Source organism: Anolis sagrei, chromosome 3 (assembly GCF_037176765.1).
Source record: "Anolis sagrei isolate rAnoSag1 chromosome 3, rAnoSag1.mat, whole genome shotgun sequence".
NCBI lineage: Eukaryota > Metazoa > Chordata > Lepidosauria > Squamata > Dactyloidae > Anolis > Anolis sagrei.
Window position 1 is genome coordinate 106,047,515 of NC_090023.1, and position 144,179 is coordinate 106,191,693.

The 144,179-nt window shown below is 40.3% G+C and overlaps 1 protein-coding gene across 3 annotated transcripts; it reads left to right on the top strand.

Moving 5' to 3' along the window:
* Positions 1-13,386: 13,386 nt before the first annotated feature.
* Positions 13,387-108,480, top strand: NCK2 (NCK adaptor protein 2). 3 transcript variants are annotated; one of them, XM_060769714.2, is made up of 6 exons: positions 13,387-13,794; positions 51,905-51,970; positions 66,947-66,992; positions 68,773-69,014; positions 97,269-97,990; positions 107,421-108,480. In XM_060769714.2, exons 4-6 carry the CDS (start codon positions 68,789-68,791, stop codon positions 107,613-107,615), a joined length of 1,143 nt encoding a protein of 380 aa, XP_060625697.1. In that variant the 5' UTR covers positions 13,387-13,794; positions 51,905-51,970; positions 66,947-66,992; positions 68,773-68,788; the 3' UTR covers positions 107,616-108,480. The 3 variants fall into 3 exon arrangements, with proteins under 3 accessions (XP_060625697.1, XP_060625698.1, XP_060625696.1); XM_060769713.2 differs by lacking the exon at positions 66,947-66,992 and having other exon boundaries at positions 13,388-13,794; XM_060769715.2 differs by lacking the exons at positions 51,905-51,970; positions 66,947-66,992.
* Positions 108,481-144,179: the final 35,699 nt, after the last annotated feature.

Below are 144,179 nucleotides of genomic sequence, written 5' to 3' on the forward strand. Positions count from 1 at the left end.
ATCAGACTTACTCCTTACAGTAAGAGATATAATGGGTTGTAACAGCATCTCAACTGGCTTCTAAATTTACACTTGAGTGTTTTAAAAAACACACACCTTTTGATCATTTGCTGCAGGCAGGACAGGAATGTAGAAGCATTTCTCACATCCTGAAATCGTTCTTCTCTCAACCTGTTTTTAGTAAATGTCACTGGCAATTCAACAGTCATGCTGCTAAGTGAGAAAAGCAGTGATGTAACTGTCAGACTGAATTAGAATCACAGCACCAGGGATTCATAAGTGAGTCAGTGGTAACTAATGAACTATTTTGGATATGTTCTGCCCTCTGCATTCTGTAGTGGTGAAGCAAATTGGATGTACAGATGGAATAGACAGAATACTAAAAGCATGTTCCTACCAAAAGTCTTTAAAACCCAATTCATGGCAAGAGAAGATATTGACAGTGGGGTTCTATACACCGTTAGGTATGCCCTAGTCATATAATTCCAATTCTGCATATTAATCAAAGGTATGAGACTTTCCCACTGAAATCAGTGGGATTTAAATGCTTTGTCTGAAGTTACAGTCCTGAGTCTGCTGTCCTGAGAACAGGAAGGATTTGTTCCCTAATAGGCATGCATCGTATTGGTCTTCTAATTTTGCCTTTGCTCTTCCATCTGTTTTATACTTCAGCTCCCAGATGCTTGCACTAGCATGGCCGGTGTTGATCGATTTGGAAGCTTAAGAACCAGATGTAAGAACCAAAACTATAGGCTGAAATGTCATTTTAATCTATTGGTCTATTCTAAGTATAATTAATTCGAAATTTTAAACTCCAATTAATATAACCAACTTCCATATGCTTTCAAAAAAATTGCAGCTTGAAACTGTAACACACTACACATTTTCCTGTGTGTAAACCATTGAACTTAGTGGCCATAGGTTTAAAGTGAACAGGAACAGGATTTTAGGAAAACTTGAACTGTCACCAGTTATGGAAACTTTATATTCTGAGAGCACTGCATTTTCTGATTAAATTTCATTCCATTGTGTTTCTTTTTTCTATAGAAAGCATGAACAATTGTGACAATCCAGTCCAACAGACAGATCTCTGGCCAGCTAGGATTTGCTGCTGGCTGGGGTTGTTTCATGATGTGTTGCGAATAGGATATGCCTGAACTCCAAGACATTTCAAATATTGCTCGCTTACTTTTAAATTTAGAATGCATTCGGATCCTGTGGGGATCTAGTTAGAAAAGTGGGCCATGCAAGGAGAAGGCAGCTCACTTCTGTTCAAACCTCAGCCCCATACTATTTGACAGCCTACAGATGTGCCATAGCAATTCTGCTTCTCTTAAGCTAGCACTAGAGAAACAATGATTTAGAGAAGGGTTGCAGTGTGTCTGTGTGTGCATCTGTGTTTAGGTTTTTTACCTCTATCCATACAGTGGTTTACACAGTGGACTATAACTCTGGAGACTGGGTTGTGGTTGACATTTGGTCATGGAAAGACACATACTCTCAGCCCCAGAATTCTCTGAGATAGGTTCACCTTCGTGTTTCTATAGGGCAGAAACAGCTTGAAGAACAAGGATTTGGTTGTTGTTACTAGCCAAAGAATTGACTTAGACATATGTCCTCAATAGTGGTGCTTTGCTCTTGTAGACTTAAAACAGCAGCCATGGAACCAATTCACCTGTAATGCACTCTCCCTTTTTGTCCTGCTGCCCTCCACCTTCCCAAGGATCATTGTCTTTTCTAATGTCTCCTATCTTTTCATGGTGGTCCAAAGTCTCTGTTGAGGCATTTTGTCTTCTAGATTTGATTTTCTCTTGGATTCCCCCCCCCCCATTTGCCATTTAAGAATGTTGTTGTTGTTGTTGTTGTTCATTCGTTCAGTCGTCTCCGACTCTTCGTGACCTCATGGACCAGCCTACGCCAGAGCTCCCTGTCGGCCGTTACCACCCCCAGCTCCCTCAAGGTCAGTCCAGTCACTTCAAGGATGCCATCCATCCATCTTGCCCTTGGTCGGCCCCTCTTCCTTTTGCCTTCCACTTTCCCCAGCATAATTGTCTTCTCTAGGCTTTCCTGTCTCCTCATGATGTGGCCAAAGTACTTCAGCTTTGTCTCTAGTATCTTTCCCTCCAGTGAGCAGTCGGGCTTTATTTCCTGGAGGATGGACTGGTTGGATCTTCTCGCAGTCCAAGGCACTCTCAGCACTTTCCTCCAACACCACAGCTCAAAAGCATCGATCTTCCTTCGCTCAGCCTTCCCTAAGGTCCAGCTCTCACATCCGTAGGTGACTACAGGGAATACCATGGCTTTGACTAGACGGATCTTTGTTGCCAGTCTGATGTCTCTACTCTTCACTATTTTATTGAGACTGGACATTGCTCTCCTCCCAAGAAGTAAGCGTCTTCTGATTTCCTGGCCACAGTCTGCATCTGCAGTAATCTTTGCGCCTAGAAATACAAAGTCTGTCACGGCCTCCACGGTTTCTCCCTCTATTTTCCAGTTGTCAATCATTCTTGTTGCCATAATCTTGGTTTTTTTGACGTTTAGCTGCAACCCGGCTTTTGCGCTTTCTTCTTTCACCTTGATTAGAAGGCTCCTCAGCTCCTCCTCGCTTTCGGCCATCAGAGTGGTGTCATCTGCATATCTGAGGTTGTTAATGTTTCTTCCAGCAATTTTCACCCCAGCTTTGCATTCATCCAGCCCCGCACATCGCATGATGTGTTCTGCATACAAGTTAAAGAGGTTGGGTGAGAGTATGCAGCCTTGCCGTACGCCTTTCCCAATCTTGAACCAGTCTGTTGTTCCGTGGTCAGTTCTGACTGTTGCTACTTGGTCCTTGTACAGATTCCTCAGGAGAGAGACAAGGTGGCTTGGGATGCCCATCCCACTAAGAACTTGCCACAATTTATTATGATCCACACAGTCAAAGGCTTTAGAATAGTCAATGAAGCAGAAGTAGATGTTTTTCTGAAACTCCCTGCCTTTCTCCATTATCCAGCGGATATTGGCAATCTGGTCTCTCGTTCCTCTGCCTTTTCTAAACCCAGCTTGAACATCTGGCAACTCTTGCTCCATGTATTGCTGGAGTCTTCCTTGCAGGATCTTGAGCATTACCTTACTGGCATGAGAAATAAGGGCCACTGTACGGAAGTTTGAGCAGTCTTTCGCATTTCCCTTTTTTGGTATGGGGATATAAGTTGATTTTTTCCAGTCTGATGGCCATTCTTGTGTTTTCCATATTTGCTGGCAAATGGCATGCATCACCTTGACAGCATCATCTTTTAAGATTTTAAACAGTTCAGCTGGGATCCCATCATCTCCTGCTGCCTTGTTGTTAGCAATGCTTCTTAAGGCCCATTCCACCTCACTCCTCAGGATGTCTGGTTCTAATTCATTCACCACACCGTCAAAGCTATCCTCGATATTGTTATCCTTCCTATACAGATCTTCTGTATAGTCTCGCCACCTTCTCTTGATCTCTTCAGCTTCTGTTAGGTCCCTGCCATCTTTGTTTCTTATCATACCAATTTTTGCCTGAAATTTACCTCCAATGTTTCTAATTTTCTGGAAGGGGTCTCTTGTCCTTCCTATTCTGTTGTCTTCTTCCACTTCCATGCATTGCTTATTTAAAAATAGTTCCTTATCTCTTCTGGCTAACCTCTGGAATTGCGCATTTAACTGGGCATATCTCCCCTTTTCACTGTTTCCTTTTGCTTTCCTCCTTTCTTGGGCTACTTCCAGTGTCTCAGCAGACAACCATTCTGCCTTCTTGGTTTTCTTTTTCTTTGGGACGTACTTTGTTGCCGCCTCCTGAACAATGTCGCGGACTTCTGTCCATAGTTCTTCTGGGACTCTGTTTACTAAATCTAGTCCTTCAAATCTGTTCTTCACTTCCACTGTATATTCGCTAGGAATGTTAGTGAGATCATATCTAACTGGTCTGTGTATTTTCCCTGATCTCTTTAGTTTTATTCTAAATTGGGCAATAAGAAGTTCGTGATCTGAGCTACAGTCAGCCCCAGGTCTTGTTTTCACCGACTGGATGGATGTCCGCCACCTTTGGCTGCAAAGGATGTAGTCAATCTGATTTCGGTGTTGACCATCTGGTGAGGTCCATGTATAAAGCCGTCTTTTAGGTTGTTGGAAGAGAGTATTCGTTATACACAGCGAGTTTTCCTGGCAGAATTCTATCAGCCTGCGTCCCGCTTCATTTTGTTCTCCCAGACCATGCTTGCCTGTGATCCCAGTTGTCATTTGACTTCCCACCTTGGCATTCCAGTCTCCTGTAATGAAAATAATGTCTCTTTTTGGTGTATTATCCAGTAGGTCCTGCAGATCCTCATAGAACTGATCTACTTCTGCTTCTTCAGCAGCTGTGGTTGGGGCGTATATTTGGATCACTGTGATGTTGAAAGGCTTTCCTTGCACTCGAATTGAGATCATTCTGTCATTTTTTGGGTTGTATCCAAACACCGCTTTAGCGAATTTCTTATTAATTATGAAGGCTACTCCATTTCTTCTATGTTCCTCTTGTCCGCAGTAGTAGATCTGGTGGTCATCTGATGTGAAGTGGCCCATTCCAGTCCATTTCAGTTCGCTGACCCCCAGAATGTCTATCTTTAGTCTTGACATCTCACCAATAACAACATCCAATTTGCCCTGGCTCATAGATCTTACATTCCAGGTTCCTATGGTGTGTTGATCTTTAGAGCATCGGATTCGTCGTTCGCCTCCAGTACCGTCGGCCGCTAGCCTTCCTTTCGGCTTTGAGCTAGCTGCGTCATCACATCTGGGGCTAGTTGAACTTATCCTCTGCTCCTCCCCAGTAGCATTTTGGCCATCTTCCGACCTGGGAGTCCCATCTTCCAATGGCATACTGACATATCTCTGGTTGTACTGGTCCATTTAGTTTTCTTGGCAAGGATACTGGAGTGGTTTGCCATTGCCTTCCCCAGGGATCACGCTTGGTCTGACCTCTCTGCCACAACCGTCCCGTCTTGGGTGGCCCTTCACGGTTTCGCTCATGACATCATTGAGGTGCTCAAGCTCCAGCGCCCCGACAAGGCGGCGATCCTTTGCTGGAGAATGTTGTAGTAATGAATTTTTGATTTTTTTTTAAAGAACACCTCCAAATATAGGAAATCCATCTGCCTTTAATTTTGCCATTCTGCAGAATGGAGAAAAAACACTGAAAAAAGTTTTCTGAGGTGAGGTTTTTTCTAAGGTGTGATGATTTGAACAGTAATTTTTAACCTTGCGAATTTACATAAAAGCTCTGTGGATTGGCTATGACAAACAGCATTACATCATTTAGGACAACCTTATTATGCATATTCATCAAGAATAACTCAGATACCAAGGAATTAACATACAATTAGGTGTGAATATTTGCATGTAGTGAAGACGTTTTCTTAACTGGTTCATACCAGGCAGAAACAAAGCAATTTAAGTCTTCTCATAAGTTCTTTAATGTTTCTTTGCTCATATATCTCTCTGCTTTCTAAATTGCCTTGAGAGATGGAGAAAACAGCTTTCTTCTATCTACGCCTTTCTTTTCCAAATGGGAACCCCATGGGTCATCCATTCTCACTCTCTTTTTATCAAACAAAATGTAAAAGCACAGTGTTATCAAGGATACCCGCAGGACTCTTGTCCAATGTCACGTGTCTTTAGTAGATAAGGAGTCCAGTGTTTTTTCTCAACCTGGGCTCTTCAGGAAAACAGTTGCTTGCTTGCAAAGAAACCTTATTGATTTCAGAAGGCCTTTCTCTCAGGCAAATGTGTTCAAGACTGCAGGTTTTGAGAAAAAGAGAGCTGCCAGGGTCTTCATCCAAATTACCGATAATACTAATCCCCAAACAAGACAGAGATATGGATCAGATCAAAAATTATAGACCAATGTCATTATTAAATTGCGATTATAAAATATTTTCAGCAACTTTAGCAAATAGATTTAAGCAGATACTAACAAGGATACTACATGATGATCAAGCAGGTTTTCTGCCAGGTAGGCATCAGTATCAGAATGTAAGGATGATTTCAAATATATTAGAAGTGATAGAAAAAGATCTGAATAGAGATTTGGCACTCTTCTTTATTGATGCAGAGAAGGAAAATCAGAATTACTTCCTGACTTCCTGACGGTGAGAGGAAGAACTTACTGACTGTGAGAGCTGTTCAGCAGTGGAACTCTGCCTCGGAGTGTGGTGGAGGCTCCTTCTTTGGAGGCTTTTAACCAGAGGTTGGATAGCCACCTGTCAAGGGTGCTTTGAATGTGCTTTCCCTTCTTCTTGGCAGGGGGTCGGACTGGATGGCCCACGAGGACTCTTCCAACTCTGTGATTCTATGATTCCAATTAGAAAGTACACTGGAGAAAGGGAGTAAAGGATTAATTTGTAGACTATACAAATATATACGATGCTATAACCTAGAAAATAATAGAGTAAAATCAACAATGATTACTTGGGCTAGGGATTTAGGGAGAGTTATAGATCTAGAAACCTGGGAACTTCACTGAAAGAAAGAATAAAATTTTACAATAGCAGGGTTAATTAGGGAAAACCTAAACAAAATGTTTTACAGAAGCTATACAACACCAATCCTACTTGCAAAAATAGACAAATCTCAACAAGACAGGTGCTGGAGATGTAAAACGCAGAAAGGAACTTTATTTCATTTGTGGTGGTCATGTGAGAGTGTTCAAGTATTCTGGAATAACATACTCAAAGAAACACATGCAATGTTGAGCAATAAGGTTTAAAAAAATTCAGGGCTGTGTCTGCTGGACTTATTTAGGGCAGGTGCCAACCGGGATGATAAAGAAATATGCGAATACAGTTTTGCAGTAGCTAGAATGACAATTGATAGGAATTGGAAAGGGGGAAAAGCGCTAACCAAAAAGATAAACTGATGGGCTGTATGCAAATGGCCAAGCTATCCAACAATTTGGCAGGTAAAAACAATGAATAGTTCTTAAATAGATGGAAATATCTGAAAGGAGAGTCAAAGAAGTGAATTGTAAACAACCCCAAGAGGAATTTATAGTTAAGCACATTAGAAGGAAAAGTAAGAATTGTTATAGGCATTACAGTGACTAGGGATGGAAGGTGGCGGGTGCATGGGTGTGTGGGATAGGGGTCAACTTGGTGTAGGATGTGGGCAAGAGAATTGCCTTATATGTGGTATTGTGTATGATATGTGTACTGTGTATACTTATTATGTTTGCAAATTTTAATAAAATACCTTAAATTTTTTAAAAGATTGCAGTCTTGGAACAATATGGAGCCCATTCTTTTCATCAGGATTCCTGCTGGGGATGCCTAGGTGGATATCCTACTTTGAACAAGAAGTTCAGCAGAAGGCCCATGACCTCCTTCCCGCTCTAGGTGCTGCAATATCAAATGAGTGGATTCTCTTCCTAGCAGCCTTCTTCTCTGTCCAGCTTTCATAACCACACATAGACTTGGAAACACAATAGCATGGTCAACCCTGTCTTTGATATTCAGTAATGTATCTTTTCACTTCAGAATTATTTTTCTCTTTAAAAGATTTCAGATGCTTTTTGTGTATTTTAAGTGTGTATTTCCCACTTATGGGAGGGTTCTGCACCCCTAACTTCTGTGAATGCAGCGGGCTGATTGTATAGCCAAAGAATGGCACCCATAGAACTTTTGTGTGTGGCTATTACCTGTATGCTAAATAAATTCCTTGGCACTGTGAGAAAACTATCCCCATCTCTGGGTGAAGACAAAGATGACTGAATCCTTATTGTTTTTTTGTTGTAATGCATCAAAACCAATAAGGATTTGGTCCTCTCTATTTTAATCGTAGCACCTTATTCCTTTATTTACTTTGGCAATGAAATATTTCTGCTTCTACAAAACAAAGAACAGCATCAAAAGGAAAAGATAAAACAGCACTAGCCAATATTAGAATGTAAAAGAAATGTCAGCAATGGAAACTCCCTGATAACCATCAAATAACCTGTAATATCCAAATTGTTGAACCTGTCCTAAAACTAGCTCCAGGCCCTAAGAGAACTCCTTCCAAGTTCGGACTAAATGCTGGAAGCAGGTTCACCACTCCCTTGATTTCAGATCTCCCAGAAAAAGAAGTCCCAGTCGCATTGGGAGGTCAGCAAGGGCACCGCAGGGACTTGAACCCCATCCTGGGAGCCAAGAGCGCCAACCACCAGCACCTTTTTACTTTTTTCTGGCAATGTGACAAAGGAAAAAGCAAAACCTGAGACAACACAAGTGTGTTGTCTCAGGAAAAAGAAAACCTTTCAGAGTAAGAATGACGAAATCTGCATCCATTTCTGAGCAACAAGAAGAGGCTTAGCGGACTACCCCTCCATGATATGGACACAATGGAGAACTTCTGCCTAGCCAGGTATTATTATTGTTGTTGTTGTTGTTGTTGTTGTTGTTGTTGTTGTTATTGTTACTGTTATTATTATTTCTCAGAATTGAGACTAAAAATGGCATAGATGTAAAAAGCAGTAACATTAAAAACCCACAGAAGCTAAATATTCACATAGAATTTAAGTTATACAAGTACTATAGCAAATCAGTTTTAACACAATTAAAATAATGAATAAAAGGCTTTTTAAAATAATTCAGGTAATTCAGAATGCATAGGCTACTTATTCTAACTATTTGAGGATATGACACTTATATAGTGCTTATTAAGAAACATGTGCCTGTCTTCTGAAGAAAAATAATTAGTTATCTATAAGAATTCAAAAGTGTAGCTAATAATATTCCTTCCAAGTGAAAATTTATGGACAAAGGAGCTGACTGCTATATATAGCTTAAAAAGTGATATTTCTAAGCATGTTACCTTGAAAACTGCAGCACTGAGCAGGATTTGAAGTCAATGCTTCCTCTTTTCTGCTTAGAAGTTATAAATTTGAGACAAAAATTGCTAGATCCAGCTTCAAAAGCAATACAAAAGTGACCTGTCACAAATATTTATAAATCAGGATTTTAGGGTGCACAGCAAACAAGTCTTGTTTCTTAAATGTAAGTCATGCATTGTGTAAAACAGAGGGAGGGAATTACTTTTTTCTTGATCTGTAAAAAATAATCTCAAAATGCCCCACTCTGTTTCCAGCCCCAAACTAGGAATCCCACAGAAATAAATAGAATACATTTCAACATAGAGAAAGAGGAATGCTGTGGTACTTACTGACATGTCTGTAGCTGACTGTGAATGAATACCATGTTGTTAGAACGCAACAAGTATTTAAAACATAAAAAAGGAAATCCTCCACAATAACATTTTCGCTTTGTAGGGAAAGAGTAAAAAGGTGACCCACCTGTATCTTTGTCCATTGCAATGGCAACTTTCTTGGATTCCTTTACAGATCTGGGAAAATCAATCCCAAAATACCAATGCTTCCCCAGCCCTCCCAGTTCCCCCAAAGGAAAACCAGCAAAAATCCAGACAAATGAGACATCAACAAGTTAGAAGGAAGACATCTGAAATAACGAGAAAGGTTCCCCTACTTCAACCAAAGCCCCTAGAACGATTCACAAAAACAACAAGAGCATCTCTTATTTCTTTAAAATTAAGGCAGCGCTTCCTATTCTAACCGAACCAGCATGTTAACTGCAGAGAAGATTTTAAATTCAAACAGGACATAATTCAGGACATAATTCAAAGCTGAGAACGTTTTTTTGTTTCTTTCTTTTGATGTGGTTTTGCTTATTTTCTTTCTCATTTGCTTTTTAGAAATACTGATGGATGTCATGCAAAATAACAATAAAAATTTATAGCGGAGGTGGCTGCATGCTAATCTCTGGGGTCCCCATGAATCTTGGCACCATCAAATAAAATTTTCTAACAACAACTTTTGATTTCAGCTTAAATCTGTTGTTAAAATAATAAATATTTTAAAAGAAAGGACATAACAAAGCAAAGGGAGAACTGGACACCCCTTCTATCTCAATGGACCCAAATAGCCATGGCTGTGCCTTGTGTCAAAATAACTCACTGCGCAGATCTTCAAAGGCATGAAGAATGCTGAAGGTGGCCAAAGGAGATTCAGGTCAGCTTCACAAGTTCCTTGGTTAGCTTTGAAAATTTGAGCTATGGTTTACCTTAGCTTCCCCAGATTTCCCAATTGTTCTTCTCTTCTATTTTTTTGGTTATGTATTTAATGTTCCTCCATCTACCTGTTCCCTCAATCTCTCTCTCTCTCATCCTGCCCAAAGCTCTGGTAATGAAGGGAGTGAGAAAAACCAGTATGGAACCAGTGAGACAGCCTTACTTATCGGAATGGGCAGGATCCTTCCACCAGCCATTGCACATCACAATAGGAAAAAAATAGTTCCTGGCTGTAGTGCTCAATGCATGCAAATGTGCTCCTTGTAAATCCTTGCTCACATAATACAGGCCAAGCATTCTTTATCCAGAAATACAAAATGCTCCAAAATCCAATGATGAATTGGCCCCCAATGCTTAACCAGGGATCATCCAGATGAGCGCTTCCCAGACTTAGTCCTCCATTATCTTTAGACCTTTGCTTCCAGAATTCCTGACTTTTGGCCAAGCTGGCTGGGGCTTTAGGGAGGTGAAGTCCAAAAAAAGATGGAGGACCTAAATTGGGGAAATATTAGTCCAGACTAACATGGCCATGGCTGTGTTTACACTGCAGAATTATAGCCGTGTGACAACTTGAACTGCCATGCTATGTCATTTTGGGATGCGTAGTTTTGTGTGATATTTACCTCTGATTGAAAGCTCTGATGCCACAACAAACTACAAATCCCAGAGTTTACAAGATGGATTCATGACAGTTAAACTAGCATCAATCTGTTATAATTCTGCAGTGTGGATGGTTCCCAGCAATCCCCATACCTTTTCAGTCATGGAACCCTGTTGAAGACAACTACATTCTGTGGAACCCTAACTCATCCCTGATTTGTTTAATCAAAATATATATTCTGGTTAATTTTACGCTAATTGAAATACGTTTATCAAGTTCATATATAAACTCTAGTTTGGGAGCAAATTTTACTCTTGATGTTTTATGAATAATATCCCAAATGTCTTTTATTTTTCAGAATATTTAGTCCAGATTTTTGACTAGGACCAACTTTGTGGCACAATTACAGGGCAAATGGATCTTGTAGCACCTTTGAGATTCACTGAAAGAAAGAAGTTGGTAGTGTAAGATTTCATAGATTTTTATCTACTCTATCAGTTGCATGAAGTGAAGGAACTGACAACTGGAAACAAGAGGAGAAAGTCTAGCAGAGTATTCAGCGATGCAATTTTGTGCCTGATACTATAGCCTTCTGTAGTGTCAAAAACAAAACAAAACAAAACACTAGAGTATTTTTTTTTCAGTGCTCCAACGTGTTAGGGAGGACAGGACTGCATATTCCATATTTCTTTCACAATATTGCTGTTCCGTATTTCTGTTCCACATTTCTTTTACAATATTGTTCATTACTAGTGTCTATAATTGCATTAATATTAGTTTATTGATATGTACACTTTCAATTCTTTATTAAATAAATAGAAGTGAAAACCTAATAGGTAAAAAAATTGAACCAAACCACCCAAATACAAGTTGAACATCCTTTACAGGGACAGATATTCCAAAACCAAAAAACTTCTAGATACAACTTGTACTGTTACACACTGTTAAGGTAAAGTAAAGGTTTCCCCTTGACATTAAGTCTAGTCAAATCTGACTCTGGGGGGTGGTGCTTTTCTCCATTTCTAAGCTGAAGAGCAGGTGTGTTATTTATCTGTTTGCGTATTTACAATAATAAAACCTTAATTTATTTTATTCTGAAAAAAAGTATTCAAAACAAAACAAAACTATCACGATACAAAAAGAAGCAAAGGTTTTTATAAGATACATTACTGAAACTGCAGCTGGGGGAAATGGCATTGAATATTTGCCATTAGTATGTTGTAAACCGCTTTGAGTTCCCCCAGGGGTGAGAAAGGTGGTATACTAATAGAGTAAACAAACAAACCACATTTTGGCACCACTTTCATGACCATGGCTGAATGCTATGCAATCCTAGGAGTTGTAGTTTGGTGAGGAACCAGCACTCTTTGTCAGAGAGGGCTTAAGACCTGTACAACTATAACTCCCAGCACTCCACAGCGTTGAGCCATGGCATTTAGAGTGGTGCCAGAAGGCAGCATCCACTCTTGGGCACAGGAGAGACGCATCCTCCTGTTCGGGCTTTTCTTCCTCCCTGATGGGCGGCTTCGGGAAGGCGGTACTTCCACCTGGGACGTCACGGCGGCCACCCAATCGGCTTCCTCGGAGCCCCTGACGCGTTCCTGAAAGTTCCCTTTCCTCTCGGGTGGCCCTTCTGGGAACGGGAGACGGGTTCTATTTTTAGCCGGGGGGAGGGGAGGGGGGGAGGGAGAAACAAAGGAGGGCCACTCCACCCTAGCCTGGACCGGGCATCCGAGGTGAAGCCCCCCGCGAAGCCCTTTCGCCCTGCCAAGGAGGAGATTCACCTGGCAATACCCAAAAAACAGTGATCTTTAAAAAGTTGCATCTACACTGTAGAACTATTGCGGGTTGGAACCCCTTAGAAGCCCAATGCCTCAAAGCTGTGGGATCCTGGCAGCTGTAGTCCTACGCGCTCTTTACCGAAGAGGAGGGGCGCCCCGTAAAACTAGATCTCTCTTGGCACTGAGTCCACGTTAAGCTGCATTCCTTCTATGTTGCCGATGCGGCCTAAGCCTCGCGAGCGTTCCCTGTCCGAAGCCTGAAAAGAAGCGTTCTTTGAGCGCACAAAAACAGCCGGGAAAAGGCCTCACAACCTCTGAGGATGCTTGCCATAGATGTGGGCGAAACGTCAGGAGAGAATGCTTCTGGAATGTGGCCACACAGCCCGGAAAACTTACAGTGATTTTGAACCATGAAAGCCTTCGACAACACTAGTCGAAAAAGAGTTGCTGCCTTCCTAGAATCATAGAATCCTAGAGTTGGAAGAGACCTCATGGGCCACCCAGTCCAACCCCATTCTGCCAAGAAGCAGGAATATTGCATTCAAAGCACCCCTGGCAGAGGGCCACCCAGTCTCTGCTTAAAAGCTTCCATAGAAGGAGCCTCCACCACACTCCCTCCGGGGCAGAGAGTTCCACTGCTGAACGGCTCTCAGGAAGTTCTTCCTCATGTTCAGATGGAATAGTCTGAAACTTGGAGAGAAGAGGGGCGCCTACTCGAGATGTCCCACGTCAGGCCACCAAAGCGGGCCGGGGGCTGGTGCCACCTCAGGCCGGGAACCTCCTCGTCACACTAAGGAGGGAGGGAGTGTAGGCGTGCCCCAAGTGAAGGCCGGCCCTGTCCCTTCCTCCATTGGGGAGGAGGAGGAGGAGGAGAGGGCTGGGCCCCGCCTTTCCCTCCCACTTTCTGAGGGAAGCCGAGGAGGAGGAGGAGGAGGCTGGCGATCCTGGGCCTCCCGTCGCCGCCTTCCCCGAGCGGCAGGAAGGGAGGGAGGGAAGGAAGGAAGGAGGGCCCTGACTGCCGCCTGGGTGGAAGGGGAGGGGCCGGAGCCGTTGCCGCGGGGCTGAGGCGGAGGGAGCTGCCGTTGGGCCTTAGGCGCGCCGAGCGACGGAGAGGAGGAGGAAGGAGAAGCGAAGGGAGGCGGAGGAGGAGACCCCCCTCTCTCTCCCTCTCTCTCCCTCCGCCGACGCCGCGGAGACAAAAGAGCCAGCGAGGGAGGGCAGCCTCCTCTCCTCCCTCGGCCCCCCCTCCTGCCATTCTCCTCCTCCTTCTTCCTAGGGAGCCCACAGAGAGGACAGCCCGCGTCCCAGGTAGGAAAGAAACGCCAAGGGGAGAGGAAGGGGGCCGCCAACTTGTGGAGTTGCCGAGGGGGAAGCAAGGCACGCAGGCAGGAGGGAAAGAAGAAAGAAAGGAAGGCGCCCTCTCGTCCCGGGCCTGGCCTAGCCAGCGCGCCCGGGTGGAAGAGCCAGGCAGGCAGGCAGGCAGGAAAGAGCCGCCCTTCCCTCTCCCAACACTCCAAGCTTTGGCTTCTTTTCCCAGGGAGGAACAACCCGCCCCCCCCCTTTCTCGAAAAACCTAAATCAGGAGATCCCCCCCTTTTGTTATAGATCACCCCCACGTTTTCTTTACCGATTCTCTCCCCACTCCATTTTAACCCCCCTTTTTCCCTTCCATTTCTGGAGCGTGAGAGGGAAACTATTGTTTCAGAGGGCTGGCTGCCTCTTTCCTCCCAAGAAAGGAGTTGGGAGGGAAAGGAAGAGAAGGAAGGGAAGGAGAGGAGGGAAGGAAAGGAAGGGGGAAGGGAAAGTAAAGAAGGGAAATGAAGGAAAGAAGGAAGGCTGAAGAGGGAAATGAAGGGAAGGAAGGAAGGAGTGGAAGAATGGATGAAGGGAAAGGATGGAAGGAAGGAAAGGGAAGGAAAAAGAGGAGGGAAGGAAGGGGTTTGTTGTTGTTGCTGCTGCTTTTTTTCTTTACAGAAATGATAAAAGGGAGAGAACTGTTCCAAAGGGATCCTGGTCTCTTCCCCTAATCCTGGAAATTTCCCCAACCGAAGTGGGTGGCCAAGGGGTTTGGTCCCCTCGGGGAAGAAAGCAGGAAGGGGCCAAAGGCTTTGGTCTTTCCCCCCAGGGCCCCTTCAGCTGTGGAGATTTCCTGTTTGTGTGTACAGGGAAGGGGACTGAAGTCCGTATTTCTGGGCTCCATTGTGGAGGGAGGGGTTTTTTTGGTGGGGGAAGTGGCAAGGAGGAGGGTTTTGGGGGCGTGAGTGGGAGCCATCCGGAGGGAGGACTGGAAGGCTGTGCCCACCCACCCCATCCAACCTTGCCCCCCTTTGGGGTTTGGAGGAAAGATGGAGCAGCACTGGCACATGATCCTGGGTTATTACATGTTTTTATTTTTTTCCCCCTTGGCCAGACAGCTGCTGGATTGTATCAGGGTGGGGAAGGGAGGCATCTCAGCAGGATCCGTGTCTAAAGAGGGCCATGCTCCTCCCTTGTTGTTTTCTTACATCTGTGAAATACCATCCCTGACCTATCTTTCCTGGTGGTTGTTCTAAAGCGCTCTGTAAATGATGCGTGTTGCTATTATCTTGGGCAGAAAAGCACCTCCTGTTTTTATAATCAGATCTGATCTCTTTCTCTGGGTGAATGAGAATTATTGTGACTTAAGTTAGAAATTTTAGGGGGCAGAAAACATTAACCACTCTTCTCTTCCATGTGTTAACTTTGTGTCCAGAGTATCCCCCTGGATCTCCTTACTTCCCTGAAATCTGTGTTCTTTGTTAGTTTCTCACCTCGAACCATTTCCAATTTGATGCAGAGGTGAGCCCAGGTGTGCTCTGCAGGAAGGTGCAGCCAATCGGGACTTCTTGACCAGCCCACCTGTATGATGTACCTGCCCACTGCATCCACACCTGAAATCTTTTCTTTCTGATACAGGGTGATTGAGGGTTGTGGAACCTTCTAAGATACTGAGGGAGGCAGGGATTTTCAGTGCTGGCAGTTTCCTCTCTCTCTAATGATGTACATTGCTGCATGTTCAAATCCCAGTTTCCAGGAGAATGGTGGCATCATTTTAGTATCATGTGGGCTGCTTTCTCTACCATTTAAACACAAGAATAGTGACATCAGACACATCCCTTGCTGCACATCAGGCTTCCTGGACTCACCTTCCTCTTATGATATTTTTTTTTTGTTTTTAGCTGCCATCAAGTTCACTTTGAATTAAGGCAACCCATGAGTGAGATACCTCCAATATCAATAGCCCTGCTCAGGTTTTGCAGGTTCAGAACTGGCACTTCCTGGTTGAGTCCATCTTTCTGAAATAAGGTCATCCTCTTTTACTAGTGCCTTCTACCTTACTAAGCATTGTTTTTCTTTTCTATTGAATCATGTTTTCTCATGATACGGCCAAAGTATGACAGTCTTTGTTGTCTTCTGGGGAGAGTTGAGGCTTCCTTTGTTTAGAACCCTTTTTTGGACTTGTTTAGTACTTCATATCATTATTCCTTTTCAATATGGGTTCTGGACCTTTGCTAGAAGTTGAAGTGAGGAGAAAGGAATACCACAGACTTGACTTTGAAAGATATGTAATTGGGCCCCTGAACCATTTCATGAAATGAACATTACCAAAGTAGATCTGTTTCTCTTCTTTCCACTGTGCCTGTGTCCATCACGGAGAGGGATTTTTTTTTAAAGCAGTGATTTTGGGGAAATAATAATAAAAAAAAATAATACACTTTATTTATATTCCACCCTTCTCCCCTAGGGAACTTTGAGCGGATTACAGCATCTACATACATAGGCAAACATACACATATATATACTCACATGAGTGGATGCTGATTGTTTTCCTGGATCGTGGAAGGGCTAATGTGAATAAATACTGCAGCACTGAAGAGTATATCCCCTTCATAACCTTTAGATATATACATGTCTGTTTACTTTCATTCCTGTGGAAGCCATTACCATGCTCTTTGGGGATCTAAAGAGCAAAATAAGTTTGTATCTAAGTCAGTCCTGATGGGTATTGCTCTTGGCAATAGCATGCTGAGATCTTGTGCTTTTTTATTTTCACAGTGATAAGTTGCATCAGCATATGATTGTCTATATGCAAAAGATAAATTATGGCAGTAGATAAGTACGTGCTGACTGGTTGTTGCTGCTTTAATGATATGAGTAACCAGGGTCAAGAACAGGGCCTGTCGTCTTCCCAGCTGTGTCCCCCGTGGGTAATTCTTGCTTTCTTGCATATGCCATTCCTCTTTTTGAAAGCTAGGTCCTGCACTAAATGCAGTGTTTTCAGTTTTATCAGTTCAGCTTCTCTTGGCAGGTGATTCAAGTGATCTTTTCCATACATGCCCTTTCTCTTGTCATGTGCTTTTATTAAGCCATACAGAACTTGGTTGTAGGAGATTAGGTCAGGCCAGCTTCTCTGCTTCAGGCATAGGTGTGATACTTGAGGATGTGGTTACATGGTCATTATGGTTTTGGGGGAAAAGGTATCCTTCATCCATCAAGCTTTAATAACTGGTTTTCAGCTAGTTATTAAATAAAAGTAGATAATACTCTGTAAGTACTTTGTGCATAAAGGAACAGTCAGGGATCCCAAGTAGTTAGGGATAATGTTCTAAATAAATGGGATTTAAAGTACTTAGAATGGGGGATCCCAATGGCTGTGATAGACCAGTATTTTGGTGCAATCCATCATTTAAGTCAGCAGAGGGTATAAGGCTACATTCATCACACAAAGAATACTCAGGTAATGCATGACAAAACACCAGCATTGACTTCAGATACATTTTCTTGTCAATTTCTATGTATAATCACTACACATAAGAATGTAACACTGATTTAAAGTTTTTAAATAGGTTAAATCAGTGTATTGTATAAAATCTGTTACATGGAATGAATTGTATTTTGAAAAGTGATACCCGTGTATTGAGATTAATCTATAGATTTTACAACTACAGTTCAAACTTAGTTTGTGTTCTAATTATTTTCCTTTCAATCACTAACACTGAGGAGTGTATTATGGTCAGTTGACATGCCATTGTTTAACGCACATCATCTATACTTGTTTACTCAGAATTAACTAATCCTCTGCAATGCTGCTCAAAACAGGCTTAGGCATATTTTCTCAATGATTTGTTTGACAGAAGCAATCTGGTCTGGGATTTGTAAAACAGACTCTGCTTTTGAAATAACCTTTCTATATGTATAGTGGACACCTAGCAATGACTTTTGGTTCAATTCAAGGTTTGTGACTATTCACTAGCTGGGGTCTTGTTGTGGTTCTATTCTGATAGTTGTATGAGTGGATCTGCTTTAACAGGCAAAAATCTAAGGAGATCTCCTTTGGCAAACATTTCTCAGATCACACAAGATTCCAGAGTGCTCCTGATTTGGTGCTTTGTTTTTCCTAGCTGTGGCCACTACTGTCCTCTTTGAGGACTCTGAAAATATGCTGATAGACTCTTCCACCTCATTTCAGACTCATAGCATTATAGAGCTGAAACAGACTACAAGGGTCATCCAGTCCAATCCCTGCCTGCCGTGCAGGAAAACTGAAAATACCCCTGACAGATGGCCATCCAGCCTCTGCTTTAAAAAAAACCCCACCACCAGACTCCAAGGAGCCGCCACCACACTCCAAGGCAGCATATTCTCCCGTTGGACATCTCTTACCATCAGGAAGTTTTTCCTGATGTTTAGGAGGAATCTCTATTCCTGCAATTTGAATCAATGTCCTAGTCTCTAGAGCAGCAGAAAACAGTTTTGACCCCTCAATGTGACATCCTTTTCAAATATTTCAATATGGCTATCATAACCTGTTTTAATCTTTTCTTCTCCAAGCTAAACATACCCATCTTCCTCAGCTGCTCCTCATAGGACTTGATGTTCAGACTTTTTTGGTCACCCTTCTCTGGACATGTTCCATTTTGTCAGTATCCTTCTTGAATTGTGGTGCCCATAGTCCATATGGGCTATAACATATGACTTTATTTAAAAGATCCCAAGCCTTGGACAGGTTATAGCTAATTGGAGGACAGACATTTTGTAAGTGCAAGGTCTTGGCTAATCATCTTCAAATAAAAGTGGGGAAAATCCTGAAATCTTGCAGAACCATTTCCAGTCGGCTGTCTCAGTTGCATGGCATTATGTTTGGGAGCCACATGACCCCTGGCTTACTGGGAACAAGCTGCATGTTTGGTTGCTCTTGCTTGCCACAGCTTTGGCAAAACATACAATGTTGCTGTTTTTGTGGTTTGTTTATCACATTGTGAAAATCCAGGTGCAGCTTGTGTCAGTTTCTGTGCCAGCAAACTAAAGAAGGAATCCGCAATTCTTTTTAGGTTTGTTTTTGGACTGCTTCTTTGTAGTTTTTTGGAGTGGATCAAACTAGAAGACCAGATACACCTCAATTTGCATAAAATAAAGCATGCTGCTTATCCTGCCTTACTATGTTGTGTGAGCTGGATTCATGTTAGCAGTGCAAGACTAGGTCTGATCAATATTAAGTAGCTTCCTGTGTAATATAATCCTAAACAATGCCAAATAAAATATATTTTTTTGTTTTAAAGCATTTTACTAGAATGCCATATTTGGATTTTTACATAGCGGTAAAATTTATCCATTTCAAAAACCGTCTGTATTTTAATGAAGAATCTATGTTCTAATGAGGTAACTTAACTCCCTAGATATTTCAGTGTATTTGAAACTTGGGAATATATTTTATAAGCGGGTATTGCACATTTATAAAATAATCCAGGGTGAGTCCACAGACCTGGCGTGTATAACGGAAACCTGACTGGATGAGACTGGGCAGTGTGGTGGTGGATCTCTCCCAGCTTTATCTGCCAGGCTACTCCATGCAGTACCAGGCTAGATCCGGAGGGTGGAGAGGCGGGTCATGGTGGTCTTTTGGGATTCTAGCCCCTTGAATAGATACCCCATTCCACAGTCAACCTTATTTGAATTTGTCCACCTGAGGGTAGGAGACTGGGACAAAATAGGCATTCTGCTAGTGTACTGACCACCCCACTGCACTACAGTCTCCCTACCTGAGCTAGCTGGGGTGACCTCGTTCCTGGCATTGGAGTCCAAGCAGCTCATAGTGCTGGGGGATTTCAGTGTCCATGTACAGATCACTCTGTCAGTGTATCAGGAGTGGCTCAGGACTTCATGGCTACCATGGGGCTGTCCCAAGTGGTGTCTGGCCCTACCCACAGAGCAGGACATACATTGGACTTGGTTTTCTGTCAGAGATAGTAGGAAGGTGGTGGTGTGGAGGAGCTGACCATTGCTCCATTGCCAATTTTTTATTATAATTATGTTATCACTATCTCTCATTTTTGTTATGTGTTCTAGTTGTAGCATTGCATATTTGCCTTTTTATATGTATATAACCCCCCCCCCCCCGAGTTCCTCTGGGGAGAGATGGTGGTCTAGAAATAAAGTTGTTGTTGTTATTATTATTATTATTATTATTATTATTATTATTATGTGTTGATGCATGCTAGAAATAAGTATGATGTAGCCTCAATAGATAAACAGAAGAAAAGCACTTGAGGTCTACCGATCTTACTAATAATATCATCCATAATTTTTATCATACCCCTTGGACCACATACAGGACTTGAAATCTGTATGAGTGAAATACACGGTGGATATATACACTTTTATCGTGTCTAGCAATTGAAAAAAAATGTTATCTAATATGCAGACAAAAAAAGCTTGAGAAGTTGAGATATTTTTTCAAATCTCCATTAAGTTGAATTTAGTCCTTTTTCAATAAACAGTCTATGCATACTTTAGATTCTTTGAAAAGTGATTGTGGTGATTAAAAGTCTCATTATAACTTATGATTCACCCTAGTTCTTCAGTGTGATATTAGGAGCTTTTTACTAAAATGATGATTTCAATAACTTTTAAAGATAAAAGAATGTCAAATACTTTCATATTCAGCAGTTGTGAACCCAGAAACTAGCATCCATTTTGTGTAGTGTCATTCTCCTGATCCACGTTTCTCTTGCAGATTTAATTAGTTACATTTAATCATCTTGTCATGCATTATTCTCTAGTGTTTCACTGTATACTCGGAACAGATAACCCTTTCTTCTTTACATGAGGTCTAGCCTTTATCTATTGTATTGATAAAATCTTGCAGCCATAGGAAAGAGCTCAAATGTTGAATTTTATAGTCTTCTGGAATGAAAATACATTAAACAAAATATTAATATTATAGCTGGAAAATGTTTCAAATTTGTGCCAACACTGGTGTGTAGGAGATTGTTAAGTTTAGAGCTGAGGATGAAACACAGATTTCCACATGACAGTATGAGGTTAGATTATTTATTTATTTATTTATTTATTCAAAGCATTTATATTCCGCCCTTTTCACCCCAACTCAGGGGACTCAGGGCAGAGCACAACATATAAACAGCAAACATTCAATGCTGAAACATATTAGACCATGCACATACAAAAGGATTAAAATCACTTATCTTGACGTTTAAATCCACTAGTTAAAACTGTCTCAACAACCATATCGAATTTGGTTGGCATACTAAGGGTTCCTATCACTGCCTCATTGTACAGTCCTAAAGGCTCGGTCACACAGCCAGATTTTTATCATCCTTCTAAAGGACAAGAAGGAGGGGGCTGACCTGATCTCATTAGGAAGGGAGTTCCATAGCCGAGGGGCAATTACTGAGAAGGCCCTGTCTCTCTTCCCCAGATGACCAGATGACCAAGAACTTTTAACATTTTTAAAAATTTTGCTTAAATAAAAAGCTGTGGCTCTTGAGAGATATTGTTTACAGTGGACCAGTTTTGTTTCTATACTGCAAGTTCTGCATATCATCTTGTTGTTGTTTCTAAAATATTGGAGGCATTTTAATGTTTTGAAAAGTGTTCTACATAAGCCAGTTGTAGACAGTTTGAGTAAATAGTCCTTGAAATGGTACACTCAGGTCCCTTCTACACTGCCATATGATCCAGATTATTAAAGCAGATAATTCAGTTTATCATCTTTGAATTAGATTATATGAGCCTACACTGCCATATAAAGCAGTTTAAAGCAGATAAACTGGATTTTATATGGCAGTGTAGAAGGGCCCTCAATGAATGAATCCCTTTCTGCTGAGCAATATCAGCTTTAGCTTTCAAGTTGGGAACAGCTCGGAGCAGGTGTTGATACTATACCAGGTGTGGCTTCAGACCACTTTCTGCCACTTCTCTTTGCTCATTCACATCCCAGGATTGATCAGAGAAGGAAGTTGCTCATGAAGTCTATAGGATTCAGTTGTCTTTGTTGAACTGCTCTGGATATGTTTTCTAATTAGCAGAGTACAAATCCAACTATACCGTGTTGTACACAAAATACTTTTTGTAAAATATGCATGTTACGCTTTTTAGTGGGTTTTTACTTATTTATTACATTTTAGATGTAATACAGTTCCTAAAACTCGAATATGCAAATTTCTATCTCCTCATAATTTTTATTCTTGCAAGAACAAAAACGTTCACCAACAATATGATATGGTATATGTAGCCAGGTAATCAACAATGATTGGAGTAATCAAGAAAATAAAGCATATGCATAACTAATGGAAACGTCATTTCAGAATGAATTACTTCTGTGTATTATTGGGATTCTAAGCATCTAGTCCTTATTATTAGTGCTTCAGTACTGTGTCAAAAGGTCTATGAAGTATTCTTTATATGGTTCTGATGTACGTATTACTATTTATTTATTTATTTATTTATTTAATTTCAGGCACTTCTACCCCGCCCTTCTCAACCCCCAAGGGGGGAGTCAGGGCGGCTTACAACCGACACATTCGATGCCAACAATTTAACAGATAAATTACATAACAGTAATAACCACAATAGTTAAAACAATCAATTAAAACAATAACAATTAAAAGCCAATCTAGTGGCCGACTACATTTATTTGTTTGCTTATAGGGCAAACATTTTTTCAGTGCACCTAGTTTCTTGCTGGATTGTTGCATTAAATATCATTTTAAGCTTTACTGAGCACGGGCGCATAAAAGGTCCTTTGTATATTTGAAATACTGTGTGTATTATATATAAGTTGGAATGCCAAATATAAGTACACCGGGTACTTTTAGTGCGAGTTAAAATAAAATAAATACTTGGAATACTTTCAGTCAATCTAGGGTAATGTTACAGAGGATGATTTTGCAGTAAATTAATGGAGAATCATCTTAACTTCTGATTAATGAAAAAGTTACTAGTCAGGAAATGATTCAGAAATAGAACTAGAGCAGTCAGTGTTCTAGTAGACAGCTGAGCATGGCAATACATTTTGTTCTTTTTACCTCCTACACTTAATCAGTTTTGGAGAATAACTGAAATAAATGATGTATTTTATGGCCTTTGTCTGTTTAATCAATCCATATGCCTCCATCCTAAATAAACTAAGAAAACCCTAGTGACAAAGTTGAAATAGTTCAGAAGGTATATAAGATTTTCAGCCTTTATTCTAAGTTTATTCAAAGGTGAAATATGATTAATCATCTTTGGGGTGGATATACAGACTAGCGGAAATCATAGCCCCTCATGGAAGGCTAGACACTGGATTTTTCACCAATTTCCTCATAACTCTAGAATTCTCTGGATAGCTGCTTATGAAGGTAGAGGGAAACCACCAATGTGGGATTTTGCAGCGGGTTTTAGTAAGTATAGGGATTTGCAAAAAGTGAGTGCGCTTTCTTTAAGCAGCATAAGTGGCTTCCACTGTTACACAGAAGTAGATCAGTGTTTTCTGCTGAGCTAGATTTGCTAATAGTGGGGAGTTTTTTAATGCATAGGATTCCTATTTGCATAATCAAACTTAAAGCAGTTTGAATGTGATGCAGAATTGTCTTAACCATCTTTCTTAGCCTGTGAATTTTCTGTGCCTGTCCTAACTATGTTATGATAAAATGTTTATTTTATCTTTTCACATCTTTTTGTGATGTTAACTGTCCTTAGAATCAAGGTTTATGAATCTGAAATTATGGTTTAAAGTTGCTTTGCAGTTGTTTAAAAGAGATTTCTGACAGACTCTTACCAAAGTTGCAGTTGTAGTTAGATCAGGCATGGGCAAACTCCAGCCCTCCAGGTGTTTTGGACTTCAATTCCCACAATTCCTAACAGCCTACCAGCTGTTAGGAATTGTGGGAGTGGAAGTTCAAAACACGTGGAGGGCCAGTATTTGCCTATGCTTGAGGTAGAGGATTATGTTTATTTTTTTTTTCATGTCAGGAGCAACTTGAGAAACTGCAAGTCACTTCTGGTGTGAGAGAACTGGCTGTCTGAAAGAGCATTGCCCAGGGGGCGCCAAATGTTTTACCATCCTATGGGAGAATTCTCTCATGTCCCCACATGAGAAGCTGGAGCTGACAGATGGGAGCTCACCCTGCTCCCCGGATTCAAACCACCAACCATTTGGTCAACAGTCTTGCTGGCACAAAGGTTTAACCTATTGCGCTACCATGGGCGCCTATTATGTTTAGTGATGGTTACAGATAATGGATAAACATAATGATGATGTTGTTGTTGATGATGATGATAATGATGATGATGATGATGTGGGACTCAATACAATGATACAACACCGACACATGAATTCTTCCCATTATTTGTAATCCTGTTTAATGATGGTTATAGATAATGGGAAGAATTCATGCCAGAATCCAGTGGTATGGAAGGCAATTCTTCTAGGCTCTTGTGATTGATCTTAATATTTTAAGATGGTAATTCTAAGCATCCTTACCAGGGAATAAGTCTGCTCAAACATATTCTGAATAAAGATGCAAAGGACTGAGCTGCGCATGTCTTAGTGTTGTATCAGCCTGTTGAGACCCACACTATTATTATTATTATTATTATTATTAATAATAATAATAATCATAATATCCCCATTTTTCTCTCCACATGGAGACTCAAAGAAACGTACATTAAAAGCATTTCAATACAAATTAAAATATATAAATATACAAACATTAAAACAGAATTAAATATAATTGGTAATTTAGAAGTTCAGTTAAAATCCATAAACATATTCAAACTAAAAACCACAACACCCCTGACTTGATCTTACAAACCTTTTTCTTTAGTAAGTACAAATGCAACTTTAGAAGGGCAATGCAAGGAAAGGTCTTACAGGAGAACTTATGCAATATCTGTCCAAGAAATTAGATTGTATCTCTCTGAAATTAAGAGAGATATAATTTAACTGTATTCTAAGAAGTTGTCTTTTTTAAGCTCTTTTTTTTTTAGCTCAGAAGGCTTTCCCTGGAGTGGGGGTGGGGTGAGAAGCTTTTACTTTAGTATCCTAACATGGGTTTATGTGGAATCATGAAATGATAGATATTTCACTCCTGATCCAGATGGAATTGAATAAACCCATCTTGTAGGATCTATCACTTAGACCACAAAAGCGTAAACAAACACTATTGGAGGAAGATCCTAGATTCAAGGAAATATAGACATTGCTAGCTTTTTGGTATTAGGAACAGAAAACGTGAAAGAAGACTACTTTATTTTCCCACTTTAATAGTGGTGAACATTTAGTAATCCTTCAAGGAAGCAATCAAAACATTTTCAACATCTATGGTTTGCTTTGGCAGGTTGAAAAAGGTGAATACTGGAATCTATAATGAGATAGCAGCTAGTTGATGAAACTAGGTCAGACTGAATACCTTGGTGTGCATTCAGATACTTGGTTTATTTAGACTCTTGAGCTGCCTTTATGTATCTTCTGTTTATATTGGAATTCCCATATGAGCGAGGCGGAAGATTTTCAAATTATAAAGTCATAAAATAACAGACAATATCTGGAATTAGAAATATTTTGAATTAGGATTCTCTTCTTTAACCTCAATATGTATATTGAGAATAGTTGTCCCTAGCCGATGATGTCAAATGAAAACATTTCTGACAGTACATTGTTTTAACCTCCCATTCATCCTCAAACGTAGCTTTAGAGGACTGTGGGACTTTCCAGAATGTAACGTGGATGTATGCAGCAGACTGGAGGGAAGAGAGAAAACCCCTACCTTGCAAGTTGATAATCCATATATAGGCTGACCCTTACATTTTCTACACTATTTTGAGAATATACCTCAGATAGTATTTTATAAAAGAACATATATTGTTGCATAAAGTCTGAAGCGGGGTTGATCCTTTTATTTGGTCAATAAAGTTTGAATATTTTAAGTGTCTCCCTGCAAGCTTTTAATTGGTTAGTCAGACAAGAACAAAATCTTCCATTATATTTAGGTAAACATACATCTTGTTTCCTGTGTTCTGCAGTTTTTTATGGTGTTTGAATATTTGTTTGTCTGTTTTACAGTTAGAGAGCATACATTGAAAGAACAGACAGAAGACACACACAGAGTTCAGTTTTCTTGGCAGTAGAGACTAGCATGTCTTTCAGCAGATGTAGTCAAGTGCAGTGGTTCTCAAACTGGTATCTGGTAAACCCCGGAAAGGGGGGGGGGGGCGTAATGCCATCACAAAGGATTGAAAGAATGTTACAATTTTTTGCAGTTAAATCTGCTGCTTGTTGTTTGAACATGCGTGGTAGTCAGTAAAGTACATAAGTGTAAGGTTGCAATTTACACTAAACATCTTGTTCAAGCTCACTAACTAACCAGGTTGTCATCATTTTGTACTGGAAGAAGAAAGTATATGGGACAGTAAGTAAAATATATTCTGAGATGGATTTTAAATTATATCAGAATTCTTTTGTGTAGCAAAGTTGAAATATGAAAACTGTAAGGTTCAGTTTGAAAAGAAAATAACAAAGATGAAGTGGATGAGCTATTTGACACCAGTCATTCAAGTGAAATAGATGGATGCAAATCCTATGAATCGATTATATCCCATATATTAAATAAAATAGGTCTTGAGAGAAATCCAGGTATAATGTATAAGTAAACACCTTTCTGTATTTTAACTTCTACAACAAGTTAAAGTTTGAAGTGCTCTGGTTTTTTGCTTAGAGCAGAGTTTCTCAACCTTCGTAAACCCTTAATACAGTTCCTCATGTTGAGGTGACCCCCAACCATAACATTTTATTTGGTACTTCAGAACTGTAATTTTGCCATTGTTATGAATTATAATGTAAATATCTGATATGCAGGATTTATTTTCATTCACTGAACCAAATTTGACATAAATACCCAATATCACCAAATTTGAATAATGATGGGGTTGGCGGGGGGGGGGGGGTGTTGATAATGTTATTTGGGAGTTGTAGCTGCTGGGATTTATAGTTAACCTACAATCAAACAGCATTCTGAATTCCACCAACAATGGAATTGATCCAAACTTGGCACCCAGAACTCCCATGACCAACAGAAAATACTGGAAGGGTTTGGTAGGCATTGAGCTTGAGTTTTGGAGTTGTAGTTCACCTACATCCAGAGAGCATTGTGGACTCAAACAATGATGGATCTGGACTAAACTTGGCATGAATGCTCAATACAGCAGAGTCTCACTTATCCAACCTTCGTTCATCCAACTTTCTGTATTATCCAACGCAGTCTGCCTCCCGCCCAGATCCACAGCTGTTTTAATACTGTACATTGCGATGTTTTGGTGCTAAATTTGTAAATACAGTAATTACTACAAAACCTTACCGTGTATTGAACTGCTTTTTCTGTCAATTTCTGGTAAAACATGATGTTGTGGTGCTTAATTTGTAAAATCATAACACAATTTGACATTTAATAGGCTTTTCCTTAATCCCTCCTTATTTTCCAACATTTTCGCTTAAGCAGCGTTCTGCCAGCCTGTTTATGTTGGATAAGCGAGACACTACTGTTTGCCCAAATGTGAACATTGCTGGAGTTTTGGGAAAATAGACTTTAACATTTGGGAGTTGTAGTTGCTGGGATTTATAGTTCACCTACAATCAAAGAACATTCTGAACCCCACCAATGACAGAATTGGGCCAAACATCCCACATAGAACCCCCATGGCTTGAAGGGACTCACTGGCGCGAGCTTCCCTCACCCATATATGTGCACCATACCTGCTCTCCCTCCACATATGGAGTCTCAGAAACAGCCCTCCCCTTGGCAGAGAGGCTGACCAGTCGCAGCGGAGGAGTGCTTTTGGTGGGAGGATTCGCTATCTGTTTCCAAAAAGGAAGAGGACAGGTAGAGAGATCTTCATCCTTCTCTTCCAAATACATGTTTTCTGATCATCTTTGGCAACCCCTCTGAAACTCCCTCGCAACCCCCCCTCCCCCCCGGGGACCTGAACCCCAGGTTGAGAAACACTGGTTTAGAGGCTGCAGTGCACCTTTTCCATATTTCCTACACAATTGTTCACCGTTTCTTAATTTATGTTGGCATTCTTATTTTAGGAGTTTTATTTTCTTTTCTTACAAAAGAACAACCTAAATGTTCACCTTTCTGTTCCTGAGTGATACATTAATCTCTTACTGTTATAACTCAGTTGTAGGTGCTCTTTTGGCAGCTCTCTAAAGAAAAACCAGAGTATAAGACATGATGGCTTATTCTCCAGGACTCATGATCTGGTGTTATTAGACTGATTGCTAAAAAATGGAAGACAGCTTTGCCTTATTAGTGAGATTACTAATGGTTGCAATCTAGTACCTTTGGAGCTTACTTGATAGAAGCTGATGTACACTAAATATTAAGAGGACGAGTGTTCCAGGTTAGGAATTAAAGATGGATGTCAACACTTAAAGCTTCCTTCATATATAGGTGCAGCTTAGCACCTAGCCAGGATGATGGAACAAAGAATATTGATTATCTAGGAAGCACATCAGTGATAGATTTCCACTGTCCTTATTAGTGTATTGATCGTGCACCTCTTTCCCATGAGAAAGACCTTACTCTTATTTCTTTGCTGAAGGAAGGAATGGAGATTTGACAATGTTTCTGTCCTCTAAAAAGGAGATGGAATTTCTTGCGGGGTGGAGGCGAGATGCAACCAGACTTCAGTCACTTCTCTGCAAAAGAAGGAGAAGGATTTTTTTTTTCTGGGGGAGAAGCGTAGTCCAGTTTTCAGTTGCTTCTCTCTACAAAGAAGGAACTCCTTTCTTAGCAGAGAGAGGTATATGGCTGTATATAGAGTCATAGAATCATAGAATCAAAGAGTTGGAAGAGACCTCATGGGCCATCCAGTCCAACCCCCTGCCAAGAAGCAGGAATATTGCATTCAAATCACCCCTGACAGATGGCCATCCAGCCTCTGTTTAAAAGCTTCCAAAGAAGGAGCCTCCTCCACACTCCGGGGCAGAGAGTTCCACTGCTGAACAGCTCTCACAGTCAGGAAGTTCTTCCTCATGTTCAGATGGAATCTCCTCTCTTATAGTGGGCTACTTGCCAGATTTGTCACCTGGGATGGAGCTGCATTTGACAATTCAGGGTATGCTGATTACTCCTCAAGATGTGAATCATTCTTTCAACTCCTCTCCTTACAATGGGACAATGTTGGTGGGGGATATTTTGACTGTGTACTGTACAGTAATTTCAGCTTTCACCAGCATGCTGGATAGGGAGGAGCACTCCAGATATTATGCAAAAATTGTGTTACCCGAAGGGTTCAGGAACTGATCTCTCACATAATACAGTGCCTAGTGTATTTACTTGGATGTATATTTATCCTTTGTCTTGAAAAGTTGGTGGGTTGACTAAACTTGCTTATGAAAGAGGAATTTAATTTCCTTTGGCTTGTCTAATTTTTTATTATCACATGTATGCCTCCTCGGTGTATTCTGTTGAAATTGATTGTTGATGTGTGAAATGACCAAATTATTACAATGGGTATTTCGTGAAGCGATACATTTTCATGTGTCACTAACAGCAGTGGATTTAATATACCAAAAGCTGCAATCGTGTATGTGTCTGTTTTTGAAATGTAGTGTGATCTGTCATCAATCTTGGCTACAACTTTTTAAAAACGTATTTGGCAAACACACATGCACAAATATTATTATTATTATTATTATTATTATTATTATTATTATTATTATTACTTTATTTGTACCCCGCTAGCATCTCCCAAGGGATTCGATGCGGCTTACAATAGGCCGGAGCCCAACACAATACAACAACACAATACATAGCAAATAAAACAGTTAAAGCAGAAAAACAATAACAATAGCAATACAACAGGACATTATTAAAAACTGAGCCAGCCGGAGTGGGGTACAGGGTTAAAAGTGCTGAAGTGTCGGAGGGATATGGGATTAAGATATAAGTGCAGTGTGCGGTGAAGGTGATCTTGAGTCTACTAAAGTGCTTCTGGGCTTTGGTAGTGGAGTTCCTAATCTGAGAAGGCACGTTGGAACAGCCAAGTTTTCAGGTTCTTTCTGAAAACCGCCAAAGTAGGGGCCTGTCTGAGATCTTTCGGGAGGGCATTCCAGAGGCGGGGAGCCACCACAGAGAAGGCCCTGTCCCGCGTCCCCACCAAACGCTCCTGCGACGCGGGCGGGATCATGAGCAGGGCCTCTCCTGATGACCGGAGTGAACGTGTGGGTTCGTAGACTGTGATGCGGTGACTGTGATAGCAGAATAAAATAACCAGTGTGGGAAGACCTATCCTAAAAGGGTTCACAGGTATTTGAAATGTTTTACTTAGGACTAAGGGCCCTTCCACAAAGCCATATAACCCAGAATATCAATGCAGAAAATCCCGGAATATCTGCTTTGAACTGGGTTATCTGAGTTCACACTGCCATATATTTCAGTTCAAAGCAGACAATGTGAGATTTTATTCAGCTGTGTGAAAGGGGCCTTAGAAAAACCATATTTGCAAGATTGATGTCACATATTAAGAGTTGAAGACCATATTCAGCTGAGAGAACAAAAAATGCACTTAGATGTGTATGTACAATTCCAACTTCCATTTTATAAATATGATTTATTTCTTTATCCCCAGTGAGCACCAACCTTTAAACCAGAGGTCCTCAAACTAAGGCCCGGGGGCCGTATACGACCCTCCAAAGTCATTTACCCGACCCTCGCTCAGGGTCAACCTAAGACTGAAATGACTTGAAAGCCCACAACAACAACAATCCTATCTCATCAACCAAAAGCAGGCCCATACTTCCCATTGAAATACTAATAAGTTTATATTTGTTAAAATTGTTCTTCATTTTAATTATTGTATTGTTTTAAAGTGTTTTTTGCACTAAAAATAAGATATGTGCAGTGTGCAAAGGAATTCATTCATGGTTTTTTTTTCTAATTATAATCTGGCCCTCCAAAGGTTTGAGAGACTGTGACCTGGCCCTCTGTTTAAAAAGTTTGAGGACCCCTGCTTTAAACTTTCTGCTTTATTGTAGGACTAGATTGAGACATTGTTATATAAGAACAATTGCTGATAAAGCAATTGGATATGATTAAAGTAAATACGTATAAAATACATTTTACTAACCATGAAGAATTGCTTATTTATATTGCCACACAGTGGAGGGCTCATGTTTAGAATATTTTATACTGAGCCAAATTTGTCTTCTCCACAGGTGTTTTTTTTAAAAAGAAAATAACTTATTTGGCAAGGTCCTAGAGTATTTAATGAGCATGTGGGCATGGCAGCGTTGGAAGTCGTGGTCCAGCCCACTTTCAAACAAAGACAAGTGTCCTTTGTATCTTATGTCTGTGACTTTTCTTGGTTGTTCTGTAAATAGAAGAATGTATGCAGAATTAACAGCAGCAGACGTCATGGATATTTTCACAGTTAGGGACTCTATACGTTTTGGCCTCAGGTAGGGATGATTTCACTGAAGAAATGCTTTTGCAGTACATCCTTTCTGCTTCAACTTCCACGGTGATGTAAAACCTCGAAGGTTGTCTACCCTGAATGATGAGACTGAGAATCAAGTTAATAATTGGAAGTGATTATTTAAAGCAACCTCTGGGTTTGTTATGTTATTCTGCGGATTGGAGTAATATGAATACTTAAGTCTCAAATGTGAAGAACTCTGCTGATCTTTTTAATATTCCCTTGTGCCTGTCATTTAGATACCATCAGGATATGTGCACTTCATGATGAGTATTCTTTTTGTGAAATTTCCGCCTGTAGAAAGACTTTCCATTTTAAAGTCTTGTGTTGTAATAGTATGCAATTTGATTGCCACTTATCAATTTTTGTCATGTAGAAAATATTAACTGGATCACAGATTGTTTCACTTCATCTTGAATCCCTGTCTGCCTTTGAAATAAAAATAGACATTATTGTGAGTATTCAAGAGATTCCTTGCCCACTAGGTTTCTTTTAAAGTAGTACCTCAGGGACAGCAAAGCCATTTCTTTCCTGCTGGCATTTAAAACATCATGATCGTTGCTTCATATGCCAACCCTTTAACATATATTTATTTACTCCTTACTTACGGAGGAATGAATTGTTCCACACATTCACTCCCATTCTCCATTGGACTTTATATTTACTTTATCTTTGTATGTTGCTGATTGCCTGAAGTAAGCAAATAAGGCTTAACTGAATACATGAAATCGATTTATATTGGTTTGAGCTTTACTTTGAACAGTAAATAACAACAACAACAACAACTTTATTTTTGTACCTCGCCTCCGTCTCCCTGGAAGGACTCGGGGCAGCTTACAAGGGGACGAGCCCGATCAACATAGTTAAAATATAACACACTAAACTATGCAAACAACAGCATAAAACAGAATAAAACAACAACATTATAACAGAATGTAAGAGCAACCATTGAACCAACAAGCAATGAACCTGAAATAATAATCAGTTTCTGGGTACGGGTGAGCAAATCAATTTTGAGGATAAGGCTGATGGATAAAGTGCATAAGTCAAATGGCAAAATTAGGGATAGAGGGCAATGTAAAATGGAGCACTATATATACAAATGCAAATGGTGGTCCTGTGTAAATGCTACAAGTGTAGTTCTCATCTAGAGTAAAGTAATATAGTTAAAATCGGCAGTAATTATTTAGAAAAAAGGTAAAGATTTCCCCCTTGACATTAATTCTAGTCGTGTCCGACTCTGGGGGGTGGTGCTCATCTATGGAGCACCGTTACCTTCCCATCAGAGAGGTACCTATTGATCTACTCACATTTGCATGTTTTCGAAATGCTAGGTTGGCAAACACTGGAGTTAACAGTTGGAACTCACCCTGCTCCCCGGATTTGAATTGCTGACCTTTCAGTCTGCAAGTTCAGCAGTTTAGCGATTTCACCCAGGGACTCAGTTTTTTACACTTAAAAATCTCGATTGTTTTATCTTACAAATATTTGGGGAAATTTCCTCCAAATTTGTGGAAATCCATATAATATTGTAGTTTGCTTCAGGTGTGAACAACAGAGGTTTGCTGTTACTATTAGTACTTAAGAGTTTTATTTCAGTTCAGAATGATTTATATATCGATAGGGGATATATCTGAAGACCCTCTGGATATCTGAAACCATTGATAATAGGGAACCCTATATTTTGAATGACTGGGCTCGACATGTATCATAGAATCACACTTGAGGACATAGACTGTGAGTAAATGAGACCATGAATAACAAATGTGTAGCTAAAGGAGTCATACTGTACTCCGGGTGCCTCTCAGTATCCTCTTCACAGTGTTTATGACACAGAATAATTTAAGGACATAATCCACTTCATCTTTACATCTGTTTTTCTTCCCTGTCTAAATAGAGTAACATAGAACTTATCATGTTACTGGGAGCTGCCAGGATACTGTATCACCAGCTTTTGATGGATCTAGTTCAGTTTTGAACCTGTGCTTCAGTAGACCTCCGTCTTTTTATTTAAGCCTCATTATTTTCTCTCTCTCAGTAGAACTGTTAAAATAATTCCGTGTAGTAAAGTTTCAAGTGATTTCTAATAATCAGATACTAGGAAAACGACTATGGATTCAAGATGTTATGACCTACAAATAACCACAGTGTTATCACGATTTGTTGTTGGCATTATACACCTTTGACATGGCTTCTGTGACAACTAACCAATGTGGTTGGTGATCTGAAAGTGCTTGCTTTGGTTTTTGTAGGCACACTGTCTTCTTGTCAGGAGCCAATCAGTTCTGGTAGAATTTGAAGTCTCAATGACTTTACAAGGGCTACACGGATAGACTTTATAAATACTCTTTTAAAAATATTTTATTTGGTTGGATGTAAGCAATTTGTAACATTGTCACAATTTCATACATACAAATATTTTTTACCCCATATGACACATTCTATTGATTACATTCCTTTACAATTCTATACATCTATTACTTAACCTATCCATTTTCCCCCTCCTCTTCCTCCCTCCCCACTACCTCTAGGAACTGTTATGACTCTACTCAATGGTTTATATTATGCATTTGATCATGAAGATTTTTTGGTTTGGTTCCTTATATTTTTCTTTCCCTTTCTCCCTGGCTATAAGCTCTTTCCACTTCAACTCCCAGTTTTCTTTCAAATGCCCAGTCATGTATTTTGTTCTTTCATTTATGTAGCCTTGGAGCATATACTCTGATAAATATTCAAGCCATTTTTAAAATTGCTATTTCTTTTATCTTTCCATCCAAAGGCAACTGTTGCTTGGATAGCTGCTATCATATATTTTGCAATTTCGATATGGTCTTTATTAGTCCCATTGCCTACAATTTGTTGAGTAAATAATTGTTTTTTGTTTCATTCAATCCTTCTCTCTAGTAATTCTTCCATCTCATCTTTAATCTTTTAATAGATTTTTTAAAACTTTTCAAGGAGCCACCCCATATGGATAAACCCTCCAATTCCTCTGCAAAATTTTGATTTTTTTTTGTTTTTGTAATGTGGGCCAGTTGGTGTGGCATTCCATACCATTTTGCCATCATTTTACATTGTGTTTCTTTAATCCTTAAATGTTAAATTTCCCTAATTGCTCATATCCAATTCTCAATCTCATTCTCAATATAGTTTAATTCATCTTTTCATACCTTGAATAAAGTATGTTTCATATTGCATTTTTTCTATTTTAAAAAATATATCTATCCTCCAATTCCTTTCTCCTTCTCTAATTTTCACTTTCTTTGTCTTTACTTATTCTTTAACTTGTCCCATTTTTATTGTTCCATCAGAGTTTAATAATCTGCCAATTTATCAATTTCCTTTATATCTGATCTTTTTTATTATCTATTAGTTCAATTGGGAGCAGGTTTATTTTATGTATTAGAAATCTATTTTGCCATTTTTTTCCTAACATTGCATTGTTGAAATCAATGGTCCACCTTTTATTTTAATTATTTTTAAATATTCAAAACTTGATTTGCTTCGGATCCCTGAGGTCTCTGTGGGACTTTCTAGTTAGTGAGATTAATGCTCATGCAAAAGCTTTGGTCAGATAGAGATTTTTTTTAATTAATTTATATTCAAGAGAAAGCCTTTCCTAAAGTTCTCATAGTCCAGATGGGCTCATATAAAGAGATACAATACTGTAAGCTTTTTTTTAAATTCTAAGTTATGAATGAAGTATTTTATGTCAGCTTTCATAAGAAAAAAAGTATTGCATATATTTAATTCTCTTCCTTTCAAAATTTCTTTTTTCTTCCACAACAAAAGCTAAGCATTTTTTTTCATGGCTCCAAAACTTTTTGCATCTTTAGTATCTACTGCAGAAGAGTATTACAGAAGTTCCACTTTTGCTTGGCACATCGCCTTGGAAATTTTGTTTCCACCTTACACCCTGTGTTTCAGCATTACCACATGAAACTGCAGAGATGGTTAGTTGAGAAATTTGGCCTGGATTGTTATGAAGAGGCAGGTAGTACACAACTCTAGCTTTGTTTTCTAAAATAATATCCAGGAGGTACAGTGTATATTAAGTGCCTATATGTGATGATAGACTGGATGGTGGCAAATATGTCAAGACTTGAATCAGATAAGACAGAATTGTTGTTAGTGGGTGGTTTGACTTTTTAGTGAATTGTTGTTTCCATACCTTCTGGATAGGGTTACACCTTACCAAAAACAGGTTGGGCAGAGTGTACCTCGGCTTCTCCAGACTTTCCAGAGTGTCCTGTTTCTGTACCTCCAAAGGTTGTGCTGGTTTTTTTTTTAAATTGACATGAAATACTTCCTGTTTTATTTTTGAATGGAAGGGTTGACAATCTATTCTGTGCCCTGCGGGTCCCAGAGGCTTGCAATTCATGTGTGTCCCAATTGTAGTTGTCCACCCCTGTTCTTCAAAGATCAAAGATTAGGCAGCAGACAACTTGTTTCAGTTGGTTATGATCCAGACTAGGATTTTACTCTCATGGGATACAAAATGGAAGATCTCTTATGAGAATAATATGAATAATGATGCTTAATTATTGTCTTAGCTTCCTAGTTTGACTATTTAAGTTTTGCTACACCCAACACATCTTTTCTCAGCAATAAAATGTGTATTATTGGCAAACGTGCAAATATAATTTCTCAGCATTTCTGTTTGTGGTGCTGTTCAGCTACATGTTACTGCAAGCTATGTTGTTTCTTCTCTCTACTGTCTCTTCACACTTCCATTGCCTTCAGTGTGTAGTGCTGGAAGAAATGAGTGAACTTAATATGAGTCTTGTGGCTGTTATCAGAAATGGTAGCTCCACCTAGATATTATAATCTTTTTTCTGGTAATACTAATGAGGCGCAGAGTTTGACAGACTTTATTCTGAGATATCCCATTACACTTTGGCTATATCTCTTTCACTTACCACCTGATGTAGAGAATTGACAGAAGACAATTACACTGTGGACCAATGTCCAATATTTCTAATCTAGCATTTCCTCAATTGGAGCTGATGCATCCACTCCCAAGGAAATGAAAAGTGAACATGCTGATTTTATATACCAGGTCAGACTATCCCTGTAGACCAATACTGGCAATGGCTGGCCTTAGTTATCCGGGATGTCTGGCAGAATTCCTTTCTTTGAACAGTTGCCTTTGTTGTCATTGTTGTGTGTCTTGAGCCATGAGGAGAGGCAGAAAAGAAATAAAAGTATCATCATCATCATCAGTCATTTCTGACATGCTATCCCCTAAGGTTGAGGAAGTGTAACTTGCCCAAGATCACTTGGTAGGTTTCTATGACGAGGTGGGGATTTGAACCCTTGTCTTCTTGTGTCCTAGTCCAACACCCAGACCACTACACCGTGCTTATTCACTGTGCTAACCTATGCTTTTGTAAGATGGAGGAAGTTGGCAATTTAACCTAGTAAGTCCTGGATGCTAAACTGATACATTTCCTGTTCTCCAAGAGCTTTGAAATTGAAATAGGCAATGGAGTCTTGGAAATGTATCTCAGATTTTGTTCTGCGCTCTCATACTTAAATATGTATACATTCATATGAAGTTCATCGCCCTGTCATGTACAACAGGCATGGTGTTTGAATGTGAAAAAGAGAATTGGTGAGACTGGTGCATCCTGATTCACCAGTATCCCACAGAGTAAACAAAATGGAGTAGTAAGTGAATTTATGTTCCCAGCATTTTTGTTTGCATCTTCTGTTTTTCAAAAAAAGATATTTTGCTTTGGCATGTGATAACATGAAATTGCTAGCAAGCGAGTAAGCAAAAGTCGAAGGGTTTTATACAGACAGGAAAACACTGAAGGACACACCAAGTTTCACCTATAGACAACCGTAACATTTCTCTGTTCTAAAGAGGAGAGCTGTAGCTGGTTCCAAAAGCTGAAGTCCCATGTCACCTTCTTCTTCTTCTCCAGAAATGTCTTGTTAAAAAATCCAAATGACATGATGTAATGAGTTTCTCTCCTTCATTCTCTTTTTTGGCTGCTATGTGCTTGGGAGGGGAAATTTGGAAAGAGATGAGATCATGACATGTGTTGTTGAGTCAGCCTGGTCAAAGGATGATACCTAACATGTATGCTGATTAGATTTCACTCCATACTGTTTTAAAACTATACAGAAAATTAATCCCCGAGTTGCTGTGTTTTGAAATTCAGGTGATGATTGATGAACTGCTCTTTATTCAAAACAATTATTTTCCCGAGGTTTTTAATATCCTGTTGATTGCTTTGCTGTGGGATGGGCAAGGGTGGGGTAGAGGTAATATTCAGTAATACTGCTTGAGTTCTTCCTTGGATGTTCAGAAATTCTTTGTATCAACACAAAACAGTTGTACATAGAGTTTTCCCCTGGTGCTTGTTTTCTGGATTTAAAGAATAAGATTGTCCCTTAAGCATAGCAGCTATCTAGTTTTCCTCATAGGTTTTATCACTGTTTTGTACTTCTTTTTTAAGAAGCTCTGTACATTTAAATGTATGATTGTTTGAGACTTCCATATTTAAATATATATTTCCCAGTGAAGGATTAAGAAAGCTATTATGCTAATCAAAGCAGTGAGATTCATTTAGCTCCCTATTTTTTTTCCAAATTAATGTCTTACTTTGAATGTACACTAGCCATTTGCTTAGAAATTGAATGTTTTCTCCTTGATCACATTATGCAAATACATTATTTTGCATTGTATATTGGTGTTGAACTGTCATTGTATCTGTGTAATTGGTAGAATTATGTGGGAGTTGTATGACTATGTGCTTATAACAGTTGTAAACAGTAGCATCAAATCCTTATTATATTACTTGGGAAAATTAATAAAAACACGTTTTTTTTCCCTACAATTTTCATTTGTAGTTTTTTTACATTGTAAATGAGATGCTTTCCATTTCCATGTATTTACGTAAGGTCATAAATCATCAGTGCCACAAAAGTTGAATCTTCAGTCAGCAGAACCAGTGGTCAAGGTTCTGAGAGTTGAAGTTCATCAGCTTTTGAAACCACAGTTGGTAACCATTGCATTGATGTTCTCTTAGGGGATTTTATCCAAAAATTGTCCAATCATTCTCTCCTGTGGTCACTGCAGTCTACCACAAAATATTATCTTGAAGAAGTGCTTTTCACTGAAAGGAATGGAGACATTGCAAACAGCACTAAGAATATTGTTCTTTGGGTCCACACCATTTTTACATTATTATAGATTAATGTTTGCATAAACCAGTGGCATGAAACTGACGTCTTCTAATGCCAGAGCATTGGGGCCAGCATTACATGCATCCATTTTAATCAGATTTGAGACTAGGGAAAGCAGACTCACCAGTTCAAAAGTTTCAGAGAATTGAGTGGTTGATATTTACATAAAATGATAAAGATGTGCCAGCTGAGAATAAGTGGCTCTATAACCCTACCCTCCAGCAAAGGATCACCGCCTTGTTGTGGCGCTGGAGCTTGAGCACCTCAATGATGTCATGAGCGAAACCGTGAAGGGTCACCCAAGACGGGACGGTCGTGGCAGAGAGGTCAGACCAAGCGTGATCCCTGGGGAAGGCAACGGCAAACCACCCCAGTATCCTTGCCAAGAAAACTAAATGGACCAGTACAACCAGAGATATGTCGGTATGCCATTGGAAGATGGGACTCCCAGGTCGGAAGATGGCCAAAATGCTACTGGGGAGGAGCAGAGGATAAGTTCAACTAGCCCCAGATGTGATGACGCAGCTAGCTCAAAGCCGAAAGGAAGGCTAGCGGCCGACGGTACTGGAGGTGAACGACGAATCCAATGCTCTAAAGATCAACACACCATAGGAACCTGGAATGTAAGATCTATGAGCCAGGGCAAATTGGATGTTGTTATTGGTGAGATGTCAAGACTAAAGATAGACATTCTGGGGGTCAGCGAACTGAAATGGACTAGAATGGGCCACTTCACATCAGATGACCACCAGATCTACTACTGCGGACAAGAGGAACATAGAAGAAATGGAGTAGCCTTTATAATTAATAAGAAATTCGCTAAAGCAGTGCTTGGATACAACCCAAAAAATGACAGAATGATCTCAATTCGAGTGCAAGGAAAGCCTTTCAACATCACAGTGATCCAAATATACGCCCTAACCACAGCTGCTGAAGAAGCAGAAGTAGATCAGTTCTATGAGGATCTGCAGTACCTACTGGATAATACACCAAAAAGAGACATTATTTTCATTACAGGAGACTGGAATGCCAAGATGGGAAGTCAAATGACAACTGGGATCACAGGCAAGCATGGTCTGGTAGAACAAAATGAAGCGGGACGCAGGCTGATAGAATTTTGCCAGGAAAACTCGCTGTGTATAACAAACACTCTCTTCCAGCAACCTAAAAGACGGCTTTATACATGGACTTCACCAGATGGTCAGCACCGAAATCAGATTGACTACATCATTTGCAGCCAAAGGTGGCGGACATCCATCCAGTCGGTGAAAACAAGACCTGGGGTTGACTGTAGCTCAGATCACGAACTTCTTATTGCCCAATTTAGAATAAAATTAAAGAGATCAGGGAAAATACACAGACCAGTTAGATATGATCTCACTAATATTCCTAACGAATATACAGTGGAAGTGAAGAACAGATTTGAAGGACTAGATTTAGTAAACAGAGTCCCAGAAGAACTATGGACAGAAGTCCGAGACATTGTTCAAGAGGCGGCAACAAAGTACGTCCCAAAGAAAAAGAAAACCAAGAAGGCAAAATGGTTGTCTGCTGAGACACTGGAAGTAGCCCAAGAAAGGAGGAAAGCAAAAGGAAACAGTGAAAAGGGGAGATATGCCCAGTTAAATGCGCAATTCCAGAGGTTAGTCAGAAGAGATATGGAACTATTTTTAAATAAGCAATGCATGGAAGTGGAAGAAGACAACAGAATAGGAAGGACAAGAGACCTCTTCCAGAAAATTAGAAACATTGAAGGTAAATTTCAGGCAAAAATTGGTATGATAAGAAACAAAGATGGCAGGGACCTAACAGAAGCTGAAGAGATCAAGAGAAGGTGGCGAGACTATACAGAAGATCTGTATAGGAAGGATAATAATATTGAGGATAGCTTTGACGGTGTGGTGAATGAATTAGAACCAGACATCCTGAGGAGTGAGGTTGAATGGGTCTTAAGAAGCATTGCTAACAACAAGGCAGCAGGAGACGACGGGATCCCAGCTGAACTGTTTAAAATCTTAAAAGATGATCCTATCAAGGTGATGCATGCCATATGCCAGTAAATATGGAAAACACAAGAATGGCCATCAGACTGGAAAAAATCGACGTATATCCCCATACGAAAAAAGGGAAATGCGAAAGACTGCTCCAACTTCCGTACAGTGGCCCTTATTTCTCATGCCAGTAAGGTAATGCTCAAGATCCTGAAAGGAAGACTCCAGCAATACATGGAGAGAGAGTTGTCAGATGTTCAAGCTGGGTTTAGAAAAGGCAGAGGAACGAGAGACCAGATTGCCAATATCCGCTGGATAATGGAGAAAGGTAGGGAGTTTCAGAAAAACATCTATTTTTGCTTCATTGACTATTCTAAAGCCTTTGACTGTGTGGATCATAATAAATTGTGGCAAGTTCTTGGTGGGATGGGCATTGGGAAAGGCGTACGGCAAGGCTGCATCCTCTCACTCAACCTTTTTAACTTGTATGCAGAACACATCATACGATGTGTGGGGCTTGATGAATGCAAAGCTGGGGTGAAAATTGCTGGAAGAAACATTAACAACCTCAGATATGCAGATGACACCACTCTGATGGCCGAAAGTGAGGAGGAACTGAGGAGTCTTCTAATCAAGGTGAAAGAAGAAAGCGCAAAAGCTGGGTTGCAGCTAAACGTCAAAAAAAAACCAAGATTATGGCAACAAGAATGATTGACAACTGGGAAATAGAGGGAGAAAATGTGGAGGCCGTGACAGACTTTGTATTTCTAGGTGCAAAAATTACTGCAGACGCAGACTGTGGCCAAGAAATCAGAAGACGCTTACTTCTTGGGAGGAGAGCAATGTCCAATCTCGATAAAATAGTAAAGAGTAGAGACATCAGACTGGCAACAAAGATCCGCCAAGTCAAAGCCATGGTATTCCCTGTAGTAACCTACGGATGTGAGAGCTGGACCTTAGGGAAGGCGGAGCGAAGGAAGATTGATGCTTTTGAGCTGTGGTGTTGGAGGAAAGTTCTGAGAGTACCTTGGACTGCGAGAAGATCCAACCAGTCCATCCTCCAGGAAATAAAGCCCGACTGCTCACTGGAGGGAATGATACTAGAGACAAAGTTGAAGTACTTTGGCCACATCATGAGGAGACAGCAAAGCCTAGAGAAGACAATTATGCTGGGGAAAGTGGAAGGCAAAAGGAAGAGGGGCCGACCAAGGGCAAGATGGATGGATGGCATCCTTGAAGTGACTGGACTGACCTTGAAGGAGCTGGGGGTGGTGACGGCCGACAGGGAGCTCTGGCGTGGACTGGTCCATGAGGTCACGAAGAGTCAGAGACAACAGAACGAATGAACAACATAACCCTACCACTGAAAGGAGGGGCAATGGGAAGAAGATAGCTGGAATTTAAGATCTTTTAGAGAAGGAAACAGTTTCTGATTACGTATGATTTGATATTGTATGTGTTATGTGTAAAGTATTATGACTTTAAAGGGTTTAATACATGGAACCCAGTATTGCTAGATTCTCATCCCTTATGGGAAAGGGGAGCAAAGTGCAGCCCCAATGTGTCCAAATCCTCTAGCTTCTAGAACTCCATTGTGACAAGTTGCATTTCAGAATCCTCCCTTCCTCTTTCCTCTGTCTGTGTGCAGTTTCCGATTTAAATATTTCTTCACCCTGGACTGTTTTAGGCCACAAAGTTGGCCACAAAGTTGTTTTTGTCTTCTAAGAAGCAAGAAATGATCCACCTCTTACTTCTTGTTCCTAAAAATATTGTCTTGCATAAAACAGTACAAGGGGAAAACTTACGCTTAGAATGCTTTTGAGGAACACAGTTTGTGATTTTGGGATGAATTTCTTTTGAAGAGTGGAGGGGTCCCCGTCCTATCTTACAGGCATCCTTTGTGTATTCATTCAGGAGGTTAGGGACCAGGACACTTTCAAAATTTAAAAATAGTTGAAATGCAGAATCCAGTTATTTTTTTGGCTCACAGATGCATTTTGGCTGCTGAAAAATGTAAATAATGCACTTTATATCACCGTAATACAGTACTGTATTACATGCACATTTATAAGAGACACATTGCATACAATCTTTAAGAGATGCACCATGAATTACTTCTATACATATATTGAATGAAAAGATGACAGTGAATCGAATTAGAGAAAAAACTGCACATGATTACAAAAGCATTGTGTAAACATAACAAACTAGGCTGACAGAGTGGACTACACATCCAGTGTATGGGTTCTGGATTTTATACTGGTTGTATCACTTAAACAAAATAATGGCATTGTTGAAGGCTTTCATGGCTGGAATCACTGGGTTGTTGTAGGTTTTTTCAGGCTATATGGCCATGTTCTAGAACAGAGGTCCTCAAACTACGGGCCACAGGCTGGACCCGGCCCCGCGAGGGCATTTATCCAGCCTGCGGGGTGCCCGCCGCCTCCCTGGGCCCATCCTTCTCTTCTCCTGCCTTTGGGACGGGGCCTGGCCTCATCCTGAAGGGAGGAGAAGAGGGGGAGGCGACGGGCGAAGCAGTTCAGGGCCGTTTTGCCCGCTGCCAGCCTACTCTTTTACTCCCTTCAGGATGAGGCCTGGCCTCATCCTGAAGGGAGGAGAAGAGGGGAGGCAGCGGGCAAAGCAGCTTTGGGGCCGCTTCACCCACCACCTCCCCAAGTTTATATTTTAAGTGTGTTTTTTTTTGCACTGCAAATAAGATATATGCAGTGTGCATAGGAATTCATTCATTTTTTTTTCAAATTATAATACAGCCCTCCCCTCCAACAGTTTGAGGGACTGTGATCCGGCCCTCTGTTTAAAATGTTTGAGGACCCCTGTTCTAGAGGCATTCTCTCCTGACATTTCACCTGCATCTATGGCACTCACTACCTCTGAGGATGCTTGCCATAGATGTAGGCGAAACATCAGGAGAGAATGCCTCTAGAACATGGCCATATAGCCCGAAAAAACCTACAATAACCCAATAATGGCATTGGTTATGAATCATTTTAAATTCGTCTTGTTGCTTAATGTTGCTACCTCCACTGAGGTCCAAAGATCTTAGGTAATAGAAGTCATCTGTTCAGGAATCTCCCTGCTTAGTCTTGACTTGCTAGGAGCTATGTTTCTCAAAAATGATGAACTGCAGGACAATTGTGACTTTGAACTGTGTGGAAATTTTGTGAATCATTCCTTGATCTGAGACTTAGTATTTAAACACTTCTGAGTTTTTTTATTTGTTTGCTTACTGTACTGATTGAGTCATTTTTCTCTAGCTGCGGAATGACTTCAAGCCATTTCTTCTATGTTTTCATGGTTTTTAGTTCCTCGCTATTGATCTTCAGTGCAACTAAAAGCTTTCTGTGTACAGTGATGTTTGATATGAAGCATGGTCTTCTAATTTCAGGATTTTTCAAGATCCACAAAGGTTTGACTGTAAGGAGAGAAAAGAAGTAAACAGAAATAAGACCTTTGAAAAGATAGAATTGAAATATGTGATCATACTCAGTTAACTTAACTTTTATTTCGGTATCCTCTCTATAAAAATTAAGCTTTGTAGACTCAGAGTCTTGCTGAATTTCAGAAACTCTTGAGACTCAGAATGACATGTGAAAAATTAAAATTTTAGTCATGTTAAATAAAGAATTTCTGGACATAAAATTTTATTAAACTGTACTCCCTTATTAGGATTTCTGTGGTGTAGTAGAGTTTTAAAATGAGAATTACAGATGCATTCTCTACATAAATTATTTGGGAGAAAACTAATATTATATCTGTCTTAATGTACCATGTAAAAAAGAGGCAGCAGAACAAATAAGAATTATTCCCAAGCAAAGGCACACTTATATATTTGATTGCAAACTCCCTAAATAAGGGTTTTCTTGATTTAAGTCTCTAAGTATTAATTAGATTGACTGTTAAAGCAATCTATATAATCCAATTATTGTTCTGTGTGTTATTGAGATGACTGGTCATTCAAGAGCATAGTGACTTGAAATTGTACCTTTTCCACAGTTCTAGTTGTCACATCTAGTATATATTGCAATTGTAAAATGGAAAAACGTGTGAAATGGTGAATAACAGGGATGTGTCTAATTGAAGAAAATTTTGTTAAAAAAAACTTGGGTTGATTTATCCACTGATCAATGTATCTTCTTTTGGTAGAGTGGTAAAAGATGAGAGATTAGTTCATCATGGGAGAACCTAAAAGAAGCACCAGTTCCTTCTACACTCTCTGGCATGGCATCACTTTTGGGATTTTAAAATCCCTAGGTGGGGAAAGGCAGTGATGGCCAGGGTCAATTTATTTCTTTCTTTCATATATTTATATCCCACCCTTCTCCCCACAAGGGGGACTCAACGCGGCCTCACATGAGCATCGGAGGATTCTAACAGCATAAATACAATAAAAATACAGTTTACAATAACAACATTTTAAAACATTATACTACATCATTTGTAAAATTTAACAATAAATTAATAGATTAACGTGCCAGTAGAACTAAGCCGAGCTGGGAGAATCCGTATCGCAAAATCCAAATTTCCTTTCCCTATTGCCGCTGACCTCTAATTGAATGCCTGGCCCCAGAGCCAGGTCTTCAGTTGTCTTCTAAAGGATAGGAGGGAGGTGGCCAACCTGATATCCTTAGGGAGAGAGTTCCACAGATGGGGGGCCACTCGTCCCCACCAACCGCGTTTGCAAGAGTGGTGGGATCGAGAGCAGGGCCTCTCCTGATGATCTTAAGCTTCATGATGGTTCATAGCAGGAGATAAGTTTGGACAGGTAATCTGGGCCAGGGTCAAGTGAGAAGCCATTATTGTTTTCCCTTTCTGCAAAATGATCCTTGACTTATTCATGTGTCATATCAAAATCTGTAATTTTGCAACCCAAACCTGCCCTTAACACATGCTTAAGGTGTACCTTTCACAAACTTTATGGCCTTAGTCCTATTGGTAGTTTCATTTTGAGTAGACCCAATGAACTAATATAGACTTCGTCATTTTACAGTTGAGTGGAGCTACTCTAGTTGAGACCAACAAGTGTAATTTATGTTTTCGTGTGTATATATTAAAAAAGAAATTTGATTACAGGAAGATGTTGAATTTTTGCTTATACAAATGGATAGCATTTGGACCAAAACAGAGCTGAACACAACAGTGGGCCCTTAGTGTCCCCTGGAGTTTGGTTCCTAGACACTTCCCAACCCCACTCCATAAATACAAAAAAATTTATGGATAATCAAGTCTCATTATATACAATGATGTATTGAAATAATTTTTGTTTTATAAAAGAGCAAAAGCAAGATTTGCCTTTCGGGAAAAAATGTTTCAAGGTGTATATGGTTGCATCAATAGATAGAGAATCCATAGTTACAGAGGGCTGACTTCATCTTTTTAATATATGATTTCTAAAATGTTTCCTTTTTCTTTTATGCTCAAAATCAGGATGTAGCATAGTTTGTGTTCAAGTGTCAGAACTATTTATGGAGCTAATCCATATTTTAGTATGATTTCCACATCTAATCCTGTAGGACTTTCTCAGAGTTCTGAAACAGCAATGACATGATTGGATTTGTGCTCAAATATTGTATTCAAATAGCTTTGAAAATGCCATTAGATTGACATATGAGACAGATGCTTTGGCAAGTCTCTAACAGAATATTGTTTAGGGATTTACGGTGTTCTGTCATCAGTTCCTGACATAGGTCTAGTAAAATAAAAATGCAAAATACAATAAAGCCGAACTTTGAAACGGAGCGAGTCAGTGAAGTCCAGAGAGGAAAACTTCCTTTTTGGTTAAATTACAGTCCATTTCATTACTGTCAAGAATGGTAGTGCACTTGGTTTTATTTTGTAGGGTGTGACAGATAGTGTGTTATTGTTGATTGCATTAGGAAAATGAACACGCTATTAAACTTGCTTTATACTCCTCATGCTAACTCTTTAAATGTTCATATGTTAGCTAAACCAAACCCATTCAAGTTTAAACCTTTTCAGGACTGATTTTATCACATCCCACTCATCTATGGATAACAGGAAGAAAAGCTTTTCCGTTTATGAGTCTGTTGTATCTTAATCGATATTTGGTATGATATTTAAGATGCAAGTCATAGCATAGATCAAATCCCTATGTCCAGTATCATCTCAGAACAACTCTCTACCCTTGTCTTTTGGAAAACTGCTGCTTTAAGAGTCTAGATGTTTCTCTTTTGTGTGGATCAATTTTTTTTTCTGTGTCAGGAGCGACTTAAGAAGCTGCAAGTTGCTTTTGGTGTGAGAGAATTGGCCAACTGCAAGGACATTGCCCAGGGGACACCCAGATGTTTTACCATCCTGTGGGAGGCTTCTCTCATGTCTCCGCATGAGAAGCTGGGGCTGACAGATGGGAGCTCACCCTGCTCCCCAGGGTTCAAGCTGCTGACCTTTTGGTCAGCAGTCCTGTCGGCACAAGGGTTTAACCCATTGCTCTACTGGGGGCTCCTGATTGGATGAGGAAAAGATTCAACAGTTTTATAGAAATATATCCTATTGTATTTACTTGCTGATGCAAAGCTATTGCACCACTGGAGATTTCACCTCACTCAATTAGAAGGAGGAGTTTTTTGGTGATCTCCCATTATACTTTAAACTCTCCTCCTCCTTCCCCCTTCAAATCTGCTACAAAACTGCACGGTAGGATAGTGGGAATTGGAAATATGTAAACAATTAGGCAAACCCCTTTTCCCCTGTGTTGTTCTGATAGAAGTTTCTGCTGACTCAAAAAGGGATTTCATCAGCAGTACTGTCTACCCTTTACTAACTCATGATGCTTTTCAAATGTATTAGTGTCTTATTAGATGCACATTTTGTTCAACATTTCCAAACACATACAGCTTACATATTTCTTAGTTTCTTTTAGTTGATTTTACAACAGGCTTCTCGTGTATTGATTGACTTCCAGGCATGACTGCACTGAATCTTATATTGGAAGTAAAATGATGCTGTCAGAAGGGAAAAGGCTTATATATCTGCTCTTCATATAATCATGAACCCATTTTTCTCCCAGTTGAGCAGATTGATGTGAATGCTACTAATCAGTCATTTAATAAAAGAAACTCAAATGGCAGCATAAAAAACATTTACTCAAAACCAATCCTCCCCCTTAACTGCCAGAAAAGTTGTTTAAAAGATCATCCAGGAAGTGGTTCTTATTCAGTGTGTGGTTGTTTTTCAGGATGTAGAGATGTTAGAGCTACCTAACGTCCCTTGGATGCCACTTTTGAATGTGGCAAAATGCAGTGGATTTTCCTGATCACAATTAAGATGTTATCTTTTTCTTTTGTATGGATTAGTTGTACCACTTTACTGAAAAGTAGTAATTAAGAATGTGGGAATAGTGTCAGTTCTGCTTTTTAAGTGTTTCTGGACTAAATTGAGTATTTTGGCAAACTTCAGAATTTCCTTCCTTGCTTCTCTCTTACAGTCCTCCAGCACTAACCAAGAATGCACAAAGATTGAAGTGCTAGGGGGATTACCCTGTCTGGTTTTTATTGGATTTTTTAAATATGATGGTATCTCCACATTTGCAGGTTTGACTATTTGTGAATTAAATTTAAAAATTCTTTAGAGATCTCTAGGTCCTTTAGTACAGTTGTATGGTCACAACCTCAGTCAGAAATTGATCACAGAGAGGAAGGACCTCCAGAATCCAAGGAAAGTGTTCTCTCGGGATTATTTTTTTTATTCATGGCTTTTTCCATCTCTGGTATAAATGGTATTTGCAAAGGTGTCATAGAAATGTGTGTGATTGAGAAATGGTAAGATAAGGGAAACTGGGGGAGCGGCAAACTGGAATCTCTTTTGTTTCCATGTGTTTCAAAGAAGATATTTTGACTTATTCCTTTAAAAGGTCAGTCATGTGCTAAGACTGGTGGCGCTGATTGTGGCCTTGTCTCTGTTAGGTGGGGCATTGCTGCATTATTGACTATGGGATGCCATCTTCTTGTAGTTACCGAATGTGAAGACCACCAAACCCCGCTTGTCATTTTGTCAACATAATGAGCTTTTTAGAAATCTGGATTTTAAACTTTGGGCTGTAAACTGTTGTGCTACTTTCTAAATCTGACATTAGAAAGAACAGGGTAACATTAGAAGAAAAGAGGAACCTTGGCCATATTTTCATTTAGATTCCATGGTGCATTAGACTCAAGTAAATACGGGTATTTTTTTTATACAGTATGTTCCAGTCCTTCATGTAGATATGCAAAATTATGAAATGTAGTGAATCCTTCTGAAATGTAGCACTTCTGGCCTAAAATGACATAGAGTTACACAGAAGGACCTAGAAAACACCTAGAAAGGACATGTTTTGTCTTTTTTTGTTTTGTTAAAACTGTTTATTTTGATTATGGTCATAACAGAAAAGAAAAGAAAAGCAAATCATGGCAGATATAATCAGGTACCAATATTTTTGACGTGTACATGCCTATCTACCTTATTCAGTCAGTTAGTTTTGTCATTAAGTACAAATTATTATCAATTACATATCTTAATACACATAGACTTGCTATTTCTGCCTGTTTTCCACTGTTTTCCGTCAGAGCTTTGTATTAAATTTTTTCCATAACATTCACTAAATCATCACATGGCATTTTACACACATACCACAGACCTTACACTCATCCCAAACCCCCTATCCTAAACAAAATAAACCCTCATCCCCACACCCGTGCACCCTTCACCATGACTTCCCACACCAAAACACTATGAAGCCTTTAAGCCTATTTATCTATCCTTATTCATGGTAAACCTAAATTCCCAATGGAGCTCCTCTATATTACTGACTCTCTATTCAGATATGCCATGGCCAACTTCCATTTTTCTAGAAAGTCCTCATTACTCTTATTCCTCCTGTTATAAGTTAGTCTGGCCATTCGCATATATTCTCGCATTCTTTCCCTCCAATCCTTTTTGGTTAGACCTTTTTCCCCTTTCCAATCTTTGGCTATGGTCAATCTTGCCGCTGCAAAGGTATATTGATATATTTCTTGGTCCTTTTGATTATTGTTTTCTCTCTGTAGACCTAGCAGGACATGTTTTGTCTGATGCGGATAAATGAAACTGTGGATAGATGGGTCATAATATATGTTGGTTTAACTGCACTGTTATATGGATCCCTAAATATTTGAATAATTTAGGTGATGGTGCTGATAGAACTTAGTCTGCAAATAATTGCTGATAATCAAATGCTTGTTCATTGAAAACTTCAGTCACAGATTGGTAGGACTGACAAAGAGTGTAAGATGAGCTTTCTTGCCAACTGCTCATGCTGTGCAAAATTTGATGCAAAGAGAACATTAGAAATTGTTTTTCTTTCTGCTTGGCAGTTGTAACTGAGATGTACTTGGCCTTTTGTAGGCTAAGGTTAATGGTAACGGCTTTTGCCAGGTGATGATGATGGTACTTACTTGAAATTAATGGATTGCAGTCATTAATTTTATGGTGTCTTTTGTCTTCGTGCAAGTCATTTTTTGCTTGTACAGTATGGCTGTGGTGGGGAAGAATATTTAAATGAATGGTGCAGTCGGCAAAAATCAAATGCCCTTATCATGTGGTTGGAAGTACTTTCACTGAGGCAAAAGCTTAATTTGATAAAATAAGTTTTTGAGGCCATTTGACTGGTGAAAATACAATATCCCATGTTCCTCACTTATTAGAGGGAAAGAAATGAGTTGTGAGATCAATGTGAGCAAATGTCATGACATATACTGAGGAAAGGAGTTAATCCCGAACATTGACAAGCCTTATCCTCTCTGAGTAGTTCAGTCTGAGTGGGCATTCTAGGGGAAGAGATCATTGCACACCAAATTGTGCATGTAAATAAAATTTGGATAGCCTTTGTCCAGAATATGTCAACATATTACAGAATAAGCTTATACTTAAAATAAAACCTCAGATTTCTAAGCTCTAGAGCCAATTGTATCATTCAAAATAATTAAGAACTGGTTCTGGGTTCTGTCCAGCCTCCCCCCCCCCCCCCCCGCAAAATATGGATATGGTATATATTAACAAAAACATTGAGTTGTGGAATGATTTGTCATTGGATCAATGTATGCTGATATGCTTTTCTTGCAGCAGAGAGGAGGCATCACAACACTGCACTCTTTGAATGATCTTTCCTCCCTCCCTCTGGTGTTTTCTCTCACTGACCTTTCTCCATCCTCATCGGCCTTTCCTTTCCCAATGGGAATTGTATATGTGGTGGTGGGTGATCCCAGTTTCTCCTCTTCTTTAGTTTTTCCTGGTGGTTTGCGTAACTGGAACTGGCCAGGAAAGCTTTTTGGGATCCTGATGTTGTTGCTGGAGAAGTCAACTGGGATTAAATCAAAGCATACAACAGTTGGAGGGCGAGGGTACAGCAAAAAAAGTTTTAGTTTCCCGTTCCCACGACAAGGGGTTTGTTGAACCCCACAAAATTTAACAACTACTTGGGCAAGCCTGTGGTTGTTAAATTTTGCTGAGTGAATGACAGCACTTGCTTAGAGCTCCAAAAGAATCATGTGAGTTTCATCTACTTTCATTTTAACCAGGATTATTTTTTGAAAAGGTGGATTAGATCTATGTTTGCTTAGTATTTAAGAGCAACAGTATTTCGAATTAACAAGTACACAAACTGTTACAGCATGTTCCAAAGAAAGTACAAGAGAGGAACACTTACTCTGAAATGGGAAAGTGTGCTTTTTTGACGCCACAAAAATGAGATGACACATCTTTAGGTCAAATTTGTGTCTCTCAATTTCATAGGAGATTTGGAAGTGTATAGAGAGGACCTGTGAGTAATGTGAGTTTGATTCTTTCTACATCTTTTGAGTATTTTGAAGAATTTCTCAGTGGTGACCAACCACTGATTTTTATTATGCTAGCCACAATTTGTTTGGAAGCAACAATTTGGAACAGCAGAGTCAACAGGATAAAATTTGATGGTGATGTTCTGCTGGCAGAACAACAGAATCCAGAGAAAATGTGGTTTTTTTCTGCATATCCTCTCTTCATGCTGTGATTGATATATCTGCTTGGAAATGCCCTCAAAACAGGTTTTGGACATATAATAGGTTGAAGAGAGAAAAATTCAACTGAACAGCAGGAGAATGCTTAGTTTTTCCAGTAATTTGTCAGTTCATGCTGTATAAGTAACTGTGAACTTGATGGGGCTTACTTTTGAGTAGAGGTATGCAGGATTGTGCTAGTAATCTTTTAAATGTTTGGTACTTCGTTTTTAAAACTATGTTTAAAGATTGATCAGCAAATAAAATTTATATGATTCACTCCCCTAGGTTTCATTGTTCTCTAAATATTTTGTCTACATTTTAGTTAAAATTTATTTAGAATCAAAACATTAAAATGTGCTGAACCAGTGTTATTAAAATATTTGACATTTTTAGGTTTTTAATAGAAGGTATTTTATTTTCTTTCAGAATATCATAAGCATAATTTTGCTCAAGACGTAACTTTTGCTGTCTAGATCCTGTGTTGTGCCAAAGGTGAGTTTGTTTAGATTTATTTAAATTGACATTGATAGTCTCTCAGTTTTTCAGGTCTTCTGTGATTTGGGATGCCTTTGCTTGAAAAATTATGAATAATTCCAGGATGGTAGTATCCTCTGTCATGTAGCCTCTGTTCACTTTTGAAAATATGCATGAATAAGTTATATAATATAGTGGGTATTTATTTTTTAATACTGAGTTCCTGATGAAAATTGATTTCCCCTCCGTGTAGTTCATTGCCAAAGCTAACATTCAGTTAATTTAAGAAAAGAAAAATTGCTTAGAATATTTAATCTATTCTTTCTAAAATACAAAGTAGAGGTAAAATATATGGGACTTAATCCAGGACTACCATTATTTGCGTTTTCGGTTTTGTTTTATGTAATTGTTGTTTTGGGCTTGGCCTCATGTAAGCCACACTGAGTCCCCATCGGGGAGATGGTGGCGGGGTACAAATAAAGTTTATTATTATTGTTATTACCTATAATGCACACATTTAAATCAATGGGACGTAAATTAGTTGCTTGTCACAGTGGAATGGAATGGAACTCTATTTTTTCAGGTTATTATTCAAAATAGACTAATACTTTAGTCCAGTGGTTCTCAAACTGTGCTCCTCCAGGTGTTTTGGACTTCAGCTCCCAGAAATCCCAGCCAGTTTATCAGCTGTTAAGAATTGTTAGAGCTGAAGTCCAAAACATCAGGAGAAGCACAGTTTTGAGAACCACTGCTTTAGCCTGCTGTAGTATCGGTCATTCTGTATTATTGTAGACTTAGACCTTTTCTACACTGTCCTATATCCCATATCTGATCCCAGATTATTTGTTTATCTGAGATTATATGGCAGTGGAGACTCGCATAATCCAGTTCAAAGCAGATAATGTGGGATCAGATCCTGGGATATAGTTTACATTCAGCCCATGGTAGCTGAAGATTCCCCCCCCCCCCCCCTCAGATTTAATCTCCAGTCAAAGATCTCTTTAAACAGAGCTCTGAGTCAAAATCCGTTCCATCACAGCAACTCATTCTGAAATATAAGTTGAATATCTCTTACCTGAAATGCTTGGGACCAGAAGTCAGGAAAGACTGAATAGTTTTATAATGTTGATTATTAAGAATCTGAATGATAATTTTAGTATAACTTCAGGTAACACACATTCTACTGCATGTGTACAATGAAGCACCCCTGTGTTCCTTTTAATTTTGTTTTCAAAAGTCACGTTCTTAGCAAAACTGCCATTAATGGTAGCAAGCATTTAGAGGATAATATGGTTTCTTCTCTAATCATATGAGTAGCTGGCATGTATAGTGGTATGTTGCTTACCTTGCAGAATCAGAGCCAGCCAGAAACACATATTGATCCTGTAGGCTGAGTTTAAAATGTAGAGGTAGCCAGGGATGAGGTGTGCACATTTGCAGCAAAACTGGTTTGGGAGCCAAAGAAGGGGGGGAGGTAGGGAAAGATAAACAGAACATCAAAATACAGCCAGCTATATTCCAGAGAGAATAGATTGTAAATCTGATTGTACAAAACTAGCTTATGAGGCAGCCATATTTCTAACAGGAAAAAGCAATGGGAGCTGCCTTACTTCGACCAGTAAATATCCTCTGATCTGAGAAGTCAGAGGAAGAGAATGGAAACCAATAATAAGCAATTAGTACTACAATCCAAGGGCATTTTCCAGGGTTTTTAAAAAAACCTTAACACCTATGGTGTGGAATTATTCTTTTTTATCATGCTAAATATCTACTGTGTAAAGAAAAAACAAAAAATGACTAGCGGGATTTGGGAAAACACATGGCTAGTTTAATATCTCCATGTTGAAAAGACACTAAATTCTGATCATCTGAACCTATCTCGAATAAAATCCTCCTGGTAAGATTGTGGAAGGTGTTTTTTTTTTTTTGGTCTACTGAGAGTGTATCTTAAATACATGTATCAAAGAATGCTGATATATAGCTATACAAGATACTAAGCCAGATACTATCTACACAATTTACCTGTAATCTGCTGAAGAATTATATGTGCAACATACATTAATTTTGTCTCATTTTAAGCCAAAAGTTCATTTTATCTCATGAATAAATTGATAGTCAGATAAACTTCTCATTATGATAGTGTATAATCCAAACACAAAATACATTGCATAACTATCTAAAGAATAAATTATGTTGCTGCGTGCGTTCAGATTGTTTCCAGTCTTTTCGCAGTCAAAATTGAGCCTATCACAGGGTTTTCTTGGCAAGATTTGGGGTTTTTTTTTGGGGGGGGGGGTTCATTCCTTTGAGTGATTTTTCCAAGGGCACCCGGTTAGTTTCCATGGTTGAGAGGAGATTTCAACCCTGGTCTGTAGAGTCCCAGTCAAATGCTCAGACCACTACACATATCTACACTATCAATGTATAGATGAATTGTTCAGAATTCAGAGGGTGGCATCATTACTAATCCTGTTAATTAACCATCAGTGACAATATAAAAATTTCACACTTCCAAAAATCATATAATTTTTAAAACTTGGCATATTGTAGTAATCTCATATAATTCATGGCAGTTTCATTTTTGCTTGAAATGGTTAGAGACTTTCTGCCAAGGACCAATAGTGGGTGCAAATAATGGATAAGTAGCCAAGCCACCTCAGATATAACAGTGCTTCAGTATTGGCTTGTTGGTAGTATTGCTTTCTCACAGCTAGAATCAGTCTGTTTCATTATAAAAGAAGTCTGCTTTCTTGTCCACAAGCAAATCATTCTGTTCTGGGGAAAAATAGTTTTTCTTCTAATATCAACCAGTTTCCAAACTTTAGGAAGATAGTGGCAATCCGAGAGGTAGGCCACTTTTTCTGAGATTGTAGCCATCGACAGAAATATTTGTCTCTTATTGGTGGTGGTACTTGGCAGTGGCCAATGTTTTATGTTACCTGACAAAAAGGCAGGCAGTGGTGGGCAGTTAAGTATTTAAATCCAAGGCCATATGTACCACACTAGAGCCAAAGTACAGGGTTAGTCAAAATGCATAGGCCAATAAGCCATTCAATTGAATGGCTTATTGGCCTATGCATTTTGACTAACCCTGTATGTGACAAACCATTAATGTCTATGTCTTAGAATGATATTTGGCTTGTTTTCCAGCTGTTCTTGAATTTACTTACTTAGGCGATCCCTCGTTGCCTGATGATTTATTTTTATTTATTTTTTATTTTTTGTCGTGTCAGGAGCGACTTGAGAAACTGCAAGTCGCTTCTGCTGTGAGAGAACTGGCCGTCTGCAAGGACATTGCCCAGGGGACGCCCAGATGATTTATGTTTTTATCATCCTTGTGGGAGGCTTCTCTCATGTCTGAGGATGATGGTCCTTCAAGATCGGTAAACTGGCGGTGGCTCCGTAGGTGACTTTGGAGCCCTATTCTTGATCTGCATCTCCTCCCGCAGTGAGGGTATCAGTTTCCAGGTGGAAGGCAGTCCCGGTCGAGGTTGGCTTGACACACCTTCCTCTTGGCATGTTTCTTTCTTTCGCTCTTGGCATGTTTCTTTCTTTCTTTCATTCGTGCCTCTTCCAATTCTACAGCACTGCTGGTCACAGCTGACCTCCAACTGAAGCGCTCAAGGGCCAGGGCTTCCCAGTTCTCAGTGTCTATGCCAGAGTTTTTAAGGTTGGCTTTGAGCCCATCTTTAAATCTCTTTTCCTGTCCACAAACATTCTGTTTTCCGTTCTTGAGTTCGGAATAGAGCAACCGCTTTGGGAGACGGTGGTTGGGTATCCAGACAACGTGGCCGGTCCAGTGGAGTTGATAGTGGAGGACCATTGCTTCAATGCTGGTGGTCTTCGTTTCTTCCAGCAAGCTGACATTTGTCCGCTTGTTTTCCCAAGAGATTTGCAGGATTTTTCAGAGGCAGCGCTGATGGAATCGTTCCAAGAGTTGCATGTGATGTCTGTAGACAGTCCACGTCTCGCAGGCGTATAGCAGAATTGGGAGGACAATAGCTTTATAAACAAGCACCTTGGTATCCCTACGGATGTCCCGGTCCTCAAACACTCTGCTTCATTTGGAAACATTTATCAAATACATCATTATGAAGCTTTAAAACCTGGTGTTGTTCTCTAGATCCATGCTTGTTAAACTTTTCCACTCAGGACCCTGTTTTGCTTTGGAAATGTTTACATGACCCCAGATATATAGAAATATTAAATAGGTATTAAAATCAGTCATTTACTGCTAACAAATCAGCATTTATAAGACTTGCCAAATAGGCTGATTTTTCTTTTTATAAAGTATTGTTGAAGCATCTTCTGCAGAGTCCACTGTAAACACTGCAGAACAGATTTGTATAAATGTCTAAATCAACCACCAGATCTTGTTCGGAAAGCTTTTACTGTTGCCACATTTTTCAAGATCCCAACATTGAGCTCAAGAGACCCCATTTGGGGTAGGGAACCACAGTTTAAAAAGCCCTGTTCTAGGTCACTGCTTCTTAAACTGGGTCATGACCCCAAATGAGGTCTCCTTAGCTCAATTTTGGGGTTATGAAATATTTGGCAACAAAAATGTTTCCAAATGCCACCTAGACATTTATGCGAATCTGTTAGCAACAATGAGCAGTCCTTACAATGGACTCTGCAGAAATTGCTTCAGCTGCAAGTTGCAGAGTAACAATACAGAACTCCAAACTCGAGAAAACACCCATGGCTTTATGTTGTAACTTGTGACTGTGTTTTCTCCAGTTTGATATCCTGTTTTGTTTTTGTTTTTTTGGTTTGTTTTTTTTTTTTTGTCTAAATTTGCTGACAGCTAGAGTCACACGATGCACAGCTGGATTCACACCAGAAGTACTGTGTCCAACTATTAATGTGGGTCAGTTGAACATGGCATTTTCTCTGGAGCTCCAGAGTGATCCTAGATTTTTGCAGTTAGCGTTTACCTGGGGAAAAGGTCCATTTAGCTCTGGGATAATACACCTTGACATTCTGGAAGGTCGTGTTATTCAACACATGGCTCTGCATGGCTGCACATTGCTATGTCCATTGGCTTGAATAATGGAAAAAAGTTTCACTCTACCAAAAATGGCCAGAGGAGGGGAGGCTTGGCACCTAAAAACTTACATGACAACTGAGTACTTATTGAGGGGTGTATACTTTCTCTGCTCCTGTTTTTAGGGTTGCAGATTCCCCTTTCATGTGTTAGCCAGGTTAGAAAGTGATGTTTCTACATGTGAAGATGAGGCAGTGCCCCAGAAATGGGTGAGTTGTATGTGTGGAGGCCAGTGGGACAGTGGCCACTTAAACAAAACTACCTGGAACTTCCATATATATTTCTAACCAATTTTGTCAACTATTCATTATGACTGCTTTCAAGTTGGGAGAGGTGGCAGCAGGGCTGATGTTACACTGTCTTGGTGCAAGAATAGATACTGAAAAGCACTTATTATAGACGAGCAGAAAAAGGAGACAGGTCTCCACATGCTTATAGATAGTCAGAATTTACTCTTTTTAAAAGCCTCAATGTGTTTTTAGCCTGTACATAAATTGGTTCTTCAGGAGCTACATAAGAATAAACACAAATACATATGTGAACTTCAAATGTTTTACAAAAGGACAACACATAAATGAAGATATATATTAATATTATACTACAAATACTAGTTTAGTGTTAGGTTATGTACATATCATTAACCAGATCAGCACCAGACATTTTGGGAGTTATTATCTGGATTAATGAGCATTAAAAGAAGACTGCTTCACAGAAAATAATTATATATACATTATGGCAGGTCCACAGAAATAAGGGGTGGGTCTATTGAATGCGGTGTAACCAGTTCCAATAACATTTGGTGCCAAAGGAGCACTCATCCTTCTATTTTTTATTGCTATCTCTTTAAATAAAAAAATGGGTGCTCTGCTTGTCATGCATTTTGAGGGACTACAACACTGTACCAGATTTTATTTATCTTTTGTGTGCTGGAAAAGATAGTCTGCAAGAGTGAAAAAGTCCTGATGAGAAAGTAAGTGGAATGGATTTTAAAGGTGAAATCTTCAAACACAAATATATCCCAATAAATATCTTCTTTTACTGTAAGATCACTCCATACCACACATTAAAAAGTAAGACAATTTCTCAGCTGGATTGCATCAGATGTCCTTGTAACTAGTTTCATCACAGTTCTCTAGGCCCTCCCTTATTTCTGATCATCTGTCATAATGTATATAGAATTTTTAAATTGAGAGTCTTTTTTTTACTGCTCATTAGTCCAGATAATTGAGAGAGCGCATTTGTAACTCTAGAAATGTATGATGTTGAAAAGTATGAATATAATTGAACAAAAAGCTAATATTTATAGTTTATTAATATATTTTCATTTATATGTTTTCCTTTTGTAAAAGATTTTGAATTAATACTTGAGTTAATACTATTCATATATTTTTTTACTTAATGGTATTTGCATTTATTTTTAACGTAATCCCTGAAGAACAGGTTAGAACATGTTGAGTCTTTTAAAAGAATAAATTCATACCATTGATTAGCATGTTGAGGCCATTGTCCTTTTTCTGCTGGACCATTTTGCTGAAATTGGATAAACATTAATTTTAAAAACTCAGTTTTTAGCATGGGAAAACACCTTTCTAGGAATCTGTAGGGTTTCTAATGCAATTCTGTGTCATCTTTTCTACCAGAGGTGGAGTATAGAGTTGTGCTAGAGATCTCGAGATTCTTAGAAAGGTGTTCTCTTTCTAAATATTTAGGTCCTCCAGTACAACTCTGTGGCCAACTTCTGGTGGAAGGTAAATATAGTGTTGCAGTGGAGGATCTAGAGATTTTTAGAGAGTCCCTATTAATCAGATCTTCAGAAGTTAAACCAGGAAATGTGAAGGCACAACTTTACTTTAGTTCTACTGTAAAGTACCTTCAATTTTCTGATTATAATGAGATTGAGTGTGTGTTTTCCTGTTTGGGAGCAAAAGATCAATGATAGCATTTACAGAAAACATTCACAGAAATACCCTGGAAAGTAGTTAATGGAGTTTCAGGGCATTAGTAATAGAATAACTATGTGAAGTTTTGAAGCGTTATGCTTGAATGTAAGGCCAAGGTTAAATATACATTTAGTTCTGAAGTAAATTGAATAAAAAACAACCAATGTCTCTTTTTTATAAAGAAAACCATAGGTCGGAGAACAAATTGGACCAGACCAGTTTCTTAGTTCAAAATATTCAAATATTTTGCCACTTTAGGGAGGAGAGCCAAGAGACCTGGATTTCTCTTTTTCTCTTAACCAAAGCGGGACACTGAGACATAATTGTTTGAAAGGATCTGGCCTTGCCATCCTCTGTCTGAGCAAAACCTTGAACTGTTGTGAGTCTGGCTCTTAGCCAGCAGAGAATCACTGATCCTTTGCCTTACAAGGAAATCCCTCTTCTCGGTGGATTTGATTCAAGGAGCTATTCAGTCACTACTAGCAAAAGGGTAAGCATGGTCTTAATTACTGTGAAATGGGTATTTTCCAATTTCACAAATAGGGTGGCTGATTTTTCAATCTGCTACCCTGCACCTCCATATCAAGTAATACGTTCTCTAGGCTGAGAAGCAGCTTTAGCCCTCTACTTTGTAGACAATATTCTAGAAGCATAAGCAGATTGTGGTTTTAAAAATTGCCTTGAAATTTAGTTTGAATGGAACTCTCAATCTTTCCTTTTTTAAGTAGAAATGCTACATAGTGGTCAAAACCTAAAAACTGGATTTGAAGATATTAAGGAGAGGGAGTTCTGATTTTCAACTGGAGTGGACATTGATTGTGCTTTTCCTGCATGGCAAGGGGCTGGGCTAGATGTGGTCTCTTCCAACTCTATATTCTATGATTCTACGGACAGGTTGTTTCTCAAGCAATTGTGGTTGGGATGATGGAGCAATTGGAATAAAGAGGAAGGGTACCTCTGAGGCAGTCAGATTGTGGTACTTATTCTCTGCTCATGATCTAGCTTGAGGTATCTCAAGGGAAAAGTATTCTGTACCTTGTACCTAGCGATTGAGGTGACTACTTAATAAAACAAAAATGAAAGATAAACTTTGAAATGAAGAGCAGAAGAGGAAAAGGATTGCTTAAGCACTGGCATGCAAACAAAAAAGCACTATTAAAGTTGATTTTTTTTTTACATGTGCACTGAAACTAGTTAATCTAGGAAGAAGGTAATTTCTGTCCTGGAAATTCTTCACTTATGCTTGAGCTGCAGAACTGGAAAGTAATTCCTTTCCAGTAATCTACATGGTTATCTTCCTTATCTAATATATACACATTTTTTTCTTTGTCTTCGCTATATTGGCTTAGTAAATTTTAAAGATGAATGCTTTTCCTCTTCGTTTTTCCTGATATTGCCAGAACAGTCCTTTTCCCTTTCTTACTCTTCCCCAAGTTCCTGTTTTTGCATTCTTCATGGGCCATTCATACTCTAGAAGTCTAATCCACAGCTTCTTTATTGCTACCAGTTGTCCAGATGGATAAATAGATAATATCTGATGCAAGTGGTAATATCTTAAGGAACTTGCTTTGCCATGCTTATGCTGAATTCTGCCCACACCCTTCATAGCAAGTGTCTTTCTAGTAGCTTCCATTTTTAGATAGATATCTTTACTCAGCCCTCTGCGTATTATGAGCAGCTGTTTTGCAAATCTAGGAGACAGTGATTGAAAGGAGATTTCTAGGTACAGATATACTCACGGTGTTTCTGTTCTCTGTTGTAGAAATTGCTGTTTGTGGAGCTAGAAATACTTCCTAGGTAACTTGAGTTTGATCGTTTATATCTTCTTGGTTACATGTTGAACAAGTGCGTAATTGCCCATCTGGTGGCCTTCTGGCAGATGATTACTGGTATGTTTATTTTAAACATACATAAATGTGGAAATTGCCCTGCTACATTTGCCTCTATCACTGTTCTTTCACTCACCAACTTGTTTGTTTGTTTGGGAAAGGCTGAGTTATCTCTGATTCTGTTAACATAACACTTTTTCTAATGGACCTGTTCAGCACACCATTATGGTAGAGAGCCTTCTTAAAGGTCAGAGCACATTTGGTTATTTTTCTACAGAAACAAAAATCTCAGCAGCACAATTCTGTACTGCTTGGGAGAGGCAATATAATTCTAGCTTCTTGGCATTTAATGATAGGCCTGAGCATTTAGATTTTTGATATGTCTGAGATTAACTGAGTCTTCCTGGAACACGTTTCCCTTCCAGTAGTAACCATATTACTACTAAAATAACATTAGCTAGACTGCGTGTGGGGAGCTGCCCTTTTAGAAAAGTGACATGTAGAATGAGAATGGCTAAAGACGAAATTTTAAAATATATGTTCACCACAGTCTTGATTTCTTTCATTGCTGTAATAACTGCACACAGTTAATGGGATAGTCCACCATTGCATCTGTGAACATTTTCGAGTTAAGTTGTTTATGCTATTGAAAATTCTTTTTGTAAGGTTTATGAATACAATTGATTTTGGAATTAATGTTAGTATATCATTGTTGACTGTGTTGTGGCTTCTGTTCTTGATTGTATTTTTTCTTGTGTTATTTTTGGAATTTTTTTAAAGGAAGGAAGGAAGGAAGGAAGGAAGGAAGGAAGGAATATTATTACCAGGAGTGTGTTTTCCCCACTTACTACATTTGTGTGAACAGGGTGTCATCATTGAATTCTGCCCCCCCCCCCCACCTTCTTGGATGCTTTGCACACAATAAACTAGGAGGAGAATGTATTTCACAGTAGGAGGTGTTACATAATAATTGAAATTACGAACAAATGCTTTGGCAGGGATGTAAAATATTTAGTTTTGAATATTGTTGTATGTGTTTTATATTAGTTTCTTAAGCATAGCATTTTAATTGGACTGTTTCATTAATTTTAAAGTTTTGTACCACATTGTTTTACTGATTTTGTTTTAACATCTGTTGAAAGCCTCTTTGAACCCCATCTTGGGAGAAAGGGAGATTATGATTTTTTAAGGGACCTGTTAAAATGATTCTGGCATGATTAATATGATCTTCTGAAACCAGAAAAATTGTTTGCTACAACAAAATCATCCACTATGGGGGATCTCTGTTGATAAGTCTCCTAATTGAAGAAGGTTGATAGTTCGGGAGGAGATTAGCTAATGAGCTTTTTATTTTAAACTTCCCAGAGACCTTATGGTAGAAGTTGGGACATAAATTGTTCAAAAAGCACACAAATAAGTAACAAGTGGTTCATTGAAATATCTTCAGTGATCTGTTGATTAGGTGGTGGGGAATCATTTAAAGAAGATTCAGTAAGGAATTACCTTGGTGTTACTTATACACATGGACACACAACCTGAGAATTTGATTTTCAGAAAGAGTTTGTACAGTAGTTGTGTTCATGTTATAAGATCTCAAGCTTTTAGAGGAAAACAAATCATACTGTTGGATTTTTACCATTTATAAACTTGTACTTGAGGAAAGAATTGATCGCTTTATTTATACAATTATCAGTATTTCTTTACAAATAAAATTAACTTTCTGTCCATTTGATGTCACGTTAAATGAAAACACATGGAGAGATTCTCACCAAATTTGGAAAATGTGTTTGAAATTGTTTGACTTAAAAATAGAGAGTGGGTATTTTTCCCCATTTTGTACATGAATAAAACAGAGTAGTGTATTTACCAGCTGATTTTGTACTAAAGACAACTGAGACTTTAGTACACCTTAAGTAAGATTTGAACATCCAAAGGGGACAGGCAGTAATTCTTCAAAGCTGTTGAAGCTGAACTGTCATTAACTATGGTTAATGATTTTCCTGCAGTGCTGGACATTACAGGTAGTTATTTTATAAACTGTAAGTCTGCTTAGTAAGTTTCAGTTTACCCTCATCAATTTCAAAGGGTTGGTTTCTGTCTATGGTAATAAACCCAAGTATCTTTAGGGAACTTGGCTGGCTGAATATTAACTGCACATTTTTATAGTCAGGTGTTTTAAATTTTTGTAAGAAACTCAGCAAAATTAATAATAGAGCTGAGCATCAAGATGGTTTACTGAGTTAGTTAGCTCCAGTCTTGGTATAGGTTGTGAAGCAGGCTTTTTGAACATATGAATGAATACCCCAAGGCGCTCAGTTTTAGATGTGGATATACCACCAGCTCTTAACCTGGTCTTTACCATGGACATCCTTGGTGCCACAGATCACCAAGACTTTAAATTTAAACCCCAAAGTTTATCAAATATTTAAAGTTGCTCATCAAGTGCCTTCATATGTAGAGACAAAAGGAAAAATAATAAACATTCCTAGTATAATATTTTTATTGGAATGATTCCATAATAACTACTGACATTACCACAACCTAATATTACTTGTTAATATTTATCACACTGACATATCCTTTTTTTCTCGGGAAAAGGCTTTAGAAACAAATGGAAATCCCAATTTACCTATTTTTTTCTGGATGTTTCCAAGTCTTCATATCTCCAAAAGGGAAGGAATTCCCAATTCTGCTGACACTGGGTACCAAAATACCATGCTGAATCTAGGGGTTGAAATATACTAAAATACCTTATTGCAAAATGCAGTTTTCGGTTAAATTGGATTATCAATACTATCATCATGAAAAAATAATGGCTTAGTCTTTCTTTGTTTTTTCATTGTTCCAGTTACTGTTTGAATAATGTCGGTATCAGTGGAATTAATGTGCATATATTCAAGTGATGGTATCTTAATTAGATTTTCTATTAAGAATGGGTAATTCTTAGATAAGTACTTCTTTCTGTGATTGAGATAAATGTATGGGACTCCCTAGTATTTGTCTTCTGTATTTTTGAAAGTGGTAATGTTTCTCCAAAAACAAAAGTAAGTTTGGAGGAATTTGTTTTGGATCTACCTGAGAACATTACAGGATACTAAGGTGTTAGGGTTATATTCTTTTCAGAATTTTGATTTTTATCAGTGTTTTCCACATAGCTGTGATAATTAGGCAATACACATCTGACTAATCACTCTGGTCCTCCAAGTGTTTTGGAATTCAAATTCCAGAATTTATGGCTGCTGGGAGTTGGAAGGTCCAGGATTCTACTATAGTTACTCTTCTGACTTAGCCAGCTGGATGCATTGGTGCATTTGAATTCACTGGGCAATTGGATTAAGTAAAAGTACCATGAATAGAACCATAAAGTAATGTCTTGGAGACCACAAGTTTCTTATGCATATAATTCAGACCGTGATCCAGGCCACGGTCATCTCAAGGCTGGACTACTGTAACGCCCTCTACATTGGCCTCCCTCTGTCGGTGATTCGGAAGCTCAAGTTGGAACAAAACGCAGCTGCTCGGCTTCTTGCGGGAATTCCGATGAGATGCCACATAACACCAATCTTACTACAGCTGCATTGGTTACCAATTGAGCACCGGATCACTTTCAAAGTGATGGTACTCACCTTTAAGGCCTTGCATGGTCTGGGGCCAATGTATCTAAGGGATTGTCTCACCCCCTACCAACCCCAGAGATCCCTCCGCTCTGAGGACCAAGATCTATTGGAAGTCCCCAGTGTCAAGACCTTGCGTCTAACGGCAACCAGACGCAGAGCCTTCACAGCAGTGGCGCCATCAATCTGGAATGCTCTGCCACCTGAAGTTCGTGCCCTGCGGGACTTACCAGCTTTCCGCTTTTAATGTTTGATACTGTTGTTTTTAAATTGTTTTAAATTGCTTTTAAACTTTGTTAGATTTTAGCTATTCTTGTAAGCCGCTCCGAGCCCCAGGGGAGTGGCGGCATATAAGTTTAAATAATAAATAAATAAATAAATAAATAAATAATTGACTGACAGTGACAGGATGGAGGAATCATTTAGTTTCGTACTGGATAAGAGTGTGCAGGGGGTGTTTGGAGATTATTTCTTTGACCTCCAACACAATTGTCTGTTTAGATCATTATCATTGCTACTCAAAAGTAGTTGTTACTGATCACAGCAAGTTCCCAGGAAAAGAAGGAATCAGTATGCTACCATTCCCTGCACAATGGGGAAGAAGCAGGGAACTGTGCTGTTCTGTCACATCAGATAGCTGAAGATATCTCTTGACCTGCAGTTCACAGGCTTGAAACTACAAGTTTGGACCAAAGAAGGGGATTGCAGACTTGTGTAATGTGTGAGTGAGCATCTGCTCAGCATTTCTTTGGAAGTGGGACAACAGATTGACAAAACACTACTTCTAGATGTTTCTTATTGTCACACTTGCATGGGGATCCATGGATAAATGAGAGAAAAGAGGACTATTGTAGTAATCTTTTTCACTCATGCAATTAATACCTTATTTAAAGTTTAGCAATGTGGTGTTTTGAATATTGTAGTGCTTTTTAAGGAACATGTGTATAAAATGTGTGCGTACAAAATTGCTGTACCATTCGTGGTGCATGCAACAGATTTTTTCCTCTTGTAAGAGAACTGTATATTTTTGTTGCCTCAAGGGTAAGCTAACTTTGAGGTTTCCTGTAAGCAGATATGTGCAGCAAAGGATATGCAAGTTCTCTGGAGTGTCTGGTATTTCATACTTGGAGAGAAGAACAGGTGTTACTTAACATTACAAATACTGTAAAACTAAGCACTCACATCTGCTTTCAGCGAAACAATGAACAAGGTAGGGACATTTAACAAGGTTTTCCTATTATATTTCTCTATAATAGGTGATGCAGTTGCCGAAAATGTTAAAACTAAATTCATTTGTCCAATAGACCTATTGAGATCAATATAGTGCTTATATTACTCCTATTGGCAAATAGAGTTACTGTATTTAAGATTAATATTGGATTTAGCTCACAATATTGGAATTGTATCTGGCTGTAACACACAGTAGTGACCTACAACAGATTTGTTTATAACAGGATTGCCATCTCTTATCTTTGTTATACCTGCATTTTAGTAGTTGTAATTGCAGAAAGAAAATTGTATGTATTTATATTAAGGTAGAGCAAAGAAAATGTTTACTTTACACTTCTATAGTAGAGTGAGGCATGCTAAATATTTGCAACTTAGATTCAGTGCAAAAACCAAGTGTTTTTATGTCTTCGGTCTGTTTTTTTACTCAAAATGTAAAAACATAGGCATTTAAGAAGAGAGTTTAGAGGTAATTTATAAAAGAAAAAATATATCACTTGTCATGTGCGGCTTAAGTCAAGGTCCATTGATGTATGTCTGGTTGATTTTCTGCTTGCCAGTGTTTTAAAATAGATGAAAGAAGAAATGGTCTCCTTCCAATCCTAAATTATACTGTAGAAATGAAGAAGACAATTGATAACTGTCAAGAAGTAGATTCAAGCTTTATTTCAATTCTGGTGCTCAAGTTCCTGAATTCAGAATTCTTTAATTCTGAATGTCCATCTGTTGCATCAAGGTTAAAAGTGGTATGTGTCAAGGTTCTAATAAAAAGCAAAGTAGAACCAAACTTCATCCACTCTCGCTTAAGTTTTTAGGTTGTAGAAGTTTACCGGCTTCTGTATTCCTACTGTGCTATAGATTTTTAATCTCAAAATTGTTAGAAAATCCCTAGTAAGCTTTAAGCATATGTACTACCATTGCTGACATCCCAGTGAGGGGAAGAGCAGTAGGGTTAGATTCTGGAACATCCCTTCTTGAGATAGGTTTCTGACTCTGTTAAGGGTGAGTTAGCAGTTAAGTCTGTCCCAGGTTCATCTGAGAGTTGGACTGTATTTTTCAAAAATACAGAACTGTCCAAAATCGGAAAGATTATGGTTGTAGCTAAGATTGCCTTGTTTAAATTTTGTTTTTCTTCAAGTTACCTGTGAAATTACACCAGCTTGATGGATTTCATAAGGTTTTCTTAGAAAGGGAATGCTCAGAGGTGGTTTTGTCAGGTTTTTTCTCTCTAAAATATAGCCTACAGTTGCTGGTATTCATTGGCAGTCTTCCTTCTAAGAACTGGCTAAAGCTGACTCCACTTACATTACATTATATCTTATTGTTTTCTTTCTTAGGTTACAACTTAACTTCTTTCTATCCTGATAATTGTTTGGTTGTATGGTAAGTGTTGTGTTGGTCATGTCCTAAATTACCCTTAGTGATGATAATCTGCTAGCTTTTCATGTTGACACTGCAGTAATTGATCATGGACAATTTCAGCTGTCCTTGCTCAGAATGATTTAAATTAATCTAAATGTTTATTGACAATAAGAGGATCCAGAGCAGGCTCAGCTGTAATCTCCCTGTGGCGATCTCATTGTTGACCTGTAGCTTGTTTTGTAATTGAAGCGTGTTGAGCTTTGTTCAGAAATTCTGCTTTGTTGTTGCATAATTCTAATGGAGAAATATTCTGAAAACTGGAGAAGTTGTTTACCGACAGTTCCACAATACGTTTCTTCTCTTGAAGAAGCAGTTTTATTGCTTGAATATAGAAAACAAAAAATAAAGTGACTATTCAAAAGCAGCATTCTTTTAAGACTGTATTGGATAGTGTAACCTAGAAAATAGTGTGTGTGTTGATATCTCCCTCAAGCAAACTACAATAGTTTGTAGTAGGTTATTCTCAGATGATTATTTTTAAAAAGCTCATATCTTTTATAGTGTAATTGGTCCTAATGAAGCCAACTGCTCTTGCCTTTAAGTCTCTTTCCTAGTGAACCAATGTGACATTGTTTGTGTTGTATTATGCTTTATAGTCCTATAACAATATGCCACACTCTAATATTCAGTAAACTTCCTTATTCTTGCAACTCCCTTTATCTTTACTTGTCTCTGTTGACTCTCTCTTCACCTTTGGCATTTCTGGGAAAAGGTGATTGGAAGCTCTGTATATATAAACTGTTCACATTGCTTTTTTACTAGAACATTTCAGTATTAAGGAAATTGAGCGAGTAAGACGTCTTCCCTCCCCCCACACAATATTTATTAGTGTGTATCAGATACCCATGTATATCTCCTACATCCTTCAGAAGCAAAGTAGTGTATTGTCTACTTGTCATTATCAAAGAAGCTTCTGTTAAAGAACTGTTAAAAGAACATGCTCACAGAGTTCTGGGAAATACTTTTAAATTTTGTCTAAATATATCAATCACATTCATGGCTTGAGTTTATAATTCTGATATATGAATATGGAAATTCCAATAAAATGTGTAAGTTCTTAAATATGGAGCTTTTCGTGACTGGTTTTTAACATTGTTGTGCTTCCTTTCACTTTGTCTCATGTCTTGGTTTTTTCATTGTAAAATTTGGTGTTTTTGCTTGTGACATGAAACTTTAGCATTTTCTTCTTTTTTGTAGATTTGATAGTTAACTTTAATACAAGACTTTAAAGTTAAAGTTAAAAGACAGAAGTTGATCAGTCGCAGAAAAACAAACCCAATATCCAATCTTCTTTAGCTCTGTGGTTAAAATTAAATGTCTGCAGTGTAGGGAAAGCTCCCATAAATAAGAAGTGGAAGTAATGGCACAGTGGTTGGGAAGACGGTCATTGTAAAATTTTGGACCAGACAGAGCATGGAAAGTCTTCTGCCTCCTTTATAAAGAACAAGATTTTACACAAAGGAATCTAGAAGTGGAGTTCTGAAATGGAATAATGGGCAGCAGATAATAGGATGCATAGATAGTGCCACATCCTCCCATTGTCGTTAACAGCAGGTCATGCTGGTTTGAGGACATTACAGGAGCCGTTGTGGTTTAATGCCAAATCAAAAATAAAATGAGTTTGCTGCTGTTTGCAACCAAGTTCTGTTTAAAGCTTCTTTTATGTTTTCAAGCATTAATGTTCAAAGCATGAGAGCTGAACACATGCAGTGTTTCAATGAATGTGTTTGTTTTATGACAGAGGGACTCCATGAAAGATGACAGAAGAAGTTATTGTTATAGCAAAGTGGGATTACACTGCGCAACAGGACCAAGAACTTGACATAAAGAAGAATGAGCGCCTCTGGCTGCTAGATGATTCCAAAACATGGTGGAGGGTAAGAAATGCAGCCAACAAAACAGGATACGTGCCATCAAATTATGTCGAGAGAAAGAACAGCTTGAAGAAGGGTTCTTTGGTTAAGAATCTGAAAGACACGTTAGGTAAGTCCTTTTTTGGAATTTTACACTGATTCTTTCAAGAAACCAAATGAATTGATAGACTTATGGGATAGACATTGTAACAGTTTATCATTTCCTTTTATTTATTAAACAACTAGCTTGGGGACCCGGCGTTGCCCGGGTTATTAGAGAAAGTGGGTAATGGTGGTTCTGTATGCCAAGTTTGGTCTTTATTGGTCTTTGGATAATGGCTGCATTATTTTCAGGAAGTGAGTGAAGGTACTTGAAGTCCCATCATCCATGGGCCATCCTCCTACAAACAGCAGCAGGATATAGAGTGGGTCATGGGGGCTCTGTGTGCCAAGTTTGGTCTTTATCAGTCATTAGATGAGGGTGGCAGTGGTGGCAGTAAGTGAGTGAAGGTACTGCAAGTCCCATCATCCAAAGTCCATCCCCTTTCAAACTGCAGCAGGATGTAGAGTGGATCATGGGGGCTCTGTGTGCCAAGTGTGGTCTTGATTGGTCATTAGAAGAGGGTTGCAGCAATCTTTGGAAGGGAGTGGAGGTACTTGAAGTCCCATCATCCATGGTCTGTCCTCCTCCAAACTGCACCAGGATGTAGAGTGGGTCATTGGAGCTCCATGTGGCAAGTTTAGTCTTGATGAGTCATTGGCGAGGGTCTCAGTGGTCTCAGGAAGTGAGCAAAGGTACTGCAAGTCCCATCATCCATCTCCAAATTTTTCCAAACAACACCAGGACATAAAGTGGGTCATGAGAGGTCTATGTGCCAAGTTTGGTCTTGATCCGTCATTGGATGAGGTTTGCAGAGGTCTCAGAATGTGAGTGAAGGTACTGGAAGTTCCATCATCCATGGTCCACCCTTCTCCAAAGCTGCAGCAGGATGTAGAGTGGGTCATGGGGGCTCTGTGTGCCAACGCTGGTCTTGATTGGTCATTAGATGAGTTTTGCAGCAGTCTTGGGTAGTGGAGGTACTTGAAGTCCCATCATCCATGGTCTGTCATCCTCCAAAGTGCTCCAGGATGTAGAGTGGGTCATTGATGCTCCATGTGCCAAGTTTAGTCTTGATGAGTCATTGGTGAGGGTCTCAGTGGCCTCAGGAAGTGAGTGAAGTGACTGCAAGTCCCATCATCCATTGTCAAATTCTTCCAAACCGCACCAGGATGTAGAGTGAGTTATGCAGGCTCTCTGTGTAAATTGTGGTCCTGATCCATCATCGTTGGCAGTTGTAATGGTCTTAGGAAGGGAGTGCAGGTATTGCAAGTTCCATCGTCCATGGTGCATCCTCCCTCAAACTGCACCTGGATGTAGAGTGCATCATGGAGACTCAGTGTGCCAAGTTTGGTATTTATCGGTAATTGGATGAGGGTTGCAGTGGTCTGAAGAATTGAGCAATGGTACTGCAAGTCCCATAATCCACAGTCCATCTCGGCCAAACCACACCAGGATGTAAAGTGGGTCATGAGAGGTCTCTGTGTGAAATTTGGTCCTGATCAGTCATTGGATAAGGTTAACAGCGGTCTCAGAATGTGAGTGGTGGTCCTGCAAGTCCCATCATCCATGGTTCATACTCCTCCAAACTGCAGTAGGATGTAGAGTGGGTGATGGGGGCTCTGTGTGCCTATTTCGGTCTGTATTGGTAGTGTTCTGACCCAGCCCCCGGCCTTTCCTTTCCTCTCTTTGTCATCTCGGAATGTTGGATTTGAGGCTGGCCAATCAGAGACCATATGCAAATTTCCTTCTGTCATGCCCCGTTTCTGCCATGAACCCTCTTCTCCACCAGGGGCTTCTCTTGAAGCTGGCCAATCAGAGACCATATGCAAGTAGCACCGCTGCCCAGCCAATCGGAATCTTTGAACTTTCAGGCTGGCCAATCAGAGACCACAGTGGCAGCCAATCAGAAAGCGAGCACATACACCGCCACACTTTTGTCCTCCGCATACAAGTTTTGACTTTTATTATATATATATAGATATAAAGATAAATTTTAGAAAATTTGAGATGTTAAGGATTTTTTTTTATCTCTTGGACAAATACAATTAAACTTCTCCTTTATTTATTTTTCCTTACTTTGATACTTGCTTTTACATTATAAAATACAGGTGACACTTGAGTATTTGCAAATATGTTATCATGTATACTGGAAGTATATTAATGATCAGTGTGTTTTTCTTTAATCTTGAACTTGTAAATTAATTGTCAAGTTTAAAAACCCTTTATTTAACCTGGTTTATTACCAATTGTTTAAATTGTATGAGGAAATAACTAACTTAAGAAAATCCTGTTTTTATTTGATTTTTTTTCCATTTTCTTTTTGTGCCTCATAGCTATGGTAATTTGCTGCAGTTATAGGAAACTTAAGTATTTCAAAGTTTCCTTGATGTAGAGCATAAAACCTCTTCGTTTTCGGTTCTTGATCATGGCATGCTAGATTTTGCCTACTCCTGTACCAAAGCAATGAAGAACCTTTAATTCATCCAATATGATACGTTTTTGTTTTAATTGGAGTAAAATTAGGCAAGGTTAGTTTGACTGTTAATTATCTATGCCATGGTTTAAATTCTGTGCAAGGAAGAAAAAAGTGACTTAATTGATGCTTATTCTCTCTTTTTTCTCACTATCTGGTGTATTTCTATATTTTAATTTGAACATCCATCAATCTTATTATCTTTCAATATTTAGTTGTTGATTAGCTTTGTTTTGCCATTGCTCGGTGATGTTGTTGCCTACTGGAGACCTATCTTTTGTCGTTAAATGGTTGAGCATATCTTTGTACGTATCTGAGAAGGATTGCAAGTGTGTGTGAGTGTGAGTGTGTGAGAGAGAACAAACATATAGGGCTATGTTTTATGCATAAATTTGAGAGCATACATACCAACATCCATAAAAGAGTAAGTATGTACACACTCTTCATCCAGTTTAAAACTGGCAAGCTAGTTCACATTTTAAACAATATTTTAATTCTTATGTAGTCTACTTACACAGTACATATCTATTTTATAAAAATGAAAACAGCATAGCTATTTTCTGAGAAGAGGAAAATGTTACATGGAAGAGAGAAGACCTGCCAAAGCATTATTCCATTCTCTTCCATTATGTCAAGAATTTATTTATTTGGATATTAATGTATTGTCTCTTAGATATCCACGACTGTGGGCAATGCACAACAGACAAGAATTTTCTTTGAAAACCAATCAAAACCATTTTTAAAAGTTGTAAAACATTGAAAACTCAACGTAATCCAACATCTAATGTCAATTTTAGGAACCAAAGGACCCTAAAAGCCAGTTTGAGCAGCCTCCAGAAGCTCAGGAAATGTGGAGGCACTCTTAACTTTCCTTTTTGGGATGTTTGACAGTTAAAGAGTTCTACTGCTGAGAAATTTTTATACTGTCTTGCATACTCACCAGCGTAGCTTCTTGTAGAAGTTAGACATGCAGAAAGGCCTCTATTGAGCATTCCAAATTCAGGACAGGTTCATATGGGAATGGGTTTACCAAATACCCTGGTCCCAAGCCATTGAGAGATCAAACCTTGTGCTTTTAATTTAGTTTGGAAACAAATCAGGAGCCAGAACAGTTGATACAGAACCAGTGATAGGTGGTTTTGAAAGTGCACATCAGATGGGAGACATTCTGCAGAGCTGGAACTCAACAAGGTCCTCTCTTTTTGCTGTAACACTTAATTACTGGTACAGGAATTCATGAAGAAAAGGTGTGTGTGTATACTCATTTCTCGTATCATGGAGATTTATGCCAATTTATACATCATTTTGTCCTGTTTACCTCAACTTTTATTTCAGTGAATCACCTTAATTTTTTCCCTGAAAGCAGCAGGGCAATGTCCACACAATGATTTTGTTAAGAAGAAATTATTATTGACCTGGGACAGGGATGCATATTCCTGCCTGCATCAAAATGATTATCCAGCTACTTTAGTGGCAGTTAGATCAAAATTTCAGTCCACATGCGTTCATCTGAACTAGATACCTGCTTCAGTGGGCAGATATATCCTGCTGAGTTTGAATAACTCTGTGCCAGATCAGGGCAACAAATTGTATTGATGGTTCAAAGGTCTCATCAACCTTGTAGTCTGCTTATTGAAAATGAAGCCGTGTGGCTGAAAAAACATTATGGCCTTGGGCATGCATTCAGGACATGGGCTATTGTAATAAAACACTGCACTGCTCAATGATATTTTTTATGGTTGTTGATAATTTTTCAAAAACAATGAATGCAGTAGGAGTGAAAGACATGGAAATCAAATTTCACTGATACAAAACATTTGTTTACCACATTTTAAGAATGTGACTTCCTTATTTCCTGTCATTGGAGAAAATGGGGAAATTAAAGTGTTTAACCCCAAGTGTATGTAAACATTACTGCCTTAATAATATAGATTTTTTATAAATACATCATTAACTGACCCTTTCAGTGAGCTGTGGTTGCTAATTAATGTTTTTGGGATTTTTTTTCTTCATTGCCTTCAAATCAACTCCAGTTTATGGCAATTCTGACATAAAATTTTCTTGGCAAGATTTATTCAGAAAAGTTTGCTATTGCCTTCCCCTTATTTTTAGAGAACATGACTTCCACATTGAGTGTGAATTTAAGCTGTGGTCTTGCACAGTCCTAGTCTAGTGCTCAATCTACCACACTATGCCGAGCCTCAATCGATTTTTTATTTATAAAAAATGTAATGTCACACTTTGAATATGTCTTTAGATGACATGACTCATTAGAAAAGATTTTGATGCTTCATAAGGTTGAAGCCAATAGGAAGAGATGAAGACCACATTAGAGGTAAATTGATTCAATCTAGGAAGTCATGGCCATGCCTTCATAAGACTAGCAGGACTATTAATAACCAACTGTCTTGAGAGTGTTTCATTCATAAGGTTGCTTGAAGCTAAAGCTGACTTCACAGTTGTTATCAGCAATAATCAGTTTAGTGTGATATAAGAGTGGCCTCTTACTGAGTACTTTCATTAGGATCCACTGCATTTTTATTTATTACTAGCTTGGGGACCCGGCGCTGCCCGGGTTATTAGAGAAAGTGGGTAATGGCGGTTCTGTATGCCAAGTTTGGTCTGTATTGGTCATTGGATGACGGTTGCATCGTTTTCAGGAAGTGAGTAAAGGTACTTGAAGTTGCATTGTCCATGGTCAACCCTCCTCCAAACAGCAGCAGGATATAGAGTGAGTCATGGGGGCTCTGTGTGCCAAGTTTGGTCTTTATCAGTCATTGGTTCAGGGTCGCAGTGGTTTCAGTAAGTGAGTAAAGGTACTGCAAGTCCCATCATCCATGGTCAACCCTCCTCCAAACAGCATCAGTATGTAGAGTGGGTTATGGGGGCTCTGTGTGCCAAGTTTGGTCTTGATCGGACATTAGATGAGGGTTGCAGCAGTCTTCGGAAGAGAGTGAAGGTACTTGAAGTCCCATCATCCATGGTCTGTCCTCCTCGAAAGTGCACCAGGATGTAGAGTGGGTCATGGGGACTCTGTGTGCCAAGTTTGGTCTGGATCAGTCATTGGCAAGGGTCTCAGTGGTCTCAGGAAGTGAGTGAAGTGGCTTCAAGTCCCATCATCCATGTCCAAATGTTTCTAAACTGCACCAGGATGTAGAGTGGGTCATACAGGCTCTCTGTGCAAATTGTGATCCTGATCCATCACTGTTGGCACTTGTAATGGTTTCAGGAAGGGAGTGCAGGTATTGCAAGTCCCATCGTCCATGGTGCATACTCCCCCAAACCGCACCAGGATGTAGAATGCATCATGGAGACTCAGTGTGCCAAGTTTGGTCTTTATCGGTAATTGGTTGAGGGTTGCAGTGGTCTCAAGAATTGAGCAAAGGTACTGCAAGTCCCATAACCCACGGTCCATCCCCAGCCAAAACACACCAGGACGTAAAGTGGGTCATGAGGGGTCTATGTGCCATGTTTGGTCCTGATCAGTCATTGGATGAGGTTAACAGCAGTCTCAGAATGTGAGTGATGGTACTGCAAGCCCCATCATCCATGGTTCATCCTCCAAACTGCAGTAGGATGTAGAGTGGGTGATGGGGGCTCTGTGTGCCTATTTCGGTCTGTATTGGTAGTGTTCTGACCCAGCCCCCGGCCTTTCCTTTCCTCTCTTTGTCATCTCGGAATGTTGGATTTGAGGCTGGCCAATCAGAGACCATATGCAAATTTCCTTCTGTCATGCCCCGTTTCTGCCATGAACCCTTTTCTCCACCAGGGGCTCCTGTTGAAGCAGGCCAATCAGGGATCATATGCAAATAGCACCACAGCAGCAGCCAGTCAGAATCTTGGAACTTTCAGGCTGGCCAATCAGAAAGCCGGCACATACACCGCCACACATCCGCCTCATACAAGTTTTGACTTTTATTATATACTAGCTTGGGGACCCGGCGTTGCCCGGGTTATTAGAGAAAGTGGGTAATGGCGGTTCTGTATGCCAAGTTTGGTTTTTATTGGTCTTTGGATAACGGCTGCATTATTTTCAGGAAGTGAGTGAAGGTACTTGAAGTCCCATCATCCATGGCCCATCCTCCTACAAATAGCAGCAGGATATAGAGTGGGTCATGGGGGCTCTGTGTGCCAAGTTTGGTCTTCATCAGTCATTAGATGAGGGTGGCAGTGATGTCAGTAAGTGAGTGAAGGTACTGCAAGTCCCATCACCCAAAGTCCATCCCCTTTCAAACTGCAGCAGGACGTAAAGTGGGTCATGGGGGCTCTGTGTGCTAAATTTGGTCTTGATCAGTCATTGGATGAGGATCACAGCAGTCTCAGAACATGGGTGAAGGTACTGCAAGTCCCATAATCCATAGTCTCCCTCAAACATCACCAGAATGTTGAGTTGGCCATGGCGGTTCTCTGTGCCAAGTTTGGTCTTTCTTGGTATTTGGATGAGTGTCACTGGTTTCAGGAAGTGAGTGAAGGTACTGCAAGTCCCATCATCCATTGTCCGTCCTCCTCCAAACAGCACCAAGATGTAGAGTCGCTCATGGGGGCTCTGTGTGCCAAGTTTGGTCTTGATTGGTCATTACATGAGGGTTGCACCAGTTTTAGGAAGTGAGTGGAGGTACTTGAAGTCCCATCATCCATAGTCTGTTCTCTCCCAAACCTCACCAGAATGTTGAGTTGGCCATGGGGGCTCTGTGTGCCAAGTTTGGTCTTCATCAGTTATTGGATGAGGGTCTCAGTGGTTTCACTGAGTGAAAGTACTCTAAGTCCCATTGTCCATGGTGCATCATCCTCCAAACCGTACCAGGATGTAGAGTGCATCATGGAGACCCGGTGTGCCAAGTTTGGTCCTTATCGGAAATTGGATGATGTTTTGCAGTGGTCTCAGGAATTGAGCGAAGGTACTGCAAGTCCCAAAATCCATGCACGATCCACAGTCAAATCTCACCAGGGCATAAAGTGGGTCATGAGAGGTCTATGTGCCAAGTTTGGTGTTGTTCAATCATTGTTGAGGGTTGCAGCAGTCTCGGAAAGCGAGTAGAGGTACTTCAAGTCCCATCATCCATGGCATGCCCTACTCCAAACCGTATTAGGATGTAGAGTGGGTCATGGGGGCTCTGTGTGCCAAGTTTGGTTTTGTTTGGACATTAGATGAGGGTTGCAGCAGTCTTGGGAAGGCAGTGGAGGTACTTCAAGTCCCATCATCCATGGTCTGTCCTCCTCGAAAGTGCACCAGGATGTAGAGTAGGTCATGGGGACTCTGCTTGCCAAGTTTGGTCTTGATCAGTCATTGGCGAGGGTCGCAGTGATCTCAGGAAGTGAGTGAAATGATTGCAAGTCCCATCATCCATTGCCAAATTCTTCCAAACCGCACCAGGATGTAGAGTGGGTCATGCAGGCTCTCAGTGTAAATTGTGGTCCTGTTCCATCATTGTTGGCAGTTGTAATGGTCTTAGGAAGGGAGTTTAGGTATTGTAAGTCCCATCGTCCATGGTGCATCCTCCTTCAAACTGCACCTGGATGTAGAGTGCGTCATGGAGACTCAGTGTGCCAAGTTTGGTATTTATCGGTAATTGGATGAGGGTTGCAGTGGTCTGAAGAATTAAGCAATGGTACTGCAAGTCCCATAATCCACGGTCCATCCCCGGCCAAACCACACCAGGATGTACAGTGGATCATGAGAGGTCTATGTGCGAAGTTTGGTCCTGATCAGTCACTGGATGAGGTTAACAGCAGTCTCAGAATGTGAGTGGTGGTCCTGCAAGTCCCATCATCCATGGTTCATACTCCTCCAAACTGCAGTAGGATGTAGAGTGGGTGATGGGGGCTCTGTGTGCCTATTTCGGTCTGTATTGGTAGTGTTCTGACCCAGCCCCCGGCCTTTCCTTTCCTCTCTTTGTCATCTCGGAATGTTGGATTTGAGGCTGGCCAATCAGAGACCATATGCAAATTTCCTTCTGTCATGCCCCGTTTCTGCCATGAACCCTCTTCTCCACCAGGGGCTCCTATTGAAGCTGGCCAATCAGAGACCATATGCAAATAGCACCACTGCGGCAGCCAATCCGAATGTTGGAACTTTCAGGCTGGCCAATCAGAACGCTGCCACATACCCCTTCCGCCCTCTGTCCGCCCTCTGTCCTATACAAACAAACACTCTTCTTTATTATATACTAGCTTGGGGACCCGGCGCTGCCCGGGTTATTAGAGAAAGTGGGTAATGGCGGTTCTGTATGCCAAGTTTGGTCTTTATTGGTCATTGGATAACGGCTGCATTGTTTTCAGGAAGTGAGTGAAGGTACTTGAAGTCCCATCATCTATGGTCCACCCTCCTCCAAACAGCAGCAGGATATAGAGTGGGTCATGGGGGCTCTGTGTCCAAAGTTTGGTCTTTATCAGTCATTAGATGAGGGTGTCAGTGGTGTCAGTGAGTGAAGGTACTGCAAGTCCCATCATCCAAAGTCCATCCTCTTTAAAACTGCACCAGGATGTAGAGTGGGTCATTGGAGTTCCATGTGCCAAGTTTAGACTTGATTAGTCATTGGCGAGGGTCTCAGTGGTCTCAGGAAGTGAGCAAAGGTACTTCAAGTCCCATCATCCATCTCCAAATTTTTCCAAACAACACCAGGACGTAAAGTGGGTCATGAGAGGTCTATGTGCCAAGTTTGGTCTTGATCCGTCATTAGATGAGGTTTGCAGAGGTCTCAGAATGTGAGTGAAGGTACTGGAAGTTCCATCATCCATGGTCAACCCTCCTACAAACAGCAGCAGGATATAGAGTGGGTCATGGGGGCTCTGTGTGCCAACTTTGGTCTTGATTGGTCATTAGATGAGATTGCAGCAGATTTTGGGGAGTGGAGGTACTTGAAGTCCCATCATCCATGATCTGTCCTCCTCCAAATTCACCAGGATGTAGAGTGGGTCACTGGAGCTCCATGTGCCAGGTTTAGTCTTGATTGGTCATTGGCGAGGGTCTCAGTGGTCTCAGGAAGTGAGTGAAGTGACTGCAGGTCCCATCATCCATTGTCAAATTCTTCCAAACCGCACCAGGATGTAGAGTGGGTCATGCTGGGTCTCTGTGTAAATTATGGTCCTGATCCATCATTGTTGGCAGTTGTAATGGTCTTAGGAAGGGAGTGCAGGTATTGCAAGTCCCATCATCCATGGTGCATCCTCCTTCAAACTGCACCTGGATGTAGAGTGCGTCATGGTGTCTCAGTGTGCCAAGTTTGGTATTTATTGGTAATTGGATGAGGGTTGCAGTGGTCTGAAGAATTGAGCAATGGCACTGCAAGTCCCATAATCCACGGTCCATCCCCGGCCAAACCACACCAGGACGTAAAGTGGGTCATGAGAGGTCTATGTGCGAAGTTTGGTCCTGATCAGTCATTAGATGAGGTTAACAGTGGTCTCAGAATGTGAGTGGTGGTACTGCAAGTCCCAACATCCATGGTTCATCCTCCAAACTGTAATAGGATGTAGAGTGGGTCATAGGGGCTCTGTGTGCCAAGTCTGGTGTGTATTGGTAATTTTCTGACCCAGCCCCCGGCCTTTCCTTTCCTCTCTTTGTCGTCTCGGAATCTTGGAATTGAGGCTGGCCAATCAGAGACCATATGCAAATTTCCTTCTCATGTCCCTGTTTCTGTCATGAACTCTTTTCTCCACCAGGGGCTCCTATTGAAGCTGGCCAATCAGAGACCATATGCAAATAGCACCACAGCGGCAGCCAATCAGAACGCTGGCACATACTCCTCCCGCCACACTTTTGTCCTCCGCATACAATTTTTGACTTTTATTATATACATAGACTAGCTTGGGGACCCGGCGTTGCCCGGGTTATTAGAGAAAGTGGGTAATGGTGGTTCTGTATGCCAAGTTTGGTCTTTATTGGTCTTTGGATAACGGCTGCATTATTTTCAGGAAGTGAGTGAAGGTACTTGAAGTCCCATCATCCATGGCCCATCCTCCTCCAAACAGCAGCAGAATGTAGAGTGGATCATGGGGGCTCTGTGTGCCAAGTGTGGTCTTGATTGGTCATTAGAAGAGGGTTGCAGCAATCTTTGGAAGGGAGTGGAGGTACTTGAAGTCCCATCATCCATGGTCTGTCCTCCTCCAAACTGCACCAGGATGTAGAGTGGGTCATGGAGACTCAGTGTGCCAAGTTTGGTCTTTATCGGTAATTGGATGAGGGTTGCAGTGGTCTCAAGAATTGAGCAATGGTACTGCAAGTCCCATAATCCATGGTCCATACCCGACCAAGCCACACCAGGACGTAAAGTGGGTCATGAGAGGTCTATGTGCCAAGTTTGGTCCTGATCAGTCATTGGATGAGGATAACAGCGGTCTCCGAATGTGAGTGATGGTACTGCAAGTCCCATCATCCATGGTTCATCCTCCTCCAAACTGCACCAGGATGTAGAGTGGGTCATGGAGACTCAGTGTGCCAAGTTTGGTCTTTATCGGTAATTGGATGAGGATTACAGTGGTCTCAGGAATTGAGCAAAGGTACTGCAAGTCCCATAATCCATGGTCCATCTCGGCCAAACCACGCCAGGACGTAAAGTGGGTCATGAGAGGTCTATGTGCCAAGTTTGGTCATGATCAGTCATTGGATGAGGTTAACAGCGGTCTCAGAATGTGAGTGATGGTACTGCAAGTCCCATCATCCATGGTTGCAGTAGGATGTCGAGTCGGTCTTGCAGGCTCTGTGTGCCAAGTGTGGTCTGTATTGGTAATTTTCTGACTCAGCCCCCCCTGGCATTTTCCTTTCCTCTCTTTGTCATCTCGGAATCTTGGAATTGAGGCTGGCCAATCAGAGACCATATGCAAATTTCCTTCTCATGTCCCCTTTTCTGTCATGAACTCTTTTCTCCACCAGGGGCTCCTCTTGAAGCTGGCCAATCAGAGACCATATGCAAATAGCACCGCTGCCCAGCCAATCGGAATCTTGGAAATTTCAGGCTGGCCAATCAGAGACCACAGTGGCAGCCAATCAGAAAGCTAGCACATACACCGCCCTTCCTCTGTCCGATACAAACAAACACTCTCTTTTATTATATACTAGCTTGGGGACCCGGCGTTGCCCGGGTTATTAGAGAAAGTGGGTATTGGTGGTTCTGTATGCCAAGTTTGGTCTTTATTGGTCTTTGGATAATGGCTGCATTATTTTCAGGAAGTGAGTGAAGGAGTAGGTCATGGGGGCTCTGTGTGCCAAATTTGGTCTTTATCAGTCATTGGATGAGGGTCGCAGTGGTTTCAGTAAGTGAGTGAAGGTACTGCAAGTCCCATCATCCAAAGTCCATCCTCTTTCAAACAGCAGCAGAATGTAGAGTGGATCATGGGGGCTCTATGTGCCAAGTTTGGTCTTGATTGGTCATTAGAAGAGGGTTGCAGCAATCTTTGGAAGGGAGTGGAGGTACTTGAAGTCCCATCATCCATTGTCTGTCCTCCTCCAAACTGCACCAGGATGTAGAGTGGGTCATTGGAGCTCCATGTGCCAAGTGTAGTCTTGATTAGTCATTGGCGAGGGTCTCAGTGGTCTCAGGAAGTGAGCAAAGGTACTGCAAGTCCCATCATCCATCTCCAAATTTTTCCAAACAACACCAGGACGTAAAGTGGGTCATGAGAGGTCTATGTGCCAAGTTTGGTTTTGATCCGTCATAGGATGAGGTTTGCAGAGGTCTCAGAAAGTGAGTGAAGGTACTGGAAGTTCCATCATCCATGGTCCACCCTTCTCCAAAACTGCAGCAGAGTGGGTCATGGGGGCTCTATGTGCCAACTTTGGTCTTGATTGGTCATTAGATGAGTTTTGCAGCAGTCTTGGGGAGTGGAGATACTTGAAGTCCCATCATCCATGGTCTGTCCTCCTCCAAACTGCACCAGGATGTTGAGTGGGTCATTGAAGCTCCATGTGCCAAGTGTAGTCTTGATTAGTCATTGGCGAGGGTCTCAGTGGTCTCAGGAAGTGAGTGAAGTGACTGCAAGTCCCATCATCCATTGTCAAATTCTTCCAAACCGCACCAGGATGTAGAATGGGTCATGCGGGCTCTCTGTGTAAATTGTGGTTCTGATCCATCATTGTTGGCAGTTATAATGGTTTTAGGAAGGGAGTGCAGGTATTGCAAGTCCCATCGTCCATGGTGCATCCTCCTCCAAGCCGCACCAGGATGTAGAGTGCATCATGGAGACTCAGTGTGCCAAGTTTGGTCTTTATCAGTAATTGGATGAGAGTTGCAGTGGTCTCAAGAATTGAGCAAAGGTACTGCAAGTCCCATAATCCATGGTCCATCCTCGTCCAAACCACACCAGGACGTAAAGTGGGTCATTAGAGGTCTATGTGCCAAGTTTGGTCCTGATCAGTCATTGGATGAGGTTAACAGCGGTCTCCGAATGTGAGCGATGCTACTGCAAGTCCCAACATCCATGACACATCCTCCTCCAAACTGCAGTAGGATGTAGAGTGGGTCATGGGGGCTTTGTGTGCCTAGTCTGGTCTGTATTGGTAATTTTCTGACTCAGCCCCATCTGGCCTTTTCCTTTCCTCTCTTTGTCATCTCGGAATCTTGGAATGGAGGCTGGCCAATCAGAGACCATGGGTACCCGGCGCTGCCCGGGTTATTAGAGAAAGTGGGTAATGGCGGTTCTGTATGCCAAGTTTGGTCTTTATTGGTCATTGGATAACGGCTGCATTGTTTTCAGGAAGTGTGTGAAGGAACTTGAAGTCCCATCATCCATGGTCCAATCTCCTCCAAACAGCAGCAGGATATAGAGTGGGTCATGGGGGTTCTGTGTGCCAAATTTGGTCTTTATCAGTCATTGGATGAGGGTGGCAGTGGTTTCAGTAAGTTAGTGAAGGTACTTCAAGTCCCATCATCCAAAGTCCATCCTCCATGACCCACTCTACAGTAAGATGGGGGCTCTGTGTGCCAAGTTTGGTCTTGATCAGTCATTGGTTCAGGGTCGCAGTGGTTTCAGTAAGTGAGTTAAGGTACTGCAAGTCCCATCATCCATGGTCAACCCTCCTCCAAGCTGCAGCAGGACGTAGAGTGGGTCATGGGGTCTCTGTGTGCCAAGTTTGGTCTTGATTGGTCATTAGATGAGGGTTGCAGCAATCTTGGGAAGGGAGTGGAGGTACTTGAAGTCCCATCATCCATGGTCTGTCCTCCTCGAAAGTGCACCAGGATGTAGAGTGGGTTATGGGGACTCTGTGTGTCAATTTGGCCTTGATTGCTCATTGGATGAGGGTTGCAGTGGTTTCAGTAAGTGAGTAAAGATACGGCAAGTCCCATCGTCCATGGCCCATCCCCCTTAGAACTGCATCAGGATGTAGAGTGGGCCATGAGTACTCTGTGTGCCAAGTTTGGGCCTGGTCTCTTATTTGTAGGGGCTACAATGTTCTGTGGGAAGTGAATCGGGTGAAGATACTGCAAATCCCATCATTAGTGGCCCATCCTGCCCTGAACCGCACTGGAAGTCCCATCATCCATCGTCCCTCCTTCTCCAAACAGCATCAGGATGTAGAGTGGGTCAAGGGGGCTCTGTGTGCCAAGTTTGGTCTTGATCGGTCATTAGATGAGGGTTGCAGCAGTCTTGGGAAGGGAGTGGAGGTACTTGAAGTCCCATCATCCATGGTCTGTCTTCCTTGAAAGTGCACCAGGATGTAGAGTGGGTCATGGGGACTCTGTGTGCCGTATTTGGTCTTGATCAGTCATTGGCGAGGGTTTCAGTGCTCTCTGGAAGTGAGTGAAGTGACTGCAAGTCCCATCATCCATTGTGAAATTCTTCCAAACCACACCAGGATGTAGAGTGGGTCATGCGGGCTCTCTATGTAAATTGTGGTTCTGATCCATCATTGTTGTCAGTTGTAATGGTCTTAGGAAGGGAGTGCAGGTATTGCAAGTCCCATCGTCCATGGTACATCCTCCTCCAAATTGCACCAGGACGTAGAGTGGGTCATGGGGACTCTGTGTGCCAAGTGTGGTCTGTATTGGTAATGTTCTGACTCAGCCCCCTCTGGCCTTTTCCTTTCCTCTTTTTGTCATCTCGGAATCTTGGAATTGAGGCTGGCCAATCAGAGACCATATGCAAATTTCCTTCTCATGTCCCAGTTTCTGTCATGAACTCTTTTCTCCACCAGGGGCTCCTCTTGAAGCTGGCCAATCAGAGACCATATGCAAATAGCACCACAGCGGCAGCCAATCAGAACGCTGGCACATACTCCTCCCGCCACACTTTTGTCCTCCGCATACAAGTTTTGACTTTTATTATATACATAGACTAGCTTGGGGACCCGGCGTTGCCCGGGTTATTAGAGAAAGTGGGTAATGGTGGTTCTGTATGCCAAGTTTGGTCTTTATTGGTCTTTGGATAATGGCTGCATTATTTTCAGGAAGTGAGTGAAGGTACTTGAAGTCCCATCATCCATGGGCCATCCTCCTACAAACAGCAGCAGGATATAGAGTGGGTCATGGGGGCTCTGTGTGCCAAGTTTGGTCTTTATCAGTCATTAGATGATGGTGGCAGTGGTGGCAGTAAGTGAGTGAAGGTACTGCAAGTCCCATCATCCAAAGTCCATCCCCTTTCAAACTGCAGCAGGATGTAGAGTGGATCATGGGGGCTCTGTGTGCCAAGTGTGGTCTTGATTGGTCATTAGAAGAGGGTTGCAGCAATCTTTGGAAGGGAGTGGAGGTACTTGAAGTCCCATCATCCATGGTCTGTCCTCCTCCAAACTGCACCAGGATGTAGAGTGGGTCATTGGAGCTCCATGTGGCAAGTTTAGTCTTGATGAGTCATTGGCGAGGGTCTCAGTGGTCTCAGGAAGTGAGCAAAGGTACTGCAAGTCCCATCATCCATCTCCAAATTTTTCCAAACAACACCAGGACATAAAGTGGGTCATGAGAGGTCTATGTGCCAAGTTTGGTCTTGATCCGTCATTGGATGAGGTTTGCAGAGGTCTCAGAATGTGAGTGAAGGTACTGGAAGTTCCATCATCCATGGTCCACCCTTCTCCAAAGCTGCAGCAGGATGTAGAGTGGGTCATGGGGGCTCTGTGTGCCAACGCTGGTCTTGATTGGTCATTAGATGAGTTTTGCAGCAGTCTTGGGTAGTGGAGGTACTTGAAGTCCCATCATCCATGGTCTGTCGTCCTCCAAAGTGCTCCAGGATGTAGAGTGGGTCATTGATGCTCCATGTGCCAAGTTTAGTCTTGATGAGTCATTGGTGAGGGTCTCAGTGGCCTCAGGAAGTGAGTGAAGTGACTGCAAGTCCCATCATCCATTGTCAAATTCTTCCAAACCGCACCAGGATGTAGAGTGAGTTATGCAGGCTCTCTGTGTAAATTGTGGTCCTGATCCATCATCGTTGGCAGTTGTAATGGTCTTAGGAAGGGAGTGCAGGTATTGCAAGTTCCATCGTCCATGGTGCATCCTCCCTCAAACTGCACCTGGATGTAGAGTGCATCATGGAGACTCAGTGTGCCAAGTTTGGTATTTATCGGTAATTGGATGAGGGTTGCAGTGGTCTGAAGAATTGAGCAATGGTACTGCAAGTCCCATAATCCACAGTCCATCTCGGCCAAACCACACCAGGATGTAAAGTGGGTCATGAGAGGTCTCTGTGTGAAATTTGGTCCTGATCAGTCATTGGATAAGGTTAACAGCGGTCTCAGAATGTGAGTGGTGGTCCTGCAAGTCCCATCATCCATGGTTCATACTCCTCCAAACTGCAGTAGGATGTAGAGTGGGTGATGGGGGCTCTGTGTGCCTATTTCGGTCTGTATTGGTAGTGTTCTGACCCAGCCCCCGGCCTTTCCTTTCCTCTCTTTGTCATCTCGGAATGTTGGATTTGAGGCTGGCCAATCAGAGACCATATGCAAATTTCCTTCTGTCATGCCCTGTTTCTGCCATGAACCCTCTTCTCCACCAGGGGCTTCTCTTGAAGCTGGCCAATCAGAGACCATATGCAAGTAGCACCGCTGCCCAGCCAATCGGAATCTTTGAACTTTCAGGCTGGCCAATCAGAGACCACAGTGGCAGCCAATCAGAAAGCGAGCACATACACCGCCACACTTTTGTCCTCCGCATACAAGTTTTGACTTTTATTATATATATAGATATAGATATAGATAATGAGTAGCAATTCCTTGGAGTCCTGAATCAGATTGAAACTGCAGTGCTGGGGAGAGGGTACTAGTTCCTTTTCTCATGGCTTTAAGCTAATTAAAATCCCTCCTTTGTAGAAAATTAGTCTAAAATCTTGTACATTCAGAAGATAGTTTATCAGGTATTAAAGTAAAGAATCTGGCAATTATCAACCATGGAAAAATCCTCTTTTAGGTCAAAGCAAACATCATGAATTGTGCCTATAAGGCTAAAGGAACCAGTGTGTTCACAGCAACCTCCCCAGTTAGTCCACCACATTTATCACTAGCTTCGCCTTCTGCAGTCCTACATTTCTAGCATTGAGGTCATAAAGGCATGAATGACAATTGATTGGTGTGGGTTTGAAAGAAAGGTTACCACCTTTTCTGCAAATACTATTAGTGAAAGTGTTCTTAACTCCTGTCGCACTCTGAAAATATACCTTCTGACAGAAATCATAGTATGTGTCTTCAGGTTACCTTCAGGTGACCTTATGAATTTCATGGTATCTTCTTTAGGCAAGATATATTCAGAAATAATTTGCCTGACCATTCCAGTGAATATACCTTTAGCACCCTAGTGGTCTCCCTTCTGGTTTTGCCTGTTGGACTGATAATAAAATATACAAAATACTGTATATGTTGTTGGGAAGTCTCTGTCAATAATAGGTCTGCCTACGATTTTTTTGTGAGAACCAATGTAGTATAGTGGTATGAGTGGGGGACTATTTATTTATTTGTATTTATTTTCTATACTTATACCCCGTTCTTCTCACCCCGAAGGGGGACTCAGGGCGGCTTACAAACTATGGCAATAATTCAATGCTAGATTCAGATAATAACAGTATCAATAGAACACAATATTATAAAACTGTAAAAAACACATGCATATTAATTAAAATAGTCTTTCAAATGATTAAAATGTATTAAAATATATTAAAACATTTCAGACATATCAAACTTACATTGCAGTGGAGCATGATTATAGGTCTTACAGTCCAGTGGCTTAAACAGCCCAAACCCTGATAAATAACAGCTCAACACGCTCAAAATGTTGTCACACACCGCCCACCCCCACCTAAAATTAGTCCAATCCATCCCACACCCAATTGTCCTTAAGGAATGCCCAAGGGGCTGATGAAAGATTCCCAAAAAGACATCCAGCTGGTCCATCTATTTAGCCCAGACCAGTCCATTTAGTCTGGGGGTACCTTGCTAATAAAAGTTCGATACTGAGCGATGGTAAGCCACAGCAACTCCTCCAAGGGCGACAATGACAATAGTGGTTGAACAAACCAGTGGTGGAACACAGCAGCCAAGGGTGATGGTGAAAGAGGCCCCAAGACTGCCTTTCTGGCTTGAACTCTGCAACAGCGACGCTAGAGGGGGCAGTGATGGAAAAGACCCAACATTATAGGCAGCCCAAGGCAGCCATTCACTGGAGGCTCCTCTCTCAGCTGTTCTTACCAGTCTGTGATGCAAGGTTTTAAAGTGGCCAGCAGCATGCTGGAGAGTTTTAGAAGCTTCTCTGGAGACCAAGATTTGAATTCCCACTTGGCCATGAAAACCCAGTGTGTGACTATGGGAAAGTCACACTCTCTCAGTCTCAGAGAAAGATGAGACAAACAAACAAACCTATGAACAAACCCCATGATAGGCTCACTTTAGCATTGCTATAAGTCACACAACTGCCATTTTTAATACCACTTCATATATAACTGGTAATTCTAATTCAAAGTTAGAAGTTCATGTTCGTGCTTTATGGTTTTCCATTTGTTTGAAGCTAAATCAGCTGCATGGCTCTGCACAGTTGCTTGCCCTTTTTTCTTTCACTCAACTTCCTGTTTATTTTGAATTTTGCTAAAAACTGCCAGCTATTTCCTTCTTTTGAGTCAACACAGTTTGCTAGCAGTCAGGATGCTTTTGACGCACCCCTCCCCATTTCACCACCAGAGGAAATGAAGCTTTTGTTTAGCTGGTGCCTTGGCTTCCAGAGGGCACTACATTAATGTCTTGTTTTGTAAGGGTTATTTAAATCTGGTATTTCTGTATGTGCTCTTAAAGCATCTCTTGTGTTGTTATATGTCTAAAATTAACATGCTAAATGATAATACAGTGTTAATATCTCACATGGGACGAAGTTGTTTTGCCTGATGAGAATTGTGGGCATATAGACTCCTAGCATTAAAGTTTTTAATTGTGATTCACAAGCAAGTTCCAAATCATCTATAACCATCCCCACAATCAATATGCTTTAGGAAAATAATCCCAAAATATGTCTGAGGTTAGGAATAGAAATATTCAGAAAGTTGATTAGAGGGCTTTCTGAAAGCCCTCTGTGAAAGTTAGCATGGTAAAGTGTTTTGGGTGTTGGGGTAGGATGCTGTGAGGCCAGGGTTTGAATCCCTTCTCAGCCATGGAAACCCACTAGATCAGTGGTTCCCAACCTGCAGGTCCCCAAGTGTTTTGACCCACAACTCCCAGAAATCCCAGCCAGTTTACCAGCTGTTAGGATTTCTGGGAGTTGACCCACAGGTTGAGAACCACTGCACTAGATGAACCTAGGCAAGACACACTTTCTCACCCTTAGAGGAAGACAAGGGCATATCCCGTCTGAGCAAATCCTTACAAGAAAATTGTGTAGGGCCACAACAACTCACCGATCAACTACTACTGTGAACAGTCAACATATTCCTATGAATAGTGTAACATAGAGCAATTGTTTGCAGAAGCGAATGTATATATTTCCTTCAGTGACCATTGTAGAATTCTGAAGGAATCTAAAGCAGCCCGAGAAGAAATATGAACTGAGGTACAATAGTTTTCAGTGGAAATTGTTTGCAATGCAGCTCGTTATCATGGAGGAATCAACTATTAGTTGATGAATACAAATGAACCAGCTTTCAGTTCTGCCCCAACAAAAGTCTATTGAGAATTCTTTGGTACAGATTTACCAAAGGCTTCATAGTATTATTCCAAGCAGTCTTCAGAGATAAAGGGTACTGCATATTAAGTAATTGTGTGCAAGTATGTTGTTGTTCATTCGTTCAGTCGTCTCCGACTCTTCGTGACCTCATGGACCAGCCCACGCCAGAGCTCCCTGTCAGCCGTCACCACCCCCAGCTCCTTCAAGGTCAGTCCAGTCACTTCAAGGATGCCATCCATCCATCTTGCCCTTGGTCGGCCCCTCTTCCTTTTACCTTCCACTTTCCCCAGCATAATTGTCTTCTCTAGGCTTTGCTGTCTCCTCATGATGTGGCCAAAGTACTTCAACTTTGTCTCTAGTATCCTTCCCTCCAATGAGCAGTCGGGCTTTATTTCCTGGAGGATGGACTGGTTGGATCTTCTCGCAGTCCAAGGCACTCTCAGAACTTTCCTCCAACACCACAGTTCAAAAGCATCTATCTTCCTTCGCTCAGCCTTCCCTAAGGTCCAGCTCTCACATCCGTAGGTGACTACAGGGAATACCATGGCTTTGACTAGGCGGATCTTTGTTGCCTGTCTGATGTCTCTACTCTTTACTATTTTATCAAGACTGGACATTGCTCTCCTCCCAAGAAGTAAGCGTCTTCTGATTTCCTGGACACAGTCTGCATCTCCAGTGATCTTTGCGCCTAGAAATACAAAGTCTGTCACGGCCTCCACGTTTTCTCCCTCTATTTCCCAGTTGTCAATCATTCCGGTTGCCAAGTATAGTAGATATTTTTATTTGATTCACCTACATATCGTGAATAAAACTCAGAGCAGAGGCGCTGCAGGTGCCAAATGTTATGAAAACCTGCCTCTTGCCAGTATCTGTGAGGATCAAAACATTTCTAGCATTCTTTTAAAAATATGATACTATCAAAAGGCAGTATATATGGTTTGTGAAAAATGTATGTTCCCATTTTCAGCTTAATTTGTTATAGCCTAAAGAATTGCCAGAATAAAATATCTGGAAAATTTTAAGCTGTGGGTAGGAGGTGAAAATGCTCTATTAAGCCAGTGGGAACATTTTCCTTTAAAGAAAAAAAAACCCAGACAGTGTTATTAAAATTCTTTTTCTTTTTTTTTGTTGAATTTTTAAAAAGTGTGTAAATGACATACAGAATATAAAAGAGAACAAAAAAAATCAAATACACATAATACAGATATGCCATTCTCCCAAACCCTCGACACCCACCCATGAACCACCACCCATGACTTCTGACACCACTCAGTGTGACAATATCTCAAAAAACCTTCCCCCTATCTTTGCATTAATAAATTCCCCTTGTGGCTACTTTTGGTCTTCCTTTCTAAATATCCAAATGCAAGTCTTCATTTTCTAGCAAAATCTTCATTACTTCCTCCTTTGATGCCACAATACCTCTTTTTGGCTTTCTCATACCCAAACAGCTCTCCCTACAGGATCGTTTGATCTTATCATTAGACTAATTGCGCCTACTTTCTTCTTACAGTTTTTCAACAGAATCCTTGTGCCTTGTTTTGGAACCACTGCTGTTTTCAATCAGTTTTTAAAGGAAACTACCATTGATTACAGTGGTCTCAACCAGAAGTGGATCTGGATTAGCAGCCGTAGTGGAATTAATGACACTGTGCCTGGAGTTGGTAATAAACTGAATGAAGATCAATACATTGGAACACAATTCCAGCGAGATGAAGGATTCATGAAGAAGGGTTTTCAGCATGTTCTATACTCCCTGCTGATAGGTGTTAGCTTGGATTGGTTCTTCATCAGTATGTCACTAGATTTTACAAGGTCTTCAGTGACTCAGAGCTTCCTTTTAGTTTTGATTTTCCAGCTTGGGTTTCTTTTCAGGAGTATGTATTACATTGTTTTGAAAAAAGTCTATTCCTCCTAACATCATTCTTGTAATTTTGTTTCCAAAACAATGTTACTGATTGTATGACCAGACTCGAACAAGCAATGATTGCAAATAAAATTTTCTATCAATTCTCACACACTTATGTTAGGTAAAATACAGCCAAGTGTAGGCAACAATACAGTTACATCTTTAACCATCTTTCTATTTTCCTGGAGAGCACACAGAACTTGAAGTGTTGGAAAGTAGGCTTGTGCATTTCGGCTGAACCTCAATCCGTTTCTGCTGGCCAAATTTCAGGAAGCCCCTGGATTCATTTTCATGTGCCGCCCGAAAATAGGCGGGTATCCAAATAGTCATTTTTGGTCCGCAGCCGAAAAATGCGATTAGATCTGACCCATTGGTGGCAATTGGTGTCCAGGCTTCCCTTCCCATCATTTTAGAGCTTCCAGGATGAAAATGGCCACACTTGGAGGACACACCTACCACTGTTAGCCCATCAGGTTTCATAATTTTTGGGTCATCCTCTGATTTTTAGTAATTTATTTTCTTTTTTAGAGCACAGAGAGAAATATAAACAGAAAAATTGTTTGCAAAGGAATGAAATTATAGTAGGTATTGTATGTAACTAGGTAGTAGTTTGCTAGGATTATTATTATTATTATCATTATCTTTTGAAATATAATAATTATTAATTGTTAATCTTTTAAAAGTATTTTCTGAAGGAGGGGAGGGGAGAAGAAAAAGAAGTTCAAGGCTCTCAAATATTTTTAAAGAAAAGCTCACCAAGAGCAAAGATGCTCTTTCTTTCTCCCAAGTCCCAAACACATCCGTGCGCACGCCCTACCCCCACCCCTGTCCCACACTTTCCCAATTTCCAGTCCTATTAAATAAAAAGAATCAGGAAAATGAAGGAAAGTAAAAAGAATCAATTCTAGATACGAGCAAAAAAATAAAGCTGAGGATGAGCAGCAAGATAAATGGGCTGAAGCACTACTCTAGAGCCAATATGCAACTGAGAGCAATGGAGTAACTCACCTCATTAAATAAACACAGCTTGTGTAAGACATGTCATGGCATTCTTCTATTCTGATTGGCCCAACAGGCAGGGCTCAGCTCACAGGGAAAGCCTGTGCAACCATGCGGCAGCCTCTTTGTGCGGCACGTGATGCCGAATAGGAGAGGAGGAGCCGTGATCGGCTGCTGCATGGTCTGTTTTGGGCAAAAAAATTGCGACTGAGGCCTTACCATTATAGCTAGCCAAACAAGCTGGAGTGGTCGAGGGAAACTGACCAAACCAAATTCTTGCACAAGCTTACTGGAAAGGAGTAGCTTGTCAGCAGAACCTTCAAATGTGCCAAAACAAACCCAAAAAATGCAAAAGCTTGGTGAGGTCAGACCTCCTATATATAAACATGTGTTCAGCACAAGTGGAATACTGCAGACTATAATTATAGGTCTATGTGAACAGGGATATTTTACCTGTTATCAGAATATACAGAATGAAAAGTACTGATTTTCACCTCAGTGTTTTCTGCCTGGCAGCCCCATCCATACTGCTGAGAAGGTGTTTTTGGTAGGACCGAATTTGAAGGTACCGAATGAGCTGGGGCTGACCTGTTTCAGATATTTTAAGGCTTAGTGCAAAACCATAACAGTAGGGGAATATAGTATCAGAATTGCATCAGTTGTATTGTACAAAGTGCATAATTCCCAATTAGCTCTCATTCTCACTGAATCCATTTATCCCCAGTGAAGTTAAATACTGCCTTTTTTCTCATTTGTGATCTTGAGTGTCACATAGGCACGGAGTTCATTTTTCCATAGCAGTAGGTGGCTGGCAGGAAACCCTTCTGAGGTCCCTGCGCCATACACCCATTTTTGTTTTTAACATTTCTTCTGTTTGTCATAATGATAAGCATTATTTTTACAAGTCACTTTGTGTGGGCTTTCTTCATACAAGTAACATTGTGTGGGCTTTTTTCGTGCTCCTTTATGTTAAAAAAAACCTTTCTGGCTTTCCAAACAATTAATATTAAAGGTCGTAGTATGTGGCCAAATGGGTGTATGAGTTCTGACATAAATTACTCTTTCATAATCCTGTAACACCATCCATGGAATTTTAAAAATATATATATTTCCTTAATTATAGTATTGTAACATCTGAATCAATAGTGTGATATCATAAGTTTCATTCTTTGTGACTTTTTGTATCATGTACCTCTGATATTAATAACATTGGTGATAGAAGTACAGACTTGGTCTAATAATTTGGAAATATGTACAAGAGGTAGCTAGACATTTGAAGGGTAAGTGGCACAGTTATTGCAGTTGAATAAGGAAGTGCTCTGATTAACAACACAGACTTCTGTTTTTCTTCCAGTTTCTTCATAACATTTTATCTTTCTTATTTCTACCTTTACTTTTTAAATACTGTATTCAGTATGTCGATACAGAGATATTGTTCATTTGCAGAGACAGGAATTTTTCATTGTGGATAGGAGCATGGAGTTTTCTATTCTATAAAAAGTAGAATTGTTTTCCTGAATTGTATCACAGCACAATAGCTGGGTTTCATGTTGTCACTTTGCCAAGGTGCACAGACACTGGCTTTCAGAATAGCAAAATCTTTTGTTGCAACGATTTAGATAAGCACTCAGAAACAAGGAAAAGGGAACATGACAGAATAGAACAAATGTTTTAAGCAGAATCATTGCTCATTTGAATATTTGACGACGCTTGTGCATCTGTATATACATGTTAGTCTTTTGCTGCTGTTGTTTCTGCCTCTGTTTTGAACAACAGGCATTACTTATCCTGGTGACTAAGAATAGGTCAGGTGTCTTGAGCGACTCTAGATGAGCATTTTAATTGAGCTGTTTGGTGTGTAATTAAGATGTGATGCAGTCAAACCAAATTGATACTTATGAAACATCATTGAGCAGAAAAGGATTATTTTTAAAATGCAGCAGTATTCTTGATTTTAGCTTTTCATCATTTTGTGTCTGTTCACATCTGTTCTTTTTGTGTCTGTTCACATTTTCTCTAAGCCAAAAACTTTATATCCAGTATCATAGGTAAAAGAGAAAGGCTGGGACCCTTCCTTCCTTCCTTCCTTCCTTCCTTCCTTCCTTCCTTCCTTCCTTCCTTCCTTCCTTCCTTTTTTTTTGTTTGTTTTTTTTTGCCTACCCAACGTGCTGAAAGTAAGAGTGAATATGGATTTGTGCGTCCTTGTTTATCTAGAGCTGACTACAAAATTATTTATTTATTTATTTATATGCCGCCATTCTCACCCCAAAGGGGACTCAAAGCAGCTTACAAGATATATATATATATACTAGCTGTGCCCTGCCACGCGTTGCTGTGGCCTATAGTAAAACTTATCAAAGTTGAGGTAGATATCTGGACTATTATGAAAGAGAGGTACCTACCTATTCCTTCCCCCTTTTCCTCCCCCTTTCTCTCCTTTCTTCCTTCTCTACCTCTTTCTTTCTTTCCTTCTTTCACTACTTAGTTTCATCCTTCTCTCTTTCCTTCATTCCCTCCCCCTTTCTTCCTTTGCCTTTCTTCCCTCCCTGTTTGCTTCCTTCTTTCTCTTTTTATTTCCTTTTATTTCACCACCGTCATAACAATAACAATAATGCAATGCATTGCCTCTGGGACCTGACACCTCTCCCATTCCCCCTAAAAGGGTCTCATAGGAATAATAGCATCATAATAATAGAAATAACAACCTTTACCCGCCACGCGTTGCTGTGGCCAACCTTCCCTCTTTCTCTCCTTCTTTCCCTCCTTCCTTCCTTCCCTCCCATCTTTCCTTCTCCTCTTCCTTCTCTATCTCTTTCCTTCCTTCCCCCTTTTTCTTTCTCTTCTGGTCTCTTTTCTTCCTTCTCTCTTTCCTTCTTTCCTTCCCTCCCTCTTTCTCTACATCTTCCCCCTTCCTTCACTCCCTCTTTCCTTCCTTCATTCCCTTTTTTCTTTCCTTCTCTCCTTCCTTCCTTCCCCCTTTTTCTTTCTCTTCTGGTCTCTTTTCTTCCTTCTCTCTTTCCTTCTTTCCTTCCCTCCCTCTTTCTCTACATCTTCCCCCTTCCTTCACTCTCTCTTTCCTTCCTTCATTCCCTTTTTTCTTTCCTTCTCTCCTTCCTTCCTTCCCCCTTTTTCTTTCCCTCCCTCTGTCTCTCATTTCTTCCTTCTCTACCTCTTTCCTTCCTTCCCCCTTTTTCTTTCTCTTCTGCTGTCTCTCTTTTCTTTCCTTCCATCTTTCCTTTTCTTTCCTTTTCTTCTTCCTTCTTTCTCTAACTTTCCTTCCTTTCCCCTTTTCTTTATCTCCCTTTCTCTTTCTTGCTTCTTTCCTTCCTTCCTGTCTTTCCTGGATTTTGACAGGGCGGGAAGGGGCGGGGTGGGGTTTGGAGGTGGCGTGAAGTAAAAGGAGGTAAGATTGGGGCAGGCGAGTGATGGAGTGTGAGGTTGTGTGTGTGTGTGTGCGGCAGCGGGGGGGAGTGGGGTTGTGCGTGTGTGTGTGGCGGTGGGGGAAGTGATGGAGCGTGGGGTTGCGTGTGTGTGTGCGGCAGCGGGGGGGAGTGGGGTTGCACGTGTGTGTGTGGCGGTGGGGGGAGTGATGGAGCGTGGGGTTGCGTGTGTGTGTGCGGCGGGGGGAGTGATGGAGCGTGGGGTTGTGTGTGTGCGTGCAGCAGGGGGTGTGTGTGTGCGGGAAGCGGCGCGGCGGGGCTTGGAGTGGGCATGGCTTCCGCAGAGGGAACTGTGTGCGCGCGCCAGGGAACTTGCGGCTGGGCACCAATGCGCATGCTCAGTTGTTTTGCCGTTTTGTGAGTGTATTGTTGTGTTGTTTTTCATTTTGAGTAGATATGTTTGTACCTTATGGGTTGTGTTATGGGCATGGGAATTTTGGTTAAGTTTCGTTGGGGGGTTTGTGAGTTTTGTTGATTTGCTGTTTTGTGAGTGTGTTGTTGTGTTGTTTTTCATTTTGAGTAGATATGTTTGTACCTTGTGGGTTGTGTTATGGTCATGGCAATTTTGGTTAAGTTTCGTTGGTTTTTTTGAGTTTTGTTGTTTTGCCGTTTTGTGAGTGTGTTGTTGTGTTGTTTTTCATTTTGAGTAGATATGTTTGTACCTTGTGGGTTGTGTTATGGGCATGGCAATTTTGGTTAAGTTTCGTTGGTTTTTTTGAGTTTTGTTGTTTTGCCGTTTTGTGAGTGTGTTGTTGTGTTGTTTTTCATTTTGAGTAGATATGTTTGTACCTTGTGGGTTGTGTTATGGGCATGGCAATTTTGGTTAAGTTTCGTTGGTTTTTTTTTGAGTTTTGTTGTTTTGCCGTTTTGTGAGTGTGTTGTTGTGTTGTTTTTTAATTTGAGTAGATATGTTTGTACCTTGTGGGTTGTGTTATGGGCATGGCAATTTTGGTTAAGTTTCGTTGGGGTTTTTTGAGTTTTGTTGTTTTGCCGTTTTGTGAGTGTGTTGTTGTGTTGTTTTTCATTTTGAGTAGATATGTTTGTACCTTGTGGGTTGTGTTATGGGCATGGCAATTTTGGTACAGTTTCGTTGGGGGGTTGTGGAGTTTTGCTGTCCGGTTGAACCAACTTAACAGATTTATATATATAGATACACACACACACACACACACACATCACACATACACATACAATACAAAAATAAACTTGGATTCTGCTTGTCCCAAGACAAACTGATCCTGCAGCCTAATTGAAATGCCACATGAGGTTTATTACCTTCCGTGGCATGGATTGTGAGTTTGTGGATGGAGTGCTAAAGAATTATTTCTGTGCTAGATTTTTATCTCAGTGACATTCTAAGTGAATATTTGTAGCTGGATATGATGGACATTGCATTGCTGTTTTAGGGCACCAGCAATACTTCATTGCAGGTTTTTGAAATACCATATTTGAAGAATATTGCACTTACTGTTTTTTGTTTTTTTTTAGTAATTAGTGGTTACATGTTGAAAGATTATAAAAGTTTACTACGTGACAGAATGCATAAATGGACTTGTGCTTATTTGAATACATTTTTAGTGCTAAAACATTCCGGCAAATATATAAGAATAAATGTTTCTGTATACAGTTGGTCTTCGGTATCTACTGGGGTTTGGTTCTAGAACCTCTGTAGATACCAAAATCTATTGAAGTTTAAGCTATTTTAAGTAGTAAAATAGCAAACGGCTCAAACCAATGCCGGAGTGAGCCTGAGCATCTGTGAAATGATGGGAGGCTACAGTAGGGTATACTTACATATCAACATATGAGACAGTTTGTATATATGACAAAATCAGGATTTGTGGATATGGAAGCCAACTGCATGTACTATTTCTTAGTGGAAATTATCTCTTTGTAGTATATTGCAGTGGAGTCAAGAACTGAGTGACAAAAAGAGGCCAGATAAAATGGTTTTAACGTGTCCCTTTTTTAACTTGCTGCAAATAAAAGAAAAACTGGCTAGGTACATTTTAAGATATGTTATTCCCCCAGTGCAACCTAAGGCACAGCTGGTTATAAAAATAGAATTTCCTTTTCCACACTGCTTACTATTCTCTGTGTCTATTAAGTCTCTAGTGACATTGGAAAGAAATATATGGAAAGGGCACATCAAAGCTTAATTTAGTGGCTACCCTTCTGAGATGAAAGGGAACTTCATAAGCAGTTAAGATGTTGGCCTTTTTCCCCCCTGACAGGTTTTCTGGCATTATAATTAGACTTCACTGTGTTAATTCTTTGTTGACGGAGTTAGGAAACAATGTATTCCCCTCTCCCCAGTTCTGAATTGGATCAGTGACCTATTTTTATTGAATGTCTATTTGAAACTTCTATATTTATTGTAACATATTTTTAATTTTATTTCTACAGGCTTGGGCAAAACGAAACGAAAGACCAGTGCCAGAGATGCTTCACCGACCCCTAGTACTGATGCAGAATACCCCTCCAATGGCAGTAGTGCTGATCGGATTTATGACCTGAACATCCCAGCATATGTTAAATTTGCTTATGTGGCAGAGAGGGAGGACGAACTGTCTCTTGTGAAAGGATCTCGAGTTACTGTTATGGAAAAATGCAGTGACGGCTGGTGGAGAGGGAGCTACAATGCACAAATTGGCTGGTTTCCTTCAAACTACGTAGTAGAGGAAGTTGAGGAAGCAACTGCTGATTCACCGAGTTTTCTAAGTTTGAGAAAAGGGGCATCTATGAGTAATGGCCAGGCCATGAAAGTACTTCATGTTGTTCAGACGTTGTATCCGTTCAGTTCTGTCACGGAAGAAGAGCTCAACTTTGAAAAAGGTGAAACCATGGAAGTCATAGAGAAACCTGAAAATGACCCAGAATGGTGGAAATGTAAAAATTCTCGAGGGCAGATTGGTCTTGTTCCCAAAAACTATGTAATAATCTTAAGTGATGGTCCTACTATGAACACTTCCCATCCACCCCCAATAAGCTATACTGGGCCTTCTTCTACTGGACGCTTTGCAGGAAGAGAATGGTATTATGGGAATGTTACTCGACATCAGGCAGAATGTGCTTTAAATGAGAGAGGAGTGGAAGGGGACTTCCTCGTCAGAGATAGTGAATCTTCGGTAAGTGGAGCTTGTGTCAAAAACCCAAATGCAGCAACATACTTGAATTTGGTTTTGCAATGTTTTGCATAAGGCCAGGTGTGTGATGTAGTGATTTGAGTGGTGAATTATGACTCTAGAGTTCAAATCCCTGCTTAGTCATGGAAAGCTACTTCAAGACGTGGCCAAGTCAGTGGAAGACAAAGGTAAATCCCCCTCTGAACAAAACTTGGCAAGAAAAACCCACAAATGTTGAGCATCCTTTCTCCAGAATTCAAAAATTCAAATAACTTCAAAATTGTTCTCATACACAGAATTATTAAACGTATTATGTAGAAAAATAGCTTCAGGTTATGTATAGAAACTGTATATGCAACATCAGTGAATTTGTGTTTAAATTCTCCAAGATATTTAATTATAAGTACAATATTCCCAAATCTGGAAAAATTCAAAATATGAATATGAGATATGCAACTTGTAATAGGTTCATTTTAGGGTTGAAAATGACTTCGATAAATTCCATGTGTAGTTCTGTTATTACATCAGATTTCATAATACAATATTTCTGTTTAAAAGGAAAGATTTCTATAAAGATTTGGGCCCAAAATTATTTCATGTAATAAAGTCCAGCTGTGTTGATATCATGGGAAAGTTTTCATTTGGTGCATTTCTGAATGCGTTTAACTGTCTAGGCATTTCCTCCCTTGTATTCTTTCTGTTACTATTCATTCGAAATTCTAGGATTATGAAGTGAATTCTGAATCTTAAGAAGGCTCTGCCAAAGCAAAATAATAATAGTTTTTTCCTCTTGCCTTTATTTACATTTACTTTTCCTGCTTCTGGCTTTTTCATATAAATCAGTTTGAATAACCTCTAAAGAAGAAGACATATATCCGTTTTTTGCACCAGAGACAAAGATTTCAATCCAAACCATCCTTGGGATTATAATGTGCTCAAAATAAACTGAGCAGAACAATGCAGTCCAAGAATCCTGTTGCATCTTAGAGGCTGATTAATTTATTGCAGCAGCAGCTGTCATTGGATACAGATGAATAACTTTCAGCTCTTCTTAGACAGCCACTTCCTGTGGGTTTCACGCTAGACCTCTCCACAACTTCTACTTCAAAATGGACTTGGTCTGAAGCAGCCCTGAATAACTCGCCAAGATAGCTTTTTGCAGTAAAAATCCCATCATATCTTAGTACCTATATTGATATAATGGACCCTCCATATTGGGGGTTTTGATTATTGCAGATATGATTGTCCATGGATTTTCTTTCAAGGGATCTCTTGGTCCTCCAATATGACTCTTTATTTGCATTTTTTTTTTTTACCTTCACAGAAGCCCAGTGCCCCTAACCCCACTGAATGCGGAGTGTTGACTACACTCTTTCTAAATTGTAGTACTTCCTTTGTCCAGGGTGCATCTACACTGTAGCATTCATGCAGTTTGACACCACTTGAACTGCCATGGCACAATGTTAGGGAATCCTGGGAGAGTATAGTTTTACAAGATCTTCATTTTGCTTTTCCAAAGGGTTCTAGTGCCTCACCAAGCTACAGATCCCAGGATTTCATGTCATTGAGTTATGACAGTTTAAAGTGGTGTCAACTACATTCATTCTATAGTGTAGAAGGATCTCCAGATTGGTATCTGAGTTTCAGTTTATAAACATCATATTCTACTGAGTAATTTTGTATTCTCTGCAAATTAAAATTGTTGAATGTTATGTACGTTTCTCCTGTGATTCTGAATTTGGCAACATAAGCAGCAAAGTCTAGTCCGGAGAAAAGACTTTGCTACAAAGCTTAATCTAGCAGAAAGGAATCTGCTCATTAAAGTTTTGTGTTTCTTCCTCAAGTCTGAAAAATGTGTAGCTTGCAGTGCCACTCTTACCTGTAAATAAGCCTTAGAAAAAAGTACATAAGCCTTCTGAATACATAGTGTTGTCGAAGGCTTTCATGGCTGGAATCATTAGGTTGCTGTGAGTTTTTCGGGCTGTATGTTTCTCCAGATAATATTCTTCCAAGTTTATGAATGTATAAGTCTAGACTGTATTAGGACTGCAATTTTAAAAACATACACCTTTTATCAGCATTTCCCACCACTTTTCCACTATGGGGGTAAAGAGAGACATCTTGGTTGTGTACCAGATAACTGGATCCAATTTGTGCTTTTTTTTTCTAACAAAGAAATGCTTGCCAACCTAGTCCAATTGCTCTCCCATCAAGGACAATGTGTGTGTTATAGTGAAGAGAGAGGAGGCCAGGGGACAGTTCCATCTTGTCTCCTGGCTATGTCATCAGCTGGAGACCCCTCCCCCCCCAGCACCAGCTGCCGCTCTGGGCCAGAGTGAAGAGAGGGGGGGGGCGGGGGACCCTATGCTCCTATGCTATTCTTATTATATATATATATATATAATATTATAATATAATATAATATAATATGCATACATATAATATTTATAATATTATAATATAATGCAATAAAATAATAATATGATATATAATTATATATTTATATTACATGCAATATTACTATTACTATTACTAATAATATTACGAATAGTGGTATGGTGCAATATAGCAATGTTTAATGCTGATATTGTACTATGCTAATATAATATATAATATATACCTTGTAAGCCGCTCTGAGTCCCCTTTGGGGTGAGGAGGGCAGCATATAAATGTCTTAAATAAATAAATAAAATAAAGACTGTATGCATCCTGGTGTACTTGAATGTTACGCCATATGTTCACAGGGTATGAAATTCAGACCAGCTATACTAGATGGGGCTGCAGATGGTGGGGGGGGGGGCATGTACATGTTTGCAATCTATTTTACAGCAGTAGACTAGGAGGTTAAATGAGATATTTAACCTTTAGTCCTAGTTTTACTCTGCAAGTGATGGCAAATGTGTGGCACCAATACTGACTTGCCACCTCCTGGTGCACTTTGGAGTCCCCTTAGTTCCCTTCTATTACCAAACCAATACTTGCTTGCTTGCTTTATTTGTGTATTTCTTTAGTTTACAAAAAAGCAACATGATTTTAGAGTATAGTTTTGTGTTGTCAGCCAAGAGAAAACACAAACGACCATGTTTCTGCTAGTTTATAAAGTCTTGTCTTCCAGATACCTATGCAAAGATTGGAATCTATTGGTAGGCTTCAGATTCAGAAAAAAAAAAGATTGGGATCTATTGATAGGCTTCATTGTAAACTAGTCAGGATTCTGTTTACCTGACTACTGATGAAGCCAGAAAAGCAAGTAAAATGCAAATTAAATACAGATTGAGTATCCTTTATCTGAAATGCTTGGGACCAGGAGTATTCTGAATTTTACAATATTTGCATATACATAATGCAGATCTTGGAGATGAGTCCCAAGTCTAAACACAAATTTTGTTTTTGTTTTAAACCAATATATGGCCTGCACAAACTGTCGGTACTCTCTGGATATAGGTGAACTACAGCTCCCCAGATCCAGGTGAATTTTCCCCAAAGACCTCCGGGATTTTTGCTGGTCATGAGGGCTTTGGGTGCGAAGTTTGGTCCAATTCCATCTTTGGTGGAGTTCAAAGTGGTGATTGATTGCAGGTGAACTATAAACCCCAGTACCTACAACTCCAAAATGTCCAGACCAATTCCCCTCAAAAGCCACCAGTATTCAAATTCCGGCATACCAAGGTATGCATGCCATGTTTGGTCCAGATCCATCATTGCTTGGGTTCATAGTGTGCTCTGGATGTAGGTGAACTACCAACTCCTATAAATCCCTCCTAAACCTCCAGTATGTTTTGTTGGCCATGAGGGTTCTTTGTGCCAAGTTAGTTCCAGGTCAATTGTTAGTGGAGTTCAGAGTGCTCCTAGATTGCAAGTGAACTATACATCCCAGTACCTACAACTATAAATCATGATGAATTTTCCCCAAACCTATTTCGTATGTTCAGTTGCTGATCAATTCCTCTGTTTGCTGTGTGTCATAGAAAAGAATAGGAAAGGGTTAAGGGAGACGCAGTGGATAGGGTCATGCACATTCCACACCAGTGGAGAGAGTAAGAAACACTGGAATGTCCATGGTGGAGGAAACACATAAATTCTAGGATGAAATTGTCCCCGTATGAAAGCCTTCACTTGGGTGGTGGGCAATGTGGTGTTTGTGGAGAACATTGGCAGGGGTTGTACATGTTGATGACACTCACTATAACCTGCAGTGTCATTGGAGGGAGGGCCTTTGGTGTCTCCTGAGAGCTATAGCTGTTTGTGGAGGCAAGACCTAGTCTATGTAAGTGGACACCCCAGCCACACACATACATACGTATTTTCACTTTTATTATGTGTATAGATTTTGCCTGGAAAGTGGGGAAAATGAATGAAGCATCTATTTATAAGAGCTATGAAGACTTCAGCTATGTGAGAAATGTAAAGCAGAATCAGTTTCTGGTTTATGAGACCTTGTGAGGAAAGGTGCTGTGCGAGTCGCACACATTTGGCAGAGGCTCTGCGTTAGTGTGTAAAAATGCCTGCAGACTGAAGTGGGTGTGAGAACTGAGAGTCAAACTGGATAGCATCTGGCTTGTAATATTCAAGTACTTTCCAACTAGTTTTATTCAGTAAAATTGCATTGGGTAAGTTGATGTGGATAAATATGTTACCCTTTTCACACTGTCTTGGTCTTTAATAGTACTTATTGATTATTTTGAACCTATGGGGACTTGCACAGCATCAAAATTACTTCTACAAATAGACTGGGCGTAAGACTGCTTTTGGCATTGATTTAGGGGAGTTTATACATTGAAACCATACTAGCTATTGGAAATAGCAAAGGAGTGTTGAAAGCCCTGGCAGGAATCTGGTAGAATTGTGATCCCTGATGTCAATTTGAAAAACTAGGTCAATTTGAAAAACTTGGTGTGGAATATTGATATGAGCCAATGAGGTTTTCGTGTAACATGGCAGAAGTTTCAGTCATAGATAGAAAAGAGGCATGATAGACTGACAGAGCAAGTCAAAAAGAGAGATAGTGAGCAATTGAGGCAAACTCACAATTGCATCCCAAAGTGTACGGATAAAAAAAAGAAGTGATGGTTAAGAGGTAATGTAATTGGAGTAGAAAACAGACTAAGGGACAAACTAAAATAACCAATTCCTTTAGACCAACTTTGTTTTGCCTGTTTCCTGTTGTTGGTTCAGCTTGCTTGCAGGTCATTTATATCTCCACCTCTTATCTGTTAAGGGTTAAATTCACATGGTTAGTATAAGGTGTATGGTCTTTTTTGGACACTCAATTTTCTGTTTTCCCCCCTTAATATCCACTTTTTTCCTCTTGGAAAATTTCTGAAATCATTAGAATTAAAGTTCCTATTCTGCCATTTCTATTGCTTCTTATTCTTGTTGGTTGTTTGCTTTAGTCGGACTTGTAAGGTTGAATTTTTCCAGTTGTTTGATGTGTAATCAAGTGATATGCAGTCAAATATAATCAAAATTACAGAAATATCAGTCTTCGTTTTTTTTAAATTGTTGACAAAGGAAAACTACTTGTGTGCTATTGATATTTATTTATTTTATTTATTTATTTATTTGGTACACTTGTATACCGCTAATATCTCAGCCTATACGGCGACTCATTGCGGTTTACAGCATATTTAAAACTACAATATTCCAATTTAAAATATAAAATTAAAATATAAAATACATACATATACATACATAGTATTGGGCCACCAATACAGACCAGAACATCTCATAATTAAAGTCACAATCCAATTCGTTGTCCGAGATTGCTAATCCATGATCAAAACATCATCACGTCGGGTTAGCCGAAAACTTGCTGGAACATCCAAGTTTTCAGTTAAGATAAGATGGCATATGCACATAATTGCTTGGAGTAGCTGTGTTTTGAACAAGAAACATAATTTATCATTGAGAAATGGGAGGATTTTTTAAAATTTCTAAGTCTTTCAAAATATTGTTTTATGGATTTTCTCAGAGTTGATTCGTGCAAATGACACAGATGAGCCCTGTGTTGCAGTGCAGGCAAAGTCTTCAAAGTGCCACTGATAGGTAGTGACCCATAGCAAACAACTGGTTCAGACGTGGCCCCAAAGTGCCTATGGGCACTGTGTACAACTCCAGAGGTCTAAGCCTGGGAAAGATTGCGTGTGAGCCATCTATCTGTAGCAGCTATGTCCACTGGGAAAAGGAGCAAAAAGTATCTGCCAAGAACTGAAACAAAAAAGGCAAAGAGGAACAAAATATAAAAATAAACAGCCTTGGAACAAGTTCAAGGAAGACAGCAGGGAATTGCTTTAGACTGCCTTTAACCTCCATGCAGTATATAGAATGACAATGTTCAGGTTTTAAAAGGGATGTTTAAAAGCTTTAATTGAATGGAATATTTGCAGGTGGAAGAAACCAGGAACAAATAACCCCTAATACTTTTACATTTTCTTCCTGTTCCCTGTGTTATTTAAAATATGAGCCCATGATAGGGAGGAGGGCAGTAGCCTCAGAGCAGCTGTTTGAGATCTTCATGTTCTCCTTTTTGACAATTCTGTTAAAATAACTACAGAAGGCCTTGGCTTAATATTTTAAAAGTATATGGTCCTAAAAGGATAATACCATGAAAGGAAAAGTAATGTGTTTTATATATAACAATAAGTAATAAATCTTACACTTCATTGTTTTTATGTCACCCCTTCAGCAAAAACTACTTGCAGATGGCAGAAAAAAACTGCTCCATGTTCTATGTCTGCCTTCCAAATGAAGCAATTGTATATCTCTTGCAAAGTTTGATTCCTACACCCATCCAGTCACTGGCATCTGTTAAAGACAAAAAACGTCAGCCATAATATGGTGTTTTGTTTTCCACTTCGCTTTGTTTATAAGGCTATCATAATTATACTCTGTGAAATTGGAATGTATTTATAATGTAGATCCCAATACAGATTTTTCTGATCTCTAGTATTCTACATCTCTCTTTCCTGCCTACTACTTAGATTTCCTATTATTGGAAATCTAAGTAGTAGGCAGCACTACAGTAACAGGCACATTGGGTACCATTTCTATCCAGATAGGTCACATTAGCTGTTCTTCGCCATTAATACTTATCAGTAGAATTCTTTCCATCCAAGCAACAGTTTTGTTTAGTTAGAAATTAGTACCACATACATGTTTTGTGCTATCTAATGTAGGGTCAGGCCTCAATCAAGCTCCAGTAGCCAGAGAGCTGTTGTTGATTTAATTAAGGGATACCTTCCTTCATCTCTCTTGAAATTTTAGAGATTTTTCTGAGACTAGAATTTGTGGCCAGAAAACGCCAGTGAAAATCCTTGTTAAAATTGCCTATTGCATTTCGCCTAATGAAATGTTTAAAACCCATCTCTTCTTGATTATATACCAAACCATTCCCCTTCCTCGTTGGACTTCGTATAGTTTGACAGTGAGGGGAAAGCTTACATTACAAAAACAGCACGTAAATATTTGGCATCCGTGTTTCTACACAATGTGAGGATCAAGCCAAAAATGTGTAAGCTGACTGGCAATTTGAGAAAGTGGGTTGGACATGGAAGACAATGTGTCTGGGACGGAGAGCTATAACTGGAAGGTTAAATCCCTGGAATTATCAAAATACTTGTATGGATCAGTAGGAGGTCTCACCCTTGAAATGAGTGCTATCCAAAATAATTTCTTGTAAATTCTGTGCTCCCCTCCCCCCCCCTTTTTTTTTTTTTAGCTCTGAGTAGAATATAGCTCTGCCTCAGAGTGAAAGTGGAGATGGTTGTGATAATTCTAGAGAAAGTATACATTAACTATGCAGTATTGTTCAGGAATTATTACCATGGAACTTAGTAATGAGATATGCCTAATAATATCCTATTCAAGTAGGCTTTCTCAGGAATAGATACGATCTTTTATGCTTGCTAGTCACACCTAGTTCTTTAACCAAGAAGAACTATCAACAGTCTAAACCCCATATATCAATGGAAACGGAACTATTTTCTTTTGGTAATATTTAACTAAACTTGCTAGTTCTGTTCTTTTGTGCAGACCTAGAGTATGCATTCACCTAACTTGGGTATACAAAATGTTGTACAAAATAATACATAGAACGTACCTCTTCTTAAAGAGAGAAAAGTATATGTTGATGGCTAAACATTGTAATTCTAAACTAAAAGAAAACAGAGGAAGAAATTGTGTCTGCACAACACACATTGCTTAAGTGTGTTTTCACTTTACAAAACATAGTAAATTTGGCCACCTTTATACATAGCAAAAATAAGGCAAATACTTGAGACATTAGAAGGAATGTTAGCATCTCTGGTCCATAGTAAAATAAGAGAAAGAGACTTAAACAATCTGTGTTTGTGAGATATTGAAAATGTTTTCTGTTACCAGGTTGTTAAATGCTAAATTGAGTGAACCTTGACATCTCAATATAGGTGAAAGGTGCTTTTTTTTTTAAGCACAAAGCAAGAAAGGCCCCCTGGTGGCCATAGCATTGAACATCGTGATATTGTTTCTTCATATGCCCATCCACTATTATTTAAATACTTATAAATGTCTTTCAGTATTTGTTTATCTTTGGTTTAAACAGTGCGGTGTTGTTGAGGTGCTTTTCCTTTTTGAGCCTTCAAGCCATATGGTGACCTAAGACAACCCTACCACACAGTTTCCTTGGTGATATTTGTTTAAGGTTAAGAAAGTGTGACTTGCCCAAGGTCAAGGGGGGGGGGGGGGTTCCATAATTCAGCCAAGATGTGAACCCTGATCTCTCAAGGGCTAGTCTGATGTTCAAGCCACTATACCTCGTTGGCTCTTTGTAAAATATAAATCACTACCAGCATAAACATTATATGCAGTTAGGTGGAAAAGCAGAGCATTACTGTGGCATAGTGTTTTGAATGTTGAATTGAGAGACCAGGTTTTGAATCCCCACTCAGCCATGGAAACCTACTGGATGACGTTGGTCAAAGCACACTTTTCAGCCTCAGAGGGGAAGACACAGGTGAACCTCCTCTGAACAAATTTTGCCAAGAAAACTCTGTGATTGGATAACTTTAGTGTCACCAGACAGCAAAGCTTGGAGAAGATAATGATGCTGGCAAAAATGGAAGGAAAAAGGAAGAGGGGCAGACCAAGGGCAAGATGGATGGGTGGTATCCTTGAAGTGATTGGCTTGACCTTGAAGGAGCTGGGGCTGACAATGGCTTCTGGCAGGGAGCTCTGGCGTGGGCTGGCCCATGAAGTCACGAAGAGTCGGAAGTGACTGATCGAATAAACAACAAAAAAGTCACCATAAGCCGGAAATGACTGGAAGGCTCACAACAGCAAAGTTTATGGTTTTTACAATTAAAGGTTAAGAACACAGCTCCTGCACCTCATAGTCATATCCTTAAAACACATATTTGTATACCATGTTTAATACCATTCTTTTTCTTTCTCTCACCAGCCCAGTGACTTTTCGGTATCTCTAAAGGCATCAGGGAAGAACAAACATTTCAAAGTGCAGCTGGTGGACAATGTCTATTGCATTGGACAGCGTCGCTTTAATACTATGGATGAATTGGTGGAACACTACAAAAAGGCTCCCATCTTCACCAGTGAACATGGGGAAAAGTTATATCTCATCAAAGCACTTCAGTGACATTGAAGATGGACTGGGCCTGCCAGGGCCTCTTATAACTTACAAGCCTTAGGTCTGAAATACACTTTTATAGAACAGAGCAGTCTATAACAGTCTGAGACAGTTGTCAAGAATGGCCTCTTTCTAAAACATTTGCTCTGTTGATTATATTATTTCTCTCTTTGCCCTCTCCCAGCCTCTTGCTTTTTGTTTGCCTACTTTGTCTTTTAAAAGTTCAGTTGTTTCACATGCCCCCTCAGGTTGAAAATCTCACTTAAGTGGCCATTGCAAGTCCTCTTTTTCTTCCCCGGGTTCTAAGCTCCTCTCTTCTGTGTACGTTTACATAGTTAGTTCACATAAATGAGGGGTATTTCAGTTCAAAACAGTGTTAAATTGTTCCGGTAGCTCATGCTGGCAGAACGCTAGCAGAACTCATTGAGAGACTGGGCACAGTTGGAATGCACTGAACCTGCAGCTAACTAAGTGAAATATAGTAGACATAACAGTTTTGGCTGTGAGTTCTGTAGCTATTTTGCTTACCAAGTAGTATACTCCAGAAATTCCTAGTATCTAGAAGCACTCTTTACACTCTCTATTCAACTATTACATTGCCTCCTTGACTCTTTGTGAAGAGTACACTAACTAAAGCATTTTGTAATAGAACTTCTTAAACTACTACGGTAAGATTGTAGTAAAAGTATCTAGCGTACTTTGACATGTAATTGCAACAGAGATGTTTCATTGAAAGTTGATTACTTAGAGAATCATTGAATTGTAATGGTTGAATGTTTTGGTAATCTACAACCAAATGTGCCATCCACATAATGCTTTCTCTTCTTGCCCTTCTGCTTGTTTGAATTAAACAATTATGTATTTAATTCTTAAAGTAATATGTATCTGTAGCTGATTGACACTAATACAGAAGTTTAATAAACATGACTAATTATGGGTGGGTTGGGCTTCCAACACATACACGCATACATATAATATATATCTATATATATTTGCATTACAGAAAAAAAAACCAGGGTTTACAAAAGTTGGTGTGATTAATAGTGAGACACAGAATGTTATATGAAGAAAATGCTTTTTTTTTTCTTCTAACCTTCTTACGGTTTTCAATATAGGCTTGATGGCACATTCCTGAAATTTGGAGAAAGAAAAAAAGGACCTTGATGAACCCAGAAACTTACATACACAGGGTTTTGGGGAGGTTTTTTTTTTTTTTTTTTTTTTTTGGATTTGTAATAAAAAAAGGTATCATATGAAGATGGAGTATTGAATTTATCCTTTGGTAATGGCTTGATAAAATTTATAGAGGTTTTTTTTTTCATTTTTATATTTGAATGTAAGGTTTGAATAGTTTAAACAGGTTGGATAAAACCGATTACTGATATTCTAATTTTTTTTAAAAAAAAATGACATGAATAGACAGAACTTTAAATATACACACGGTTGTGTGTTTATTCCATTGAATTCCAGTGACATGCTGGTGCCAGGACTACAGCAACCCTTAAAATTTCATCAAGGTCTGTATTAAAGCACCATCTGCACAGCACTATGACTAATGAGATACAGCACTGGATGGTTCTTTGGGACGAACCCAGCAAGATGGTGCTTCTATTCTCACTGCAGGTATATTATCCTGGGACAGAGTATGTGTGCTTAACATGTAATTTACAGTAATTTACTTTAACAGACTTGTATTTATGTCAAAGAGAGCTTCCTCTGGTAGTTAAAGGGCTGTGGCATGCAGCTTTACATTTCATGGTGCTCAGTAGGAATAAATCCAAATGTACTCTCAGTTTTGCATATGTGCCATAGCTGTAAATATGTTTACTTGCCAACTGTCAGGAACAAAGACATTTGAAGCCAAATCAGGAAGTCGTTCCTTTATTCTGTCTAATAGGAACTGGCGGCAGACGCTTGAAAATCCCTTGGCAGAGGATCCTTGTCCACAGGCCCGACTCTTCTCCACCTCCACCACTTAATGACTGGTTGAAGCTCTACAAGCATAAACACTTCATTTAAAATGAGTTCAGCTCATCTGATGTAACTGGATGATTTCATCTGTGAATATTTAGTATGCTTTGGGTCTCCTCGAGACCTTAGCAGAGCCTGCTGATCTCAGATAATCTCTCACTGTGGTTCAAAGAAATGTCTTCCTCTGTTTCCAGCTGTTTTCAGCAGAGGCATTCATTTTTATTGTGTGCATTTCTGAGAGAGAAATACCTGTACCTGGTGTTCATTTTTGGCTTGCCATTTTAAGCTTTTCCAAGATGAGTCCAAATATGAATCCTAGTGGACAGTGTTCGTGGAAATTTTGGGCTGCATTCTATTGAGATATTTTCCTGTTCAAACCCCGTTGAACTTCATTTCATTTGTGTTTCTTATAAATTATACTCAACTCTTTAAAGGGTTTTGTTTTTCATGTATTAAATCCTATCTTTGTTTGGGATGACAAACATGTATTAAGTTCTGTATAATAGATCCATATTCTTTATGTTGTTTTCTATTTCATTAGAACAAAAATTGTTTGCCTTTATTGCTTAAAATATGCTGATTAAGTTCTTGACACAGAGGCTTGGATATTTTTTTTTAGAAATTGGCAATTTATCACACTTTAAATGCAAAATAAATAGCTCAGATAATTCCTTCCAGTGGGTGCCAGTTTGGCTTTGTCAACAGTGAATTCAGTAATTACACTTAGACTTAACCATTGGCATTCAAGTCCTTCTAGCATTTCTTTTTCTGCATTTAATCGTAAAAATAATGTCCTTTGAAGGATTTATAAAAGTGCTGTTTTTAATCGAGTCTTCCTTTAATAGCAATATTAACTATACAGGGTTTTTAAATTAAAGACTGCACATTTCTTAAACCAAATATTTCCATACTCTTGAACTAGGACCTGTCCAAAGGATTCAGTCATGAAAGAGGCACATAATTCTTTTGTGCATTTATATTACCACTGATCTCAAATGCTGAATTTGTTATCTGAAGATGATGTATTTTCTTATTGCAATATTGTGCTTTATATGACACTTACTTTGCATGGTGCTATTTTGAAACAGGTGAGCTCCCCACATAGAAACTATGGTGCTAACATCTTGAAAAAAAACTGTACCACCTCGTCTTCTGAACTTGAAATCAGATATTCAGAAATCTTTGATTATCCTTTGTTATTTGTGTTTGTTTGTGTTTGCTACAGAACATATGCACGATAAGAGCGATAACAGTTACCTCTAGCTTGGTTTTGTACATTATGATGGATGGAATGCTTTCATTTACTGGAGATTTTTTGTGAGAGGAGGCTTTCATCACCCTCTCTCAAGTTATGTTTTTCAAATGTGTTGCCAAGATGGGCAAGATTCTAGAGAATGGTCTGATCTTGGAGAGGAGAAAGAAACATTTACCTTTAGCATCTTCATTTGTTTTTGTAGTGCAGCATCCTTTAGTCTATTTCTGAGGCAAAGAAGGACCAGTTTCAGAAAGGAAAAGATTGTAGTGCTGAAGAAGACAGAAAGAAATGTAACAAGAAATGGAGATTGTTCATCCTGTTCCTTTGGCTTCAGTTCCTAAACCTCCCTTGTTCTAAAGGCTAGTATGCATTTTTTTCTGTGAATCTGAACTGAGTCTCTCTAGAAGGTTCATTTTTCCACAGTCGACATTTTCAACACCTTTTTGCTCATTTATTTCATATTTTGCTTTAAAGTTTTTCCATGGGCAATGAACTTGGTATTGTGTTTGAACATCTACAGCAGTGGTTCTCAACCTTCTTAATGCCAGGGCCCCTTAATACAGTTCCTCATGTTGGGGTGACCCCCAACCATAACATTATTTTCATTGCAACCTCACAACTGTAATTTTGATACTGTTATGAATTGTAATGTAAATATCTGATATGCAGGATAGATTTTCATTCACTGGACCAAATTTGGAACAATACCCAATATACTCAAATTTGAATACTGGTGGGGTTGGGGGGGGATTGATTTTGTCATTTGGGAGTTGTAGTTGCTGGGATTTATAGTTAACCTACAGTCAACTGGAGCTTTTCCCCCTGCCTTGAAGGGACACAAGCCTCCCTCCAGCCTTGCATGCTCTCCCTCATCTGCAAATGTGCACCACACTGCCATGCACCAAACATGCCTGCTCACCATTCTCCTCTTGGAGTTTCAGAAACAGCCCTCCCCTTGGCTGGGAGGCCAGCTGAGAGGCCAGCCAATTCCAGCAGGAGGAGGGCTTTTGGTGGTGGTGGTGGTGGGGGGGGGGGGGGGCGCGGGTTCGCTGCTCTCTGTTTTCAAAAAGGAAGAGAAGGTAGGTGAAGAGATCTTCAACCTTCTCTGCCAAAGGGGTTCGTAGGACCATCAGAAATATGTGTTTTCTGATGGTCTTTGGTGACTCCTCTGAAATCCCCTCATGACCTCGCCAGGGGTCCCGACCCCCAGGTTGAGCAATGCTGATCTGCTGGAAACTTACACAGGGAAATAACTATTATCATACCCCCTGCTCACAACTTGTTTTAAGCATTGCTATTACACTTTTATGTAAACAGAATCAGCTCTTGCGAGAAACAATTATTAAAAGTGAAGAATTACAAAGGGCTGCCATGGTGTCAGGTTTTTGCCTAGTAAATACAAATTCTAAACATTACACATTTGTTAATATTTAATGCCCTTCCCAATTAGTCTGCTTTTCTAAGGCTGCACTCTGTGTTGAAAATGGTGTTAGCTCTACTTGGAATATTGTTGTGCATTGGTTTACCTAGAAAGACCAAATTATGCCTAATGACCAGTAGATACCCTCATGTCAATTCCATCATACAGCAGTCCTGGGGCAAATCTATCTTGGGGTTCCTTGACAGATTTGTTCAGATGCTGTTTGCTTTTTCCTTCCTCTGAGGTTGGCCTACTTGAGCTATCTAAATATCTGAAGGGGTAACATGTAGGATATCCAGCTATCTTGTTTTCTGCTGGCCCCAGACACTAGAACATGAAGCAGTGGATTCAAATTACAAGACAACATTACTGAATGCTTCTTTACTGTAAAAGCTGTTTGACACTGGAATTGATTGCCACGGAGAATGATGGAGTCTCCTTTCTAGAGGTCTTTAAACAGAGGTTGGATGGTCATCTTTCAGGAGTGTTTTAATGATGTATTTCTGCATGACGGGATTAGACTGGATGGCCTCTAGAGCATTTTCCAGCTTGTTCTATATGGATCCTTCATGGTTTAATCACCACTGGTTTATCTTTGTATGTTTTTGAGTTTTGACATGTAATGTTTTCATCATCCCTTCAGTCTCTTGCCTAATTCCCCTCTTATTCAAGTGCTTTTCACAATTAAACTATTTCAAATGTAGGAGTTGGAGAAAAGGTACTCCCTACAGATAGCTTCTCATCTTCATTTGGAATAGAATGCCTTGCCTCTATGATCTCACCACTGAATGTTAAAATTTGGACACTTTGCATAACAAGGCATGGGGTTGGTCGGGAATTTTTGTTGCTCTGTGACACAATTTCCACTGCAAATAAAAACTATTTCTGGAAACTTTCCGGAAAGATCTTTTTCTAAGCACTAGCATGGTGTAGTAATGGTTTAAATTTTGGATTAGAACTTTCCGAGACCAGGGTTTAAATCCCTGGAAATGCACTTGGGCAAATCACACAATTGAAGCCATAAAAGAAGGCAGTGACCAATAGCTAAATAAATTGTGCCAAGAAAAGCCTATGAGGGTCAGCACAGCTCAGAATTGACTTGAAGGCATCTAGTGAATTTGTCAACTTTTCCCATCTTCTCAGGAGCTCCCTGACCCCAGCAGAATCTGAAATGGTTTACTGTTTCCATGTGAACTCGGCTATAGACCAGATCTCCTTGTTTTCAGAATGCCAGTGAGCCCTTTCCAGTGGTGATATGATAAAGTAGATACCATCCAATAATATTTTCAAGCCCACGCCTCTGCTGTAGACATTGCCCTGGCAGAAGAGCTGCATTCAAAAGGAAGGTGGATCAAACAGTTTGGATCTGGGTGGAAGATCCATAAATGGAGAACAGCTAGAAAAGATGATATGGGAAAAATGAAAGATGGCTCTTACTTGAAAAAGAAGCAGAAAAAAACCCTTTAGAAACATACTGACATTTGGCCATGGCTGTTGGGTGTTGTGTATTTCATGCATTTTTATTATTGCAAAACACTATCCTTTTCAGACTGTTTATGTGCCAGCAGTTTTGTATGAGATTGTATAATACCAGTTTTGCATTAAAGAATTGTAAGGGAATTTATAGGCGCTACTGTCATGACAATAGTATTGTGATAAACATATGCAGAACCTGTGAGTAAATGCCATGTGTGTACCTAATTATGACTGTAAATATTCAAATATACAACTAGTGTATGCACTGGTCGGTTTGTATCAGTATCAAATAACAAGGAGAAAAGAACTGTGTGCTAAGGATAATCATTTTATGTCAGAAACACTGTATAAAAATATGGACACCTGGAGATATTTATTAATCATGATGATGAATGCCAGAAACTGGGAAATGTATTGCATCAGATGGAAAGATTTGGGTTGGTACTCTGATTCAGCTATTTGGGGACCTTCAGAAGCGTTTCCATTTTGCCAGGCCATTCAGATTTCAGAAATGCTGACTTGCCGTAATATAGATAATTACTGTTAGGTACACATCAAAGTGTTAGGTGCTCATTTAGACCTCAGCTGAGCGTATAAATGCCTCAAGTGATCATTTATTCTTTCCAGCGACAGAGGACATGGCATGTTAGTTAATTGCCCTGAGAACTAAGGTGAGGGTGGATGGGTGGATAAAGTAGGGATACCACTTCACATCACATTAAAGGACATTAATGTTTGGAAAGCTTAACTGATAGGCCCCACTGTATCTGTCAGACAGGCCTCAAAGCTTTCTCCTTGAAGATGAATGTGTTATTGACTAATGACGCATTCCACCAACTAAGACTGTGGAGGCTGTTTAATTAAAACAGAGTAGGTAGCACATATTACATCAAACATTTATTTTAGCTCTGAAAGCTTGTGAAATGCAAAGTAATAGATTCATGCAGGAATACACTTAAAGGGAATTAATGACTTTTGTTAAACTGGTGATTATTCATTTTCATTTGACTACGTTGCACGGAGAGTGTTCTCTGAATACCAAAAAGAAGTGGCTGAGAAAGGAGGGAACTCCAGGACAGAAGCTGTTCCTTTTCTTTTGGAGTTTGGATGAAGACATTTGGATAGAACTTCATATTTGATTCTGACTGCTATTATACCAATTTGTTATTAACTGACACTATCTCGCCTGAAACTTCACACATAACTTAAAAGTTTATTTTACTTTGGTAATCAAAACAATTACCAAATTTGTTGAGAATTGCCATCAAGTTTGTGAATAAGAGACCTCCATGTCACTTTTGCAGAGAGGTTTCCAGTTGTCAGACTTCTTCAGCTCTGAATACCCTCCCAGTGATGAGCGTTGGGTGTACAGTTGATCCTTGGTATTCTCAGGAGTTTGGATACCAAAATCAATTGATTCTTAAGTCCTATTATATACCATGGACACTATAGTGCTGGCAGTGTCATATCAACATATAGAGCTTTAAGAACTCTTGTTGGCCGGCCAGCATGGTGATTGCAGACTAGTTCTGCAGCATGGATATGAATGCACCCCTGAATGAGACTGGATCCTTTTAACTTAACTAGTTAGTCACAGGCATTGGTGGCCAACTAGCCATAGATATGTAATGAAGGAAACGAATTTTGAGTGCTAAGGGATCTCAGCAGCACATGTCAACAGCTTCAGTCATAAGCTTGTTAGTAAGGGATTAGAGAGCCATCAAACTGTAATAGACTGAGTTTGAATACCTGTTCAGACATGGAAAACCTATGGGCAAGGCACACATTCAGCCTGTCACAAATGGCCTAAAAGTAACCAGCAATCTATATAAATAAAATGTAATGTTCATTTGTGGGATTATCATAACTCAAAAACCATTGGGCGAATTGACACCAAATTTGGACACAATACACCTATCAGGCCAACAAGTGACCATCACTCATAAAAACACTGGAAAACACAGCAGAAGAGACTTTAAAAGCCCAAAAAAATTACAACACAAAACCATACACACACACAAAACACATATACACAGACTGGGCCACGCAATGCATGGCAGGGGACGGCTAGTAAGAATAAAGTACACATACCCTAAAGGAATTCAAGTACCGTAACTATGGACATGGCTTGTGGAAAGACAGAAGAGTGTATTGGTGGGACAAGCTCAGTGACAGTGGTTTTCCAATGAAACTACACATTGAGTGGAAGAAGTATTTTTGCATAGAACTACTGCTATCTTCCCACAAAGGGTTAGTTGTTGTGAAAGAAGTTTGTAGTTCCATTTTTAAGTGCTGTGACCTATAGATGACCTGACAGAAGAGTTAGCAAAGTGTTCACTGCCCATAAGGAGAAGAACTGGTTATATCTGATGGTGACCCACATTTGAGAGGAATGTGCAGACGATCTACTCTTTTTTTCTCTTCTCTTTTTCAGAGCTGTTTTCCAGGTGGAATGCAAGGCTCAAACTCTATGAATAATTTAAGATTGCCTGCTTGCCAACAAATGATATTTCAATTGAAAGGGTTGCATAACCTATTTCCTGTGACTGAGAAAAAAAACAAAAGTCTAAATCCTTCCAGAGAAAACCAGGAATTGTGTAACCTGGCGTGCATAACTTGCAGTGTCTTGAAGGAGAAAGGGGCTCCCACATCTACTTCCCCAACATCATTTGAAAGCCTTATTCTGTTTTTTTTAAAAGAAAGAAACATCAAAGTCTCAAGAAATTTGAGTTTCTTTTTGTTGTAATATTCGTACTCAGGCTAGAGAGAAATATATGAGCTATACTTTTGGCTATATCCATTTAGACCTCTTGATTTAGAGGAATATTTAGATTGCACATTATTCAATAAAATTGTGGGCAAAACCAGAAATGGCATGCTCAGTACAAGAGACACATTTCTATAATAACTCTTGTAGAGAACCCCAATGGCAGTTCTACTTATATGCAGAATGAGACAGTCATCCCAGCAAACCCATGCTGAAGAGTGGCAGCAAAGTGTTCATTGAAGAAAAGGGTTCTTCCATTTCTCGCTCTGCCTTTCTTAATCATATAGCAGTGGTCACTTTCCTTGTTTTTTTCTCTATGTTGCTTACTGGGTTGTTGTAGGTTTTGGGGCTGTATGGCCATGTTCTAGAAGTATTCTCTCCTGACATTTCACCATAGATGGCAGGCATCCTCAGAGGATGCCTGCCATAGATGCAGGTGAAACATCAGGAGAGAATACTTCTAGAACATGGCCATACAGCCCAAAAACACCTACAACAACCCTATGTTGTTTACCTTTCTCCCCACCCAAAAAAAAAACACCTTCTCTTTCCCTGAAGTTGGACTGTTGTTGATCATTCTAGCTTCTGTATATGCTAACAAGGGATAGACTCTCAGACAACTGGCTTAACTCTGATTTAATCTTCTGGTTTAATATATTGTAGTCAATAGCTTCCTAATTTATTTTAAAATTGTTTATTCTGCCATTATATGTATTTTTAAAATTATTCAAGGAGGCAAACAGCCTGTGGTTGTGGCAGCCTTCAGGCAAGCGTTCCAGACACTGGCTGTCCAAAAGGCCTTGAAGATGATGTTTCGATGTATGGTATATGTAGGAGTGCTGAATGTCTCCCTAAGGCAGCACTTTTGTTTCAGAGAAATCTCCCTTACCCGACATTTAAAGTGCAAATGGATTCTTCCACTAAATAGCGCCTCAGTTGTCACTGTGCTTGATGGAATGTGGTTGTGTAATGGTTATGGCCACATATTTATCAGTATCTCTGTAAGGGTCACATTTCCCTTGGCACATTTCCCTCACTACGCCCTTTCATTGAGAGCTTGGAAAAGTTACTTTTGTGGACTGCAGCTCACCCTATGAAACTATTCTGGCAGCTGTAGTCTCAAAAACAGCCTTTCCAAGCTCTGGTGTTATTGCCATTCTTTCTTTTTTCATACTGGGCAGCTTTATTCTCTTAGAAATACTTTTTTATCCACAATTAGAAAATGATAAATGCAGAATGGTGTCATGATCATTTTCTACTGTTGGGCCACTGTGGTAAATTGGATGCTAGAGTAGAAACACAATGATTCTTATGCTCATAATGTGAAACCGCCCTAATCTACAAGGTTGCAATAATTGAGAAGAACTTCTCAGCACCCAAGAAAAATACCATGGAATGGTTAATGTCCCGTCCCATCCATCACCATTTAAAAAAATGTTAGGCGCCATAGAAATACACCTTTTGCCATTATTTTGCTAGTTATGAACTGTGTATGAACCTTCTCCAACCTGGTGCTCTTCAGTTGTGTTAGATTAAAACTCCCACCATTCCCAGCCAGCATGGCTAGTGGCTGAAATTTGTGAGAACAGTGGTCCAATGCATTTGGATCATTCCCCCTACAGTGCTTTGGAAAATTGGACTACAGTGTACAGAATGGGTACATTGGCTGGAGGAGTCGGGGTATCATAGTCCTAAACATTAGTACTCTGTCTCTACATGAATCAGTTATTTCCCTCATTCATTATACCATAAGCCAGTTGAAGCAGAGCTATTGTTATTAAAGCAATAAATATAATTATTTATTTACTGTATTTTACCCCGCTCTAGCTCACCCCAAAGGGGACTCAGAGTGGCTTCCAGATTGGCAATAATTCAATGCCACAACAAAAATAAACATACAAATATAATATACATCATGCATTAAAATCAGTAAAAAGTCATAAAAATAACATATCAGTACATTAAAATAAACTGTTAAAACAACACATCACATAAACATAAAATCCTCTTTATTTTGGTGCTTAGATTCTGAATGGCTTTTTACAATATCCTAATGTATGAGTTAGGAAGCTGTGCTCTTCAAGCCATTGTGAACTCCCAATTCCAGTCAGCCCTATCTTGAATGAGTGAATGTCAAGCGACGGGAACGGGAGACCCATAAGTTAGACTTCCCTATTCATTGGTCTACAAATGCCTTACCCCTCAGTACTCTGTTTAATTTAGCTAATTGAACAGTGGCACCATGTTTTCTGAAGCAGGCCATACACATTCTTTTGGATTATGTTTTGCATACTGAGATGTTGTTGATGGAAAATTGTATAACTCTGCTAGTATGCTGAATCCTCTCTTCCCCCTTTCTTTCCCTCCTTCCACTTCACGCAGCATCCGGAATGCATGACTTCATCTGCTTTATTAATTTGGACCTTGGGAATGCTGGCTTTCTATCAAAACCTACTAAAATGTGCTGAGCAAACACCAGCGGAAGTCAGGCTATACCAGGGCGTAGATTTACCTTATATGCAAGTAAGCTTCCCATGGGTGCCTTTTTTTTTTACCTGAGATCATCTTTAATGATACAGGTTTGAGTTCTTTCACTAATTGGGCTAGACACGTAGGGCCTTGATAAGGCTCTAAGAAATACTTTTGAACAACAGACCTTCCACGGCCCAAGCTCATTTTTTAAATTGCATATTCACAGCCATTAACTCTGACAGTGATCATTTCTGTCCTTGGATGTCATTCAACTCGGATCCCCAGGAGATTTAGCAGGGAGTTTTATGCAAAGAGAAAAACAGATGCCTCTTCAGACAGTGTGTACTTTCCCCTGCCCCCCTCAACTAACATAACTGCTGGGATTTGAAGGAAAGACAATCCATAAATTGTCATTGTAGTTGCATATCTAACTTACATGTGTCCTTGAATAGTCAAAAGGTGTGTATCTTTGTCTTCTTTTTAGAAACTATTCCCTATCTGTACTCTTGCAAACATTTTCAAGCCTTGTCATGCTGATTACATTGGATTGGATTTATTTGATTTGTAGTGGCGACTGCCTTAACCACTTAACAGAAGAAGCGACAATTTGGTAATGATACTAGAAAACAGCTATCAATAAGGTTGGTAGAAGGCAATGGGGTATACAAAAACCACAGCATGAGAATTGGACATTAATTGGTTGGGGACTTTTTATTAGGACACACAGAGAGTTCTAATTATTATGGGCACTGATGTAAATCAAGTGAATGACTATCTACCATCTAAATAAATCAAATTACTGAAGTACCATCTAGTGGCAGTTTGCTTTTGGGGCACATGAATTTGTAGCAATGGGCTTCCCTGTCACTACAGAGGATTATATAAAATATTGCAAATTTTAGAGCTGATTGTATTAAAAGCTCACTGCATGTAAGCAATATGTTTCCAAAGAACACTGCGGCTAATTCTGCACAAGAGACTTTTGAACATCTGTTTCCTGAGTGATACGGAGCGTAGTGGTTTGAACGTTGGACTATGATTCTTCAGAACAGGTTTCAAAACCTTCCTCAAATCTGAATTCCACTTGGGGCTCCTTGGGCAAATCATATTCTCTCGGCATCAGAGGAAAGCAATGAGAAATAAATCTTGCCAGGACAACTCTGAGATAGGATTGCATTAGGGTCACCATCGGTTAGAAACAACATGTAAGCACACATCAACAGCAAATATTTAAAACTACAAGTTATGTCATATAGCTTGTGTGGGCACAATCCAAAGACGGAGGAAGGGCAGGGATTCAAATAGACTTAACCCAACCTTTGAGTGTGTCTGATGTTGTAGAGTCTGACTTTTATATGTTAGTCTTTCCCAGTCTGGGCCCCATCATCCATAGCCAACAAGAGGGTAACAGTAGGAGATAGGGTTTGTAGTAAAACATATCTAAAGACACTAGGTTAGAAAGGCCTGACTTGGGCACTGCAGGAAATGATTGGAAGTGGTAAAATGCAGGAATACTTGGGATTGTATTTTTTAAAAACACTGGGATTTTCTTTAGTACAGTACAATCCTCATATCTGTTGAGGGTACATTCCCAGACTTCACGTGGATATGCAAAATGACAAAAAATTTCAAACGCTATTGAAACAAATGATTTTTGTCCCAGGAATCTCACGGGAGTCACACTGGAGGACCTTAAAAATGCCTTAGAGAGGGCCTGTTTTGTCAGACATGGATAAATGAAATTGCAGATACTGGTCCTACGGATACAGAAGTCACCCTGTATTAATAACTGTACAGCCTGGGAAATATATTTCAGTTCCTTATTAATGATGTTTACTGTTTACCAGTTCGTGTTTTTATTTTATTTTTTGGTGCCAGGAGCTATTTGAGAAACTGCAACTTGCTTTTGGTGTGAGAGAATTGACCGTCTGCAAGGATGTTGCCCAGAGGATGCCCGGATGTTTGATTTTTTACCATCCTTGTGGGAGACTTCTCTCATGTTCCCACATGGGGAGCTGGAGCTGACAGAGGGAGCTCAACCTGTTCTCCTCATATTTGAACCACCAACCTGTCGGTCAGCAGTCCTGCCAGCACAAAGGTTTAACCCATTGTACCACCAGGGTACCAATTGGTGCAACCCCACAATTCAACAGAAGTGGCAGATTGAGCTGCTAAAGATACAATGTCTGCTAGACATGCCCTTTTGGTAGTCTAATATAATATTTAAGCCAAGAACATATAACAGTGTAATTGTCAGATCAGTCAGCTTATTGACACAAATGGCAGCATTTGCTCAAGAATTATCAACTGGATCAAATGTAAATTTGCTATGGCAATATTCTTTTTCTATGTAAGAACATGGAAAAGAAAGTACATTATTACTCCAAGCAAGCAGGCTGCTTGTTAGCGGCTGTTCAATGTGAACCAAAGCCACAGCTTAAGAAATGCGATGTGACTCTTAACTCCAGTGATATCAGCACAGTATGTTGACAGGCAGCGATAACATCAGATGAAGCAAAAATAGTACGGATATGGTTTCATTGTTTGCTAAGATGTTCATCATCTTTAATTTCATTAAAACAACTAGTACAGTATCTATATTGTTGATGGAAATTGTGAGACAGACAGAAGCGGGTAGAGAGTAGGCAGACAAAAGAGATGGGCAGGTGCAGACAGACAAGCACAAACAGGTACAGGCAGGTAAACAGATCAAAAAAGAAACAGAGAAGGAGACAAACAGAGGGAACACACCAACAACCACACCCACGCCAGCATACCACTGGTGCTAAACTGGGAGACAGTTCAGACAACAATGAACACTTTTTAGTGGAGGAGAACAAAATACAATTTTTTATCCTCTCCCTGCAAGTAATTTCCCAATAATTCACTGTGTTGGTCTATTGTAGACAAATAAAATTTATTGTGAGATTGGTTTTTGGAAGAATTAAATGTGGTCCACTTGTGTTAACACATTTGTTAGTCTCCAGAGTACTGCAAGACACTATAGAAATGAACACCTTGGAAAAGTGCTTACCATTATCAAGATCATGGCAATGTTATTACTAAAATATGAAACCTTGGTCAAAGTAACAGAATTGGAAATGAGCCTAAAGAATTCGCACATTGGCCAATCATTTGACTTTCATCTCTTGGTTGTTCTTTTTTCTCTGCTTTGCAAATGTGGGCTAAATGCTCTAGAAGACTAAAACTTTGTAAGTAGATTGAAAATCACACAATCCTACAGCTGGAAGACACTCTAAGAGTCATCTAGTCCAACCCCCTGCAATTCAGGAAGACATGAGACATATTGCACTTCTTGATGGGTATTTCAAAAATGATTTCTTTCTATAGTAATTTAAGTAGTCTTTGTGATACCAAGGAATTCTGTTGATTTTTTGGAAAATAAATGTCATTCAGCAGCAGAAATTGGTGTGCTGGTTGGTTGTGGTTGTGTGGGTGCTGATAATAAATGCCAACTTCTCTAATCCAGAATTTCATATTATCTAAAAGTATATAGTTTAGTCATGACCACTATAGAGCTTAGTCATCCATAATCATCTGAGCACAGGCCCGTAGCCAGGATTTCGATTCGGGGGGGGGGGGGGGCTGAGTTTTTTTCAGGGGGGGCTGAGTCTGAGTGAAAGAGGGTCTAGCCTAGCAAATCTTTTGTATTATTACCCCCATACCCCCATGCATATGGGATATATTGATTATGGTGATCAGATCACGATATGAATAAACATAACAGTTTAAATAATGCACCAGTAAGGCCTTTTCGCGAACCACCATGAGAATTTCGGGGGGGGGGGGGCTGAAGCCCCTCAAGCCCCCCCCCCCTCCGGCTACATGCCTGTCTGAGCAAGTAGACTAAAGGTACATCTACGTTATATAATGCACTGCCCTGGCTTGGAAATCATGAGAGATGTAGTTTTACGAGGTCATTAGCTTTCTTTGCCTACTCAAGCGACAAATCCCAGGATTCCATAGTACTGACATAGCAGTACTAATTCTAGGTCTACAAATGTTTATGCTGCAGTTTCTTTCTCTCAGTTAATCTCAAAGGTGCTACCAAATCCCATTGCATACACTCATCCACATTGTTACACTCATGGACTTGGTATTCTTACATTCTTACATAGTTACCCAAATGCTGCAATATGTCCAAATTGTTTAGTTTTGCCTAGTATTGTTCAGAAAGCCAATCTCACGAGGTCCTTCTGAAAACCATGCAATAATGTCAGTGTGTGGCTTACTGGTTAATGTGTCCAAAATGAGAGAGGAACTGAGTGCAGATGTGATCACGACACTTTGTTACCAGGACTCTAGAAAGTCTCCCATTCAGAGTTGCCATACATCAAAATCAACTTGGCATCAATTAACAAAAGCAACTTCAGTCTTCCATGAAGTGCACTGGATGATGTTGGGTTAATTGTTTTCTCAGTCCTCCTCATAGGTTTAAAATCAAGTGAAGAAAACAAACACTACTTTTAATTAATACTACCTTGAGTGAAAATGAGAAATATATCTCAGTTAAGACTTCATCCCATGAGTGGGAGGAAAGTGGGGGAAAGCGGAAGGAACCACCCTCCTTTGTTCCCTATCGTCTTTTCCTGTCTTCTGGCATGGCCAGTCATCCCACATCCTTTCCCTGTCTTTTGCCCGTCTTTCTCCATTTTAAACCATTAGAAACTGGGTAACACCTGACTCCTGAAGATGGATTTTTGGCTCTGTTTCCATCTGCTGTGGAAATTGATCCCCACATAGTCCCACTGGAAGTGCCCTTATGTCATGTGATGGCCTCCGTGGGACACTCATGGGGGTCTGTTTCCACTGTGCATGGAAACTGAGCCAAAGGTCTGTCAGATGAGGGCCTTAATAAGTAAATATGTTTCTGGTTATTTACTTCTTCAACAAAAGCCTTAGTATTAGAGGAAGAAAATGAAATATTAGAGGTTTCTGCATCACAGCTGACTTTTTTTTCAGGACTAAAAACATGAACATATGAAATGAAACATCCAGGTCAGGTAAACCATGCATGAATAAAAGAAAACACTTTGAACCTTCCCAGAGGTGGCCCTAGGTAATTTTCAACAGTAAGCAAACAGTATTTTGGCGTGCGCCCCCCAACCAATCACTGATATATATTGTCTGTTCATCGTGGGAGTTCTGTGTGCCATATTTGGTTCAGTTCCATCATTAGTGGAGTTCAGAATGCTCTTTGATTGTAGGAGAACTATACATCCCAGTAACTACAACTCGAATATGTCAAGGTCTGTTTTCCCCCAAGAGCACCTCAAGAGCGCCGCTGGGCAAAATCAACGATAATGCAAATGCTTACTTTGCGTAATGGGTTGAGCTGCCCCTGAACCTTCCCAAGACAAGGGCTTCTTAAACATGAATCTAAGGGTGATTTAAAAAAAAAATTCTTATGATTTTCATTTTGGTGGCCAAACTTAGGTCTATCATTTTCTATCAACACATTGGGAGTAACTTTTGAAGCAGGCTTATCAATTCCCCCACTTTTCCTCTACACATGCTGGAGGTAACTAGTGTTTCTTTACTTTTTGTAGGTTGATGCACACAGCCACAGTAGGATTGGCTAGTGTAGAGGAGCCCCCAGTGGTGCAATGTGTTAAACTCTTGTGCAAGCAGGACTTAAGACTGACAAGTCGGAGGTTTGAATCTGGGGAGAGCATGAATGAGCTCCCTCTGTCAGCTCCAGCTCTCCATGCAGAGACATGAGAGAAACCTCCCACAAGGAGGGTAAAAAATCAAAAACATTCTCTCACACCAGAAGTGACTTGCAATTTCTCAAGTCACTCCTGACACGAAAAAAGCTAGTGTAGAATCCCAGTCCAAGATTGCATTATTTACTGCACACCAATTGCTGCTGAAAGTCTGTTTCTCCAGCCTTCTTTTGACATTTTCCGGTCCCAATGCAGCTAAATAACCTGTCCAGTTATAGAGAGAACAAGGAGGAATAAGAGTCTGGACAGGCATTGCATTTTTTGTAAAAGGAAGCTTCTTTTTCAAAGCCTTCCTAAGCTAGATATACCTGTACATTTTAAAATATAACCTGCGTACTGAGGGACAGCTGTTTGCCAGTTTTGGCTCTATAGATGTGGAATTCACCTTCCATTGCCCGTTGTGGTACAATGGATTGAACTCTTGTACTGGCAGGACTGCAGACCGATAGGTCAGCAGTTCAAATCCGGGAAAAGTGGAGAGCTCTCTCTGTCAGCTCCAGCTCCCCATGCAGGGACAAGAGAGAAGCCTCCCACAAGGATGGTAAAACATCAAACATCTGGGTGTCCCTTGGGCAATGTCTTTGCAGACATCCAATTCTCTCACACTAGAAGCAACTTGCAGTTTCTCAAGTTGCTCCTGACATGAAAAGAAACCTTCCTGACAATACATAAAAAGACTTGAAGGCAGGAAGATCTGAAGAAACCTAAACTCCCATCTCACTGAATTCCCACTTTATGCAAAGCTAAAACAAACCACAACTTAGGACCTCAGATTATAAGATAGCATAGAATATTTCAATATATTTCTTTTCTGTTTGGGCCTTTCTAGCCAGGAATCATTAAGTCTATCTTAACCTGAACCTTTTCATCTTTCTTTCTAGCAATCCCTCTTGTTTCTTTTTCCTAAGAAGAACAAAAATATCAATCACTCAGAGGAATTGCCAAGGAATGCCCTGCCCTTAAAAATGTCAGGTTGCTCCTTTAATGGAGGTATTTCTTCTTTTTCCTGAGAGGTTTAGTTGCCTCACAGCCTTGATTGCTGAAATGGAACCTAGTCTCGAACCAATCCCTCTTGGGTTCAGTCCAGGCCTTTGATGGGATGCTATAAATCATGAAGGTCAAGCCTGTGCTCTCTAGCTGCGGGTTGTGTCCTGTAACTATCAATAACAGTCAAATTCAGATCCACATAGCAAAGTATGGGTTGCCCCCCCCCTCCCCCCTGTTTAAATGATCTACAGTCTGTAGGCATGGATATGCTTCTGGCTACAGCTGAAAATATCCTCTCCTCTCAGGCAGTTTTACTCAAATTATTTCCATCCCTTTACAGAACTGATATAACAACCTTTTGTTTAAAGCTTTCCGAACACTTATTTCCACTGCACTGAGCAGAGCAAGGAGAGCTGTCAGGCATCATACTAAAAGCTTGGAAATTACTATACAAAGAGAGACTGTTCAAATATCCTTATTTAGTGGTGCCGAAGAATGCTGCCAATAGGAGAGAGGTGGGAGGGGTGGGAGGAAGACAGGCTCGAATGTGTTTACAAAAGACAAAAGAATTTTCCGGAAATAAGGCCAGCCCTGATATTAGCCATTGAAATTGATTTGGCTGTGTCAAATAACTACTGATTAGGTTTAACAGAAGCCTTGCACAGAAGTGCAGATAAAACTGAAACTGACTTCGGACACCAGAATTTGAGTATTCAGTTGAATAGACTCTCATTGACCTCAGGTATAAAGAGCTGAGAATCCTAAACCAATGTGTGCTAGAGTTTCTGGTCCAGTTTGGTTTGGGAAGCACAGGTCCATAATAGGTTGATGCCAATGCTTTATTATTATTTCCGTTTGTTTGGTGGTCCGCTTCAAGCTGCTTCTGGTTGTAAGAGAATCAGCTGTCTACAAAGACATTGCCCAGGGGATGCCCGGATGTGTTACGATCCTGCGGGGAGGGTTCTCTCATGTCCATGAGAAGGAATCCCACTGGAGCATTGCAGCACACCAAAATACTTGGGAGTTACCCTAGACCGTGCTCTGACTTGGAAGAAGCACTGCTCAACTATCATGCAAAAAGTGGGAGCTAGAAATTAATCATTTGAAAGCTGACTGGCACAACCTGGGGATCACAACCAGGCACAGTCAAGACATCTACCCTTATGCTTTACTACTCTGCTGCTGAATATGCATGCCCAGTGTGGAACACATCTCACCACATTAAAATGTGGCTCTTAATGAGACATGCCGCATTGTCACAGGATGTCTACACCCCACACCACTGGAGAAATTATACTGTCTAGCTGATATTGCACCACCTGACATCCACCGGGAAGTAGCAGCCTGTAATGAAAGGACCAAGGCAGTTACATCTCCGGCCCATCCCCTGTTTGGATATCAGCCAGCACGCCAATTACATCAAGAAATAGCTTTCTAAGATCTACAGAGATACATGCAAGAGTCCAAAAGTAGCAGGCTAAAACCCAGAACTTCAAGCCATGGCTGATACCTAATGAGAGACTCCCTCTGGGCATACAGAAGACTGGGCAACTTGGAAAGCGCTGAACAGGCTGCGCTCTGACACCACGAGCTGCAGTGCCAACCTTAAGAAATGGTGCAACAAAGTGGAGCCCATGACATGAGAGTTCGGAGGAGAGCAAACCACAGATCACCTACTACAGTGCAACCTGAGCCCTGCCACATGCACAATGGAGGACCTTCTTATAGCAACACCAGTGGCACTCCAAGTGGCCAGCTACTGGTCAAAGAACATTTAGTATAATGCCAAGTTTTTAAACTTTTTTGTGTTTTTAAATACATCACAACTGTACCCTTGGTTCACTTATGACACAATAAATAAATAAATATTTCCATTTTGATAGCCCTATCATTAGGTTTCATTGGTGTTTTCCCTGTGAAATCAACACATTTTCTTGCCATACTTCTAATCATGGTATCAATGCTTTTTGTTTTAACTGGTTTTAATTTTTTGATATTTAAACACTTTTGTACTTTATAAATTGTTATGCATTTTAATCTGTTCAGTCTCCAATCATATGGCATGGTTAAAATATTTAGGACTTCGCAGGGTGAGAGTTTGGGCTGAATGAAATGTACAGCAATCTTATGCTAAGGCAGTTTCCCCTCCCCCAAGAGATTTTGAAAATTAATTTGCCATTTAATTAGTGCCACCAACCTCTTATAGTCTCTCTTTGATGGTCATGTCAGCACTTCCTCTTTTCCTCTGATGAATCTCACCTTCCTTGCATAATGATCTCTAAATGGAGGCATTTGAAATGTTGGATCTTATAACACTTTATATTAATTTTCTAATGAACAGGGGAAGAAAAAGATTCTTACCTGGTTTAAAAAAAATACATGGTGTTGTTTGATCAAAGTTCTTCCACATTCCTTGGAAAATATTTTAACTTGAGATAGCGAGAAAGTAACAAATATTTGTGTGTAAATCAATCTCATGCCTATGTTTGTTATCAATAAGTCAGACCCCCCCCCCCCCCCCCGGGCAAACAATATATAAATTATTATCTGTGGATAATTTCTTTATCTCATTAGAATGTTGCTTCACCACACCTTGGATTCCAAGGAACAATGGCCCAATTGGCACAATCACCTAACAATGCCCATATTCACCTAACAAGCAAACCAGAGGTCATAGAAGATGCCCAATGCCCAATGCCTTCTTTTGTCCTCTCCCTGAGAACTTGCCTCTTCTATAGCACGTATCTGGACCCCCTCTGGCAGGCATGGGCAGAAATGATGAAGCTGCAGATCCTAGTCAACACCTTCTAAGACCAATGGGAAGTTAGCACAGCAATTTTCAATTGTTCTATATTACTATAAATTATGGACGCAGAACAATGACTTCAAACTACAAGAAAGGATATTCCACCTGAACATTAGGAAGAACTTCTGACTGTGAGAGCTGTTTTTTTTTTAAATAAACTTTATTGTTAGTTTTGATACAATTATAAAAACAATAGACGGCACTGGAACACATGAGGGTCAAGGAATAGAGGGGGAGGTGTGGGTAGGGGGGGGTTTTCTAGGAGGGGAAGCGGGGGAGGAGGGGGTATAGAGGAGGGGAGGGGTGCGGGTTGGGGGGGATAGAGAAGGGGGAAAAGACGTTTAAAAGCAGACACATTAGGCATGGGTGAATTTACAAATACTTCCAGGTTAAGCAGACAGATCAATAATCTTATAAATACATATTATGACTGATAACATATCTATCAGATTTTATTCTAATACATTGTCAGGCTACCACTTAAATTTCTCTTCTAAGATTTATCTTTCTTTGTCCAGGTACTCCAAAACTTTTTCCCAATCGGTATATTTCTTCTTCTCTTCATTATCTGATAGTCTCCGGGACAAGAGGTCCATATTCATAACATCATATATCTTTAAAGTCCACTGTTCAATTGTAGGGATTTCTCGAGATTTCCAGTAACGGGCCAGTTGGATTCTGGCCGCTGTCGAGAGGTGGAAAAGGATCTTACTATCATTGCTGTCCATGTCAGAATCAATTATTCCCAACAGAAAAAGCTCAGGTTTTAAGGAGAGTTTCTTTTTCAATATCTTTTCAGATTCTTTGTGAATTGCTCGCCAAAAGGCGTTCACCTTTTTACACCCCCACCACATGTGCCAGAAAGTTCCAATAGTTCTTTTACATTTCCAACACCCACTCCCCAGCTTCCCTCTACTAATTCTGGCCAGTTGCGTTGGAGTTAGGTACCATCTAAAAAAATAGTTTGTACCAGTTCTCCCTGTAATCGTTTGAGTATACACATTTTATTTTTCTGGACCAGATTTCTTCCCATTCTGAGAAATGTATTGGGCGGCCCAGGTCTTTTGCCCATTTCACCATATTATTTTTGACTATCTCTTTTTCTGTTTCCCATTTTAATAGCTGCTGATATAGTTTCCTTATATGTTTATTTTCAGATTGTATGATCCTGTCCCAGAAAGATTCTTCCATTTCAAACCCTGTCTTTTTATCTGAGTAGAAGCACTCTTTAATCTGGTGATATTGGAACCAAGATAAAGTTGAGTCGTATTTCCTTAGCTCCTCCTGGGTTTTGAGTATTGGGTTCCTTGAATTTCCTTTTATGATTTCCTTATAAGTCAGCCACTTTTCTCTACCGGCCCCTTTAATCTGGCTAGCTTCATTCGGAGAGAACCACCTCGGGACTTTAGTATGGAATTTATCTTTATATTTTTCCCAGATTTGAATAAGGGGGGCTCTGACGAAGTGGTCTTTAAAGTTTCTTTCTTTCTTTGCTGTTCCTCTCCATAAATATTTGTGCCAGCCTTGCATTAAATCGTGACCCTCGAGTGCTAGTAATTTTTCTTCCTTAAGGCTGATCCACTCCTTAACCCAGCACAACGCTGCTGCGTCGTGGTAGAGGCGCAGGTTCGGAAGAGCCAGGCCTCCTCTTTTCTTATTATCACAGAGGTTAGTAAAGCTAATCCTGTGCCTGCCTCCCTTCCAAATGAATTTTTGGATATCCTTATGCCAAATTTCGAAATTTTTTTTGTTTTGGGACTTCCGGTGGAGGCAAGATGGCGGGAGAAGCAAGTTCTTGACGCTCGTCAGCTCTTGCAACTTGTTGAATGCCTCAGGGGGGCTAGTCCCCCCCTGCCTCATGGAAATAATGAGGCAGCAGGACCCGTAGACCAAGAAGCTCCAAAGGAGACCCCCCAAACTTGGCAAAGGGGTGAGGCCCAACACAGTTCCCGGGTAGACCCGGGTTAGAACGCCAGCCTCCACCTTCTTTCAACAACACAACCGAAAGAAAGGAGAAACGAAGAGGTGAGCAAGACAGAGAGACAGAGTGGAATACTAAGGGGGAAACAAGAAGGTCGGGTGCCCGAACTTGGGCTGCGGTCGGCAGCAGCTGGGATAATATCAAAATACCAAATGAACATAACATATATATTACACCCCTGAAATAAGTGAATTCTTCAACTCAGAAACTCCGGGGACAAGAAAACTGGAGAACTCTTGAGAACTCTTGAGTCTATCCCCTCCTCCCCTAAACGTTACCTAACCTGCTCCTCGCTCCTTGCTCCTGCACTTCTTCGCGCTTCCCCAACCTCCGCTTCAGAGACAGAGACGGTGCGCGCGAGGCAAGGCGAGGCGAGGCTGCCGCCCCAGAAGAGACGCTGCCCCAGAAGAGACGCGAGGCGGGGGAAGACCTAGGAAGACTTGAGACCCGGGGGAAGACCTAGGAAGACTTGAGACCCGGGAATAGGAGGGAGGCTGCAGGAGGCGGCGAGGGGGAGATAGTGAAGATGGTGGAGGGACGACGCTGAGGAAGAGGAAAGGGGGAGGAAAGGTGGAGGAAGAGATGCGGCAGAGCTACGGAGGCCCCGCAGGGTCTTGGCGGGGGAAGAGGAAACCTCGCGAGAAAGAACCAATACTCGCGAGAAAACAAACCCCCGCGTAAGGGGGGGAGGTGCGCGAGAGCTGTGAAACCTCGCGAGAACGAAGAAATCCCGCGAATTGACCCCCCTGAAGGAGAAGGCCCCCCCGCAACCCAGTGGACCCTATTAAGCCCAGCGGGGGAGAGACAAACAGGGAGCAACCTGGCAGGGAGCCTTGCAGTTCAAAGGAAGGGAAGTGACTGTAAGGTAGGCCCAATTAAGGTCCATTAAGAAGGAGGGTGGCTCAAGGGAAGATTAAAAGAGTAGGAGAGAAACAAAAAGGAAAGAAACACCATGTCTACACAAAAAAGGACGGAGAAAGTGGAGAAAGAGAAAGAGAAGGAAAAGGAAAAGAAAGGAGGAGGGGAAAAAGACAACCCACCAGAGGAACCGAACCTTAGAGATATCTTGGCTGAAATAACGAAGCTTCAGGCTGTAGTTCAAGTAATGCAAGACAAGAATGACAAGCAAAACAAAGCGCTGAAAGAAGAACTTAAGGGAGAACTAAAAGAAATGAAGAAAGAAATAAAAGAAGAATTACATCTCACCCTCAATAGAGAATTGACGATGGTAAAAGAAGATGTAGTAAGGCTGAAGCAAGAAAATAAGATCTTAAAAAAGGAAAATGAGAGCTTTAAAGACCGACATGAAGATATGGAGAAAAAGTTGAAGGCAATGGAAGGCTCAATCACCACTCTTAAACACCAGCAGGAGACACAGGAATTGAGAGAAAAAGAATCACAACTAAGGTTCCGTAATATCAAAGAACAAGACAATGAAGACTTGAAAGAAATGCTTTCCGACCTGGTGTCTACGATAACGAAAACCAACATAGAGTCAACAAGAAAGACCATCGATAGAGTCTTCAGAGTTAATTCCAGCTATGCCAAAAAAAATAAAGTACCCCGAGATATTCTGGTGCAATTTACCAAAAAAAGCATTCGGGACGAAATATTGAGAGAAAATGCTAGAGCTCCGACATTCCACAATGGTAACAAGATAGTAATCTTAAGAGAAATCCCCATATCGATCCTGGAAAAAAGAAGGAAATACCACTTCTTAACCGATGAATTAAAAAAAAGGAATACCCGGTTCAGATGGGAGAAAAATGAGGGACTGATGTTCTCCTGGAAGGAAAAAAGACACTGGATATCCTCGGAGACAGAAGCCAAGAACTTTTGGGAAAAATTATTAAAAGAGGAAAACAAGGACTCTCTAACCCCTCTAAGGAGAATCGAAAAAGATTCCACCAATACGGAAGAGAAAGAAGAAGAAGAAAGTAGTGAAGAAGAATCTCCTACAGGTCTAAGCGTAAGTAAGAAAAAGAGAAAGAGGGCGAGAAAGAAATCCCCCAAAGTCCATCATCACCCGGACGGACCAGAAGGTACTGCACAAGTGGACGAAAATAAGGTAATAAAAAATAAATTAAAATGGATCAAAGAATAAAAATAATAACTCAAAATGTCAATGGACTGAACCTGCCAAATAGAAGGAGGAAAATATGGCACTCCCTAAGTAAGGAAAAATGTAATATAACTTGTATACAAGAGACTCACATTATAGAGAAACATGCTGCATATCTGGAACAAAAAAAATTGGGGAAATTGTACCACTCGTGTAGTGGGGAAAAGAAAAGAGGGGTAGCCACTTATGTGAGAGAGAATTTGGTATCTAGATTAGCTTTTAAAGATCGTGACGGGAGAATGTTGGGAGTGTTGATAGACTTAAATGGAGCAAAAACTCTTGTTTGTAATATATATGCGCCTAATGGGGGAAAAGTGGAATTTATGCAAAAATTGAGGAACCATATACTTGAACAGGAATTTGACGAGGTGCTGATTTTAGGAGACTTTAATGCAGTCCCCGACAGTCAAAAAGACAAGTCAACAGAAAAAGGGAAAAGTACCAAATGTCCAACAGGAAATCTTCCCAAAGCATGCACCCAAATGTTAGCAGAATTTGACCTGGTAGATATATGGAGATTGCAACACAAAAATGAGACTGATTACACCTTTTTTTCCAACCGCCATCAAACGTGGTCACGTATTGACCTGGCCTGGTGCTCAAAAACAATGTTTAACAAGGTAGAAAAATCCAAAATATTACCAATGTTAACATCAGACCACGCCCCACTACTAATAACATTCAGGGAGGGAAAAAATGAGGGAACTAGCTTTCACTGGAAATTAAATGAACATCTAATTAGAGGAAAAAAGAACATAGAAAAGTATAATGAACTTATAAAAGAATTTTTCACCTTCAATGTGGAAAGAGATTCGGCAATAGAAGTTATCTGGGATGCCTCTAAGGCCTGTATGAGAGGACACTTTTTGGAACATGCAGCCAGGGAGAAAAAACACAGAACATTAGCTTACGACAAGTTAAAGAAAGAATTAGAACAACAAGAGACACGAGCAAAACTGAACCCCTCAAACAAAAAGATACTATACCAAATAGAGATACTAAGGAAACAACTCAACACCCTCGACTTAGAAGAAATGGAAAAAAAATTAAAATATGTAAAACAGAACTATTTCGAAAACGCAAATAAAGTAAGTAGATGGTTAGCGAGGAAACTCGCCATCAGAAAACAATCCCGAAGAATAACAGAGATAGAAGGGGAAGGGGAGTCCTACTTTAGAACACCGGAAATATTAGAAGAATTTGTTAGATACTATAGGAAATTATACTCAGATGATTTAATCCCGCAGGAGGAAGTGATGCAATACTTAGGTAAGCAACGCATAACTAAGATATCAGATACTCAAAGAGAGAGACTCAACAGAAGGATATCAAAAGAAGAACTACAAAGAGTGATAAAAAGGCTCCCTATCCACAAATCCCCCGGCCCTGATGGGTTTACGACCCTATACTATAAAACCTTTATTGACCTCCTTTCAAGTCCACTGCTAAAAGTGATGAACAAGGCATTAGAAGAAGGCATAATCCCAGAAACTTGGAAAACAGCTAGCATTACACTATTACACAAAGAAAACATGGACAGCACAAAAACCAGGAATTATAGGCCGATCTCCCTTCTTAATAATGATTACAAAATATTTACTAGCATACTAGGGGATAGACTGAAAGAAATATTAGTGGAAAGGATAGAAGAAGACCAAAAAGGTTTCCTTCCGAGAAGGCAAATTAGGGATAACATCCGGACAATCCTAGATGCGATAGAATATTACGATAAAAAAATCAATAAAGAAGTGGCATTTTTATTTGTCGACGCCGAGAAGGCGTTCGACAACGTCAATTGGTTCCTAATAAAGGAAACATTAAAAGAAATGGACGCCGGCCACAATTTCAACAAAGCGATAGAAGCCATCTATTCGCATCAATCTGCCAACATAATAGTTAACGGATAAACCTCAGATAGATTCGAAATAGAAAAGGGTACCAGGCAGGGCTGCCCGATGTCTCCCCTCATATTTATACTGACTCTAGAATTGTTATTAAATAACATTAGAAAGAATGAGGAGTTGAAAGGTCTGATTCTCGGGAAACACAGGCTCAAGATTCGGGCCTTCGCGGACGATATAGTCTGCGTGGTGGAAGACCCTCTTAACACCATTGACAAGTGGTGGCAGGAACTGGAGGCATTTGGCTTGGTGGCGGGATTTAAAATAAACAAAGAAAAAACTCAAATATTGACAAAAAACATCTCCAAAAAGAAAGAGGACGAGCTTCAAAGTAGAACAAAACTCAAAGTAGTCAGGAAAGTGAAATATCTAGGGGTCATCTTAACAGCTAAAAATGCCCAATTATATAAGAACAATTCCGAAAAGAAGTGGCCCCAAATCAAAGAGAAAATGAAAAGGTGGGAACCATTAAAACTCTCTCTCTTGGGTAAAATAGCCGCGATCCAAATGAGCATACTTCCGGACATGCTCTACTTGTTCCAGACCCTCCCAATCATCAAAACTGTGAGAGCTGTTCAGCAGTGGAACTCTCTGCCCCAGAATGTGATGGAGGCTCCTTCTTTGGAGGCTTTTAAGCAGAGGCTGGATGGCCATCTGTCAGGGGTGCTTTGATTGCGATTTTCCTGCTTCTTGGCAGGGGGTTGGACTGAATGGTCCATGAGGTCTCTTCCAACTCTATGATTCTATGATGCTACCACCATCATTCCATTTTAGCTGCCATTCTTCATACTACATGCCATGTGCAAAAGGGCCTCCCTCTCTCTGGTCAGCTATTTTGGAGATATCCCACCAATCAATATAAATAATGTTTTACTTACTTACTTAGGCGATCCCTCATTGGCCAAGGAGGATAGTCTTCCAGGATCAGTATTCTTGTGGGTCCGTAGGTGGCTGTGGAGCCTTATTCATGATCTGCATCTTCTTCCGCAGTGAGGGCATTGGTTTCTAGGTGGAAGGCGGTCTCGGTTGGGGTTGGCTAGATGCGCCTTCCTCCTGGCACGTTTCTCTCTTTCACCCTCAATTCGTGCCTCTTCAAATTCTGCAGCACTGCTGGTCACAGCTGACCTCCAGCTGGAGCGCTCAAGGGCCAGGGCTTCCCAGTTCTCAGTGTCTATGCCAGAGATTTTAAGGTTGGCTTTGAGCCCATCTTTAAATCTCTTTTCCTGTCCACCAACATTCCGTTTTTCATTCTTGAGTTCGGAGTAGAGCAACTGCTTTGCAAGACGGTGGTCGGTCATCCGGACGACGTGGCCGGTCCAGCGGAGTTGATGGCGGAGGACCATCGCTTCAATGCTGGTGGTCTTTGCTTCTTCCAGCACGCTGACGTTTGTCTGCCTGTCTTCCCAAGAGATTTGCAGGATTTTCTGGAGGCAGCGCTGATGGAATCGTTCCAGAAGTTGCATGTGACGTCTGTAGACATTCCACGTTTTGCAGCCATATAGCAGGGTTGGGAGGACAGTAGCTTTATAAACAAGCACCTTGGTATCCCTATGGATGTCCCGGTCCTCAAACACTTTCTGCTTCATTCGGAAAAATGCTGCACTCGCAGAGTTTAGGCAGTGTTGTATTTCGGTGTTGATGTTGACTTTGGTGGAGACCATTAAGCTGTATCTCTGGCATTGGAAAGGGGTTGGCTGGTGAGTGCTGGAACAGCACTTTGGTTTTCTCAATGTTCAATGAGAGGCCGGGCTTCTCGTATGCTTCTGCAAAGGTGTTTAGAGTGGCTTGTAGATCTTCTTCTGAATGCACACAGATGACATTGTCATCAGCATACTGCATTTCTATAACAGATGTTGTTGTAACCTTGGTTTTGGCTTTCAGTCTGCTGAGGTTGAATAGCTTGCTATCTGTCTGATAGATGATTTCCACTCCGGTGGGAAGTTTCCCATCAACAAGATGAAGTATCATAACGATTATTAAATAATTAAATAATGTTTAAGTCTGCTGCCACCATACAATGTAAAGGAATGAATCCGTCATGCGAGGATGGTTTAAATATCTTTGCCACCTTTTCTGCTCCTTTAAAGTAGATGTTAGAAAGTGAGAGAGACTTTGCTTAAAGTAAAACAGTAACTGTTGGTTTATTTGTATCCTTTTTGTAAAAAAAGTGTGATGGTTTCAGAAGTATATATGCTTGGAGGTTACAGATGAGGTAAATATTATTTTATGAAGACATTACAAAACAACGTTTCAGCGTGACTTTCATTCAAGCCTTTCCTCTTTCCTTAAAAGGCGTTTAATATTAACACATGAAAACTGGTTTCTAACAATCTTTGACCTGATGTAGAGATTCTGACCACTTGGCACTTTTAAAGCCTCTGCCAGGACTCCGTGGGGCTCTGTTTTGGCAGCATGGAGAAAGCTCTATGTCTTTTGCCCACAGTGTTACCCAACTGTAGGGAAAAGACATACCTGAAGGGGGAAAGGATGTGGGATGGCAGCAGACGGACCTCAACAGGAGGGAACAGAGTAAGACAGTTCCCTGCTGTCCCCCGCTTCCCCCCCTGCCTGTCTGATGAGGTCCTAGGAGTATAGTGTTGAAATTGAGGGAAGTCAAAGTCCTACTCTATTCTGTTTGGCCAGTCCTCATCTGGAATATTGTGAGCACTGTTCTGAGCACTGCAATTCAAGAAGGATATTGACATGCAGGAACATACCCAAAGAAGGGCGACCAAAATTATCAAAGGTTTGGCAACCAAGCCGTATGAGGAACAGGTAGGTATGTTTAGCTTGGAGAAAAGAAAGCGAAGAAGGGATGTGATAGCCATGTTTATATATTTGAAAGAATATCACACTGAGGAGGGGACAAGCTTGTTTTCTGATGTTCTAGGGACTAGGACATGGAGCAATAGGTTCAAACTGCAGATTAAAAGATTCCATAATAAGAAGAACTTCCTGATGGTAAGAATGTGTTCAGTAGTGGAACAGACTGCCTAAGAGTGTGGTGGAGTCTTCTTCTTTGGAAAAGCTGTATAGTCTTCTGTTGAGGGTGCTTTGATTGTGTGTTCCTGACTGGCAGAATGGGGTTGAACGGGAGGGCCTTTGGGGTCTCTTCCAACTCTATGATTCTATCATTCTAATGCCAAAGTGGGCAAATGTGGCACGCCAGATGGCCAGCAACTCCTGTTTGGCCAAGCTGCTCCCATTAGCCATAACCAACATAGGCAGCAGTGAGGGATTATTGTTGCAGTTCAAAAAACAACTAGAGAGCCATTTTGCCAATGCCAGCATTAGATGCATGATTGCCTCTTCTTTAATATATTTTAACACAGCATTTTATGCAGGCCAGGTGTGGAGCACAACTATGGAGGTGTAGACTTTAAACAGTAATGAAAGCATTTCTCAGTGATCAAATAACAGCTTGGAAAAAGGGACAAGGATGGGGAAAAGGCATGGGAAAGGGGGATTGATTTATCCTTATCCTAAGGCAGCGTTTTGCAACCTGGGGGTCGGGACCCCTGGGGGGATCGTGAGGGGATGTCAGAGGGGTCACCAAAGACCATTAGAAAACAGTATTTTCTGTTGGTCATGGGGGTTCTGTGTGAGAAGTTTGGCCCAATTCTATCATTGGCGGGGTTCAAATGCTCTTTGATTGTAAGTGAACTTTAAATCCCAGCAACTACAACTCAAATGTCAAGGTCTATTTCCCCCAAATCCCAATAGTGTTCACATTTAGTCATATTGAGTATTTGTGCCAAGATTGGTCCAAATTCATCTTTGTTTGAGTCCACAGTGCTCTCCGAATATAGGTGAACTACAACTCCAAAACTCAATGTCAATGCCCATCAAACCCTTCCAGTATTTTCTGTTGGTCATGGGAGTTCTGTGTGCCAAATTTGGTTCAATTGCATCATTGGTGGAGTTCAAAATGGTCTTTGATTGTAGGTGAACTATAAATCCCAGCAACTACAACTCTCAATTGACAAAATCAGTCCCGCCCCCCGCCCCGCCCCCCGCCCACAACCCCACCAGTACACAAATTTGGGCATATCAGGTATTTGTGCCTCATTTTGTCCAGTGAATGAAAATACATCCTGCATGTTAGATATTTACATTACAATTCATAACAGTAGCAAAATCACAGTTATGTAGTAGCAACAAAAAAATAGTTGGGGGTCACCACAATATGAGGAACTGTATTAAGTGGTCACAGTATTAGGAAGGTTGAGAACCACTGTCCTAAGGTGTGTTCCTCAACTGCACTGAAACTATTGCCTGCTGCATTTTAAAAGACACAGAAAAGCAGGCACACACCACTTGTTTCGTCAATGTTAAACCCTATGTTTATAGTTCAACTGAGATCTGAAATTGGTTTTCAGCTATCGTTTTCCATTCCAAAGGCACTATTAAACGGAGGTTCCGTACAGCAAGCAAACAGCTTGTTGGCAAAAACACTGGTCCAAGTGGAAGGAAAAGAACAGTGAAAGCAGCAGTAAATATTTTTGCTGATGAGGGAAGTGTCAGGAAGTGAAGAGAGAGGCACCTGGGGAATTCCGAGTGGCTGCTTCAGGCATTGGCACGCTTTCGGGGCATGAGGCACACAAGCCTCCCTTTCATGTACATGCAAAAGGCCGTCACAAAACCACCAGGCATTGACTGAAACAATGTCTCACAAATGCACACACACACACACACACACGGCTTTCTGTATCCAGTAAGAGCTTTTGTCCTGTGTGCAACTGAAGGGCTGCAATTTTGTTTGGAAGCAATGTTAAAAATAATGAGCACATACAGATCAGAAAAGGGAGAGGCTTAAAATGCCAGATTTTCTGAAAAGCAATCTGTTATACAAGTACTTCAGCCTGGGCTTATTGTGCGAAGGGAAATAGGCAAGAGGAAATGGATGTACTTAACATTTATGCAGCTTCAGCTGGCCAAAATTTAGGGTGAATGAAAAGGCTATTTCCCCACCCCCAAATTGTACTGCTTCTTCCAATGTAACAGGGACCTATAAACGGAAGAGAGTTTCTGTCCTGTTTCCTTTTGCATTGTTGCCATATGAAAATCACCCAATTGTATAAGTGTCAATATGCAATCTATCCATTTGTTATCCTTTCTCTGGCCATGATCCATTGTGTTCTTTTAGGCACACACACCCAGAAATGTGGACAAATCCACCCGATTTTCCATTTTTAGTGGCACACCCTTATGCTCTGTCTGAAAGCAGCTATTTATCTCCCTGTCCCATTTCAGGAGGGAGGTGGGGGAAAAACAGATTTGTCAGAAATATATGTCCAAAACTCCCTTAGGAGAGCGGACATTTGGAACATATTCCAAATATACAGGCGTATATTATCCCACAGTGTAGCTAAATATCATTTGTACATAGGTTGTTCCATCAAGAAAAGAGACACTTAGACATCCAGGCATTAGATATACTATATGGGCACCGTGTCTAGCAGCCAGTAAAACACCACTTCCATCTTACTAAAAACTATACTTCTCCACATTTTCTGGCTTGGACTCCACAATTAGCTCAAGCCAAGATCATGAACTCCCGTGCCACTTTTTTTGCCATGTCTTATCTCAAGCCATTCCTTTTTTATTAATATATTTTATTAATTTCAATTACATGTTGCCTTTCTCCCAGAGAGGGGCCGCAAAGCTCTTTAGTTCTCATTCTTTTTAATAATAATAATAATAATAATAATAATAATAATAATAATAATAATAATAATACTTTATTTATATTCTGCCCTATCTCTCTGAAGGGACTCAGGGTGGATTCCAATCACAAAAAGGCAAACATTCAGTGCCTGAACATAACAACTAATAGACATATAATAACAAAAAATTAAACTCCACAGCATATAAAAACAAATTATAATTTAGCAAATTAGAATAAAATTTAAGCAAGCTATTATATCAGACATAAAACAAATATAAAACATAAACGTCAATTTCCCAGAGTCAACTGAGTTCCTTGGGGACATATAAACTGATCACTGATCAAAATGTCAACTGAGCTAGAAGGGCAGAAAGACCTAAGTACGGATTGCAGATGTTACTCAGAGGTATAATAGCAATGTCATTATCTATTCCTTCTCCTCCTCGTAGACCAATGAGCAGAAGTATGTCTTCAGCTGTTTCTTAAATAATACTCCACTCTAAACTAAAACAAAACCTTGTTTGTGCAAATCTTCTAAGCTAAGCTGAGCTGCATGGTCCAACCAGAGCTGGCTTCCTCATTAAATAAAGTGAGGCAATTGCCTCAGGTGTCAGAATGTAGAACCTGCAAATTTACCATTGCCATAAGCCTTCCAATCTGATGGAGTTATCTCTGGTTTATGCAGCTCTCCAGCTCTGGTTGTTCTGGCAAGACATTTTGGAGATGGATACAGGCATTATCGCTTGTAGCGTGTGTACTACTGCTGCTAATATTCTTGCCTCCAGAAGGTTTTTGATTTTCAGCAGCCAACTGGGAGCTTTCTGCCTACCTGTAGAAGGGACCTCAGAACACACGGCACCGTTACAATGCTATGATTCAACCTCTTTCCTATACAGTTTTGTCACTTGCAGGTTAGAGAAGAGCATGTAGAACAGTGATTCCCAGTGATCGGGGGAGAGGGCAGAAAGAACTATAGGTAGACTTGGGCACTGGCTTTATGGAAGATGGAAGTTTGCAGAAATTACATTTTTGAACTCAAGCTCCCAGAATTCCTTCCCTGCTCCCATAATTCCTGGGAATTATAGTCAAAAGGCAATATTACAGGAATCATTCAGAGCAGAATTATAGCATTTTGATACATTAACTTCCATGGTCCCAAGTTATGGAATTTTGGGAGTTGTAGTTTTCTGCTAAATTTACCCTTCTCTGTCGGAGTACTCTGGTGCCACAACAAGCTACAAATCCTAGGATGTCATAGACAGAGTTGTGGAAGTTAAAGTACTGCCAAACTGCTGTAATTCTGCATAGTCTCTTAAAAGATTCCTTTGATTAGTTCATTGACCCGTTTTCTATATCTATGGGCTGCCACAGAGAAGATTAGAAGTATGATACATCATTTCAATATGCAACTGTATGGCGTGGTATTTTTTTGTTCTGACAATGAAAAAATAGGTGCACAGCACATGACTTTTCTCATAAAGTTGGTTGCAGCTGTACTTTCAGCATAAGCTATTCATGAATACTTGGTTATTGGCAGTTAATGGGTTTTCTTCCTTGCTTTGTTGCTTTTTAAGATATGAACGCTACTCCATTGTGATAATTGCAAGGTTGAAAAATCACAGCATTTGCCCATTAGTTGAAACTGGAGGCAATCTGATATAGTCTGGTCTGGAAAGAGATAAGCAGAAGCATGCTGCCCCCTACATGTTGCAATGGGACATTTTATCAAGATCCAACTCCTTGAGTTTATTGCTAGTTGCACATTGCTTTCTAGGAGTGCTTGGAGCCATCCCCATATAAGTATAACTCACACCCCTTCCACACTACCATATAATCCAGATTATCAAAGCAGATAATCCATATTATCTGTTTTGAACTGGATTATATGATTCTACACTGCCATATAATCCAGTTCAAATCAGATAATCTGGATTTTATATGGCAGTGTAGAAGGGGACTAATTTAAACTCATCACTAAAATTAGTTAGGGTTCAAATTTAATTTACAAAAATTCATCAATATCAAAACTTTTGTCAACAATCATTTACTTTATCATTGAGCTAGAAACAGAATGGCATACACTTATGGCAAAAACAAAACACAATACATTCGGCCCTCTATTATTCACAGATTCTGCATCCTTGGATCCAACCCCCTACAACTTGAATGTATATTTTTTAAAAGCTTCCAAAAAGCAAATCTCGGTTTTGCTATTTTGCTATGCCATTGTATATAATGGGATTTGAGCATTCCTAGATTTTACTATGCATGAGTGGACCTGGAATCAAACCCTGATACCAATGCCCTACTGTACATAAATTAAAGCACATGTAATAAAATCATTTTTTAAGAGAAGGGGAGCTTGAATCATGAAGTGTGAAACATTGAATTAAGAAAACCCACAAGGTTTCTGAGATTCAAGAGCTCACTGAATTTGGGATAGGAATTATTTATTTCTGCTACTTATACCCCGCCCTTCTCACCCCCGAGGGGGGACTCAGGGCGGCTTACAAAAAGAAGGCACAATTCGATGCCCTTATCCAAATACATACAAATATAAAAACAATTACAATAATTAAACAATTAACAGATTAAAAACATCAATATATAGCACTATAGCACAACAATAAACAGTCTCATGGTCAGTGTTTCGCATTCCATAAGTCCAATAGATTTCTTCATTATTTGCCCATCATTATGGTCTTTCTTTTTTAGCTGCCAGTTTCCGAAAGCCTGGTCCCACATCCAAGTTTTCAGCTTTTTCCTGAATGAGAGGAGGGAGGTCGCTGATCTGATCTCCCCGGGGAGTGAATTCCACAGGCGGGGGGCCACCACTGAGAAGGCCCTGCTCCTCGTCCCCGCCAGTCTCACTTGTGATAAAGGCGGGGTCGAGAGCAGGGCCTCCCCAGAAGATCTTAGACTCCGAGGTGGGACGTAGAGGGAGATCCGTTCGGACAGATACACTGGGCCAGAACCGTATAGGGTTTTGTAGGTCAAAACCAGCACCTTGAATTGTGCTCGGAATTGGATCGGCAGCCAGTGGAGCTGGCATAACAGGGGGGTGGTATGCTCCCTGTATGCCGCTCCGGTGAGCAATCTGGCTGCCTCCCATTGGACTAGTTGAAGTTTCCGAGCAGTCTTCAAAGGCAACCCCACGTAGAGTGCGTTGCAGTAATCCAAACGGGATGTGACAAGAGCGTGGACCACCGTGGCCAGATCCGACTTCCCAAGGTACGGGCGCAGCTGGCGCACAAGTTTTAATTGTGCGAAAGCTCTCCCGGCCACCGCTGAGACCTGGGGTTCCAGGCTCAGCAATGAGTCCAGGATCACTCCCAAGCTGCAAACCTGCGTCTTCAGGGGGAGTGTAACCCCGTCTAACACAGGCTGTAACCCTATACCCTGTTCGGCCTTACGACTGACCAATAGGACCTCTGTCTTGTCTGGATTCAATTTCAATTTGTTAGCTCTCATCCAGTCCGACACAGCAGCCAAGCACCGATTCAAGGTCTGGACAGCCTCCTTGGTGACAGGTGAGAAGGAGTGACAGATTTGGACATCATCTGCGTAGAGATAACATCTCATTCCGAAACTCCGAATGATCTCCCCCAGCGGCTTCATGTAGATGTTGAATAACATCGGGGACAGAATTGAACCCTGTGGGACTCCACACAACAACGGTTGTGGGGCCGAACAGGTGTCACCCAATAACACCTTCTGAGACCGACCCTCAAGGAAGGATCGGAGCCACCGCAGAGCAGTGCCCCCGAGCCCCATGTCCATGAGGCGTCCCAGAAGGATACCGTGATCGACGGTATCGAAGGCCGCTGAGAGGTCCAGCAGAACTAACAGGGACACACTCCCCCTGTCTAGTTCCCTGCGCAGATCATCTACCAAGGCGACCAAGGCTGTCTCAGTACCATGTCCCGGCCTAAAGCCAGACTGTGCCGAATCTAGATAATCAGTGTCTACCAGAAACCCCTGGAGTTGTGTTGCCACCACA

What these genes read in the sequence shown, in the direction of transcription:
- NCK2 (XM_060769714.2), top strand. Translation starts at nt 68,789, where the DNA reads ATGACAGAAGAAGTTATTGTTATAGCAAAGTGGGATTACACTGCGCAA. An exon ending in GAATCTGAAAGACACGTTAG is followed by an intron (nt 69,015 to 97,268) that starts GTAAGTCCTTTT and finishes TTATTTCTACAG; the next exon opens with GCTTGGGCAAAACGAAACGA. An exon ending in TCAGAGATAGTGAATCTTCG is followed by an intron (nt 97,991 to 107,420) that starts GTAAGTGGAGCT and finishes TTCTCTCACCAG; the next exon opens with CCCAGTGACTTTTCGGTATC.